Below are 141,418 nucleotides of genomic sequence, written 5' to 3' on the forward strand. Positions count from 1 at the left end.
GAACGATGCTGCCGACAAGGGCTGGTGGGGAAGGCTGTGGGCCAGCACCAGCAAGTGACAGTGGCTTTTTTTGCAGAAGAAAGAATAGGGTGGAAAGCGCCAGTCGTGTATTTCCCAGAATTTCACTCAGCAAAGCTGAGCACAGCCTGGGATCTGTTTGCTGAAGCAGGTAACGACTCGTCCACCACTCTGGGGAACGGCAGGTCTGGAGCCTCGCTGAGTTTGCTGCTTATCTCAGTCCTTGGTCTCTGCTGAGACCGACCGCAAGCCGGGGGGAATGTTTCTGGGAAGCCTCCGTCACCCTGCTCTCCGCTAGGAAAACGCTTCACTGCAGAGGCACAAAACTAGTTCCAGCAAATGCCAAACCACCAGCTCAGGCCTTCCAGTCGCTACTGGCCGGCTGGGTTCATGAAAAGGTGAAAAATTTTGCATCCCAGATCCCAAATCCCACGACTCACTGCTTCACAGAGCAGGAGACAAAGCAGCTGGCACAGACGACTGAACGTAAAGAGGGAAAAACAAGAAAAGGTTCAGCTGGGAAAGAAGCGGCGAGGGGAATTTCATCACCAGATCTTAACTTCAACATCATCACCTCAGAGAGCTGGCAGCTCAGGTACGGCGAGGCCTGCCCGAGCAGAGAGGGCTTCACACCACCCAGCCCAGGACAGCAGAGGACCGGCGGTGTGCTGGAATGCTTTTCCCCTGTCACCTTTAATAATCATTTCTCATTATAATGGAATCAGACTCGTTAGCAAACTCGGCTGCCTTTTTCCCTTTCCATGCCTGACTCCCATTCCTGCCAAGCTTTTTACACTCAAAGGAGGCAGAGTTCACAGAATCACAGAATCACAGAATGGTCGGGGTTGGTAGGGACCTCTGTGGGTCACCCAGTCCAACCCCCTGCCGAAGCAGGGTCACCCAGAGCAGGCTGCACAGGACCTTGTCCAGGCGGGTCTGGAATATCTCCAGAGAAGGAGACTCCACAGCCTCCCTGGGCAGCCTGGGCCAGTGCTCCGTCACCCTCAGAGGGAAGAAGTTCTTCCTCATGTTCAGCTGGAACTTCCTCTGCTTCAGTTTGTGCCCGTTGCCCCTTGTCCTGTCACTGGGCACCACTGAACAGAGTCTGGCGAGTTGAAGTGGAAAGGTGAGAAGTTTGCAGCTAAATAAGCAGCTGCGGCGACAGAGCCGACCTCCCATCCCCGCAGGCTGTGCCAAGCCCCCAGCTCAGGTCCAGGCTCTCACCTGTGGCCGTTCGCAGGAACCGTCCCCTGCTTGCAAGAGGGACCACTTCGCTCTCCGCGTTCTACCTCCATGACCGCGTCGCACTTGCGCTTTGCTGGCACGTGTATTTGTCCAATGCTTCCACCTTGTTTCCCATGATGGGAGGCAAGAGAAAAATTGTTTTGTTGCCATCCCACTTTCTACAGCCCTAAAGGGGACTGAGACAGCTCTTGCTCCTGGCTGACCTCGCTCGCTGCGTCTCCCACCCGCCTCTTGCTGGCTTGGGCAGAGGGACCCGTCTCTGGTGCTGGGACCCGTCTCTGGTGTTGGGACCCGTCTCTGGTGTTGGGACCCGTCTCTGGTGTTGGGACCCATCTCTGGTGTTGGGACCCGTCTCTGGTGTTGGGACCCGTCTCTGGTGTTGGGACCCGTCTCTGGTGTTGCCTACGCCTTCGGCTGTCGGAAGCCAGAGGCGCGACGCCCGGTTGCTAATCCCCGCGGCACGGCGATGCGGGTGTGAGTAACACACGGACAGAACCGAGCTCTTGTAGGAAGACAATGTATTTATAAAACGTGGGGCAGAATCAGCATATCCCCCCAGTTGTAACAGAGAGGTGGCCCAGGAGTCGTCTTGAAGGCACAGAGCCACTTTAAGGCAGGTAATTCAAAGGTACAATTCAGATATTTAACACAAGGCATCGGTATCTAAAAAACAATCAACTTCAGACATCTATAGGCAACGAGAAGAGGCGAGATGTTCATACCAGGCAAACATTAAAGACAACAACTCACATTATCGCTTTCACACCATACACTTCTCTCAGAATCAAACCCAGCCCCTGTTTGTTCCCTTCGCTGACCTGCAAAAGAAGCCTCAGATCCACAGCTCACAGTCCTGAAGACGGAGTCAGCGTCTGTGGGCAGAGCCGCCTTGCCGTGCGCCCCGTGGCTGGGGGCCCGGGGTCCCAGCCTGGCCACGTCCTGCCCCAGGGAAGGTCCCTTCTGCGGCACGGCCCGTCATCTCCCCAGCTGCCCCCAGCCAGAGCTACCGGAGCAGCTCCCTGCTGCTGCCTGATGCACGAGAAATCCCGTGCAACCCATTTCCTCCTCCCGCCGAGGCAGGACACAGCCAGGATGCACACGGAGGCCAGGAACTCGGGGCAAACCTCACCGCAAACTCAGGCACGGCTTCCTGAAAAGATCCTGCTGACAGAAACGTGATGGACTCTCCGGGGCAGGCAGCTTCCCAGCCGTACTGAAGCCAGGTTCCCTCTCGCTCTCTGGGAGTCGTGCCAGACCCAAAGAGGTGCCCTCGTCACCGCATGGCTCCGGGGCTACGTGCTCCTGCCGTGCTCCCCGCTCTCCCCCTCTGCACGGCTCTGTTTGGGGAGAAAAACTGCAGGTTGGTTTGGAAGAGGGGCAGCAGCCTCAGAGCAAAGCCTGGTGCTGCTCCTGCTGGATTTGCTGCTGGGCAGCAAGCTGGGCAGCGTGTAGCCCCTTCTCTCCCTACAACCCACAGTGGTCTCTGAGCAAGTGGGCTGGAAGACAGCTTTTGTCCCCACAGGCTCTCTCCAAGCTCCTCCACGGAGGCTGCCAACTAGTGCCAATCAGTATTAATCATGTTTACTACCCCAACACTTAAATACCAACTAAAAATCCCCACTGTGCTGGAAGGGGAAGAACATCTGTGACGGCAGCTCTGGCAGCGGGGATACTGGCCATCAGGAAACTGGGCTGAAACCCACTAACTCCTTACATCTCCACCCAAGGAGTCCTCATGAGGTAAACAGTTCTGCTTGCCGCTGCCCTGGGTTACAAGGCATGCAGGAAGGAGCCCAGTCACAGTTAAAGCACGGAGGTGAAATCCCCAAATTCTGCTGGCAGTGCTGGGGTGCGGGCTACACCCTGCTTTCCAGTCCACTCTTTGCTGACTGTCCTCTGTGGTGAGGAAGAGGCGTTCCTGGTATTGTTTAAGCCAAGTGAGCTACCTTCTGGATGCAGTTAATTCTTGCCAGTGTCTGCAGATGAACACCAGCTGCTAACTTTCGGTGCTGCAGACCACATCTAAGCCAGATACGAAAGCACACGGTACCAATAACCCCTCTTCCCTGTGCACCACGTGAGAGCCGCCACCGAATCCATCAGCTCTCCGTCTGCAAAACGCGCATCGAGCCGTTCTCTGCCAAACAGCTGGGTCCTGCTAACGCCCTGCCACGTCCCGGCGCTCGCCCTCGCCACCAGCCTCTCCCCATTCCACAGGGATTGCGTGACGGAGCCAGCCCGGACAGGCTGCGGAGGAGCAGTCCCGGAGCCCGGAGAGCAGCTCACCTGCACGCTGGCGGGGTTGTGCCTGTGTCTGAGCGAAGCACAGGCTCCGACACGCACCGAGAGCACGACTGACACTGCACATTCCAAGCAGAAACAGGACTTAGTGCAACATTGCATCACCGGGCTCTGGCCTCCTAAACTCCCGTAATACATTAAAAAAAACAGTAGCGTTGACTGTGGTCAGCGTCTTCCCTCTCACCCCAACAGCAGTGTTCCATTTCTTAGTCTCTAGATGGGGAACATACTTTCCCTCAATAGAAAGACTGCTGTGGCTTGGGCAGAAGGATAAGGCTGCCCCTTCCAAGATACTCAACGTCTGTGGACTCAGAGACACAGCTGCCTCTCCTGTACCTCCCACCGTATCTGCCCACTGCACAGCAAAACCTTCTGAAATCTGGTTGACTTCTTCTGACCCCGTCTGTCACAAAAGGCAGACCAAGGCAAGCAGCTGATCTGACAAGATTTCTGTCTCACGTGCCAGAACGTGCATGTTGAGTTTTCTACTGCAATAGTGGAACTTGGTGGACTTGTCAAGCACCACAGAATTAATAATAAAGGAGTGCCCGTTCCGAACTGGCATCCACTCCACCAGTATAAAAAACAAACAACTCCAGTACCATGCCAGCATTGCTTGTATCCTGCATACGTCCATCACTCACTTCTCAACAACTCTCCCCAGGGCCGGGCGCCAGGAGCAGCACCCTACCTCACGCTCTCACCTGAAGCTCCGACCAGCAGCGGCCTTTTCAGCACAGCATGGGGAGACCAATGGTGCAGGGCAGAGTGCTGACTGTGCTGGGATTTCTAGTCCTGTAAAACGGTTACGGGGTTAAAAAATCTTCCCTTGCATTAACGGGAGTTTTAAGGGCTGAGAATTCCATCTAGCATCAGGCTGGCTGTGGTCAGAGGCTCTTCCCATAGGTCTTGCACCAACACCAGCATGGGTCTGCCCATCCTTTTATTCACTCAGCCCTCTTCTGTCCTCACTGTTCTTTGCACCCAGTGCAAGTGCCAAGGCCTGAGGCCACCTCCTCCGTACCGGGCCAGAGCTCCCAGGGCTGTTCCAGAGATGAAGCACCAACAGATGTGTCGGTTCTTCAACCAAGAAGTCTGCTCTTTACATAAAAGTCAAACTACGACAACACGTAACTGCGAGGCCATAACTTATTAAATTAACCTTTAGATGCTGCATAAATGTACAGGATTTAGAGAGCAGAATACTCTGTCTCCTCTTCTTCTGACAAAATCACAATATTTCAACTAATAAAATATTGCCACTTCTTCCCTGCTAGGGATTCCCTGATATCGTTAGGACAAACACACGTCTGTCAGATAAGGCTGCGAAGTTCCTCCTGAGATGCCCTCCTCGCTTCTCTGTACAACCCCTCCACTATCCTCAGGCAGTGGATCAATAATTTAGGTGGAGCTGTAACACCAGCCCCTGCCACCTTGCCTAGCTGCAGGCAAACGTGGCTCTCGTGAGGGAGGTGTACTCGCACCTCCACCCATGGCCCATAATCTGCTGAATAGAAGCACAGTTTTTCGTAATGACTAACACGAAAAGCACAGAGAAACGTCTAAGCACCAGCAGCCTAAAGTGCCTATCAGCTCCTCCACATCCAGATTTCCTTGGATCAGCACACGGTCATGTGGACACAACACAGTTCAGAGAACTTACTTTGGTCCCCTTTTCAAAAGCATGGATACTGGAAAGATGGGGGGAAGGAGGGGAAATGGGGAAGGTTGGGTTTTTTTTTCTTTTTTTCCTTCAAGTATTGAAAGAGAAGCTGCATTACTGTAATAAACCATTCTGGGCTTAGCTGGGATTTGTGTTTGCTTGGTTTGCATCACGCAAGACTCAACGGGAAATATGGCACCTCTCCCATTGTACCATCTGCCAGACCGCATGGCAGGAAATACGAGTCCTTCACTTGGTGACGTCTCCCCCACACGCCCTCCCAGCAAGACACAGATCCCACGTCTTGGATGCAACGGCTCCCAAGAGAAGCTCCCGCTCCTCTAGCCTGACCGTCCCTTCCTCAGCTGTGCCATCCCATTCAGAAGGCTCTGGAGGCAGAGGAAGAGTTTGTGTGCTCAGCTGTGTGCCTCGATAAAGTGCACGTCGAGACGAGATGGTGGACGGCGCTGCTGGGCAGCTTTGGGGTTGAAGGCTACAGTGTCTTCAGCTGGCGCCGGTTCCACATGCCCCGCTTCGAGTGAAACCAGTGGAAAAAGTTTCTCAGGGAGAGACGCTCCACTTCCAGCCCGGCCTGCAAGATCCTGCCATAAAGAAGAAGGTTAAAATTAGGGAAAACTTGACCACAAAGATACAGAATCACAGAATCACAGAATGGTCGGGGTTGGAAGGGACCTCTGTGGGTCATCTAGTCCAACCACCCTGAAAAACCAGGGTCTCCTGCACGGGACCTTGTCCAGGTGAGTCTTGAATATCTCCAGAGAAGGAGACTCCACAACCTCCCTGGGCAGCCTGTTCCAGTGCTCTGTCACCCTCAGAGGGAAGAAGTTCTTCTTCATGTTCAGACGGAACTTCCTATGCTTCAGTTTGTGCCCATTGCCCCTTGTCCTGTCTCTGGGCACCACTGAAAAGAGTCTGGCCCCATCCTCCTGACACCCACCCTGCAGATATTTATAAGCATTTATTAGGTCCCCTTGCAGCCTTCTCTTCTTGAGGCTAAATAAGCCCAGCTCCCTCAACCTTTCCTCATAGCACAGATGTTCCAGTCCCCTCACCATCCTTGTAGCCCTCTGCTGGACTCTCTCCAGTAACTCCTCATCTTTCTTGAACTGGGAAGCCCAGAACTGGACACAGTACTCCAGATGGGGCTTCACTAGGGCAGTGTAGAGGGGAAGGAGAACCTCCCTTGACCTGCTGGTCACATTCCTCTTAATGCACCCCAGGATCCCATTGGCCTTCTTGGCAACCATACCCGGGGGTTGGCCCCAGGAAACCTCTTTTATGCCATCCTGTTGTCAAGAGACTGCAATCAAATTGAAGAGTCCCGAATAGCTCAGAGGTATCTCGTCCCCACAAGCAGGCATCTCACGACACATGCTGAGTGTTTATGCACCCCTGAGAACAGGACTGGTTGGGAGTGGGCTGCACACGCCAGGCTAGGAGAAAAGACAGGTGGCAACATGGGATTGCTCAGGATGCTCACGTTTTCTGCAGGTATCTGACAGAAATGACAGGAGAGGCCCCAAAACCTAGAGCTACAAACCCAGAGGCCGATCATTTGTACAGCAGAGATCCCTTATCATAACTTCTCAGAAATTGTGACGGTGCCTAGTGATTTTTCTATGTCTCTCTGACAGTTGCTCTCCTGGGCAATTGCTACACATGGTACGGGAAGTCTGAGGGACCCAGACTGGACCCACTGTGCACTGCGCTGCTTGGAGTGGACAAAGTCTTCATGATCACCAGTGCCCCATCTGCCCGTGGCCAACCAGCAGTGTGGCTGGAAGGCACCAGGAAACTGCTCCTCTCTGCTGTTAACAGCAGCTGTAGTGGTGTATTTCAGGTCCACTCATCTACTAGGTTTGAGGTCAGGACACGCTCAGAGACTCTCCCTCACTGACTAAGCTTATGGTGGCATCAGTCACCTCAGTCTCCTCAGATCCCCACTCATAGGTCCTCCAGGATCTAATGGGTCTCACCTCCTCAGCATATGAATGATGACAACTGATGCCTACCTGTCCAGGAGTTCCCAGTCCTCTCCTCCCCAGCGGTCCCGAAATTCTTTTGTGTTCATGCCTCCGATCTTGTCCAGGTCAGACTTGTATATGCCCAGGAGACCAAACCCATTTACCTCCCAGTAGCCTAAGGACAGCACAAAAGAGGCACAGGTATGTTGGTGCTTTGAACCACTGATGACTCCAGCATGGCTGCTGGAGTGAGACTCCAGCTACTTTTAGCACAATGTGGACACCAGAGAGTCAATTTGGCACCAAGGCAGAGCCCACCATATTAAAGCTTTGGGAAATGAGAAGGGCTTGTGGACAGACAGCACGGGCCGTCCTATGAACTTGCCAGCAGAGCCTCTCACATCTCCTGTCTGGCAGCATAGTACCTAATGTAGCTGGACTGTCCCAGCTTCAAAGGGTTGCCCCTGTGCCTGGATGGCTTAGGATGGACACCTCTGTCTAAAGGAAGTCCTGTGCTCAGATGATCTGTGCCACTTTCCACCCCCCGACTTGGGTTGGTTTCCCTCACACCCAGGCTACCAGTACTCCTCAGGACAGGTTGTGCCCCCTAAGAAAAGAGAGAAATGGACAGAAAGGAGTAAAGGAGGGGTTTTCCAAGGTCCTTAAACCTACAGAGAGCCCTGGGCGATTACCAGGAGCAATATCATAGAAAGGGCTCTGCTGGCTCTTTGATCTCAAATTCCAGGTGCGTGACACTGTTAAACCCCATCCTATGTCTAAAGCACTCTCACCTAGTGGCCCTGGAAGTACCTTAAGCTCCAGACTTTGATAGCACCAGAGGAATAAATCTAGAGGTGGCAGGCACCCTCCTTCTTTCCCCATTCTGCAAGGTCTGAGCCAAAGAGGCTCTGTTTCCTCTTACCATCAGGCCACTGTGGGGACATGCCGCAGTGCAGCCTCATAACCATGGGTGCAAAGGCCATCTTGCCTTCCACACAGTGCTTCCGGATCGAATCGATGACCCCAGCCGGGAAGTGGATGTGGAGGTCGCACAGGAAAATGATGCTATGCGGGTCCTGGAACCAACCACGCCGATCGGGAAAAAAACAGGTTGACTTTAGGGAGGTCTTTCTTTAGGGGTGTGAAGACAGAGATAAGGGAGTGAGTTAAAGAGCCATTTGTTGCTAGATCAGAAATTGAGATCCTAGGGGCTGGCAAAACAGCCACTGACTGGCTGTTGAACAATGGGCATGAACTGCTATGACTGTGACCTGGCTCACAAAGGTGCTACTGCTGATTTCCCTCCTGTCTGATAGTCCAGCAGGTGGGCCAAGAACCGAACGGACCACAGGCTCCTTGGAGTAAGGGGTGAAACTCTTACTCTGGAGGGACAGGAACCACACCTACGCTTGATCTGGTCTGCAAGGCTATTCCCTTCCTTAAAACCCAGCATGTTCAGTATGAAAGGCAAGAGGTAGCACCAGACATATGCTGTTTATCTTCCTGTCCACCCCAAGCTCCCCAAACTTACCGTCACGAGGTCTATCCCCGCCTGCAGCCCAGCAGAACGCTCGAAATTGCCTGTCAGCTTCAAGTACCGATAGCTGGGGGTCAGACAGGAAAGAGAAATTCATCACGTCCACACCGGGGAGTGCAGAAAGCACCGCTCGTGCTACCCCGCGGGCGCCATGCTGTGGAGCTGCCCTCGCCCCCCTGCACCCTCCCAAGGAGGAGGAAAGCCTTTGCGGTGTGAGTGCACAAGCTCAGCGCCGCTCCAGGTCCCGGAGTACCCTGAGGGTCTTCCCCCTTGTACAGCAAGGATAGGGCAGTCCCTAGCAAAAGTCTTTCCAGCTCTAGACCAGGTCTGTCCTAGGACTAGACCTGCTACTGGGAACCCCTGGCATGTAAAGCAAACGACCAGCCAAGGCTGGTGCAGATCAGAGTAGAGTAAGCCAGACAGTTACTCCACCAAGCAGAGTTCCCAGAGGTCTCCAAGCTCTCTGTCCCGTTTCTCAGCTTTCTCACCTTCTCTGTCCTCCCCCTGCCCCATCACTGTGAGACTTGCTTTCTCTTCTCTCTTGGAAATTTGAACACAAGCCAGGAGAAAAGGACATGCATCTGGATGGATGACTACAACAGGCCCTGCCTTACAGTTCTGTAACACTATTATATGCAGTATACGTGTATGGATTTCATAACAACAACGTATTCGTGTATATGTGCAAGGTCTGGGTGGATGTTATCTCTTGGTTTCCAGCTGCAGGAAGCTGTGGCTGGTCAATACACAGAGACTGGCAGATGCGCTGTGCTTGCAGGCGTAAGCACGTGAGCAGTTTTTTGTGACGAAGCAGTAATCTCACCTGGGCAAGGCAGACCTTTTCAGAGCCTTCTCTACATCCATGTCATCGCTGCTGTAGTCCGTGACGATAATGTTGAAGTACGGATCCTTCGTGACTCGGAACAGCTCTTCCATGTCAGAGATGAACTGCAGCACCCAACGTGCCTGGTTTTTCACTGGTTGTATTGCAAGAGGGGGAGAATCAAAGCAAAACTGATTTCAAAGATGGTGTGGCTTCTGAACAGGTAAGGTTTCTGGCCTCCCCTCAAATGCTGCTAACCTTGCAGGGATGCTGAAACAGGCCCAGGCTGAAAACCTGGACCAAAGAGCCCAGGAATCAGTGTGGGTTCTTTCCCAGTGTATGACAGGAGTTTTCTTTCAGCTTAGAAGCCATGGGAGTTTGGGCCCTGTCACATTTCTGAGGGGGTTTAACCTCGAGAGAACAGAAATTGGAAGTGACCCAAATAAGATGGCTGAGGCTGGCCCAGACCCACTCTTCAGGACTGCCCTCATGGGAACTGCCCATCGTGCCATCCCTCGACGTCCAGGGCAGGCAGGTCCCCCTTACCTGGCACCACGAAGTGAACCACGGCATGGTGATTCCAGGAAAAGCCCTGGGGCCAGCACAGCTCTGGCTCGTTGGCCACAGCCATCAGGTGCCGCTGGCGACCCCACACCAGGTTCCTCATCTTCCTCTCCTCCTCCTCATCGCCGCCAACACCCTGCCAGCCTCGCGCAAAGACGTACTCGGAGACGCGGACGAGCCGCTCTCCCTGCTCCAGCAGCTCCAGCTCCAGCAGGTAGCGGCTGCCCCGCATGCGGTCCTGGCGTTTCTCCACGTTCACGATACGCTGCAGCTGGAACCGCCTGCAGGAGATACAGCCGGGGTGGGCACGTCCCCTGTGCACCAGCCCCTCTCCCACCTCCCAGCCCGTTCAGCTCTGCTAGGCTCTTTCCTCCTGGTTAGCACAAAGCTTTTTGTCCCCAGCTTCCCTCTGCTTTGCTGCACCGCTTCCCATGGGAAGGTTGAGCACCTGTTTCCTAAATCCACAAGCATGTGGGATTAGAGCTGGGATTCCAGCCAAGACAAAATAGTTGTCAAGGGAAATGAAACAAAGGTGACACAGAGAATAACAAATGTGTCTGATTGATTGCAGGGCTGGTAATAGCGAGTGTATTCAACACCTCCTACAACGACCTTGGCACAAGGAGTGTGTTTGGGCTAGTGAAACTGGCTGATGACAGCTTATCAGCCAATAACATGAAGCAGGACTGAGCAATCACACCGTAAAAACTGGGGTGAGCTGTGGGTTCAGAATGGCCAAAACAGGATGAAATGCCAGGTCATGGCCTTTCAGATCATAACAAGAGTTTCTGCTGTAAAACGGACGCTTATCAGTTAAAAATGCTGAGAAAAGCTTGTGTGTACTGATCAGTTGCACCATGTGATGTGGCCCAGAAAAAAAAAATGCAGCCTTAAGATGTAGCAAGAGGGCTACTTCCAGCAGGGACTGCGGACTAGTAACACCCATTTTATACAACATCCACTTATGTACAGGAAAATTAACCCGAACTGAAACCTGCATGGAGAAGGACAGAGAGGAAAACTACAGAAACAGAGGCCAACTCAACAGAAGAGTCAGGAGTTGGATTGTTCGGCTTACAGAGGCTCAGAGGAGGTACATCTGTTTGCCAGAAAGGCAATCAAGATGCTAAGTCTTGAGAAGAAAAAGAACTATATCAAGACCACATAAAAACAGAATACCAGTACAAGCTGGTCATCAAAGCAGCAAGGAGCTGAAACCTCTTCTCAAATCAGTAACAGGATCTAGAAATCTAGCTAGTTTTAAGTCAGAGGTGCACACGTTCAGGTAACGGTGTAGGGTGGTTGGCTGTCTCCGAGGTCAATGTGCTCATCCACTTTATCTGCTAGGTCCCCTCTGGTCCTATGTCCTCAGTGATTCACAGGCTAAGATGTGGCAGGCATCAAACCACGAGCATGAGGAGCTCCGGTCCTACTTCATGTCAGCAGGGTTTCTTAATCTTCAGCTGGTAAAACGCTCCCAAATGCTCCACAATACCTACACTGTGCACGGAGGAAACCAGCAAAAGGCCAGTGATGCCAGATGGATGGAAACCGCCAATCTGTCACGCTAACTGCCACCAGCTGTCGGAGGATGATATTCAGCCCCCAGACATGGTCTGGTGTCCAACAATTCCCATTTCTCAGCCAAAAGAGGTACTTCAAGCCCATTTTTTCTACACAGATCCCTTGCCTGAAGTTTTATTTCCCACGTCTAGTTTATCCTCTGATTCCCACTAGCTCCTCACACAACAGGTATTCCCTGTGCAGCGTGGGACACCAGCTCCTGGACACTGCCCCGTGGTTTTCACACTGTGCCTTACCCTTTGCTCCTCTGGTTGAGCTTCTTGAGGAAGACACGTGTGACTTCCAGGGCCTCCCTTTCCCTTAGCAGCAAGTTTCCTGACGTGTTGCATTTCAGGTCAATCCAGTCTGTGCGCAGCATATGGAAGTCCAGGTTGCTTGTGCTGAAGGTCTGCTCCCAGTTCACCGCCTGGTCAAACACTGGTATGTAATCAAAATCCTCCTCATCATCCTCCTCTGGCTCACCATCTGCCTCTTCCTCTTCCTCTTCTGCTGCCACAGGTCCAGACTTGCCCTTCACAGGAGATGCCATCTGCGCCTCTCCCTCGCCCACGTCCCCACCGTTGGCCGCCTTCTGCTCAGCAATGTAGGACTCCACTTGGTCCAGCCACTGCGGCAGCCCGGGCTGCTGGCTGGGGCTGGCCGCGCTCGCAGCGTGTCTGCCGGCTTTGCCAGAGACTGGGCCTGCCTTCCTGGCTGCCACGGTGCCTGCTGGCTGCAGCCCATCCTCAGCGGTGCTGAGGCCTCCTCGAGCTCTCACCCCTTTGGGAGCCATGACCCCTGAGTCCCTGGGGCCACCAACAGGCTGCTGCTTTTGAGACATGGTCCTAGAAGGGGGGTTCGCCTTTTTGACAGGCGCTCTGCCCTGGATGGCCCTGGCGTGCTGCGGAGGGCTCCTGGAGTTGTCTTTGACGCCAGCTTTTAAACGGGGTCTTTTCATTACTGGGTGCCCGTCCAGGACAGCCTGGCTGAGGCTTTGGTTCGCCGAGGCCAGCGTGGCTGATTTGACGCCAGACCTCTTCGTCCTTCCCCTCTGTAGCCCCTCTCCCACGCTGCCACGCATCACCGAGAGGAGCCGACGACGCTCCCGGAGGGAATAGTCCTCGTGAACGTTGTCGCTGCCCACCACGCTGCTGGGAGCGTTGCCTGCCGGCTCTGCTCTCCCCGTGCCGGGGCGCTTGGGGGGACCGGTACTCTCCGCGTCCTGCTCCGCGTACTGCAGGTCATCCAGGTTCCCCTCCTGGGAGCCTGCAGGAGTAATCACAGTCACACCTCCGTCATCCTCCCGCTGCCGTCCCTGCCCTGACCCAGGCACCGGCCCCGCTGGGGGCAGCTACTTCTCGCCTCATCTCAGCGTTGTCTCTCCTGCTCAGAGGGACAGGGATGCTCTCGGACACAGGAGCGCTCTTGGTGGTACCAACCTCTGCAGCACCTATCAGCCAGCATGGCCGAAGGCTGTGGAGGGGTCTGGCTTTGCCTTTAGCTGTTGGGCTTTGCAGGGCAGGTGCAAGCACAGGCTGCCACGCTGCACACCTTTGGCTCTGTCACTTCTGCCCACATTTTTGCTGGAAATGCACCTCAGCTAAGCTGCGGGCCGGAGAGGTAACTGTCATGTTGTCCACTACAGCCCACTGTTTGGTGACCTCCCAACCTGCCCTGAAGAGAAGAGAAAGGGGCAGCAAAAATCTCCTCCAAGCCACAGCAATCTGGCAGGGAAGGGCCATCACTTGCTTGGCATGGGAAGTCAACAGCTTGTTTCAGCTGGTGCTGGAAAATCACACACTAAAGTGACAGGTAAAAGGATCCCCCAGGCTCTGATGTCAGGGTCCTTACCTGGCTGCTCTGTCTTTTCTCCAGAGTCCAGGCTCTTCTCTGGCCGGTCCATTTTCATGTACTTGTAGAATCCAAATCTGCAGAGGAAAGGGCAAAACACAAATTTGATGACAGTTAGTTTGCCCTCTTCAAAAAAATTACAGCTACCTCTTCAGAGGTGATGGTCCATTACTCTGGTTGCATCTACTCAGCATCTCTAGATCCTCCTTTCCTATCATCATCACCATCTTTCCTACCTTTGGGCAATCAGATCTTACTCTGCACTGTCAAAGATGTCTGTTTTCCTTGCTTATCACCTCAGTCTCTCAGACATTTTCTCCGAAGTGCAGGAGGAAATCCCAATATAAATACCCTGAAACACTTCTTTAGCCTCCCTTAAACTGCTCCTTAAAGCTTGCTTGCGATGTAGTGCTCACAAATGCAAGTCATCACGCTGCAAAAGCGTCTCAGGCAGGTAATTGCAATGATCTCCTTCCCTCTGCTCTCATACCACTGCTGTCTGTGTGCTGTCCTCATATGTCTGTGTGCTTCAGGCTTTTGGGAGGGATTTCCAGGACTGCTTCCCTCCACGTGGGCTTGATGCCAAGCAAAATGGGACCCTAGTTCCCAAATCCTGTCACAATACAAATGAATTGTCAAAGCAATAAACCTGGGTGGCAACTTCCAGCCCATGGGAGCCACCTTCTCCATCCTTCACTACGAACCCCAGTCCCAGGAGCTCCCTCCAAAATCTACGACACGATCTGTTGTTCCAGCCCTCAAAGCAGTCCTGTAGGGAGGAAGAAGATCCTGAGCATAGGGAGGCCAGCATCAGTTATCTCACTGGAAAACTGACTCTCCTCATCCTGCAAAAAAGTCCTCCTGGACGGAGGGGAGCCCTCACACAAGGTGTCTGCCTGTGGCAAGTGGGAGCACGCCAATGGCAGCTCCCTGGCAGGGCCACCGCTGGGAGCTGGACCCCAGTGAAGACAAAGGACATGCATTTATTCCCCCAGAGAGATGCCCGGTGGTGAGCACGGTTCGGCTTTCACAGTGATGGCCATCAGGAGGCTCCAGCTGCTGGCAGGCAAAGTTTGCTGGAAATCCATTCCCTGATGTAGTGCAACAAAAACGCTCTGACCCAGCTACTGGGTTAACAGAGCAAGCAAAGCAGCAGCAGCAGTTCCCCTTTGAGGCCTAAAAGTATTTTCACTTAAAGGCAGCATAGGCTGTCAAAAGAATCTACAAATGCTGCAGTTTTGCAAGGCTTAGGGAATCTTTAAGAATCAAGAGACTCCTGCAGAAGTGAGTCTGAAATTCCATCCCAGTTCCAGCCTTCAAACCACGTCCTCCCCCCTGCTAGTAAAACTGTATCTGCAGCATCCTACCTTTCCAAGTAATAAGGGTTCTCCTGATAGAAGCACTTGTTGTCTTTCTCCATGTGGCTCAGGCGGCTGTAATCATTTGGGTAAACAAAGGACAAATGAACCTGGGAAGAAGGGAGAAAAATCAAGTAAAACCCTCATAAATACCAGATACCAGTCACCAGGTGACCCAGGCACATTTGCAGGCTGACCAGCCCTTGTGAGAGGCGGCAGGGGTTGCTCATTAACTATTTGCCTCTTCAAGGCACCCGGTAGCAGGTTTTGAGAACGGAAGACAGAAGGAAGCGTTCGGGGACGCGTGCAGGCGTGTGCCTTTTTGTCTCTCTGCATCTGTCCGTCCATCTCCATAACTGTGCATTTAACTCCTATAGCAGAGAAAGATCTAGCTGGGAGAGAGGTGGGCAAGCCCCCCTGAAGAGATGCAGGAGATCACAAGAGCCCAGAAAGCCCAGAAAGCATGTGTGGAGACCTCCAGGTAAGGCTGAGGGAGCCTCGGCCACCCAGGACACAAGTCCCCCAGGGAGCGTAGGCTTGCACTGGCACCCGGGGAGGGCAAACTGAGCTGGTGATCCATCCCCAGAAGATCTCAGCATCTGCTCTGCTACGCAGGGGAGTAATCCCTCCTATGTTGCACGCCCCACAAAGGCGAGCTGGCCCTCGAGACCAGTTTTAAGCTTGTCAAGGGGCTACAGTAGCCCCCACAAACTACAGTTCACCTCATGGGGAATAAAATCCTTGGCTATTATGAGGCTCCACGTGAAGGCGAGCTCAGCTGTTTGGTTTGAGGTCCGAGGGCCTCTGTAGATGCACCCACTTGTACCCCAGCAGGACCTGTGTGCAGTGCATAGCAGCCCTCTCCCTTCTCTTGGTGTTGCCCTCTGGCATGCACTGGGATGCTCAGACCTGAACACCAAAGGGTGAAATCTGCCCAGGAGCTTCAAACCAGTGGAGGCCCATGGTAAATGGGGTCTCCTTCCTTCCTCCTTGTGCTCCCCTGGGCGAGTACGTGCTCAAGGAACCAAACTTACAAACTGGAGTCCCTGGTAGCGCTGCAGAGGAAATCCATTCACCAGGTAGCTGGGCTTGTACGGGCAGTCTGGCAAGGCTCGGCGCAGGCGAGACTTGCTGAGCAGAGGCACTGAGAAGAAGAAACACGTAGGCAAGCTTTACCGGAGGAGCCCTGCCGCAACCGACGCACCAGCTTAGCTACTTCTGCGCCCGGTTTCTATTTCTCCATGTGAAATACTAACAGATACATAAAGCAAACTACCTTGCACAGCACGCATCTTTACATTGCACTACAGCACTTGCGCTAGAACGTCACGCCCGGGGATGTGGTGTGAGCTGGATGACAAGAAGGAGGAGCTGGGTTTAGTCTGAGCTTTGTCTCCTACAGTGACTGATACCGTACGATGCCCATCTCCTCCGCAGCGGGGAGAAAAACGCATGAGGGGACTGGAACATCTCCCCTACGAGGAGAGGCTGAGGGAGCTGGGCTTGTTCAGCCTGGAGAAGAGAAGGCTGCGAGGGGACCTTATAAATGCTTACAAATATCTTCAGGGTGGGTGTCAGGAGGATGGGGCCAAGCTCTTTTCAGTGGTGCCCAGCGACAGGACAAGGGGCAATGGGCACAAACTGAGGCACAGGAAGTTCCGTCTGAACATGAGGAAGAACTTCTTCCCTCTGAGGGTGACGGAGCCCTGGCCCAGGCTGCCCAGGGAGGTTGTGGAGTCTCCTTCTCTGGAGATATTCCAGCCCCGCCTGGACAAGGTCCTGTGCAGCCTGCTCTGGGTGACCCTGCTTCGGCAGGGGGTTGGGCTGGGTGACCCACAGAGGTCCCTTCCAACCCCCACCATTCTGTGATTCTGTGATTCTGTAATCTTTCTCGGCTGTCCTACTGCACGTGCTGGGACAGGCTGCAGCTACCTCCTCAACTGCTTTGCAAGTCTTACCTTTGTAAAGAGTGTCCCGGGGGTCAGGCTTCAGCATGTCAGCTGGGTGCGCCTCGCTGCCCGCGCTGTCAGCGGGCCGGCCTGTGTGACTGGCCAACGTCTGCGGGATGTGCCCAACCTCGTCCATCTTTAAAAGCGTCTCGTCTAGAAACCAGAGAGAGAACGGAAGGGGGAGGAAGGGCTACTTCGTCCTCTGTCCCAAAAAACACCCTTCCCCGGTGTCAGCTCTTTCCAAATGGCATTGCATCCATGGCATTAATGCTGTCGCTGGCATAGCAATGCCTCAATGGGGCAGATCAGGAGCTTCACTGCAAAGACACCGCGGGAAGGTCAGGCTTTGACTCAGAAAGCTGGAAATACAGAGGCTGAGGGGCAGGAACATGGCTATCACTGAAAGCAAAGAAACACCGTGATGAGTAATGGAGGAGAATGACCTCCTGCCTTAGACACACCACCAGTGGTGTGCTGAAGAGCCCCATGCTGGTAGGAATTACTGGGCACTTCTGAAAATTTCTTTTAAAAGGAGACAGAGAAGAAGAATGGGAGGAGAAACCTGAGCAGCAGATCTTTCTCCTGTGCTGGAAAAGGACCAGGACCCTGGGGCGAGGCCTTCAGTGGCCAAGGAGGACAACGGTCCAGCAGGGTAACGGAGACCCACAGCAAGCCAGGAGCAACAGAAAGCTTAAACTGAAGACTGGGTATTGGTTACGCTTTTTCTTCGGTGCTGCTTCCAGAGGACTTCATGTCTCCAGGGATTTTACTCTGAGACAACGGGAACGGAATCAATCTCCAGGAGGGAAAGACAACACGCTTCCAAGAACACTGGGGCTACTGTTAGCAACTTTTGGGTATTGAACAATGTGGGAACCCAGAAGGAACGGGATGATGTGTGATACAGTCAAAGGCTGACACGGAAGAGGGAAACACTGTATGGGGAGAAGGTGCCAGATGAAGATGAGACTGCAGCACTGTGCCCAGCCCCGAAGGGATATTCTGGGCTGTGAGTCTCCCCTATAACAGGGAATGAATAAGAAGAAAAGAGCTGAAGGAAAAAGGAAGGGGACACAAAAGCTAGCTGAAAGCCTAGTCCTGGATGAATGATAGGTTTCAGAAAATACAGCAGCAGGTTGCAAGTCAAGACAGAGCGAACAGACGTCTTGATTACATCAGGGAGTGTTCCATGGGCAAAAGTGTTGGCATGGAAAAAACCCAGAGATGTTGGAAGGCAACAGTGGTAGATACGGAAAGGGGGAATGCTGGCAGAGAAAACTGATGCTGACAAAGCTAGAGAAGGGTAAACAGGACTAAGGAGCTCCTATATCAATGAAGGTATCACTTGATGTGCTAAGCAGGGTTTACAAAACAGGAGGGACTGGGCTGATGTGCTTGCTGCAATCCAGCAGCAACTGGAAGAGGCCTGAGGCTGAGATAGCAGAAATCAACATCCCCAGTGTTGCTAGTGTATCTGACTGTGTCCAGCACCCAGAGCAAAATCTCCTGGAAGTGCTCCAGCAGCCCCTGCTCCCTGGTTGTGCCCAGCTGCCAGCGCACCCCCACAGCTCCCGTGTTATGGGCCTCACGTTCCCCCTGGCTCTCTGCAGGGAATCTCCATCCCACGTTACTCGCATGTCTGCAACAGTTCTCACCCTGGCAGACTCTCCTCTCCGCCGCTCCTCACCGCCTCTAGATTTCCCTGAAATAATGTTCCAGTCCTACTTCCAGTTCTCCTATGCTTAATAACGAGTCACACTCTTGCCTGGAGGTCTCTCTCCTGACCTGTCTCCACTTCTTTCTTGTAATGATCTGTACGCATGGTATTTGCCAGGCTAGACTATGATGCAGGGTGAAACACCGCTGATACGTTTCAGAAGAATGGGGAGGTGCTCGAGGAAACCTGTGGTGAAGATACTTACTGGCAAAAAGGGAGAGGTATTGGGAGTCAATGACTTTGAACCTCGCTTCTGGGTCATTCAGTCTCCACTGGAACAGAGAAACACATTAAAATGAAGTGCTTATGGAGTTAACCAAGCCTGAACGAAAGGAACAGGCACAAGATGTATTTTCACCAGATGGGCTCACAGCTCCCTCTTTCTCCTTCTTATGACTGAGTTTACCTAGCAGGAGAAGACTGGGAATGAGCTGAGATCCCCCAGGACACATCCAAAGCAGGAAAGGACAAGAGCTGCAACAGAGACCAGAGAGAGCAGAACTACCCCAAGCAAGCGGAGGAAAGGGTCCTGACACGTAGCCAGGACTGTCCCACACAGAAGCAGGTAAGGGCTCTGGCAGGGATTAGATGCATCTCATGCAAAGAAGTGCTGGGGCCCGGGAAAGGAGGGAAGTCGTTACAAACGTCACTCCCGAGCTCTGCGGGGACGCATACACAGCTCAGCTCAGACTCACTGCTACTTCCACATGGTCTGTTCCTCTGTCATCCTGCTTGTGCAGCACCTCAAAATAGTACCTGCCTGCAGCTGACAACCTGCGAAGAACAACGTGTCTGTCACCAAGAGCACTGAGGAACATTTCTTAGCTTGTCAGCAGACAATGACTGAACCTAATTCTCAGGGTGAGCAGGGCTAGGACTGCCAAGAAAATCCAGATGCTGACAGCGAGACAGGTAGCTTCCCTTGTGCACCTGGAGTGCTCCAGACCCTTCTCAGTTAATTCTGAATAGCTCCCTTTCAGTCTTGCCTGCTGGGTTTTGGCCTCTGGGAAACCTGGCCAGCTCCAAGGCAGGAAGCTCGGGATGCAGTTCATATAGAGGAGTCTGCGTCTCCTGGTGGCTGCTTCCTCCAGGGAAGAAAAACTCAGTGTGGTATTTCGGCAGTGAATCAGCAAAGCAACTGGCACAGGTGCGGATGTGTCACTTCAGCTTTGGCGATACCCCAGAGTAATCCCTTTCTCTATATCGCTAAATTCTTCAGAACAAGCCTGGGTTCGTTTTCCTTGTCCTTGTGATTTCCTGCCCGTGTGCAGAGATGGCTGGGAACGAGGGGCTCCGCTCACTCACCTCACCATCTTCGATTGCTGGCTGTGAAATTTGCCAAACTCCCCTGGTGCGGTCCACTCCTTCCCTGTCTGTGAAGAGACAGAAAACGCTCTAGTTAAAATGTGTTTCTTCCCTGGTTACTGCACTTGGACTGATGAAGAGGGAAAACTGAGCTACTCCTCTTGGTAAGCTGTCTGTGAGATCCACAACCTGTGGACAGATTTAAGCCCCTTAGCCACGAACACGGGGCTCCCAACAGCACTGCCAATATGTAACTGGCTTAAGGTATGTTGTGCCATACCCATCCGGCATCTTTGGCGGTGGTGTCTGTAGTTGGGCAGGAAAAGAAACTTGGACAGTCCAAGGAAGTATGTAAGGCAGGAAGGTCTCCGTCCCCACAGAAACACTACAGTCTTGATGGAAGAAGCCATGCAGCATGCACTGTACCTTGCCAACACTGGCCAGCAGCTGGAGGCCAGAGGTCTTTTCATCTGGACTCAGCCAGAACTCAGCATTGTCATCCGCAGCAATGGCAAACTGAAACTCCCCTGTTGAGAGACGGAGGGAGTAAGCAGGGCTCTGGGGTAAGGGCTTGGGCACAGAACAGATCCCGCTCCTCTAAAATGCTGTCTTCACCATTTTTCCTGGTGAGATGATACCTTCCGTTTATATATTACCAACCCCGACCCCTTTGAATCTCTCTGACTTCTCTAACTCTGCAGTAATTGAAAACAAGACTTCACCGATGCAACTGCTTCATTATCCCTCCTGCACCGGCTTCACCTGACATCTAACCATGAAAGCTAACGAGCCCATGCAAAGTCTCCCTGCCTCCACTTTTGTTTCCAGACCAGACTTCTGTGTGAGAAGCTGTGTTTGGATGGAGGAGCGTGCACGTGGAGCTACGAAGGGAGCCAGAGATGCTTGAGTCTCATTGTTCTGGCTGGGGTTACAGGGCTGGTGGTCGAGGGCCAGTGGACCAGGAGGTGTGGGTGAGTGCCAGCAGGCTGCTCCGGGGAGCAGCACGCAGATGGGCGGACTAGATGACCCACAGTGGTCCCTTCCAACCCCGACACAGCATGGTCGGGGTTGGCAGGGACCTCTGTGGGTCACCCAGTCCAACCCCCCTGCCGAAGCAGGGTCACCCAGAGCAGGCTGCACAGGACCTTGTCCAGGCAGGACTTGAATATCTCCAGAGAAGGAGACTCCACAGCCTCCCTGGGCAGCCTGGGCCAGGGCTCTGTCAAAGAGCTGCTGTCAGCTGGTGTTCATGCACCCGGGGAGCAGCAGGAACATCAATGATGTCATGTACAGTCCCGTGCACGCGAGGGAGGGAGGAAAAGCTCAGGGATTGCTCGTGCCCCTCTGCACGCCAAGGGGCTGTGCATTCACAACAGCGTTGTTTTTCATCTGTTTTCTGTGCTTTCCTTTCCAGCCTACAGGGGAGGCAGATGTCCCCGCGCCAAGGCCACGGCCAGCCACGCACACCTGGGCTGCCCAGGTGAGGGACCTGGCAGGAGGGACCTGGCGTTGGGCTTGCCGGGGTGTGGGCACCAGTGGTTCAGCGCCAGGAGGGGAGGGAGGGCCAGGTGAGAAGAGACGCGAGCGGCGGCACAGCAGCCTCAGAGCCCTCACCGTCGGTGAAAGGATGCAGGTAGCCAAATATACGGAGACCGTAGTTGGTCCATTTTGGGGACACAGCCAGCTTCTTCAGAGTAGTTCGTGTCTGAGGTGGAAGAAGAAAAAAAATAATAATTAGATGTGACAGGAACAATGAGGGACACAAAAAAACCCTGGGACAGATGGGCGGAGGGAAGTATGAGGTTTGCTCTGGGAGGAGGATGGGGCACAGTATGTGATGGAGGCAGTGGGAGAGAGCAGGCCAGATGAGAGACCAACTGCTGCTGCAGAGGGGAGAGCTGCGTGGGGGATGCCGGTGAGATGGTGGTGATGGGACGGACGTGGTGTTCGTTAGCCACTTGGAGGGAGAGCACCAAACACAGGGTTCCTTCACCCCGTGTCCGAGGCCTGGCAGGTCAGCATGGGTAAAATGAGCCTTCCCCGTGCAGCATAAGAGCTGCCACCACTGAACCCTTGTGAAAGCTCCCCGCTCCCTCAGCAGGAGGACAGAGGAGGTGACGGAGAGGGACAGGGACAGGAGGCGAAGGGAGCAGGGACAATCCAGCTGGGAAGCAGAGCTGGGAAGCGTGGGACAGAGGGTGTTGCGGTCTTACTCACGTGGGGAAAGAGGGGGAAGTGGAGGTTCTTCCTGAGCTGCTCAGTGGAGCTGCCGCACCAGTCCTCGAACACGTGCAGATTGGCCTGGCCCTGGAACTGGGGGGCAGAAGTGGGGCACCATGAGTTGCTGTGTCCCTCCCCTGGGTCCCTCCCCTGTTCTGCCAACCTTGGCCACGGCCCCCGGCACTGGAGTGCTTGTGAGAGCAAAGGAAGATGCTGCTGCAATGGGCTGGTCTGCAGGAGACGTGGGTCCAGACCCGTTTCTCGTCTGCTGAGCGGGGCTGTCACAGGTGACATTCTGAACTGTGACAATGCTCAGGACATCTTGGTTAAGTGGCTGGAGTTCACTCCATTTTGCTCCATCAAGGAGGTTTTTAACCAGAGGGCTGTGCTCTGAGGATGCTGTGTGGGACACGCTGTAGGGTGGCCACAGGCCCCCATGATTCAGCAAAGAGAGTGTAGGGTCTTATGTCCTCCAGGAAGGTGTTTTGGACTCCCTCACCACTTCAGGGCTATTTTCCTGCCCCAAAGAAGAGTGGACACCTTGGGAGGGGAGATGGCAGATCCCCTTCTCAGAGCATGCCTGCGAGGTGAAGCTCATGGAGAACGGTGGGGAGAGGGAGACGGAGGCTTAGCAGGGTGGGGAGCAGCAGCGCAGGTAGCTCAGCAGCAGCACGGCCTCCGCGTGCCCACAGAGACGCAGAAACGCTGTGGGGTCCCTCCCAGACAGGCAGGAGGGTGTGTAGTGTGGGTACAGATGGCTGTCCCCACCACCCAGCCGGCCCCGCCAGGAGAGGCCATCAGTGCCCGACGGAGACCCGGAGCACAGCTTTGCTGGGACAAGCTTGCTGGCTGCCACGGTATTTCAGCCATACGCTCCTCGAGGGACAGACTTGCTTTTTGTCAGAGCCATGCAGAAGGGAGGAGCTGGCTGTCCCCCAGCAAAGTCCGAGCTCTCCGTGTGCAACCAGCGGAGCTGGATGCCGGAACCCTCCTCGCAGCACCGGCATCCGACAACAAAGAATAAATAAGCTGGAGACTGCAGAAGCTACCTTAGATGGGGAAATGCTGAAGAAAGGAATAGGTTGCCTTGGGATCGGGGAGGTTTTGCTGCTGCTGTCTTGCCTAGATAAGGGCTGCGTGAGCAGGGCCGGGGAAACCGCCTGAACAGCACCTAAATGTCTACAGATGGCAGCAAATTCTTAATTTTTCCTGGGGAGTCTCTCAAGCAGAGCTGAAGCAGCAGGGTAGAGGAGGGCCCAAGCCCTCCGTGCACTCCTGGCACAGAAACTGCTTCACGGAGCTCTTTTTCCCAGCATAGCAGGTTGGGGGTTTGTTCTGTAATAAACCGGGGCTTGATGGAAGGACGCGGAGCAGACTTGGCCTGGCAGCAGCTTATGCAGTCATGCTCCCTGCGAGCTGTGGGCTTTAGTCATGCACGTGAAAACCATCTCTGCGTGCCAGGCAAAACACATTCACAAGCACTGCTGTTCATGAGTGGTCTCGTCAGCCCTCTCTCACTGGTGTCCACACTGCCAGGGCTTGACTGACGTCTGCAAGCTCCTGTCATCCCCCACTACTATCTCCTCTTCTTTCCTCCTCTGCTGACATCCCTCAGCCTGGATTCTGCCCATCGAGCAAGAGGAAAAACAGCGAGACAAAGTGGATGTAATTCCCCAGAGTGATGCTGCACAAAGCCAGAGAGGAACTACACAGAGGGCTTGGGGTGATGGATGCAGCCAAGAGAAACCTGGGACTCCACAGGGGCTTGCGATACAAATAAATCACTGGAAGCAGGACCAGTGCTGAACTGGAACGTAATTGCTGGGCAGTCGCATGCCCCTTGGCCAAATCCAGGTTCAAACCCAAGGGTCTTACACTTCTTTTCTCAGCCAAACCAAACAATGGCAAGTGTTGTTTCTTGTGGAACACGAAGCGAAATGAACAGTCTGGGCTCCCACAGCGAGTCACAGCCAGAAGCTGAGGCTTAAGGCAGCCTGCTGCCGTCCCCAAGCGATGCTGGTGTTTCTTCTGAAGAGAATTGTTTGCACGCTGCAGATAGCGGGCTCGGATCTCTCTCCAGTGTAGCACAACACTCCCACACCGTGGAGAGGCCGGCACTGGAGTCCCCTCCCGGTGAAGACAGACCCAGGGGATGCTCCTGAGGCTCAGGACTACGATGGAGCTGGGCTGGCTCGGGCGCGGGGTGGCCCAAACGCCAAAACAGATCTGTATGAGGGAAGTCCCAAAAGCTAGACTTGCTGAAATATTTCCAGAGGAAACCTGGACCAGTCCCATCCTAATACAATAATTTACTGCAGAGTTTGGCAGTATTAGGGAGTGGGCAGCCTGCTACAAAATAAGGCGGACACCACTCTACTAGGTGCTCCACCAATGCTGTAAGAGATGGTCCCTGAGATGGACACCCCTGTCTCCAAAGTCTTTACAAAGCTACCTGAAAGGAGATTCTGGCAGGAGCTAATCAGATCGCTTCACTCTCCTGTGCTCACAGCTATTAGAAACAATTAACTGGTAAATAAGAAGAGTATCTTGCATGCAGTTTCAGAGTCTTTTCTAAAGCAACATATTTTGTCCTGAGCTACAGCAGCCTAACTTACTCTCTGCTTCCTCCGAAAGGGAAAATAAGAACATTCTTGACAGATAAGTGCTGGCTGCCCAAAGCGCTGCTCTGGGACTGAAAACTGAGCTAGGCTTTAATTTTAGGCCCCCACAAGTCATCGGTGCAGCAGCTGTTTTGAAACCCTATCACCTCTGTCCCTCCAACCCAACTCACGGCTGCCCATTGCAGGCAGCTGAGAAATTCCTTCGTTTGCTATTCGGGTCTCCTCCGGAACACGCAGTAAAAATGTCCCACCTGGGGCTTTTGCAGATTGCAGCAACAGATAAACGCACCATCATTCCCAATTCATGCACACAGATCCTGAGAAACGTCGATGGGACTTTCTAAAACATGGCTACTGAGTTTGGGTTCCCAGCTTGTAACTACCTAGCCCTGGCTTTCAAAGGGCTGGAAATTCCGGACCTGGTAAGCAACAAGTGAAGTTCCCCTTCTCCCCTTAAAAACATCTGCTTTGAAAATTTTGGATAGACCGATTTGGCCAGAACCAGGAACAGAAGTCAAGAGTCTGGGTTTTTGGTGGGAGCTGGTATCAGGCGGTCTGTGGCTTCCCATTTAGAGGGCTACTCCTGACCTTTGGCTTCCTCCCCATCCCAACCCCACCTCCCAGCTGCTTATCTGCACCCTGCTGAAACAGCAGCATTGCAAGGACCCAGCTTGGATCCGAAGCGGGCACAGGTCGTGCGCAAGGGCAGTGTCAGCATGGCATGACCGTGCCCAGGAGCGCGCGTGCAAGAGCTGTTCTTCCCAAGGAGGTCTGGGCAGGCTGATGCCCTCCTGAGCACAACGCCACGGGCACGAAGTGACAGCACTGCCCGAGGGAAGGGACAGCTGAACCTTAACACACGCAGGGAGGTGAAAGCTGGGACAGCCCCATGTCGGTGTCGACGCAGCAGCCCCTGCGGCTCCGGGAACGCGGCTGGGCTCCCAGCCCCAGCGCAGACCCTTCCCGTTGACCGTGCTGAATTCACGCCCGCCTGCAGCCCCAGCTTTGCCTTAAGAGGCTTTGGCATTTCCGCTTCCTTCTAGCACGGAATTTTAGATTATCATCCCCTCCTAGGAAAACAGACCGCAAAGGAGGATCGGGCACAGAGAGCACAGACCTCTCTTCCCAGCCCAGACCCCCAGGAGGGTGGCACCACCCACCCACCAGCTCCCGGTCAGCAAGGAGCCCCAGGGAAGAAAGGCGAAGCAGCAGCAGCAGCAGAGGCCGGGGCCACGGCAAGCAGCAAAGCTGGGGGGATTGCAGCAGCGCAGACACGACCCGCTGCCCTGGAAGCGGAGCAGGATGGAGAAGAGAGGTCTTTCCTAATTTAATCCCGGGCGGCTTTGGCATCGCGGAGGCAAATCAAGCTGCGTAGCTGCGTGCAGCCCAGCGAACGCGCGGCGCCGGGGATGGGAAACGGGACACAGAGAGGGCCTGAGCTAGGAAAGAAAGGCGGCATTGTGCTGCCAACTGGAAACTCCGGAGTTCATAAGGGTCTTCTGTCTCGGCAGAGCGGCCGCGGCCCCTCCTCCTGCCTGGCCCAGCTCCCCTGCCTGGGTGACATTCAGCAGCCAGCAGCTGGGCTTTGCTGCGAGCTCTGCCGTGCCCGGCACTTGCGGGAATCCATCAAGACAAGTTAGCAACAGAGCCCCCCTGTCTCGCGTGAGCAGGCAAGGAAGGGACGTGGGCAGGGACAGAGAGAGCTGGAATAGCTTTAGCTTTTAGTCCTCTAAGCAAAGGGTGCTTCCTCTTAGGGCAGGCTGGGGGGCAAGGGGGTGGCCTGGCACAACGCCCTGGTTTCATGCAGCACCCATGCACCTACACAGGCACTGCCTGCAACAGGCTGCGCTCCCAGACATCCCTCGCACCTCCTTCCAGCAAGAAGGAAGCCCTGAGGCTGCACAGATGTGAAGAGGGGACATTTTAAATGCTGCCCAGTGCTGCCCAGACCTTTCTCCCCCAGAGCCGAAGAGAGGTTTTTGCAGAGGTAAACGAGAAGGATGGAGCTAACCAGCTGCATTTCTGAAAATCCCCCCACACCTACGGCAGTGCCAAGTGGGGACACTCCAGGGACCTAAGCTCTTTTCAGTGGTGCCCAGTGACAGGACAAGGGGCAATGGGCACAAACTGAGGCACAGGAAGTTCCGTCTGAACATGAGGAAGAACTTCTTCCCTCTGAGGGTGACGGAGCACTGGCACAGGCTGCCCAGGGAGGCTGTGGAGTCTCCTTCTCTGGAGATATTCAAGACCTGCCTGGACAAGGTCCTGTGCAGCCTGCTCTGGGTGACCCTGCTTCGGCAGGAGGGTTGGACTGGGTGACCCACAGAGGTCCCTTCCAACCCCTACTATTCTGTGATTCTGTGATTCTGTGAAACCAAACGTCCCGCAGCTCTCCAGCCTGAGGAGGCAGTGGGTGACGCTGCGAGCTGGAAGACTTTGCCCCGGTGCCTGGAAGGGACAGTGGTGGTAGGGATCGTGTGCACGGACATCTCGAGGAAGCCAGGAGGGAGGCTGAACGCTGCTTTCCCCCCATGTGGGGTATAACTTCATTAAGGATTTCTTACGCGCACACTTTCCCACCACATTATCCAAGGCTGAAGACTTCAGCTGCCAATTTAATCGAAAGAGGAAAACAGAAACCTGTCGGTTTTTGGCCATCCTGGCTGCCAGCTCACCCTGAAATCCTGCTAATTATTTATATTTGCCAGGAATATACGTCTCTATTCAAAGCAGGCCCAGCTCCCCGACCTGTGGGAGGCAACCTGCCGCCCCTCACGCCAGGGGGAATCAGGCTTCAATTAAGTTCTTGAGATGTTGCGGGGAGGGCATAATGGGATCACAGACCCTGGGTAATTAATTTGGGCAGAGTTACAGAAAACCTTAATCGCCAGGCCAGGAGAAATTTCAGCCGGTGGTTAAGAGAACAGCAAGCAGCTCCATACAGAGCTGTGCCCGTGGATCCCTCTCCACCTCCCACAGCTGGCACTGGTGAACCGTTGGCTTCTGTTGGCAGGCAGGGTGGCTCTGCTGACCCCCTGGGTACAGACAGAGTGCCGCAGCAAGGGCAGGAAATTTTGTCTTCTAGACACCAAGGGACAGCTGGAGAAGGAGTCAGGCACTTCACAGGAGCAGCATCAGAGGGCTGATGGGGAGAACAGCAGGGTGCATGAGTAGGGTGAGGCCACCCAAACCAGCTCCCCAGTTTGGTATCTGTCTGCCCTAGGTCTCAAAGTCTTCTCGTGGCCTATCTGCCGCACACCGGCGGACACAGGGCATGGTCTGGTTCTGGGCACTGGAGGGTGACTGGTGCTGGCTGCTTCCAGGAAAGCTTTAGCTCCCGCCGCAGGGATCTGAACTGCCCAGCGCGACGGCTGGAGGCAGGCGCTTTCTGGTGCCCTGAGTGCAGGGACAGCAGCGGGCTCCCTCCCCAGGGCAGCCCCAGAGCCCCTTCTAATTTGTGTGGGTCTCTAATCACCTCGAGGAATTTAGTGAGCTGACTCCATTAGGCAAATGGCCCCTGCCTGGTGTCCCTCTCACTATCAGCAGGCTGCATTGCTCCCTTATCTGAAGAGGAATGGCGAGATAAGGGAACAGGAGAGGAAAGAACAAATGAGGCATGAAGGAAACAAAGGGAATGTTTACCCCAGTCTTCAAGGGTCACCAGAGAAGGTCTCTGTTCATCAGAAGTGCCACTGAAGTGGAGAAATCTCTACACACAATGCATATGAGTTGGACAGCAAGCAAATACCAGAGCAAGAGCAGAGCGTGACACTTCTGCATGTCACAGTCGTATATTTGCTTGTTGAGTGCTTGGCCCTGCGCCCTGCCAGCCCTGAACAGACTTCACCTTTTGGGGAGGTAGCGGGCTGCCTGCTCTCAGAGATTTGTGGGTGGGTGCTTGGTGCCTTGATGGCTGGGGGGGACACCAAATTATCAGGAATCTGGACACTCCTGTCTTTCCAGATGATTACTCGGGTCTGTAAGTGTCATTATGCCAGGAGGGGATAATAGGGAACGGAATTCTAGTGAAGCAAATGAATTTCCAGGCAGAGGTCCCTGTCTTCTGTTCTGGCTGCACAGGTCTCTAGCTACAGCTCCCTCACACAAAACGATGGAGAAAGGCACCCACCTCCGGCATCCAGGACACAGGCTTGTCCACAGCTGCGTAATTCGATTTATTCCTCCCACCTCTTTGCAGCAATTCATTCTGAAATACAAGTAAAGTCAAAACAACCTGATAAATGACCCGGAGCTGACACCTACAGAAGGTGGTTCAAGAACATGTGAGAAAACAGCAAGCTCCCAAGCTCCTTTTCGAAAGGATGGACCAGCTATCGTGGTCATAATAAGGTGAAAATGCTCCCTGGCTTTTTTCACAGCAAATTTCTGTGGTGAGCTACTGAGGGGAAAGGATACCAGCGCTTCATAACTGTTTTGCTAGCAGAGAGGTAAAACTTTGGTCACTCTCCATTTTTTTTTTTCCCCAATCCTTCTTTAAAAAAGGTCCAAGCAACAGCTCTTCCAACGCTTCCTTCAGGCTACACTACTGATGTGGTTCATTAGAAAGCTGCAAACTCTCTGACCTTACATTTCTGCTTCCATCCTGCTTAGTGCTACCTTCCTGTGCCACATACCCAGCCAGCTTCAGCCCACTGCTGCGGCTTAGTACATCTAAAATAAATTAATTGACTACAGTGGAGTCATTGTACATTAACACTGCTGTGAATCAGCTCAGATTTTGCCCTGTGGCATGCTCTCTTTCCTGCATGAAGAGAGAGCTGTCCCTTGGGGCCAGCATCAGAAAAGAAGGTCTGCCCTTCCAAGCGTTCAGAAGACATCCCAAGCCTCCTCACCTGGCGTCCCAGCTTCTGCAGATAGTAAAATTGAAGGCTTGGGTCCCCACCCGGGACATTCGTGTCTGCCAGAGCCTTAGCCAGCTCCCTCCAGCTCTCATACCCTACACAGAGGAAACAGAAAGAGATGTCAGAGCACAGGCTAAAAAAAAGAAACCACAGTGGTCACCAGAATAAACTGGTCCTTTGCGAGGCTGAGAGATCTCTACCACTGTGGAACGGTCCAGCAGAGACCAGGAGTTGTTTACATTACTTGGAGCTGGCAGAGTGACACAGAGAGAAACAGAAATTGCCTTTGTCTTCTTTAAAAGATCTTCCTTTCTTCTTATTAAATTGTTATATTAAAGATTCATCATAGTTCTAAAATACATGTCAGAGGTTTCATTGATCACTATGGGACTGGGAACCTCTTTGTAGATCCCACAGATAATCCCATTCATCAAACTAAAGACAAGCAATTATTTTTTTAACTAGCAATATCAATGAAAAAAACATAAGAACCAGATTCCTAACTGCTTTAACCACCAAAAGAGCATTATTCTGAATATGCACCTATTTGCACAACAAAAGCTTTCAATCTTCTTTCCTTGAAGGAAATGATGGCAAAGAATGCACTTGATGGGATGTTCAGCTGTAACGCCTAAAACATCAGCAGCGACGTGGTTAAGGACATCGCTATTTAAGTGAAGTCAGCTTCCAGGTTCAAAAGCAACGTCATTTGACACCCCTTCCCCCACCAGTCTGCTCAACCCAGGAGCCAGGATATGTTTTCGGTTTCCTTCTACCACTCTGTTGGCCTCCTGGGCTTAGGAGGGACAAAGATGAGCAGATGCAGTAGAATCTCGTAGCTCTCCATAACCACTGTCTGTACCACTAACGAGGCAGTGCTGGTGAGCAGAGCTCGCGCCTCCCAGCAGTGTTACGGTGGCTCCCACTCCGCAGTTTTCAGACCTGCTAAACATTTTGGCATTGAGTCAGCAACCAACCAACCTGCCAGCAGCTCAGCGCTGTGCCCACGCTGCATGACAGCTTCATTGTGAAGAGCGCAAGCGCCAAAACCTCCACGAGCACTCGCTTCCCGCAGGCTGGTGGCAGACCAGCTCAATATCCACGCACCAGGGAGCGGGGCCAGGCTCTCTGCCCATGGAAATCATCCCCAAAGCTCCAGGAGGCCCAGAGAAGCCGGCTGCCTTGGTCTACAGAGACCTGAAGCTGACGGGATGTTTCCCTGAGCATGGAGACAGAATCACAGAATCACAGAATGGTAGGGGTTGGAAGGGACCTCTGTGGGTCACCCAGTCCAACCCTCCTGCCGAAGCAGGGTCACCTACAGTAGGCTGTAGAGGACCTTGTCCGGGCAGGTCTTGAATATCTCCAGAGAAGGAGACTCCACAGCCTCCCTGGGCAGCCTGTTCCAGGGCTCCATCACCCTCAGAGGGAAGAAGTTCTTCCTCATGTTCAGATGGAACTTCCTCGGCTTCAGTTTGTGCCCATTGCCCCTTGTCCTGTCGCTGGGCACCACTGAAAAGAGTCTGGCCCCATCCTCCTGACACCCACCCTTCCGAGCCCTCCGCGCTGCTCCTGAAGCCCGAAGCAGCAGGGACATGCTCTGACGGGGGAGCACAGCCCACTGCTGGGGAAACTTCCACCCTTTCAGAGCCAGCATACCCATCTTCAGCCCACCCACCCATCGTCACCCTGCTCATCCAACCCAGCAGCACAGAAGATCCACTGTGGCTGAAGTAGCAGCACGCTCCATCCGATTGCTTTGGAGAGGCCATTTGCAAGCCACATGATTTAGATCAGCTCCAAAATATCTGAGCTATGTAGAGGCCAAGGCAAACCCAAAACAAGCCCAGGAACTGGAATTCACAAACGACCCTTTGACTGATCCTCCCCAACTGTGCTAAACTCTTGGCCTGTTCTTGCACCTACAAACAAGGTTGCAAAACTCCGTCTCTACTTGCTCCTGATTCTGGGTGCTCCAGGGTCTGGCAGAGGTGAGCAGAAAGCAAAAACGCTGAGGCCACCTCCTCTGATGTGGTGAAAAGAAGAGGACAATTAATGAAAAGAAAGAGCAAGAGATGTGGAAAATGTGAAAGTACGTAGTCAGAGATGCGACCGAGAGCCAAGACTCAGAGCCAACGAGGACGTCCTGCTCTCCTGACGTGAGTGTTGCCTTAGATGTGCGGGTTCCATTCAGGCCCTGTTAGCTGATGTTCAGTCACAAATTTCTCATCTAGGTCTTCCCACCCCCAGATTCTGATCTGAAGTTACAGGTTTAAGTCTATGACCAAAAATATCAACATCAATATTTATCTTCCGCAGGAGATTTTTCAGTCAGACACTCCGGGTGAGTAACCTACTGATTAACGCAGCTAAGCACATCTCGTGCTTTGCTTCAGGGATTGACTGTCATGGGAAAGAAATTCGAGAAATTCCTGTGTCTTCACAAAAAAATAACATCTACCTGGTGAGCTTCCACCTTGTTGAGAGCAACGAAGCAGGAACCACTGTGTCTGAGTGTCCTGCAGCTGGACGGACACGTGGCCCCACTTGCAACGGGGCTGACACAGACGTTGTAGTTCGCACGGCATTCAGCACTCACTACTTCCAGGGCTCACTGCACCAGTGGGAGAGGAGAGCAAAGGTTTTTTTTCAGAGAGACCCAGATGAGTGGGACTGGCTAAATTAGAGAGGAACCAATTAAAGCAGGAATAAAAAACCGGCAACAAAAAAGTCGATTCACTCCTGGAGATCCACCTAGGGAGGACACCAAGAGAAGCAGGTTTTATCTTTTGCGCGGAGGGGAGAGATTATCTGATTTCATTGCTAAACTCAGGACTTCACTGCTCTGCAGAACAAGTTCAGGATGAAGCGTCAGGAACCCGTGTCTCCTGGGAAGAGGCTGCTGGCCACTGTGGCCGGCTCGTCTCCGCTTCGGCTCCCGCGCACGGCTGGCACGCAGCCCGCTCGCAGCAGGCATGGAAGCCCGGCTGCACGCAAGTGCCAACGGCTGCCATTTCTCTGACCCTTAGAAAAGAGAAGAAACAGAGGGGCAATTCCCTGTGCTGTACAAACATTTACCTAACACTCACATCAGCCAAACACGGAAGAGACAAAACAGCTCGGAATTAATCTGGAGGTAGCGATTTCCTTGCTGGGTAATTTGTACTTTGGCTGGCTAATTTCCCAGCATGGTAGGAAATGATTTTCGGAAAATAATAGGATAAACACTCCCCTCAGAGAAAGTTCTTGGCACTCCAGTTTCTCTCTAAAGACTGGCTTTTCCTTGGGGATCTCCATGGGGCACCCTTGGAGAAGAACCTGGCTTTGCCCATGTGTTCCTCGCTATGAGGAGGGAAGGAGCTACAGAAAAGAGACAGAGCTCCTCCAGCTTCCTGTAGCCAGAAGACCTGCCGAGGCCAACCGCTGGCTGAGGACACAGAGAAGGTTTTCTCCCCAGCACATGCCACAGGATTCAAGACCTCTCCTTGCAGGTACCCTCTCCTACGTGATGGCTGGAGAGCAGAGCCCTGTGGCTACGTCCACTGCTCTGTCTCAAGAGCACCAGATCGAGGTGACCCACCACAGGTTCAACCCGTGCTTGAGGTCTCCATCAGCTCCGCACAGCAGCCCAGCTGCTGCAGCACTTTCTTGATGGCTATTTAAAGTCAACAAGAATACGCCTGGAAAAAAGCAGTAGGCGGCAACTAAAATACCTCAGCAAACACTTCAGTATTACTAAGATGGAATGCCAGAACTATTAGCTTTGATGGTTTTGCTCCAGCCCCTCTACAAAACCGGTTCTCGTTAGGACAGGAAAAGGCAAAAAAATGTAAAGGGAGAAATCAAAGGCTCGGGTAAAGCCTGTCCCACAGCCAGGTGAATAGGTGAAGATGTTGGGCCAGGCTTTGCTGCCATTAGCCTGTCAGACAGATGTGCCTGCCAACTCCTAGCCCTTCTCTCTTCTGGGCATTTACCTCCCATCACTTCCCGAAGCACAACGGTTCTTTTCCAAGGCTATTTTTCACCCCAACACCTTCAAGGAAGGCAACCCTGGTGCGGGCACAGCTTGCCAGAAGCAGCAGCCAGCCTTGCTGCCATATAGTCCCCCTCCTTGGAATCAGGACCAGCCTCCCCACGGCTGCCACGGACAGTTCAGGGCACTGATTCATCTAAAATCCAGCCGAGACAAAGAAAGGCACGTGGCTTTCTGCTGGGCCAGCTTGCCCAACTGAGCCGGCTGGTGGCCACATGAGCACCACAGCAGACCCCAGGAGCCAAGGCAGAGCAGCATCCGTGCTTCCAGCGGCCCATGGTTACACCACACACAGTGTGACGTCAAACCTGTCCCTTTGCCAGCCCTGCCTGCAATGGTGTGGCTGGCACCAGAGCATCATGGACGCGGAGATCTGTACGATTTTGTGCCGAGAGGGACCTGATGAGCAAGGAGATGTTCTCAGAGGCACTGTGGAGGGGCAGAAGAGCCGCCAGATTCACGGCAATGACAGGGGTTTTGTGCAGTGCCCACCCAAACTGTGGTTTTTATCCTCACGCCAACCTCCAGGGCATTTTCCCTATGTCAACAACCAAACAGTTGGGCGACCTCTTTTCTACAAGCAGAGCTCCAACTTTCTTTCTGTCTTTGCACACCAGTGGTCCAAGGTTCAAGCACAGTAGGGAGCACCCATCACCAGGACAGTGGGACTGAGTGCACCCTCAGCAAGTTTGCCACCGACACCAAGCTGTGTGGTGCGGTTGACACGCTGGAGGGAAGGGATGCCATTCAGAGGGACCTTCACAGGCTGGAGAGGTGGGCCTGCATGAACCGCATGAAGTTCAACAAGGCCAAGTGCAAGGTCCTGCACGTGGTTTGGGGCAATCCCAAACACAAGTACAGGCTGGGCGGAGAGTGGCTCGAGAGCAGCCCTGAGGAGAAGGACTTGGGGGTACTGGTGGGTGAGAAGTTCAACATGAGTCGGCAATGTGTGCTGGCAGCCCAGAAAGCCAACTGTGTCCTGGGCTGCATCAGGAGAAGCGTGGCCAGCAGGGCGAGGGAGGGGATTCTGCCCCTTTACTCCGCTCTCGTGAGACCCCATCTGGAGTCCTACATCCAGCTCTGGAGCCCCCAGCCCAAGAAGGACATGGATGTGTTGGAGTGGGTCCAGAGGAGGGCCACGAAGATGATCCGAGGGCTGGAGCACCTCTGCTACGAGGACAGGCTGAGGGAGCTGGGGCTGTTCAGCCTGGAGAAGAGAAGGCTCCTGGGGTGACCTTAGAGCAGCTGCCAGTGCCTGGAGGGGCCTACAGGAAGGATGGAGAGGGGCTTTTCACAAGGGGGTGTAGCGATAGGACAAGGGGGAACGGCTCTAAACTAAAAGAGGGCAGATTTAGATTAGATATTAGCAAGAAATCCTTCCCCATGAGGGTGGTGAAACACTGGCCCAGGTTGCCCAGAGAAGCTGTGGCTGTCCCCTCCCTGGTAGGGTTCAAGGCCAGGCTGGATGGAGCTCTGAGCAACCTGGTCTGGTGGAAGATGTCCCTGCCCATGGCAGGGGGGTTGGAACTAGATGGCCTTTAAGGTCCCTTCCAACCCAAACCATTCTATGATTCTATGATTCTAAAAGGGGTCCTTTTTCTCCCTGTTCCCATCAGGCAGGCTGGCAGCTGCCTGCTGAGGACCCAAATGCCCACTGGGGCTGAGCCTCAGCTGTCCCTCTGGATTTCCGATGGGAAGCCCTCACAACTTGAGCTCACTTCTGGAAATACAGGCAGCAGGACACAAAGAAAAGGAAAGGAGGCTGAAGAGGAGGCCGACACAGACGCTGCGTCATACAGCAGAAACCCCTGCAAGAGGCAGCCAGGCTGGGGCCACCTGTCCCAGCAGACCCGCCGTTAAGGGGCAGAAAGGCTGTAACAAGAGGAAATAAGATGATGTTTCTTGCCCCGGAGCTGGTCAGGGCCCAGGGCCATGTCTGCCTTTTCTTAGCTATGCCTTTTACCGCTATCAGGTTAAAAGTCAGCACAGGAAGGTACAGGAACAGCAAGTGAAGATGAGGAGAGTTCATCCAGCGGTTGTAACTCTGCCAGAGCAATGCACTTGAAGCCCAGCTCAAGAGAAAAAAAAAATTTAAAAAAAAATAAAAAACCAGAAAGCCGCAGCCAGAGATAACAGATAGCAGTACCCGGGGAGCGATCAGGCCTCGGGGCAGCAGCGTGACCAGAGCTGCTCGGTCGGTTGGGAGATTAGATCCATCAAGCCACTGCCATGCCCCTGGCCCCAGCCAGCGCCTGACGTTTCAATTAGCCTGTGAAGGTACCCAGCAATTGTGCGAGGGGGAAATCCCAGACCCTCTCAGGTGATCAGCTTACCCTCCGAAGGACGAGATTTGATTACTCTGCTGTTGTCACTGCTCCTTACATAGCTGCAAATGCTATTAACGCCCATATGCTACCCAGCCCTTTTGTAACCCTGCTAAATGAATTCACTCGGCGGCCTCAGGAAACGGTAGGTCTGCAGGCTGGTTTGCACAAAAAGTCTTTTCCTGCTGATCCAGGACTGCCCTCCTCCTCTTTTGCTGTAGGAACAGGGCAAGAAAAATCTGGCAGGTATGAGGCAGGGTTTTGTTCTTCATTACCTGCACCGTCCACAGATCCCTCAGCACGGCAGGGTGTTCTAACCCTCCCCTGAACAGCCTTTTTTCTCCTCTTATCCTGGTTGATTTTTTTCAATTTGCTCTCATCCCAAAGGAATTTAATGGGATTCGAGGTCTTTCCCAATATTATCCGTTGCTGAACAGGCATGCAAGGGCAGTACCCCATATCCCTAAATATGAAAACATACTAGTCCAAAAGATGTTGGGGAAGGTTGCTTGAAACTCAACACGACATAGGAGCTCAACTCAGGGAGCCACGCAGTCTCTCACATCCATACGCGTCGAGCCTCCTGCCCTGGACATGAACCTCACCTCTACCTCCTGCCCCAGCTGCTCCCATTTAGATTACACCCCACTCACACAGGCAGTGCACTGGGAGCGCCTTCACCCCGAGATCACGGGGACAAGCTGCCACGCCACGCTGCGCACCCCAGGCAGCACGGTTTGGTGGCTGCAGCCTGACAGCAGCCATCTCCTTTTCTCCTGGCCAAGGCAGCGCCGCATCGCACTCCAGGGAAGACGGTATTTAGAGAGTTTGACATGCTTTTCACGCAGCCCATCCAGAGCAAACCCCTGTTGCTAGTGCCACGCTGCAGGGGAAGCAACACCCAGCTCCTAGGCTACCACACACGCATGTACGCACCCCACAACGCCAAGTGTACACAGCACAAAGGTGAGGTGTTATCTGGCCTCCCAAGAACAGACGTGGGGGAAGGATCAAGTGAAAAGGAACAGTCAATGTTTTCTGGCCATAGCGGTGAGTGAAGGTTAGGTCAAGTCATGAATCACAAACAAGGGGCCAGAGAAACTACCAAAAAAAATCATTCAAGGGTAGAGCCGGGCCAAGACAGTCTCTCTGGTTACTTATTTAAGTCAATAAAAGCCATAGGCAGAACAGAGTGAACTCCTTTCCCTCAGATCAACATCAGAACAACACTCCTGGAGTTAAAAGGATTCAAGAAGTTATGAAACCTGTTGCTACAGAGGGAGCCCTGCAAACCTTCCATTTCTGGTTAATGCAGAACCCTGCAAATATGATTGCTGGCCTCCTCCAGGGATAAATCACAAGGTAAAAACTGTATGCGCAGAGGAATTACTCCATTCCTCCTCCAGTTACAACTCTGATTCACTGCTTTGTGAAGCTGCATGGCTTTGCTGTCTGTGAGTTTGCAAACTCTGACAATAAGCTGCAGAACATTCAAAGTACGCGAAGTATGACAGAGGAAAGGGCAAGAGCACTGCACTCAGGAACAAGAGAGCCAACTGAGCAGTTGTAACAACCCAGGGCACTCTTGCAGTCTCACCTCCAGACTCACGAGCTAAATAATACCTTGCTGCTGTTGCCCTCTAGGTATAGGAAACGTGCTTCCTAGAGGAAGGGAGGAACTGATAAACACTGGCTGGGCCACTAGTCTGTTTTGTGGAAGATCACAGAATGGTAGGGGTTGGAAGGGACCTCTGGGGATCATCTAGTCCAACGCCCCTATCTCCAGAGAAGGACAGAGGCCCCATCTGCAGTACTGTGTCCAGTTCTGGGCTCCCCACTTCAAGAAAGATGAGGAGCTACTGGAGAGAGTCCAGCGCAGGGCTACGAGGATGATGAGGGGACTGGAGCATCTCTCCTACGAGGAGAGGCTGAGGGAGCTGGGCTTGTTCAGCCTGGAGAAGAGAAGGCTGAGAGGGGACCTTAGAAATGCCTATAAATATCTGCAGGGTGGGTGTCAGGAGGATGGGGCCAAGCTCTTTTCAGTGGTGCCCAGTGACAGGACAAGGGGCAACGGGCACAAACTGAAGCAGAGGAAGCTCCAGCTGAACATGAGGAAGAACTTCTTCCCTCTGAGGGTGACGGAGCCCTGGCCCAGGCTGCCCAGGGAGGTTGTGGAGTCTCCTTCTCTGGAGATATTCAAGACCCGCCTGGACAAGGTCCTGTGCAGCCTGCTCTGGGTGACCCTGCTTCGGCAGGGGGGTTGGACTGGGTGACCCACAGAGGTCCCTTCTGACCCCCAACATTCTGTGATTCTGTGTGATGGAAGGGTGGCTACAACCTGCAGTCAGCTGAGATGCCCAGCCACGGAGGCACAGCTTTGGCTGCACTGCTGTAATACCCTGCCCTGGGCGATTACACCCAACAGGGGCCCTGAGCAATGGACATGAGTCCTTTCCTGCCTGTCCCCACCTCTCCAACCATGCAACTTAATCCCTCCTCACCTTCCTCTCTTGTGCCACTGCAAACTTGCACTAAGGAGCGTGAATGATTAGACTGGGGAAGGGGAAAGAGCAGGGCACTTTGTTTTTCAGGGGAAGGAGGCAACGCTGACTCAAAGGAAGCCTGAGAAGATGAGCACTTACTGCTGCTTTTAGAAATATGAGATCAAGACCATGATTTTGGCACTGCTAACTTCCACAGCAAAGGGGGGAGAAATGCTTTCTATTCTGCTTCTGTTTCACAGTAATCCACGGGTCATCTAAACTCTACAAAACACTTGTACGAGCTTTTAAATAATAAAATATGTTTTCAACATTACGACCATAACAGCTGTACAGTTCAAATCATTAACTGCTGGCAAGTTGAACTCTTTAATTTACAGGACACGTGGCAGTTGTCCTGCAATCCCGGTGTGCTTGTCCCCAAGACACCGTGCTGCGCGCAGGCTGCCTCTGCATCTGGCTCCTGGTAGGACCCTGCCATCAAAAGCAAAGAGTCTCTCGCTTTTTACATTCTTCATGCACAGCAATAGATTTCTCCAAACAGCCACAGCTGGCGTTACAAAGAGCTGCTTCCAGTCATACCAAGATTAAGGGTATTTGAGTAGTTCATGTCACAGCATTGCACTCACCAAGCCAGGCGCTTGCCTGTCATTGGCTTTAAAAGCTGGGATTTCCATCAAACCCTTGACTGATGGGAGATCAAGATGTTTGGCTCGCTTCAACCACAGCACTTGCAGTGCTTGGAAGAACTGGCAGGTCGACAGCGAGCACAGAATCAGGTGTTTTGATACAAGTCTAAGTTTTGAATTTTATTCCTGCTTTTAAGATCAAAATAATTTGCTACCTTGTGGGCTGCAGTTTCAGGCTTTCCTCCCCCCCCACCCCCCACCCTTTTTTTCAGTAAATGGTAACATCTGACATTATTTTTGGAACAAAAATACCTTTAATCCTGGAACTTCTGCATGGGTTTCTACCAATTCACTCCCAGTGACCACATCCTCAGCTGCTGACTCACACCCTGCAGCTCTGCATACAGTCTGCATTTTTTTTTTTTCCCTTAAACAAAAATAATAAGAAGAACTTAAAAAATTCCCATTTGGCCCTCAAGGTGACTAGCTCCACCTGGTTTGGATCACTGAAAGTGGTATTCCTGGCACTCTCCCCTCTGTCTGGAAGCACCAGTGAAGCCATGCCCCTAGAGACGTGAGAAGTAATAAAGGCCTCTTCTACTGCAGTAACAAGTTAATTAAAGCTAACGTTTGCCTCCATATATCACAAGCTCAGTGCAGCAGATCGCACGCACTGCACTTGGAGGCAGACCTGGGAGGCTCCCTGCCCACTTTTATTCATCTGTGTAGCTTCACCATTGACAGCAGTAAGGACTTCTTGCAAAAATAAGCAAGCTTCTAAACGCTTTCAACCACGAACCGATCTATTGCTTTGACATCCATGGTATCTGAATAAATGCAATTACTAAGAATTTATGCGCCTTCCCTCCCCTGAGCAGAGGGAGCTACCTGCAAAAATAAAGAAAATGGTAATTCTGTGCTCCACAGTCTTTGCCATCTGTTTTTCTTTTTGCAACAACACTGTGCCCAAGAAAGTTCAACAAGCTCATCCACGCAGCTTTCAGAAAGCTTTGGTAAGTGCATTTTTCTCAACTGATCCAAACACTGCAGCACACAGACCGCTCAAAGAGCTTTCCAAGAGATTTTTTTTTTTATCAGGAGCTGTCTAGGATGTGAAGCTGAACATCAGCTGCGCAACAGACCTTCAAGCCAGCATTTGTTATTGCTTTACCAAACATAGCTAAGGCATTCTTTCTCTTACCTTGGATGGGGGTTTTCCTAACGACTCCACAGCTTGCTGCTTCCACGTAGGTGCAGCATTCCCAAAATATCTGCTTGCAGCTTGATTTTCAGTCAAGTTCTGTGGAACTTTGTGCTGTAGAAAATGTCATCCACTGCTTCTGGGAGAAAAGCCCCACACCCTATTTATTACTCTACTTGCCATTTCTATTTGCCATTTAGCTCAAAGGTGCTGTAGCCGTTTTCCTCCCCTGAATTCACCTCAAAAGCAGTCATCCACTCCCGCTGAAATGCATCGTTCCCATGGTCTCTGTCAGCATTGCGACAAAATTACTACCCCACACTATCAGTTTCAGTGGTGACTGGAGGCAGTCTAGGGACGGGACTGAAGGAAGAGAGCAATTAAGATAAAGAATAGGCTGGACAAACATCTGCCTGACATGGTACAGGTAGGGCTGACCCGACCTCGAGGCAAGGAAGCGAGCTAAACTCACTCTTGAAAGCCACTCCAGAAATATCTTATGATTTGTCTAAATTTTTTCCATTTGTCTATGTTCTTGAGGGCAGCAGAACGACTGGTCTTCCCAGGGCTCTGCATGGGACGCCCTGCTCTGACACCGAACAAAGCCCTGAAGACAGAGACAGCCCGAAACGTGGGACAACGCAACGCTTGGCTATGCTGAGGAGAAAACCAACGCAGGCATAGTGATGAATATAAAAACCAGAGAAATATAACAAGTCTTCTAAATAACAAGGAGGGACTGTCCATGCAGTGGTTGAGGTATGGCTTTGGTATTGCTTTCTAGGTGCGTCAGGTTAGAAACAATCTGACGATCGAATTTTGAGTCATATGAATTCCTTCTGTTAATGTTCATGGGTTTTGGATGAGGCTCTAAAACTAATTCAAGAATTTCAGGAACCTGGATGCAATCCCTGTGTACAAGTTTACTTCCACGGTTCTGATCCAAAATTCAGAACTACAGCTTCTGGTTCGGGTTTTCATATGATCAAATGTGGATTCAAATGGCAGCAAAAAAGCAACGGGAATTCCCAGATATTCCTCAAGAACATCTGAAATTTCTCATCAGATGCTGACAACATCAAATCTAAGCCCAAAGCTTCATTCGGCCTCAGACCCCAAATGCCAGCCTTCATCTCTCTTTGCGGAGGAACCGTGCATGCATCCCTCAACCCAACACTGCCATCTCTATTTAGCAAAAGTGCAATTCATAACACCGTCCTATTTCCTTGGAATCATCATCAAATGCCAACTGCTAGTCAGGGCAGACAAGCATGCAGGATGGACTAACGGTTTGATGTGCTATGGAAAATCCTATATACTTATGTTTTAAAAACAGTACTAAGCCTCAGAGCACGCTTGAGGTCCTCCAGGTCATGGACTCAAAATTCATGTGGACAAAACAGGCTGCTAGTCCTCCCTTGGGCATCCTGTCTCCAAGCGAATGCACGCCACGCAATAGGAAGGGCTGCAAAGCACAGACACTTGCTTCTGGGCCGGCTTTATTTACACAACATGGGTTGCTATGGAGAAGAATCAGGGTTGTGTAAACTCTCTTTATAGAGCTCTTACCCAATGACATAATTCCAAGACACCAAGTTCTGAAACACTGTTTCTCCTCTTTCTTGACTAAATCCCATGTCAATATCCTTCTTTGGGTCTCCAACCAGCCTGCGCAACACACCTTACAAAAATCACTAAGAAAGTGGGAACCAAGAGTTCACAGAAATCGCTCTTTGTCCCAGAGAGAACAAACCTGGAGCCATTCCCCAGCCGAGACGCAGCTGACCTTTTCGGACCCCCGGACCGCAGGGGCCAGCCAAACGCTGCTGTGGGGCCCCCGTTCTCCACAAGCAATCCCTGCCACCGGCAGGCGTTCCTGAGGGCTTCCAGGAGGTGATCCTTCACCCAGAAGGAGACGGCCGGGTTAGCCGCCTTGGAGCTGGGCCAGCGTGCCTTGCAGAGCTATCCTGTTTCAGTGGAATATTTCACCGTGCCACAGCTCTCTACCAAAGCATTCAAATCGCCCCGCCAACTGCTTAAGGTGGCTTGCAAGGACCGATTGCGAAATTACCATTTTCTTTCCAACGCATTGGAAATTTCCGTAAGTCAAGGAAAAGGGGTTCCTACTGCCCTGCACTCATCCAGCAAGTGCCTAATGAACTTCAGGACAAATGAAACCGTAACGACTGTCCAATCTGCCTCTGGTGTAATTCAGTACAGGAAACTCACACAGTAATTCCTGCACTGGCTCCAGAATAAATATCCAATGAAAATGCCATCTGACGTTGGTTATTTACATGCTGACCTGAGATTTCATCCAAACTCTGTTCTCAGCCTCTTTGCTAAGTTTTACTGACCTTTTCCACAGCCTCCTGGTGTGATTCCTACTGAGCTCAGAATCACAGAATCACAGAATCACAGAATAGTAGGGGTTGGAAGGGACCTCTGTGGGTCACCCAGTCCAACCCTCCTGCCGAAGCAGGGTCACCCAGAGCAGGCTGCACAGGACCTTGTCCAGGCGGGTCTGGAATATCTCCAGAGAAGGAGACTCCACAACCTCCCTGGGCAGCCTGGGCCAGGGCTCCGTCACCCTCAGAGGGAAGAAGTTCTTCCTCATGTTCAGCTGGAACTTCCTCTGCTTCAGTTTGTGCCCATTGCCCCTTGTCCTGTCGCTGGGCACCACTGAAAAGAGTCTGGCCCCATCCTCCTGACACCCACCCTGCAGATATTTGTAAGCATTTATAAGCTCCACAGATTCTGTTCGATTTCCTTTGCCTTCCACGACGATACGAGTGTACCACCTTATACAAATTAACCACATACCTCAAAATACCCATTTCTAGCATGTTCTGCCAAAACTGAAGGCGAGTGAAAGCAGCTGGCCTCTCTACTGCGTTTTGCCAAAGGATTACTTGTTCGTCGTCTGTCCTTTGTGTGCCTCTGACACCAGCAACTCGCAAAGCTTCAGGTTTTACATTGCTAGGAGAGCATCAGACATCAAATCTGGTGCCCTGAAACACTACGGCATGGTTTATATGCTACACACCATTTTATGGGAAAAGTCCCTGATGTGGTGTCTCTTGGGATGGAGACGAGGACTGTGTGTGCCTGTGACTTTCCAGGCTCCACAAATAGCCCAGGGCAGTCCATTCTTGATTACTATCTCTACCTTTTTTTTTCTGTGTGCTAATAAAAGCCCACAGAATTGTTGAGGCTGGAAGGCACCTCTGGAAATCATCTAGTCTGAGCCCCCGCTCAGAGCAGGGTCACTGTCACCTAGAGCATGTTGCGTAGGGCCATGTCCAGTCAGGTGTTGAACATCTCCAAGGACAGAGACTCCACAACTCCTCTGGCCAACCTGTTCCAGTCTCTGACCACCTTTACAGTAGAAAAAGTTTTTCTTATGTTTAAACAGAATTTCCTCTGGCTTGGTTTGTGCCCATTGCCTCCTGTCCTTTCCCTAGATGCCACTGAGAAGAGTCTGTCTTCTTATTCCTTACTCCCTCCCACCAGGTATTTACACACATGGACGAGAGCTCCCTGAGCCTTCTCCTCTCCAGGCTGAACAGCCCCAGCTCCCTCAGCCTCTCCTGTATGTCAGATGTTCCAGTTCTGTAATCATCTTCATGGCCTTTGGCAGGACTCACTGCAGTGTGTCCATGTCTCTCATTTGGGGAGCCCAAAACTGGACACAGCACTACAGATGCCTCATGTGGGCCGAGCAGAGCGGAAGGACCATCTCCCTCTATCTGACCTAATGCAGCTCAGGACACTGTTGCTCTTCACTGCAAGGGCACATGGCTGGCTCATATTCACCTTGTTGTCCACCAGGATCCCAAGGTCCTTTCCTGCAAAGCTGCCTGTTCTGGGGCATGGGGTTCTTCTTCTGCTCCCTAAGACTCTCCCACGGGATTCTTTGAGGCAGGTCCCTGAACATGGTACAGTCTGCTCTCCTGAAGTCCAGGGCTGCTACTTGCCTTGTTCCAAGTTAACTCCAGTCTGTTCACCACATGAGGCAAAAATAATTTGTGAATGTAGTTTTAAAAGAGCCAGTCATCAAAATACATCGACATCTCCGAACCCCAAAAGTCTACAACTTCTGCTTTTGAAAACTCTGCCTGTGACTACCTTGGAAGCGAAAGTCCCAAGGGAAAGTGCTGGGATTTCAGCCAAGCCACACAAGTGCACTTGTAGAGCCCAACCTAAAATGGCAATACATTAACTACTTCAGAGTTCGCAAAATCAGTCAGCCTTCCTCTGTCTTTCTGTGCTCTCTGCCTCCCCGTTAGAGAGCCACCTTCTCCACAGCGAGCTTCAAGTCTGTGATCAAAACTCTTTGTGATTCTGAGAAATGAGGATGGAGGAACAACAGAAGAAGAGATTGACTGCTAGAAGGAATCATGAGAGATCTTGTAAGCTACGTTTATTATTCATGTCCCTACTATATTAATGAATACTGATTTTTTCATTCAAGTAAAGCAACCACAGAGTAATAGCCAGGCTACCACATCAGCATTTCACAGGATTTAGAAAACTTTGAGCAGAACATAAATCCTGTTTGCTGCGGGATGTCTATTATACATTAAAGCTGCAGGGCTTTGTCTATTATATTTCATGACACACACAACTGCCACTGTTAGACACATTCTTCTGCTTGGAGAACTGATGCCAAAATGATGCAATGGGATTGTCAGGCACCTATTGTCTGGGAGCTTATCCATCCAAAGAAGTCCTGCTCTGACACAACACGCTAACAGGTAAACTGGCAAGCAAACAAAACTGCTCGCTGCTGCCAGGTTCGTGTCTTTGCTGCTCTGCCCTGGGTCTCAGCAACAGTTATTACAGAAGACCTGGCGTAGAAATGGAGACAGCACCATTCCAGAACGGCCCAAAAAGGCTCTCCTATGCTTTCGCTCTTTTAGCTGACACCAAGAGTGACACTGGCACAACATATACCACGCACTTGATTTTCACCCGCTTTTAAGGATCTGCGCTGCTTGACTAAATTTTATCAAGCTTTTTTTGCAATAATGACTGAAATACCAGGTGTTTGTTCAGCACTGGTTTTGACATCTCATCACTGCGAAAATGGGGTTTCAGCCTGTCCACAAAGCAGCTGTGTTGATGTTTGAAAATTCAGTAACCCTAACAGCAGCACCGATGAAGTAAGAGGACAAACATCGTGAAGAGTAAACATGGAACGAGTGCAAGCCATTACTGCCAACAGGGACGAATCAGCCCACGACCGCGACTGCGTTCACACACTTGGTGAAATCTGGGCATGTCCTGGATGCCAGCGTGCTCCCTCTGTTTTTCAGTCACCTTTTGATGGTTAGCACAACACAAATCTGTTCGTGTCCCCGGACTACTGGGGCACTCAATTCTCTCACTTTCTAAAATACCAAAAATGACAAGGATGGAAAGTCTGATTCGCAGGGTCTGCGCGCTCAGGCTCACATGGACTTGTTACAGAAACGCTGCTAGTCCTGTCGGAAAAACCAAGCCCCTGGGCACTTTGATCCTCATTAGAAATAAGAAAAAAAGCTTTCTAGTGAAAGAAGAAAAAGAAAATAATTCTCATCTAGGAATATCTGCATCTCTCCAGCTCTGAAGCTGGTAAAGTAAGCCTCACCGGATTGAACTTCAAATGCTTATAACTTTGCATAATTGGGAAATGTCAGAGCAACATTTTCTATGCATTTTTGCCTGTGATCAAAAGCGTGATTGTCACAGACCCAGATGAGAGACACAGCGTATCCCAGCCTCTTGGTGAAATCTGGTCACCAAAGCATTCAGCTGCTGTAAGCGACCCTTGCAGAGGGATGCCCTTTATCAACATCTCTAACTATTTTGGGCCGTATCAAACGAAATACGAGTTCAATTAGCAACTTTATCCCTGCTACAGATTGTTAAAAGAAAGTTACAAAAAATGTGTAGTGCATGCACAATTTTCAACCGAACTCTACAGAAAGTTTCAGGATGCTTCTAAATTTGAGTCCCGTAGCTAACCCTAGAAACTCCTGCAGGTCTTCTTCATAAAACCCGAGTTCATCTATGCTAGCAACGTGGTAGGGTCTCTGTGTATGTAAGCTCTCATCCAGCAACAGCTCAAATGACAGAGAAGACACCCCAGGCGTAAGACTGTCTAAAATTATTAGCAAACAGGAAACATGATAGAAGAGGAAAAAAAAAATCATGTTTTTTTCCACCAACTCTGCAATAATAAGATGACTGTCCACTTTCTCCCATCCCTTCTCAGGTAGCCTCCCCATGCCTTTTAGTTAATTTCTTTCCCGCTGTCATTCCCTGGCCCTCTCCGCTCCTCCAGCCTCTGACAGTTTTCGGGGAGCACTCAGTCCTTCCCATCTCCCAGTGACCTTCCTGAGACTCCTCCTTCAAGCTCTCTCATGTTTCCTGATGAGTTCTGTCTCCTCTTTCATCAGCTGCCTGCAAGTCTTGTCCCAGTCTTGCAGCGCTGGAAAGAAACGCAACCTGATAGCATTAATAAATCATAGCTAGTCCCTCCTCTCCCTTTCATCTCCTCTTCTCTGGCCATAAGCAATCCGCCTGCTGCCGAGGCAATGAGCAAGCACCTGCCCGGGCCAGGCTGTGGTGCTGCCACGTCAAGCCCCAGGGCTGACTCCAGGCCAGGTCACCATCTGAGCAAGCCAAGATGGGCGGAAAAGACCTGATGGGTCCAGGCTGAGGGACAACAAGGGCTCCCACCCAGCCCAACACCCTCTGGGGGACACCTCTACCAAGGGGGCTTCCCAGCTGCCTCTCACAACATCAGAGCGCGAGGCACCACCATATTTTGTCTGAAGGGTGCGGACAGCTCGTGCCTCCGTCACAGCCCCTGAGAAATCAGCCACCGCTCCCTGGTCCTTCCCTGCTCAGTACCCAAGGCTCTTCTCATGAAAACCCATCAGATTTCATTACTCTTCCCTCACCCCAAGGTAAAGCTAAGAAAACAAGCAATGACAAGACACAGAAAAGAATAGCTGTCGTAGGAGAAAAATTTCTAAGCTATTCTTCCCACCCAGGACTTCTCCATCTCAGACATGAGAAAAGCACCAATGAAACCATCCCAGCAGACTCCCAGAGCCCCAGCAAGGGCTGGATGTGACAGAGCCAAACAGCACTGCTGACTCCCCAGCTGCTGCCAGGGCAAGGGGGAACCCTTAGTGCTAACGTCCTTACGGTGTACGGTCACCATTTCTTACAGCAAAGGAACTCCTTTCCCCTCCCTGCTCCGACAAGACGCAGCACTGAACTCGAATGGATTGGTGGGAGCAGGATTTGGGGAGACCCCCGTACTTGTGAACCTGAGATGGAAGACCAGACCCTGAGTGAAATCCCTTCTTCAACACCACGAGCAAAGCAGGAGTCACCGCGGAGCACACTTGCTCCGCGACCTGATGTGCAGGCTTTAATCAGGACCCATGAGACACCAAAATGCAATTACAAATTACAAATACAGGACAGCGTCTCAGTATTCCGTATTTTCTCTCTTTTAGTAGCTTGCTCCAGTTTGCTCGGTTGTTAAATCAAAAGGATGTTTTCTAACTGATGGCGCGCAAACCACAAGCTGAAAAAACAAGCCAGGTTATTTTTTGCTCTTTAAAAAAAAACCACCACCCACCAGGGATCTTGCCCAATGGTCAAAACTGCCCAGCTGCTCGCTTGTGTGCACAGCTGTACACAATTTGTACGGAGCTGTACAGCTATAGGAGCGGAAGGAACAGAGCAAAACCAAGTTGCCTCAACCAGCAACATTAAAAAGAATCCTCTTACCAGTCATCTTCCCAGTAATTAAGGTAGCTTTCTCCCAGTTTTCTGGGCGATTCAACCACCCGGGAAGAATCAACCTCAACGTATTTTCAGCCCACGGTTTTGTTTACTCTGAGAGGGCCAATTTTTAATTCACTTCTTACAAGCATTCACAACAGGCCTGGACTATCCAAGAGCTAGCCTTAGCCAGATCAGGAAGAAAAAAAACCAATGCCCATGTAATGAACTGTTGCTAAACAACATCAAATACACGTGAGATTTTGATCTACTTCTGGAATTTCCCCGAGCAAACACACAAAATGAAATAAATATGGTAGATTATTTATTGTAATTTCTTCACTCGATCCTATGAGCTTCTGCCAGAAATACAGTTCCCGTGCATGGAACAGAAACTGCAGGGGCCCGCCTAGGGCTACTCAGCACGCAGATGTGATCTGAACTTACTGCATGCTGCTGGTTTCAATTAGGGAGCAGAGCTGGTGCTTTAATTCCATCTTACAAAAACAGGTCTCTGAAAAGGCGCAGCGTATGCACAGCACCTCCCTGTGCAAGAAATAAAAGCCTCACATAGGAATTCAGTAATTAGCAGATCAGACCATTGGTTCATCCCATCAGACAATCCACCTTTGACCAGTGGCCAACACCTAATGTTTAAAAGGCAGAAGAAAACAGCCTTCAAAAGTACCTTTAGTGTATTACTTTACAGAGGAGAAAAAAAAAAACATCCTCATGACCTATGCAGTCAGCTTATGCCCTGCAGCACAAACTCTTCTCTTACCATGCGTAGTTGCAAGTGTTACTATTAGTCATAAAATTATCCAACCCTTAAAAAAAAAAAATAATCCATCCACGCCACTTGCATCACTGGCTTCTGCAGTACTGTGCTAACGATGCTGAAATAACCCAGCACATACACGATGAGACTTATTTTACAAATGATGCTTTCTAACTTAGTGGTGTAGCTCCCTTACGCTATGGGGCTGAAGGAAATTGAGAGACCGATTGCATTTCTAGAGCCACTTGGAATTCTGACGTAGGACCAGCTTTAACCCTTCTCTCTCCACAGGAAGAAACAAAAAAAGTAGATACAGATAGCTTACACAAGTAAATTCTGTCACAAGTAAATCTCTTCTGCCTCAGCCACCTTCGCTCTTCCTCCCCCTTGGTCCCTCTCAGACCTCCTGACATCTCTGAGTACTGAGGCACGCAGAGCGAGCTGCTCTGCTCCAGACAGAGATGTATCTGGGTTCAAGGAATGCCCGAGCTCAGACACGCCTGTTTATGTTCTCTTCCATTTTTAAAACCAAGCTGCTCTGGACCGCGTTGGCTTCAGCCCAGTGGGAGCCCTTCCACTGGCTTCCGTGGGCTTAGATCCAGCTCCTGGCCCTCACTCTGCTTACGCTCTGATTAGCTGCAGCAAGCAAGGCAGACAGCTTTGTGGCTCAGCCAATTCTTACCACGCGGCCTAGCGAGGAACCCCCCTGAGCAGCCCCCCTGCCTGACAATTTTTCAGAGAGGTTTGCTTGGATTTTTCAGTTTCAGGTAAACGGTGCCTGGTTTCACTGCGGCCTTTCCAGACAACTCCAGTAACTCAGAGGGACCCGGTTATGCAGATGAAGGGTGTATGGGTTTGACCATACCAAATCTCATACTAGCATGACTTTAATGAGCTCCTTCTGGCCTGGTTTTGATCTCAGGAACACCATGGTAAATCTGTAGTAACTCCCCTGTGGAACAGAGTTTTGAGAACAGCACTCGGCCCCTGCTCTGAAGTTCTGACCTTCTTCCACGCTGCTGTGAGGGACGGTCAGTAAACACCCACGAGAGCAGCTCTGGGCAAGGCCGGACTTCCAGCTTTCAAACCCAGGTGTCCCAAAACCAGCAAGCTGGTCCACGTCAAGAGGGGCCCTTCTTGCAGCTAGGACCTTGCTGTGGCATCCTCTGCTCCCCTCCCGTGGGAGCTCCCGGCACGCACGCAAGGATCTCGGCGGAGGCTGGCCTGCTCAAACCAGAGCTGTGCTTGGCCCGCAGCCTGACATGGCGGACATCTTCCCACCACTCCAGTGCTGTCTTATTGCAGATATCCAAACAGCGTGGGCTGCTTGACTGCTACCATGTCCTTGTGCACCACAAATTGTCTGGCTGAGGCACGGGCCTGCTGAAGGTCTGGAAACTACGTGAGGTTCTTGGAAGCAACCGATGGCATTTGGCCACTCATATAGGAAATACACTTGTACAAACATGCTTGCAGACAGTTCCTCACCAGTTCCCCATCCCAAAAGGGGTGCCAGGGGTTCATTCATCCACCTCAAGGATGGTGTTGACCTGCTGGCTCTCACTATCCCCACCCAGCTGCCCCGGTCTTCATCTTTTCCATTACCCACTAATCCTGACCGCTCTGCAGTTGTTTCCTTGGATGCTTACCTGCAACCCTAACCCTAGCTCATGCTCTGGCTCCTTCCCATAGATCCCTGACCTCCCTGCGTCTTCCTCACTTTGCAACCCTTCCAGAAGACACAGTCCGAGCACGGCAGCCTTCTCCTCTGTGACCTCCCTATCAGCGCTGCTAGCCATTTCACTTGTTTGGGACTGTATCACCTACAGCCTTTTCCCCCAAACCACGCAACTCCAACAGCATCAGACTGAAGCATCTGCATGCAGGTCTCGTTCCAAGTCACCTGCACTGAAACACTCCTTCTAGGCCTGCATGGTGCACAGGCACAATTTTGGCAGGTGTGATGGTCTGTGCCAGCAGCAGCCAAGCGTACCCCAAGGGAAGGAAAGAGCTCCATTTTGCTTTACCGGCCACCTCCCCTTCACACAAGGCGCTGAAGAATCAGCTGCAGAAGCTGCATCTTGCTCCACTTAAGGTCAATGGGATTTTTGCCACTGATCTCCAGAGAAAAAACAATTAGCCTTATACCTTTTTGCCGAAGGATACCCATAGGTGCATGAAAATCCCTAAGTATTATGGTTTATGCTGCCACCCAGTCCAGCTGTAACCCTTTCTCACACCACAGTTTAGCCGCTATCCATACTGAGTCCTTCTTGATTACCCAGTTTCTTACTCCACCTTCGCCAGATCCCCAACCAAAGTGCACAGGATTGCTACCTGAGGCCCCGCAGACCTTTGCCCAGCAGCGTTGTGGCACAGGTAATGATTTGCTCAGGCCAGGTACATCGCAAGGTACCTCAGAGTTACTGTTGCTTACTGCCACCGGCAGCCCACAGCTGCATGAGGAGGTTTCTAAGAGTCACCGCAAAGCCAAGAAGCACAGATGACCTGACAGAGCCAGCATCTGCCCTCGGATTGAGTAGATGGATAAAAACAACCATATGCAAATGGCCAGAAGGAAGTGTCCAAAATTGTGGCACTGCCCACATGATTGTTACTTGTGACAGGAGCAGCTCAAGTCCATGTGCAGCTGGCCCAGGAGGCAGCTCTGTCCAAGACAAGTTGGGTGGGAACAGTGGCAGAACCGAACCGGGGACTGAACACGAGCAGACAACAGTGGTCTCGTGGGAACAAGGTCTATCATTCACTTGGACTTCTCTCTAGGTCATTAGACCTAGGTAGGGCCCCGGAGACCAGCAGCAACCCACCTGAGCCAGGGGGGTGGCTGGAGTCTGGATTCATCCCCCCAATTTCCCCGTTTCCACCCAACCTCAGCCAGCGTGACCCACTTCACATCCAGCTCCCTTGACCATGATCTCTCAGCCTCTTCCCTTCAGCACCTCCAGCACTGCAATGAAAGGCAGGGGGGTTTTGACATTGTGCATTTTGATAGATTCACAAGCACCCCAGCTTTTTATCCTCAATTCCTAAAGCTAAATTCCTCAAGCGAGGCGGAGAAGGCCCATGAGCTAGAGCTGGGAGAAGGCAGAACGGCTCCCTGTGACACCCTGCTCTTGGGAGCCAGCGCAGCCTTCCCCGGCAAGCGGAGAGGCAGCACGCAGTATCTGACACCAACTCCCCGTATGGACCTTCGCATCAAAGCCTTCCTGCAGGAGAGCTACTGCATCAGGCACTGATGGGCTGTGGTGGGACGGGAAACGTGGCAAATGCCGCAGGGCTGTCAAGAAAACCCTCTGCACGAGCCCCCTCCAGATGCAGACAAGGCAGACTTGGCCCTGTTGCGTGCGCCAGTGAGGCGGAGGGACACAATTCAGTTGTGAAATTTTATATAGAAAAATGGGGAGAATTTGTTACAGGGTTGAAATTGCAAGGTCCCTACAGACTGCCTTGGTGCTGCTTGTGTGCTGCTGTGCCCTGTTCACCTCTCAGAAGGTCCTGCAGTGACCGGACAACTGGTAATAATAGCTGTTAGCTTGGCTAAATGGAGCACAAACAAGACTCTCAGAAATTAAGAACGACTTCTCAGAATTTTAACCTTTTTTTTTTCTCCAGCAACAATATTCTTTTCATTTCTGCGAGCTACAAGTGACAACTCTGCTCGAAGATCTCTGCCTGCTGAGATATAATAGTTTCGTTGTGCTTCCTTTTTTTCTTCGTGCCCAACACCTTCAGGTACTTGCATACCTGCCAGCAAAGAAACATCTGGGGAGAGAAACAGGAAGCTCTTGCAGCTTTAAGTAAAACGAGATTAAGAAAGCCTTTGTAAGACAACTGAGGAACAGGATGCTAAAAAAGAAGATGGGTACACTCTCTGCTTAATGACAGGCTCTCAACACACCCATGGCTCCGGGCATAGCTCTGGGTCCGCAGAGGCGCAGATGTGGTGCGGTGAGGTGGGAAGAGCAAGGAATGCTGCAGGCCAAGGAGAGGAATGGCTGCATGAAAGCCCTGAGCAAGCTGCACCGAGTCGCTGAGTGGGCCACCAAGCAAACAGCAAAGGACTGTCCGTTGGCAATTCACTGCTTGCAGTCTGCTGCGCTCTCCGTAGGGGCACAGAGAGGCTCCTGTCCTCCTCCAGCTCCCCTGCTTCAGCTGAGTTAGCTCACTGCAGCCGAACACACGTCGTGGTGCAAACAGGCACGTGCACCGGTAGCGACGTACGTGGTGGGAAAGGGCAGGACTGGAGAGAGGGGTCTGTGCAGAGGAGGAGGAGGAGGAGAGGGGGCAGGTGCACAACAGCAGAGGGGACCGACGGCTGGTCTGCCTTCGGGTGCGCTGGCAGAGCAGCACTGGGGAGGCTGCCATTCCCCTCCGCGGTGCTCGGACCAAGTCGGTGAGGAGCCACTGTGGGATGGTGTAAGAATTTGAAATGGAAATGCACAATTGCAACCCTAGAAAGGAAACTTGCAAGTGTCATGGCCATGTCGTGCCTTATTTATTCCACGATCTAACCTAGCACATTCATGAACATTGCCCTCCACCTTAAATGACCCCAGCAGGGAAAAACACTGCAAGCTGTGCAGTCCCAGGAGCTTGGCAGGAGAGGGCAAGGCTTTCAAGGTCATGAAAACATGCAAGGGAACACTAGGAAAGAGCACTGGGTAGGTGAGGTCAGCAACATGCAGGTACTCGCATGCTGGGGTGGACAGGTACATACGAAGAGGAGTGAATACACGGGGAGCACGTCTGCAGTCGCCGAGAGCACAGAGAGGAGCGCAAAGCTGTGAAACGAGGTGGGTGGACAGCCTCAGAGCTGAAGGGATGGATCCTTTTGGCAGGAGGAGAGACATTTTGCAGGGAGGAGCAGAGTGATGCTGGGCTTTGGGGGTGCCTCCATGCCGGTGCGAGCGGGGAAGCTGGGAGGTGAGGAAAAATCCTGTGGCAACATGGAAGAGTGAGCATGTGCTGCAAGCCTTGACGCACACGCTGGGGTTATTTGGGTGCTGCTGACTTCCCTCGGGCCAGGAGTGGGTGCAGAAATTGCAGCACACATCTGTGATGCGCCTGTATACGTATTCCTTAGGACATTCCTTATATACCTACGTATGGACTCCTTAGGACACTTTTACATGGGAGACAGAAGCACCTATTAGACAAATATTATATACTTCAGTCTCTCACCTCTGGCACTTTTCACTGCATGAGTATCCTACACATAGAGGATCCTTGGGCTGTCACCATGCATGAGGGAAGACAACAAGAGACCTTATGTCGACGAGGGACCAACCCTGGAGAAGAAAGCTCATTCAACAACACCTGAAACCACCTGCTCCTCTGGTTGACGGCAAGTGCAGAACGCAGCCTGCCACGCAGGGTGTTTGAACACGGTCCAAGTCTGTGATCGCACAAATCCCAAGCTAGGTCTTAACATTAACCCTAATGTTAAAACATTAGGGTAGAGTGTAATGGAGTGTCCCACACCTCAGCTCCATACAAAGGAAACCACTGCAGCCTGCAGGCTTTTACGCAGAATAATAAAGCTGGTATGGAAGACATGCCTCTGGTCTATAAAACAACACATGAAGCATTGTCAGCAGGTCGTTTAAGAGCAGCAGCACACTGCTGAGCTGCTAAACCCCTCACCTCACCTTCACTTCACACCGTGGCCTGCTCAGGCTCAGAGGGAGGAGGGAAGAGCTGCAACTAGATGTTCATTACAGATCAGCTCCATGCAGGCCACCTTGGGTCAACGAAGTGCATGTAAAATCGCCCTAATCCAGCTGTCTGCCATGCAATCCAACTCCCTGGCCATCTGAAACAACACAAAGTGAAATCCAGGTGCTGCAATTCTTCTGCTGGGAAACAATTGTTCTTAACCGGGAGCAAACAGGTTTGGTCAGATGTGCTCAGCAAACACACGGAGCACAGATGTCTTCAGAACACAAGACACTTACAAGACACTATCATGAGACTATCTTAGCACACCATGCAAAATTATGGTTAGACTTTTGTTTTCTAGGGAGATTCAATTGCTAGTTTCTGCACTCTGGGCTGATTTGGTAGTACTTGGAGCACACGGAGACCTTCTCTATGTGGAAAATGCTACCCGTGGAAATGCCTTTAGAACCTGAGATACACACACCTGCAGAGAGTAAAGTTACAGCCATGTCCTTACAAAGCTACAGATCCAGACAGTACGATCACATATATTTTAAATCATAATGATTTTTAAAATTTGGATTCTTTACAAAGGAATGCAAAGAAACGCACACAGGGATTTGTATGGTTTCATTTAAGCCATGTAGTGAGACGACAAATCCCAAGCACCTGCAACAGATACAGCTGGTAAAATCTGAAAGCGGGAAAGAAGAATCCCAGCCTACATGCCTGCAACTGTACAAACGTCTCTACTACCTTCATGAGAAAAAGCACTGATGCCTCTGCCTTGTCCTTGGAGCAGAGCAGCTCCGCTGGAACTGCCAAGGTGGCCTGGGCTGGACAAGGACTGTCCTGTGTGTCACCAGTACAAGAGGTGGTTCAAATCCTTTCCCCCCCGCCATCACCACTTCATCTCTCGCTCTCTTTTTTTTTCTTTATTTCCTTTTCTTTTACTTGAATATGCCTGCTCTGGGAGACCCCCCCAAGAACTGCCCAGTTTGAGGACCAGCCCAGTATCATCCACCTGAGCTGTCCTCCCTCCAAGGGCTCTACCCTCAGCCAAGTCATGTCTGAAGCCCCACTCTCCTGAAAAAAGCTTTCCAGTAGCTGAAGCCTTAAGCTGCCCTTGCACCATATCACTCAACAACAGAGAAACACACCCAGATCTAACACCACGGGACACGGGGGTCCTGCTCAGCCTGGTAACAAACCACCCTAGCGAAATAGTGGCAGGTCACCCCACTTGAACCACTCCAGTTTCAGGGTCTGAGACAAGAATTACAAGCACCTGCAGAGCCCAAGAAAGGCATCTCTGGATTTTAGCAGCTTGACTTTGAAACACTGTCTCAGCAGACCTTGCAAACACCCAGCTCTGCAGAGGGGAGGCAGCAGACTATTGCAGTGGTGGATGTTAAACAGAGTGGTGGCAGAAGTGAATTTAGCACAGGGACACAGGGGGCACCCTCCAAGTCATACTCCATCCCTGCTTCCTTTGCCAAAGTGCTGGCAGTGCACGCTGTCCCAGCTTCAGGGGAGCACCAGCCCCTTCCCGACGCCTTCTCTAGGGAGGCAGGGGACCCTCCATGCTGGACGGCACCTAAAGCACTTAGTGTCTTAGTGTTTTCTGGGCTCCCCAGTTCAAGAAAGATGAAGAGCTACTGGAGAGAGTCCAGCGGAGGGCTACAAGGATGAGGAGGGGACTGGAGCATCTCCCCTACGAGGAGAGGCTGAGGGAGCTGGGCTTGTTCAGTCTGGAGAAGAGAAGGCTGAGAGGGGACCTTAGAAATGCTTACAAATATCTGAAGGGTGGGTGTCAGGAGGATGGGGCCAGACTCTTTTCAGTGGTGCCCAGTGACAGGACAAGGGGCAATGGGCACAAACTGAAGCAGAGGAAGTTCCAGCTGAACATGAGGAAGAACTTCTTCCCTCTGAGGGTGACGGAGCCCTGGCCCAGGCTGCCCAGGGAGGCTGTGGAGTCTCCTTCTCTGGAGATATTCCAGCCCCGCCTGGACAAGGTCCTGTGCAGCCTGCTCTAGGTGACCCTGCTTCAGCAGGGGGGTTGGACTAAATGACCCACAGAGGTCCCTTCCAACCCCTACTATTCTGTGATTCTGTGATTCTGTGTCATGTAGCACCTTCCCAGCAGCTCTGCAGAGCCTTGGGCAGGGATGCTGCCAGCCTGCCTGGCGTGGGCAGAGGAGCCCAGCACCGCAGCTGGAAGACAGACTCTTCCTGGACAGCCTCAGACAGCAAAGGCAGCCATTTGAAGTGGCTGTCTGGTTAGAAATTAGTACTTTATCCAGTAGTCAACACCAGATTGTGAGGGGAAGAGAACATGGAAGAACAATTTCCCCCCCCTCGTCAGTAAATGATGATTATTAAGAGCAAGGAGGTCCCTCTCACTGCTACCAGCAAACGCAGGAAAAAGCCACTTTTCTATCACAAAACACCATTCAGCTGGGAAAAGACAAGTCCATCCTCTCCAGGTCATGAACCAGCTTAAGCCCCCTGCCCCACCAGTGCCCAGTGCTCCGCAGGGTCACTCCAGCCCCAGCCCTTGTGCATCCCCGGTGCCAGCACAGAGAGCCAGGAGCTGCCAGGAGTGCCAGGGAGCCAGGACCAGGAAGAAATTTCATACCAGAGGGCTTGCCAGATCTGTGTGAAGGAAAAGGGCACGACACAGCCCACTTCTCCCCCAGCCTTCCAGTCAGTCCGCAGCTGGTGGTGCTTTCTTCACCTTACTGGGTTTCAGGCAAATAAATCCTTCCCAGCAGAAACAGTAGCCCTGAGCTGGTCTGACACAGAGTGCAATTTCTCTTGCAGCTGCAGAAGGCATATTTTTCCATATATCTTATATTTTGCCTTTCTTTACCCATGCTAAAAATACCTTCATGTCCTTCACAGAGACACTCCTCCTTCTACCTCCGGCAGAGAAAAGGAAAGGGAAGCCAGCGACTCACTTGAAAGTTTTGTTTCCTTTGCCTCATTGGAATGAAACTGCAGAGCGGTGCTCACGGGAGGGAGGCACCTGTGCCAGGAGCTGAGACGGGAGCAAGGACGGACCCCGCCAGCACCGCATCCCCTCCAGTTCCTGGAGCTCTCTCCTTCCCATACACCTAACGTAATGGAGACCTGGCAGAGGGCTAGCACATATCCTCTGTACACAGCTCCAGACAGAAACAGAGAGGCCACTTCCAAGTCAGCTGGTCAAATGCATAAGACACTGCTAGAGCAGCCATCCCAGCCGCTCTCATTTCTCTGCTGTTTGCAGGAAAAACGGAATTTCACCTCCCTTTCAGCAGAAACCGTTGGCAGGCAGGCCATGAACATGCCTTCCTGGTTTTGTTCTTCTTCCTGCAGTTGGCCCAGCTTTCCCCACCAGCAGTGCCCACCAACTCTGGCTGAAAAAAAATCTCAGTGCAAACCTTGGTTACGTTTACTCTGACCTTTCTTCGGCTGTCAAGGGGTGCTCATCTTGTTCCACCGCACCCGTGGCATCTCTCAGACTGCCTCCTCCCGAGATCTCAGGACTGAAAACGCGCAAAACCCACAGCAGTTCTCCCTGCAACGATCACCATCTGCCATTGCCTTGCACATACTGCAGACAGGTCTTTCCAAAGGCCATGGATAAAAGGAATAGGGTTTAGCGACCAAGTCCCCACCTCAGCTGCATCCTTCCACATGTTTCTTGCCCCTGGCTGTGCAATTCAGGCAAGTGCAATGAATGGGAAAGATCAGAGGTGAGACTTGTATTCTCGGGGCCCAGGCGAGTTCCTGCTGCTGCGTTACACACATTGACAAAGTGGGTTCTCAGAAGACAGGGTAGCGGCACGCCTGGGGCAGCCAAACCAGCAGGACTGTGCCAGCAGGGCAGGCTGGGTCTGGCAGAATAGTCAATAATGAAATAACACGCTTTCCCCTTGCACTGAAGTAATTCGGAGCCCAATTGATGCTCCTCCATTCACCGACGTAAAGTATTTCAGTTATCATCGACACCTTTGCTGTAAAGGCTAATTGAGGCACGGGCTGCTGGAGCAGCTCGTTCTGAATCCTCAGCTGCCCAGCAGCAGGGACAGGGATGGCATGCATCCCCATCTGCCCAAATTCATGCTGTGAACACCACAGCCCCTCCTGGAGCCCGCCCTGTTGGGAGACCACTCTCTAATGGAGAGCGAACAAGCGGTCGTTTGGGACGGGCAGCTACAAGGGGTAGCGGAATCTGCAGCAGCTTGTTCTGGCGGGGTAGGAGCGGCGAATACGCACTGATTTCTTACGGCAGCCAAAGCCCACATCTGCCCAGAAAACCTCTCCCTACGCAGGGAGACGCCTGCGGCTCTGAAGACATCCAGGAGCAAGACTTGGCCTCCCCGACTGTTTATACGATGTTCCAAGCGAGACCGAGAAGGAAACAGAGCTCTGAGAATCAGGATTTCCTACCGTGTCCCGAGACCATCCTGGCAATGCCCAACTCTCCCCATTGCTTCAACATCCTCCCAAGCACCCCCCGGCAGGGCATCCCCACCGCTCGCAACGAGACCCCCGAGAAGCTGGCAGGCAGGCCGGGCGCTTTGCAGGGAGAGATTTAAAACCATTTTCCTCTCCCCCTCGCCGGGCTCGGCCGGGGTCAGACACAGCATTTGGCAAGAGAAGAGCTCCCTGCTAATTTTAGCCTCCGGCTCTCCACCCAGGCAGCGGCAGCTCAACCGCTATGGAAAGCTGGGCAGCACCGAGGTGAGGGCTGGGAGACGCTGCCTGCCAACAGCCCACACGCTGCCAGATAAATATAAACCAGCGGCGGGCAGGGGGGAGCCACGCGGGCTCGGCCTGAAGCAAATCCTTCCCTCATCGCCCAGAGGTGGAGCGAGGACAAACTGCAGGTCCCGAGGGGATCTGCTCCCCGACCCGGCAGCCCTCGCAGGACTCGCTTTCTGCTCAGAGGCATAATTTAGGCTGCAGCTTCGCAATAGGATCCCATTATGAGGACAGGCTGAGGGAGTTGGGGCTGTTCAGCCTGGAGAAGAGAAGGCTCCGGGGTGACCTTAGGGCAGCTGCCAGTACCTGAAGGGGCTACAGGAAGGATGGAGAGGGGCTTTTCACAAGGGGGTGTAGCGATAGGACAAGGGGGAATGGCTGTAAACTAAAAGAGGGCAGATTTAGATTGGATATTGGGAAGAAATTCTTCCCCATGAGGGTGGTGAGGCCCTGGCCCAGGCTGCCCAGAGAAGCTGTGGCTGTCCCCTCCCTGGCAGTGTTCAAGGCCAGGTTGGATGGGGCTCTGAGCAACCTGGGCTGGTGGAAGATGTCCCTGCTCATGGCAGGGGGGTTGGAACCAGATGATCTTCAAGGTCCCTTCCAACCCAAACCATTCTATGATTCTCTGACCACGGACCATAGGACTATGCACAAACCGAGCACTTTTTCTTTGATTTTCACTGTACCTACAGAAAAGGGTCTTTACAACCTTCGTAAACAGCGAGTGAAAAATTCCTGACTACATTAGCAAATCCTTTTTCGACAGACACAACTGGCAAAGCGCTGAGTGTTTGCTAGACACCCAGGGCAAAACAGGTAACCACACTCTGCAAATCAAGCGGAGCAGCTGCAGCACCGAGCACAATGCTCTACACAGGGAAACCAGATGTCTTGGCAGACACCGACTACAGTAAAAAGCCACTGTGGTACTAATTTTTCAGGCACCAAACACCCTTATGACACCAAATACATTCTTAACCATCTCAGTAGAGCTCCTTATCATCCCCATCAGCTTCTGTAATTATTATCCCTGCATTTTCCTCCATCCCTTTTAATATTCCGAGTCAGTGGTTTACTCTGTGTCCTCTGACTTCTTTCTACATCTCCTCTCTTTTTGATCTCTGCACCTGGGACTGTCGATTCCAGCCTCTCTGTTCCAGTGAAATACCAAGTATTTGCTTCTAATTTAGCCTTCAGTTCCTTTCCCCTCACAACTTTTTAGTGGCCACCGGCATTTTCGGATCACTCTGCTCTGACACTTACCTCTCTATGCACCTTTTTGGCCGCTTCATACTTTTGTTAAATAATTCCTGTCATCTGTATTCCCAAATGCCACCCCTTCTCTCCTGCTTGTCTTCTCTTTCACTTTTCTTTCTTCCTCTACTTCTGCATGAGCTGCAAGACTTGCTAAAATACTTCTTTCCCCTCCTCGACGTGCCTACATTGGACATCTAATTCAAACACAGAATTACCAGAAAAAGATGAAAACAGAATTCACAAAGGATCTAAGTTTAGGAAAAAACCCAACTAATCATGCCATTTGGGAAGCACAGGGTTTTGGGACAAAGCACTCAAGAGAATGTACGGGAAGACCCAGAGTTAATTGGCAAAGCAATTACAATTGGCGAAGCAAAGGAAATCGGCCGCATGGCTGGAGCTGATGGAATGCAGACAGCAATCAGACAGTACAGACAAACTGAAATAATACTAGCCAGACCAAGGCAGGAGGACAGCAGGAGTTCAAAGAGGGAGTGTATCCTCCCCTGCCCCACCAGCACACACAGCAGACCCTCTTTCCCACTGCAGCAAGCAGTGCGGGTCAGTGAGGCGCACTTGGAAGCCCCTTGCAAGACCTGCAAGGAACGGCAGCACGTTCAGACCAATCCCAAGTGCAGAGCACGACCAGAGGCAGCAGCAGCGTTAGCACCATCAGGACTTCTTCAGAGGAGCTGCAGGGGTAAAGACGAGGGCTCAGCTAGAGCAGAAAGCCACGTGAAAGGCAGAGGCATTTATCAGCTGCAGTCTTGGTGCAGGTGAGCAGCACCACACCGGCAACAGAGAAACTGCCAATGGATGAAAAGGCACTGGCAGGAAAAGCAAACTGAATTCAGGCTCAATGCTGGCAATCTTAGCTCCACTACTGGAGCAGGTTAACAACATGGACAAGTAAATACACATGACTGGCTACAGCCAGTAACTATGGGGGAAAGGAAAACACCCATACCAAGGTTAAAGTCTGTCAAACCCCGGTCTCACAAAGCACATCCAATTCCCTGGAGAGGCAGGAGACCAAAACAGCAGAGACAGAATTAGAATACATCTATCCAAGGATAAATAAGCTCCCAGCATAGCCCAGCCCGCAGCAGTACAACCGTCCTTCACCTCACACACCTTACAAAGCTCTTCCTGCTCTCAGGCAGCGGCTGCGAAAGAGCTGGACTGGGACCAGCCCCAGGAATCAGCAACAGAGCTGGAACAGCCCAGGCGCCTGGGCAGAAAGAGGTGACGAAGCAAACCCCGCCATGCTCCTCCTCCCACGGACCTGCCTGCTTAGGCCCTGAAGAATTAAACACCTTTACAAAAAGCATTTTGCCCCTGTCTGCAAGAGGAGAAGAGAATGACGGTCGATACCAAACCACTTCTGGTGCTTGAGGTGCTCGCAGACCACCATTCTGGCTGTGTTTGGCACTCAAGCTCTTTCTAGGACCCATCTGAACTTAGATCCATGCAGATGTTTACTTAGAGCAGGGGGACAATCCTAGAGGATCATCACCTGAGGCCTGGGAAAAGCCAGACTTGCTGGGTTTAAGCAAAAGGGTCAACATAACCTATGTGGGAAAAAGAAAAACCAAAATTGAAAGGTGAAGGAGTTGGCAACAGTAATGCCGAGGCTGCTATCAGGGTGCCCGTCTCAAAATCAGCGGGAAGGGACACAATGATTCTTGGAGTAGTGAATTATATCAGACAAATTAGAAGTGCTTGGAAAAATGTCCTTCAGAGCTAAAGCACCCTACAGGCACAGGGCTTGAGTTTCAGCCAGGAAACTGAAAAATAAATGGTGCAGGCTTAGTGTTTTGAGAATAAGCAGTAGTTCAGTGATCCACAGCTGTACGAGCCTGTTGTACCAACTGAATACAAGGCTCAGAGAGAGATGGCGACTGCAGACACTCGCTAGCACAGGCCACAAAAACGCAGGGGAACCAAGCACAGCAGCGTTGCCTGTCTCACAGACTCATAGAATGGTTTGGAAGGGACCTTTAAAGGTCATCTAGTCCAACCCCCCTGCCATGGGCAGGGGCATCTTTCACTTGACCAGGTTGCTCAAAGCCCCATCCAACGTTGCCTTGAATGTTTCCAGGGATGGAGCATCCACAGCTTCTCTGGGTAACCTGCTCCAGTGTCTCACTGCTCTCATGACCAGAGGCAGTTCCCTCAGCCAGCCCTTGTGTGCCTCGGCCCCTCACCATCTCAAAGGTCCTGGGCTGGGCCCACACTCCAGTGTCCTTCCTGGACTGGGGAGACCAGGAGGGGACAGAGAAATCCAGAGGCAGTTGCCAAAGTATCAAATAAGAGAGGAAGAAAGCATTTTTACTGTTCTTGTTTTAGTGTTGATTTTTAACGATTACCAATCTTGAAAAGAACTCTTAATGAAGCAGCTAAAAAGGACCTTTATGCTGAAGGCCAGCAATTCTTCCTGGCAGAACTGCAGTCTCCTGCTTCTCCCCAGGGACAGCTGTCCCTCTAGCTTCTATGCTTGATCTGTTGCTATTCTTTGGGCACCACCACGGAGGGTCTAGCTTCATCTTCAACCACCCATCGGGCAGCCTTCTTGTCCTCAGATTGAAGAAACCCCACCTCCAGGCCCCAGCGACCTTGGTGCTCCTCCGAGGGACTTCTCCTGTCCCTCAGGGCACAGCAGCCCGGCAGAAGCCAGGTTGTCTCGTCCCCTTTTCCTGGGGCTCAGAGCAGAAAAGCTGGCACCTGTTCAGGAGGGGTAGGGGATGAGAAAGAAGCTCTCACACAGCCTGTGGCAATCAACAAAATGATTGCTGATGCCAGGAGATGGAACGGGCGAGCCCGCAGGATGGCCACGAGCAGAGGATGGGCCTCTCCGCCAATGCTGGGCACTGAGGTTGGGCAGATGGTAGGATGCTGGTTGGGAGCTGCTGCAACGCCGCTGCCATGGAGGGCAGCCCCGGCACAGTGTAGTGGTGCCAGGTGAGCCACGCTGGAGGTGGATCCACTTCCATCGGTTCTTCTTGATCTTCGGGTGGATTCACCTCCATGGGCTCCACACAACCCACCACATGAGCAACGGCTGTTGCTGCCACGCGGCCGATAATGTCCCAGCTCTGATGCTGCCTCCTCTTCCTCCACGTCTCCTGCAACCGCCTATTTGCCTTCAGTCAAAGAAGCAGGCAGCCACTCACCTTGCTGCTGTGGGACCTCTTTCTCCCAGTCGTCCTTGGAACCCGAGGGCCTCAAACCTCAGCAAATTGTGGGCCAGCAGCCAGGGTCCCTGTATTACAGGGCCCGGAATGGAAGGCAGCAAGGTGGTTCGTGACATCAGGAGGCCACAGTGATGGCAATGCATGTGGCCCAAGATGGCTGTTCTGAGAGCTGGGAAGCCTGTGGTCTCCCTACTGTGGGAGAAGGAGGAGGGCCAAGGGCTCCCTTCCTGGGGATCACTCCCCTGTGCCATTCTGCTGCCCCTCGGGCACAGCCACTGCCCTCCACCTCCCCTCACGTGCCCTGGGCTCCAGCCCGGTCCTCATCCCATGCCCAGCCTCCCCTGGATGAGATGGTGGCCACAGCGTTCCGGAAGGATCAGGGGTCCTCAGTGACCTCTATTCTCTAGTTCTAAGGACAAACCTTCTCACAGCTTTTTTTTTTTATCTTCTCTTAATAAGAAAGGGGCAACATACGACCTGGGAAAGACTTTAGTAATGCGCTGAATGAGCACCCTGGCTTGGGTGTTACTTTGACTTTCTAAGTAGCCGCAACTACTCCCTCGCTTTGGTGTAAGAGTACAGACCACGGGTCGCAATGGCTGTTCATAAAATCTCCTCTGAAATAGGCACGTTTTCATGTTTTCAAGCCACAGCAACTGCAAAGCGAGACTTCTTACGTTTACTCCTTATGTAAGGCAGACAATTTCTTTTCAAGGCACACCTCTGGAAATTGTAGTTCAGTCAGGCTTGATAGGAAAACTTGGTTTTGGCAGCTTGTTGGCTTATTTTGCATTGTTGATTGAAAACAAAGAAGAGCCTCCCAACTGGCCAGCTGACAACAAAACACGGACCACGGCAGCTAATGCGAAGCGAGCTGTCGCAGTAGGTAACTGAGGCTGTTAGTACAGGGTGGTCTGGACAGGATATTCTCAGCCCATTCTAAATTATGTTCTGCAGCTTAGACGGGGTTAATAGCACCCAGACATGACTGCTGCAATTTAACAGAAAACAACATTACGAAATATAAATAAAACTAGTTTCGGAAGTGAACTCTTTACGAGAAGGGCTGGAGATCTCTTAACTAGGCTCAAATGAACGGCGGCGTTGAGGAAGCTGTCGGAGTTGCCAACAGCAAATACACGGGCCAAGTCAAACAGCCCACGCTAATGACATGGAAATAAGTGGCCTCTTGAAGCAAGGCAGAAACAGATTTATTTAGAATGGCAGGAAAAAAATGCACAGATTCACGTAGATTATCCTCACTTCAGGTGAGCTCTGCTAGGCAGTTCTGCAGCCTAACAGGTGACGATGCGGAGCAAACATTTGTAGTGGTAAATGCAATATAACAGTACCTGACAACGAGCTGCTGTGTAGTGTGTGTGAATTCACACAACTTCAGTGGAACACAGGCTTCCATATGAGCCTGCTAGTTCCTGACACTCACAGTCCAGAGCGCTAGCAAAAAAGAAAATTAAAAAGATCAAACGTGCGTGCTACGGAATGCCCCAGAGTCAACTCTCCAATCTGTATTCAGTGTTTTTACGTTACTGAGTAACACTGGCTGTCAATTGCTCAAATTTGGCTCAACTAGGAAAAAAAAAAAAAAACAAAAAAACCCCACAAGAATATTTAGACCGTCCGAAATCAACATCAAGGTCACTGAGATGGAAGCCAGGAAGGAAGAAAACCCCCATGGATGATGCAAAGGCCTGGAACTTGCCGTTTGCATCTGCGATGAAAAACAGTGACACAGAAAAGCAAGAATAGCACAGGATGCCACACTTTTGCCACATGCGGGTATCAGATCGACCTACAATGTAAAGTAACAGGCAACAGCTTTTCCAACTTCAAAAAACAAGGGGGATAAGAAGCCACGTTGACCTCTTGCCCCCTCAAAAAATCTCAAATGGGAAACCGTCACAGAATGCTGAAATAACTAAGCCTTAGGAAATGATAAAATCAGAATTAACGACCTTTTGAGAGGGACTCTGATGCTTCAGGGGGACTCACAGGTCCACCCAGCAATCTCTGGATTGTCTGAAATGATCCAACATCTCAAAGACTAATTGAATCTCATTATTCTGTGTAGTTGGTTTAAATTTTTTATGACGGCAACATGAATTATTGTTCTGAGGTGTCTTTGGCAAAGGCTGATTTACTTAACAGCAAAGCTGCCCCAGACCATCTTAGCATCTCAAAGTGTAGGGCACTCTCTCCAGATCAGGGACATCAAAGCCTTTGTGCTTTGGCATGGGAAAGTCTTCTCAGGAAAACAAGAGTACAGAGGAGCTCTGGTCAAGATCCCAGTGTATTTTGGTTTGGCAGATTACACACACAGACTATGAGTTTCTAACATCATGAAAAGCATAAGTATCTAAGGACCCAGGTTCACACCCGATTCCACCTAAGGCATTACATGGATCTTTTTTAGATCTCCTACCACATCTAAATAAGACATCTTAATTCCTTTTTCTGGAAAGCCCTTCTCAGCTATTACTGCAAGCCTGAAAAAAGCAATTGAATTGGGAAGTGACTGGAAACTGGCACACCAATTCACAGCAAGAACAAATCGGAAAGGGAAACTCAAAGTACAACAAAATATCTAACCCCACCAATTCTTCAGACTACCGTTGTAAGCGCTGGAGAAAGAACCCCATCATCACTCTGTTCCCCCATGGCCACGACCAAAAGGCAACCTCTGTCTTCAGGAGAACATTCTGCCTTTTACCATACTGCAGACGTCGGTAATTCCAAACCACCAGATGAAAAGACGATGTCCATGGCCTCTCCCAGCACCACTCTTCCTTCACATCTGCCCGAACTGCAGACAAGAGAAGGCAGAGCCTTCACGTTACTGTGCCACACGTGGAAACGCATGGCTAGAAGACAACAGCATTCCTCTGCCAACCCCGCAGCGTGGAGGAGAGGCACAGGCGGGCACCGCTCCGTGAGACCCGAGTCATCCTGATCCAGTCTGACTCAGGACAGCAAGGTGTGGTGCACGAATACACGCTGTGTTGACACACCACTACACAAATCTGTCGCAGGTAACATGTACATAAAGGGATGGCGCAAGAGTTTATTTATAATGATAATATGTAATCTTTGCCAACTATTTGGGCATCTTCTGGGGCCGGTTCCAAGAAAACAAACACTTGCAACTCTCACTCGGTGCACAGGGACCCAAGGCACTTGGCGGGGCTCTACAAAAAGGTTATTTCACAGTCAAATCCCTACCCGACTTTAAAGTCAAAAGGTGAAAAAAAGCCAGGTTCACAAATGACCTGCAGTACCTGCCCCAGCAGCAGTGAAAGGATACACTGGCCCAGGACAAGTACGGCATAGCCAGCTCGAGGTCCAGGCATCCCCTGGCTGCTGTGCTGATGAACCTCACAACCGAGCCAGAGTACGACCCAAAGTGCTCTCGGTGGCCCTGGCTTCTGTCCTGAGTCTGTGACAGCGGCCTGCGCTGTGCCTATGGCCCTGGGCATGTCGACTCAATTTACACGCACCAGTGCAGAGCAAGCTGTGACAGCACTTCTGATCATCCTCCACGGAGGCTGAACTGACCACCTGGAAGAGAAAAATCTGCCCCATCCGCAGTGCCCATCCTTCTCCCCGCAGCTTTAGCATCCCATCATGTGCTCTGGGGAACAGCACTGCTTGGCACAGGTCCCCGTCAATGAAGGTCTCACTAGCGTCTTCAAAAGCACAGAAATATCATATGCAAACTTCATGCTACAGATGTTCCCCTGCTGGCAAGACTTCATTCGGGATGAGGTGCTTTGGAGGTGACACCTACCTGAACTTCCCCTTTGGGTTAACAGTTTCCACAGAGAGGAAACAGATACTTCAGCCACCACTGGAGAGCCACACGGTCCCATCTCTCCCCATGGGCACTCTGTAGCCTTCAGTGCAATTAGCAATGCAAAAGAGCGATACTGTGCGGGCACAGGCAAGTACCCTTGCATGTGAGTGACCGCAGAAGTTGGCCCGCGTGCATGTGAATGAACCTGCGTATGTAGGCGTGCTCACTCTTATGCACAGGGGCTTCTGAGGGTGCCTGGCCAGGGAGGCTGGAGAAGAAAGTCGATGCATCACATCCAATGAGCAACTTCAGCTTTCTGCCAGCTTCTTTTCTCCTACAGACACGTGCACCTTGCCCATTCACACCAACGCTCGGGTCAGTTTTTAAGCAACTTGTGCTGCTCTGTAGTAGCCTGGATAACTGAGGATCAGAAAGCCCACCATGGTGGGGGGGTAAGAAATCAATTTTCTGTGGAAGGAAAGGGACACTAAAGATGTATGTACAGGGGAGGTGGAATTCTTGCCATAAGCACTTTTTCATTCGCCCATCTCCGTGGTTTCTTCTGAACCCTTCCTATTTCCCACTTCAGAGAGTGGGACTGCATGCCTACTGAGTTCGAAAAGCAGCAGTCTGAGGCACCAGAAGCGAGACAGAAACCACTTGTCACAGTCCAAGATAGGAAGATAGCACACTCACAGAATCACAGAATGGTAGGGGTTGGAAGGGACCTCTGTGGGTCATCTGGTCCAACCCCCCTGCCGAAGCAGGGTCACCCAGAGCAGGGTGCACAGGACCTTGTCCAGGCGGGGCTGGAATATCTCCAGAGAAGGAGACTCCACAACCTCCCTGGGCAGCCTGGGCCAGGGCTCCATCACCCTCAGAGGGAAGAAGATCTTCCTCGTGTTCAGACGGAACTTCCTGTGCCTCACTTTGTGCCCGTTGCCCCTTGTCCTGTCACTGGGCACCACTGAAAAGAGCTTGGCCCCATCCTCCTGACACCCACCCTGCAGATATTTGTAAGCATTTCTAAGGTCCCCTCACAGCCTTCTCTTCCCCAGGCTGAACAAGCCCAGCTCCCTCAGCCCTTCCTCGCAGGAGAGATGCTCCAGTCCCCTCCTCATCCTCGTAGCCCTCCGCTGGACTCTCTCCAGTAGCTCCTCATCTTTCTTGAACTGGGGAGCCCAAAACTGGAACACTCCTGGTGTTATTTACATGCAACAATAAAATATGGAGGAGCAAGGGTAGGCTGAAGCAGCCAGGAGAGGCAGACTAAAGAAGGGCCCCCGGATCCCTTGTTCCTATAAGATACACCTCCCAGCAATTTAATCTAATCCAGCACATCCTGCTCGTGCCTGGCTCAGTGTGACGCTCACACTTGCAATGAAGGAAATTAGTGCAAGTGATTTATAGTCTCCCAAGATACCATGGTCTTTGCAGCAGAAAAAAATAGAGTCTGCACAGCAGTGGCTGGGAATGACCTCACCTCCAGGTTTCTTCAAGGATGGAGCTTTGCTTTTGCTAGGTAGACACGAGGTTTTAAAGCAAAGGGAGATAGCTGCACGTCCTCCGTGCCTGCAAGCACGGGTCGCGGATGCCAGCCTTGCTCCCGCAGAGTCTTACCTTTCCGCATGAGATGAGGCACTGCTGGGCACAGAAGAGAGAAAGAGAGGTAGCAGGAGGAGGTCCCCGACCCACCAGCCTTGCCACCCAAACAGAGCATTGCAGCAGCTCTGGGAAGAGGCAGTGCCTTGGGGTGGGGGTCTTCCCTCAAAGAAGACCTGTCCCTGCCCTTGCCCCTTCCAGCCGTGCTGCCAAGCCATTACAGCCACAAAGGCAGGGTGCGGGACTCGCTCACCAGACCTGGCTGCTCTGTGCTTTACCGGTATTTTCTCCCTCCTCAACACCTCATTCACCCTTAAAATATGAAAGTCTCCTGCCTCCAGCACTCACTTGCAGGAGCAAAGTGTACCGGGTAGCAGCCAGACAAGATGCGAAAAACATTTCTACTGGAGAGCCCACTCCACAGAGGTTAGCACTTGTCAGCAGCGGGAGTAAACAGCCTGTCTCCAGCTCCTCGGGTTTTTTGGCAGGGAGGCAGTGTCCTGCCTGTTACAACTTGTTTTGGATGACAACAGGCCACATTTCTTGTGGGGAGAGCTGTGCCCATCTTCAGCTCGCATCGGCCTGCTTGTTTTTCTTCAGTCAGTTGTAAACATGGTTAAGATTCCTGTAAATACCTATTGGGCAGCAGACCAGACAAATATGCTGAAGGAGAGATGGAAAAAAAACAAAAGGAGAGAGGGGAAAAAAGAAGACAAGAGAGAGAGAAAGAGAGAGAGGGAAAAAGAAGAGAGAAAAAGAAGAAACTAAAAAAAAAAAAGAGAGGGGGGGAAAAAAAAGGCAAGCCCCACAACAACAGGAACAGAAGCATCCTCCTGCCCATGAGAGACAACAGTCCTGCCAATAAGGCTCCCTGGGAAGAATATGTAGGAATACCTTGATGCAATCACATCACAAGAAAAAAAAAAATTGACTTTTTTCTTTTTGACCAGACCGACTGCTTTTTTCAGCATCACCTTCACAGGAAAGCTATCACTCATGAGAGCTCATACTATCATGCCTCCCTGTCCAGTCCACCCCAAACCTCCCTGACAGCTAGAAAAGGGCCCAGATCAACCTCGAGACGCATGAATCCGAACCCAAGAGGTGTATCGAGTACAAATTCTGCACCTCAGGCTCGTCCCTCAACCTTTGACTTCACCGTTACAGCAAAACGACCCTCATGGCCAGAGCCTCTCCCAGCACACGGCGATGCAGCACCGTGGAAGCCTACGGGTACCCATGCCCACACCACAGTCTCCTCGGCCCTTTATTCTCTTTCATCCAAACTTCTACACTTAACTTTGCTGCACAGCAGAGCTGCACGTACACCAAGGGAGGACAGTCAGAGCCTCGAGTCTGAAGCATCGCTTACTCAAACGCCCACACCCCAACCATCTGACATTTGCCTCCTCCACCACACACTGATCTGGTGGGGAAAGAGGAGGAGAGGAACATCTAGCAGCGAAGGATCCACCACGCCTGAAGACTCGCTCTAAGGTGCTGCTCCAGGAGCAGGGGTGGCATGGGGGCATCGCAGCGGCTTGTGCTCTGTCCCATGCGCAGCTGAGAGGAAAGGGAATACTTTCTGTGACTCCTCACAGACCTGCAACAGCAGGGCTCACCTCTCCGGAAAGAGAAAACACACTTGGCTTTCCATACACAGGCTGTTCTGCAACGCCTTGTGGGGAGGCAAGAAGAAACCCTGTTACAGATTCAGGAGATGGAAACAGTGATCTCAGGTAGATCTCCTTCCAAGCCCAGCAGCTCTTCAGCTTTCCGGCCACAATGGAGGGAGCCTCTTAGCTTTTCAGCCAGAAAAATTACCCAATTAACAGCCTTTGTATTTTATCAGCAATTACTGGGGAGGCTGTTGCATCAGATAAATTGAGGTGGCAGCTCTTGGTTGGTCCCAGGTGTGACTTCCAGCAGGGTTCCCACCTGGGACACGCGATGGAAAACAATGCAGAAACGAGAGGGGGAAAGTATTAATTGCTCTGAGAGTCGCTCCCTCCTACACCCGCTCCCTGGGATCTCTGGAAAGAGTCACCACACAGAGTCACCAACGCAGCCGCCCCAGCCCCCGGAGAAGAAAACATTACTTCGTTTTAACAGCCAAAAGAAAACAAATACCGGTTGTCTTTCCCTTTGACTTCTGCTTTCTCTTAAAACAAAACAGGTTTTTAGAAGTACTGGGGCAAGAGGAAGGGCGGGGAGGGTCACAGAGTAACCTTCCTCCTGTTAGCAGGTTCCAGGGTCCGGGAAAACACGACGCCGAGCGCCCAGCGCGCCGGCAGAGCCTCGGCTCTCCGGGCACGGCTGCTCTCCCCGCACGATGCTGCGGAGCCGCGAGGCGCTGCCTGCCAGAGGGTCTCACCCTCCCACCCTTCCCCGCAGCGTTTAAATGCCCTCTGCGTGCAATGAGCAGCAACGTCTCCGGTGGATTTGGGAGAATCTGGACTTTCATATCATTGGACTTTAAGATCATGTAATTATTTTCCTCATCTTCGGTTTTAGTTGGTAGTGACCTTAGACATGTCACTGTTTCCAATTTCAGACTTAAAACAGAATGGCTTTTATAACAAAGATGTAAAAATCACTCTGTCTAAAAGCAAAGAGGAAGAACCCAAGTCATAAGAAAAGTTGTTTGCTCCTGCGCATCCCTCCTGTCCTTGCGCTCTCCGCCTGTTTCTCCCAGCCTCCCCCTCTGCATCGCCGGCAGCTCTATGGCTCCAAGCACCTGCCTCGGCCCCTCTCTCCTTGTATTCCCAACGCTTCTGAGTTTGTTTTCTGCCTTGCTGCATCGTGCCAGTCCTCTACACACCGTTACAGCCTTCGCTAGGGACCTCGGGGAGCACCGGCAAAGTGGCATGCAGCAAGAGGCCTGGCTAGATTGCCGGGAAGATGGAACGCCGAGTAGACTCTGAGCTCAACCCATCTCCTCAGGTCCCAACTAATGCCACCAGGCACAAAAAGCAGATTGAAATGAGAGGAATTATCCCAGCCAAAGAAACCATATCTCTTACGCTGCTGGAACAATAAATACGTGCTTTTAGCCTTAATGTCACATATAACACGGAACAAACGGACGAGCTGAAGTCCTGCAATGGACTGTGCGGGAGCAGACGTCCACGGAGCTCCTTGCGCAGCCACGGTCTAAAGCTGTAAGGCTGAAACCAAGCCTGGCCAACGGGAGAAAGAATCAGGGGGTTTATAACGTCTAACGAAGGGACCAAGATGCTGAAAAGTATTAGTAGTTACATGCCCACATGCATTGGAAAAATTATTATCAAATTAGACTGGCACCAAGCACTGGTACTATTTTAACAACGGCAGCAGCAACACCGCAGGCTTTTACAAAGCTGGATGTTCAAAACCTTCTAGTGACTGAAACAAAGAAAAAAAAAAAAGAAAAAATGAAAAAACAAAAAAATGAAAAAAGAAAAAAGAAAAAAGAAAATAAAAGAAAAAAGAAAAGAGAAAAGAGAAAAGAGAAAAGAAAATAAAAGAAAAAAGAAAAAGAGAAAAAAAGAAAAAAGAAAAAAGAAAATAAAAGAAAAAAAGAAAAAAGAGGAAAAAAGAAAAAAGAAAAAGAAAAAAAGAAAAAAAAAGAAAAAAGGAAAAAATTAAAAAGTAGAAAAAAGAAAATAAAAGAAGAAATAAAAAAAGAAAATAAAAGAAAAAAGAAAAAAGAGGAAAAAAGAAAAAGAAAAAAGAAAAAAGAAAAAAAAGAAAAAAAGGAAAAAATTAAAAAATAGAAAAAAGAAAATAAAAGAAAGAAAAAAGAAAAAAAAAAGAAAAAGAAAAAAGAAAATAATCACAGAGCCCCACAGGCCACTGATAAAACAACCGCTTCCCTCTACTTCAGGGAAGCAGAGCGGCACCAGCCCCGCTGCCCGCCCCGCGGGAGCGGACCGCGCGCCCAACGCCAGAGCAGGGAGAACCCCGAGAGCCGCCCCCATCCCGGAGACAAACACCCCCCCCGCAGCGCCCCGCGCTCGCCCCCTCCTCTCCGGCCGGCCCGGAGCCCGGGACCGCGCCGGGCTGCGAGCGGCGGAACCAGCCCGGCGTCCTCCGCTCCCCGGCCCCCCCGCGGGGTCACTCACCGCGGTGCGGGGCAGCCCCGCCGCCGGCCGCCGCCACCAGCTCCAGGTATGCGGCCCAGAGCCCCAGCGCCAGCGCGCCCAGCGCCAGCAGCAGCCGCAGCAGCCGCCGCCGCCGCCGCAGCCGCGCCAGCAGCCGGCCCCGCATGGCGCCGCTCAGGGCGCCCGGCCCCCGCCGCCGCCCCGGGCCATGCTCCCGCCGCCGCCCCTGCCGGCACGGCCCCCGCTCCGCCGCGGGGCGGGCCCAGGTGCCGGGCGGCACCGCCCACCCCCACCCCCCCCCGCGGGGGGCAGCTCCCGGGCGGCCTCTGCCGCCGCCCCCCCCGCCGGCTGCTGGGTCGGGGGGGAGCGGGCTCCTGGGGTCTCCGGGTCCGCGCTCCGAGGCAGGGATCAGACACCCCCCAGCGGGAGGGCGTCGGGGGCCCGCAGGTAGCCCGGGACCCTCCTCGGGTGCGCTCAGCGCTTCGTGTCCCATCTCGGGCTGCCGGGGTCACTGTCCCAGCCGTGTGTCCCCCCCCCACGCTGCTGGTTCTGTTCACACGTGGTCAGGTAACGCAGACTGGGTTCTCCCCGGGTGAAACTGGAAGGTGCTGTGCGGGACGCGCGTCGCACGTCCGGCTGGGGAGCTACCCCGCAGCAAACCCTTTCCAAAGACGCGCGGTGCGGGCGCTGGGTCGCCGGCACCAACCCTTCGCCTTCACAGCTCTGCTCCTGCACAGACGCAGGAGAAACCCTCAGGCTGAAGTTAATTATTAAAACACACGCAAAGACGACGGGCCATTTTTTTGAGGGCCTGGCTTCCTTTCGCAGCGGCCTTCCCAAGAGGGATGCTGTGCAAAACAGAAAAAAGAAAAGAAAAAAGAAAAAAAGAAAAAAGAAAAAAGAAAAGAGAAAAAAGAAAAGAAAAAGAAAAGAAAAAAGAAAAAAAAAAAGAAAAAAGAAAAGAAAAAAGAAAAAAGAAAAGAGAAAAAAGAAAAGAAAAAGAAAAGAAAAAAGAAAAAAATAAAAGAAAAAAGAAAAGAAAAAAGAAAAAAAGAAAAAAGAAAAGAGAAAAAAGAAAAGAAAAGAGAAAAAAGAAAAGAAAAAAGAAAAGAAAAAAGAAAAAAGAAAAGAAAAAAGAAAAGAAAAAAGAAAAAAGAAAAGAAAAAAGAAAAGAAAAAAATAAAAGAAAAAAGAAAATAAAAAAAGAAAAAAGAAAAGAAAAAGAAAAGAAAAGAAAAGAAAAGAAAAGAAAAGAAAAGAAAAGAAAAATAAAAAAAAGAAAAGAAAAAAGAAAAGAAAAAAAGAAAAAGAAAAGAAAAGAAAAGAAAAGAAAAAAGAAATAAAAGAAAAAAGAAAAGAAAAAAGAAAAGAAAAAAAAGAAAAAGAAAAGAAAAGAGAAAAAAGAAAAGAAAGAAAAGAAAAGAAAAAAGAAAAGAAAAAAGGAAAAGAGAAAAGAAAAAAGAAAAGAAGAAAAGAAAAGAAAAGAGAAAAAAGAAAAGAAAAAAGAAAAGAAAGAAAAGAAAAGAAAAAAGAAAAGAGAAAAAAGAAAAGAAAAAAGGAAAAGAGAAAAGAAAAAAGAAAAGAAAAAAGAAAAAAAGAAAAGAGAGAGCCTCCATAACGGAGCCTTACAAAACGCGCCAAAGGCCTTTTAAGCGGCACAGAGGGCCACGGGAGAGCGGCGTGAGGCCCGGCAGGGACAAGCCGACATCGGCACAGCGCCGGCACCCCGGGTGCTGCGCTGGTTGGCGGCAGAAGCGGCATCTGTAGTCCCCGGCATCGTGTGCCGAGCACCGTGTTCCCAGCGCCCAGGCAGCACCTTGGGACCCCGCTCTCACCCGTCACACGTTGGGATGGACAGACGGACGATAGAGCTCCTTTTCCCAAAGGCTTCAGAGCCGTCTCCCTGCAGCTCTGCGTTGGAGAGATTCCTCGTGCTTCGGGAAAGCGCATCCGGAGAGTTTGACACCTCGTCGTGGAGGGGGGAAAGACAGGACGGGACGTCTCTCAAGCTGGAAGCCACCCCTGCGGTGGGAGAGGCTGGCGCGTGGCTCTGCCTCCCCCGGGGAGGGCAGAAGAGTTAGAATGTACCCTCAGCAAGTTTGCTGACGACACCAAACTGGGAGGAGTGGCAGACACACCAGAAGGCTGTGCTGCCATTCAGCGAGACCTGGATAGGCTGGAAAGCTGGGCAGAGAGGAACCTGATGAGGTTCAACAAGGGCAAGTGCAGGGTCCTGCATCTGGGGAGGAACAACCTCATGCACCAGTACAGGCTTGGGGTGGACCTGCTGGAGAGCAGCTCTGCGGAGAGGGACCTGGGTGTCCTGGTGGACGACAGGTTAACCATGAGCCAGCAGTGTGGGCTGGCTGCCAAGAATGCCAATGGGATCCTGGGGTGCATCAAGAAGAGTGTGGGCAGCAGGGCGAGGGAGGTTCTTCCCCTCTGCTCTGCCCTAGTGAGGCCTCATCTGGAGTACTGTGTCCAGTTCTGGGCTCCCCAGTTCAAGAAAGATGAGGAGCTACTGGAGAGAGTCCAGCGGAGGGCTACAAGGATGGTGAGGGGACTGGAGCATCTCCCCTACGAGGAGAGGCTGAGGGAACTGGGCTTGTTCAGCCTGAAGAAGAGAAGGCTGCGAGGGGACCTTAGAAATGCCTACAAATATCTGCAGGGTGGGTGTCAGGAGGATGGGACCAAGCTCTTTTCAGTGGTGCCCAGCGACAGGACAAGGGGCAATGGGCACAAACTGAGGCACAGGAAGTTCCGTCTGAACATGAGGAAGAACTTCTTCCCTCTGAGGGTGACGGAGCCCTGGCCCAGGCTGCCCAGGGAGGCTGTGGAGTCTCCTTCTCTGGAGATATTCCAGACCCGCCTGGACAAGGTCCTGTGCAGCCTGCTCTGGGTGACCCTGCTTCGGCAGGAGGGTTGGACTGGGTGACCCACAGAGGTCCCTTCCAACCCCTACTATTCTGTGATTCTGTGATTCTGTCCGTGCTGCGGCTGTGGAGGACGCAGCGCCCATGTTCCTCCTGCCCACCTTGCTGGCGGCTGCGCCTGGCACCAGCCCGAGCCGCGGTGCCACTTCCTCCGGCGCGAACAGATGGGGCTGCCAAAGCCCCGCCGCCACCAGCACCCGCACGACTTGAGGCTGTGCCCTGGTTTAACCGGTGCAGGGCAGAAACCTCCTGTAAGGGCACGACCCTGCTGAGGTGTTCTGGTGGAGTGTGGGTTTTTTCCAGCGCGAGAGAAAGAAACCAAGTTTTTCACATTTGTTCAAAAAAAAAAGAGAGAAAATACTGGGAACAATGTGTAATAAACATGGACCCAAATCGAACTTTACACCATTTAAAGAACAAGAACTGGGTGACGTGCTCTAGCAGGGCGCTGTCTGCGTCTCTCACCTGAACAACCCGAAGCCTGAAAAACGACGACTGCACTTTTTTGAAGCTTCGCGGCTTATTAAGCGCACGCGTTTTTCTCATGTGCCCATGGTGCTGACAGGGAGGGGAGAGGAAAGTGAAATTATGGGCTGACAGTAGTGCTTGCTGGCTTGTAAAGAAAGAAAATCTTTTTGCCGATGGAGCTGTGCTATAATGCAGATACAGAAGAGTTCTTCTCTCTGGAGACAAAGCTTAAGGAGGTGAGTGTGGCTGTTGATGTCTGTCTGTTACAACAGAACGATATTAAGGAACAGAATTAATCTGGATGTGTAATAAATCCCAAAATGAGGAATCTGAACAGCCCTACACTGCACTTAAGTCATTTTGGACCAGTTATTCATTGCAGAAAGCACTGATCACAGAATCACAGAATGGTCAGGGTTGGAAGGGACCTCTGTGGGTCATCTGGTCCAACCCCCTGCCGAAGCAGGGGCACCTACAGTAGGTTGTAGAGGACCTTGTCCAGGCGGGTCTGGAATATCTCCAGAGAAGGAGACTCCACAGCCTCCCTGGGCAGCCTGGGCCAGGGCTCCGTCACCCTCAGAGGGAAGAAGTTCTTCCTCCTGTTCAGATGGAACTTCCTCTGCTTCAGTTTGTGCCCATTGCCCCTTGTCCTGTCACTGGGCACCACTGAAAAGAGTCTGGCCCCATCCTCCTGACACCCACCCTGCAGATATTTATAAGCATTTATTAGGTCCCCTCTCAGCCTTCTCTTCAGGCTGAACAAGCCCAGCTCCCTCAGCCTCTCCTCGTAGGAGAGATGCTCCAGTCCCCTCATCGTCCTCGTAGCCTTCTGCTGGACTCTCTCCAGTAGCTCCTCATCTTTCTTGAAGTGGGGAGCCCAGAACTGGACACAGCACTGCAGATGGGGCCTCACCAGGGCAGAGTAGAGGGGGAGGAGAACCTCCCTCGCCCTGCTGGCCACACTCCTCTTAATGCACCCCAGGATCCCATTGGCCTTCTTGGCAGCCAGGGCACACTGCTGGCTCATGGTCACCCTGTCGTCCACCAGGACACCCAGGTCCCTCTCCGCAGAGCTGCTCTCCAGCAGGTCCGTCCCAAGCCTGTACTGATGCATGGGGTTGTTCCTCCCCAGGTGCAGGACCCTGCATTTGCCTTTGTTGAACCTCATCAGGTTCCTCTCCTGTGTTATAAACAGCTCACACCAATGTTTCTATCCCCAGCCCTGTATTCCCGATTTCCCAAGTGTCCCACCTCACCCATGTGCGTGCCCAGACCTCCCCCTCTCTCGCCCGCACAGGGCGCAGCGTGGTAGCGGTGGAAGCTGCAGCTCGTGGTCATCCCGTGCGCTGGGAGCAGCCCTGTTGGGGACCACGCCCGCAGGCCGGCCGGAAGCAGGTGACGCAGGGGCAGGGTCCGCGTCGTGTCTGGGTGGCTCGGGCAGGGACCCGACGCTGCTGCGGCCCTGACGGCCGCTCGCTTCAGGGAACACCTCTGCGAGCCCATCCCGAGCACCCGGCTCCAGGGGAACTGTTTGCCAGGTGAGCCAGCTGGAGTGTTTCTTGCTCTGTTCGGGCTTTTGTCCGTTTTCTGTTTTGGCTGTGTTTCCTTGTGATAAAAGCAGCCTTTGACAGGAGGGCAGCGCTTCACGACGGGCATCTCCTGTTCCTCCCGGCTCCCTTCTCCAGCTCCGTCTCGGTGCATCCCCGCCTTTTCTTGGTACGCTTCTGCTTCCAGTTATCTAACAACTGTTCCTCTGTTCTGCAAATCACTTTTAGGTCTGTGCCAACTGCCAGCTCCCTAAAGGTTTAATTATCTGCTGCTTGCTCCTTCCCTTCTTTCTTCTCATGTAATTTTCATTTTAATACTCATTACCAGCTCCACACCAAAGACACCCTACTTGGCCCCAGCTTTCAGCACCCTGGTGGCTCCACACCCCTCGTCCTGACTTCAGCCACGCTCAGAAGCACAAACAATGACTTCATCTCGGCGTCCATAACCGAAACGGCTCAAAGGCAGAAGTGTTTCGAAGAGGAATAGGCAGCCTCTGAAGATACAGTTCCCCATTATTTCCCTTTTTGGCTCCTCGGGAACGGCCTGGGCTCTAAAAGGCATTGCTGGTGGAGCTATCCCAGCAAAATCCCTGTCAGCACCACAGTTTAACATCAGAGTCAGGGAATCGGTGTCGTCCCGCAAAGAAACTCTTGGCAAAAAGGACTTCTCGCCCAGTTCAGTCGTGCCGATACGGGATACGGAGGGTTTTGCCAACAGGGTTATATTAATCAGCAAGGTGTTTTTACCAATAGTTCCGCTGCCAACGTTTGTGTGGGCTGGCCCGAGCCTGGGTTTGACGCTTCCTCCCGCTTGCGCTGCCCACACGGCTGTGCTCCCTCCGTCCTGCCTTGGACTGACGGCAGCATCACGGGCACGCCATTGCTCTCCTGCTGCTTACCCGTCGGGGTGGAAAGCCTCATCCGCGCTTCTGTCTCTTCACCACGTAGATCTTCATAGGTCTCAAGCCCCAGCTGTCCAGATAAAATGACAGAGAAACAGCCCGTCCTTCCTTTTCAGCTGTAAGAGGACACATTTTTACGTGGTCTTCACCCAGCGCCCCGAGGAGCACCTCCTCCTTGCAGCTCCTGCCCGATGACTCAGCCTGAACAATCAGAACATCAGAACAATCTCTTAATACCTAAAGCACGTTTGCACTTACAGAAAAAAACCCCACTTTTCTATACTTTAAGCTGCAAACTTTCAAAAGACTTTTCAGGGTTTAGACATTTACCATAATGAAAGATATATCTGCATCTCTGCTCGTTTTGGAAATCCATGTTTTCAAATCCGACTGAAGTCTTGCCTAAATTTCCTCCTTCCCCTGTCTTAAAAGGACCAGCACTTGTTTCATATTTTACATGACTGTGCTCGTCATCTTTCTGTTTCCAGATGTTCCAAAGATGTGCCAGTCATTCTGTGAGGCACACTACAGAACACAGAGCTGAGCAGCTCTCCCTGTGATGACACCGAGCAGACTTTCATCCACCCAAGCCCCGAAAAGGAGAAAAACTGCTTAACTGGACACTTAGGAGTGACTCACTACTGAGCTAAATATTTACAGTGAAAGAAAGGCAATTTCAGCTCTGCATCTTTACAGGAGAATCTAGCACATCCTGGACAGGCTTCACCAGGGTAAACCCAGAGCTCAAACCGAACCCGTCTCGACAGTGAAACCCTTCAAGCCAGCGTAGTTAACCGTCATCTGAACATTGAAACACTTCTGTGTTGAAAGCCTCTCTGGGTTTCCTGAATAAAAACAAATAATTTGTAGTTACATATTTGTAATCTGTCCACAACCTACCAGCACCCCAATTCTTAAAACACGCAATTTAATCAGTAGAAGTAAATAGTCAGCCCCATTGAGGGCTCTGTTTATAAAACCATATTTTTCATAGAATCATAGAATGGTTTGGGTTGGAAGGGACCTTAAAGACCATCTGGTTCCAAACCCCCTGCCATGAGCAGGGACATCTTCCACCAGACCAGGTTGCTCAGAGCCCCATCCAACTTGGCCTTGAACCCTGCCAGGGAGGGGGCAGCCACAGCTTCTCTGGGCAACCTGGGCCAGTGTTTCACCACCCTCATGGGGAAGAATTTCTTCCCAATATCCAATCTAAATCTGCCCTCTTTTAGTTTAGAGCCGTTCCCCCTTGTCCTATCACTACACCCCCTTGTGAAAAGTCCCTCTCCATCCTTCCTGTAGCCCCTTCAGGTACTGGCAGCTGCTCTAAGGTCACCCCGGAGCTTTCTCTTCTCCAGACTGAACAGCCCCAGCTCCCTCAGCCTGTCCTCGTAGGAGAGGTTCTCCAGCCCTCGGATCATCTTTGTGGCCCTTTTGAAGCTTACTTGAAGAGCAGCCACTCCAACTCAGAGAATCACAGAATGGTCGGGGTTGGAAGGGACCTCTGTGGGTCATCCAGTGCAACCCCCTGCTGAAGCAGCGTCACCCAGAGCAGGCTGCACAGGACCTTGTCCTGGCAGGGCTTGAATATCTCCAGAGAAGGAGACTCCATAACCTCCCTGGGCAGCCTGGGCCAGGGCTCTGTCACCCTCAGAGGGAAGAAGTTCTTCCTCGTGTTCAGCTGGAACTTCCTCTGCTTCAGTTTGTGCCCATTGCCCCTTGTCCTGTCACTGGGCACCACTGAAAAGAGCTTGGCCCCATCCTCCTGACACCCACCCTGCAGATATTTAGAAGCATTTCTAAGGTCTCCTCACAGCCTTCTCTTCTTCAGGCTGAACAAGCCCAGCTCCCTCAGCCTCTCCTCGCAGGAGAGATGTTCCATCTCCAACTCATACCCAAAGAGGCCCTTTCTCCAGACGGCTCATTTGGTGCCAGACGGGAAGTATCCGCAGTCCACCCCACTCTTCTCAAACACTTCAGTCACGGCAGAAACGCTTCCTGCTACCACTCCGCTCCCGTTACCGCCGAGGGCCTGTTTCAAACCGAACCCTAAACTTTCGATGCAATGTAAGAATTGAAACAAACTTTGTTCTTTGTGCCTAAACCCTATGAACACAGCTGCCAAAAGGAATCATCGCAGCTTTCACCTCTCGTGCCTTCTGCGCTACATCCCAGTATGTTTTGGTACGCAATCCCAGGCCACAGGCTAAAAAATGTGTACACTTCTACAGCTAAACTTGCAAATTTAAGAATAACTGTTCAGAGGGTGAAGGGGATATTTTTTTACAATTCAAAGCAACTTTGGAACATAAAAGCAAAATGCTGCAGAAGAATTAGAAAGAAAATCTTCAAATGACACATACAAATGAGCTAAGATGCCACTTTGAATGGGGACAAATGAGACAACTTTACTCGCATTTTGCCTGAGCAGGCACAAATACACCCTACTGTAGCAGCAGCGTTTGCGAGCTGTAATTAAAAGACCGAACGACAGAGCTTTTCACGAATATGAACAGATCTACCAGTACAAAGCACACAGGGATGCTGCTCCCAGCTAGTCTCAAAAAAGTATCTGCTTGTCAAAGAGCTACTTCCTGGCCTAGGTACAGAGATACTGCGACTCCAGAACATCAGGCTGCCCACCGAGTCCATCCGTACCCATAACACTGCACCTTTCTGAACTGATCCCACCACTTCTGTCAGCAATTTAAGTACAGCCATCACGTGCTGGTATATACTATACCATTATTTCAATCTGTTCTGACAGCTGCCAGAGCTGTGGCTGCTGTTAATCTGCCTTTCTAAGTGCAGTCAGTGTCAACTGATTTGGGATTGACTGCAAGCTGTGGTACAGGAAGATCATGAGCAATTTATTTTGTTTGGGTTTTTCTACCTGATGAACGTTGCTGTGTAGGGTGAGCTGACACAGCTTAGGTTCCTAAAATTAAGGCAACTGTACCAGTGCTGAAAAACTCCTACAAATACTGCGTATAAGTCACAGGTTTAAAGCCAGAAGGCACCATTAAATGATTTCCTGTTAGTTCACGTCATTCTATTGCGTTAAGTTCTAACGTGTCAAACCCAGTAAGTTATTAAACCAAGCTACCTTCTCCAGAGGTGCAATAATTTTTTAATTTGAAAACAGAGATGGAGTATTTGTTACCCCCCCAAATAGTCTGTTGTAACGAGGGAAAAGTGTAATCTTCCTGCTAAAAATGTGGGGTTTTTTTTAAATTATCTTCAGGTTCAGGCTACTGGTTCTTGCTCAGCGTTTCTCTGCTGGGATAGAGGGGCCTTTGGTAGTTTTTCCATATCATTGTATCTTCAATATACATGTATATTAATCAGTCATCTTAATGTAACACAGTATGAGCTCTTGCACAACTTTCCTCCACTGCTGAATCATCTGTGGTTCTGTGCCTTACCCAGTATTTCAACATCTTCCCTGAAATGTATGCGCTCCTTCCTTACCTAAATAAGGCTACATAACAATAAAGTTTTCCCCTACTGCTCACTTTTCTCCTATTTCCACAAGAAGTGTTTTAGCATCTTGGCTCACAATAAGAACTTTCGTCCAGTTCTAACCTTTAATCCTCTGTAGGATAGTTGCCTTATTCCTAGAATCAGCGATTTTGGAGATCTTTCAAATTCTGTGCTCCTACGTACATAACCTGGCATTTAGTTGTATTGAAATGATACAAGTCACACATTATGAACTTAAATTAGCAAAAAAAAAAATCTAAGCAGTCTTTAAAATAAATGTCATTTTTTGCTTTCTACCCAAAAATTGTGGAAGAAAATTGACTAATAAAGGCCTTAGAACCTTGCCCAGGAAACCTTTTTGGAAATGCCAATGATTCTTTACGGACATCTTGAAGGGTAGTTGTCAGTGGTAGAAAGCATTTGACTTCTTACACCCATTCTTGGCTTGAAGGTCCACATTTGCTTTGGCAACATGAAGCAACATTTCACATGATCACATGATCATTTCACATGATCTCACACAGAAAGAGCATGTCCGATACTTTGCACTTCCCGCCCCTGGACAAATATTCAAGCTTCCAAATAAAATGGATTTGCACATCAGCACTACCACAACTGCCACACCGCACCCCCACCCCACAAACAGGAACAGTTCAGAGCCTAGTGACAAATTAAGAATAAAGCTCAAGCTGCACTTACATTTTGACACATCAGCAGATACATTAAAATGCTGCCATTTTATTCTGTTCAATGTTTCAAGTAATAAGCAATACCGGTAAGGAAGACAGGAAATTAAACATTTACATCCTTCTTCCCCCAACACTTCCTTCCATCCTTCCAATCCTGAATGTCAAAGCCTACAGTCTTTACCCAGACTCGCTTCACAGCTTTCAAATTAGGAAAATGTAGTTTCACAGGCAATTCTTTAGCTTGGAAGAGCTGCAACTAAATAGAAACCCATCTGTTCATATAGGTTCAAGAGACATTTTTGCTAACTTCCCATCAGCTGAATTTAAGTAGATGGATCCTGCTGAAGAAGTGGCTAATAATTCATTACGTGGCAATTTTCAGAAGCAGCCTTACAGGACCTGTGATAATTTTGGTATCTTATCTTCAAACCAGTAGCATGTTATTTCACATACAAACTCCCTTTAATTATCCAGACTTATCTGAGAAATTACTAGTCAACTAAAAGAGCGAGACTAAATGATAGCATTATTTAATAACCTTCCTCAACTGTCCGCACAGCATTGGCACCCAAGCTGTTCACAAGTCAGTTTCTGAACCAGTTCAGCATTTTCAGCTAAACTAATCAGTGCAACATACTTTAAGACAGCCTCTTGTCAGCTGTAGTAGCAGTAGTTGAGCATCTAGGTACAGACTGGCAGTCACCCAGACAAACGCCCGCGTGATGAATTTGACCTCAAGAACACATACAAAATAAAAGCCACAGTACAGGGCCAGAAGAGACAGAAAGCTTGCTACAAAAAAAAAAGATACATAATCTAATTGGGCCTTGACTTTTAAAGCCAATTTCCCTCTCACATTGTTTCAGCTGGTGCTACAAAAACAATTCTTTCTCATGCTGTCAGGACTCAGGATCTCATGGCCGCTGCCACATCCAACCCAAACTGCCCGCTTTCACACACTAAGGTCTTTTTGGCAGGGAAGGAAGTGCTGGTAGCCTATAGGTGCATACTTTGGGAAGATGTTCTGCTTCTGCCATATTTAACAAGGCAGGAAAGGTACAGCAGGAAACAGAGGCACTGAAATCCCTTTGCCAACACTGATCTGCTCTCAGTCTACAAGGTGGACAAGATTCGCTGGTGCTACAGTAAAAGTCTGAATACTCTGCAATTATAAATTTGGCTGAAGCCACGTTGTAACCTTTTTCATGATTTCATCTGTTTTCTAAAATTGCGATGTCCTGATGTCCAGTATGAAGATAAACATCATACAGCTATAGTCATATTTATCATGTAGCAACTAGGCACCTGCTCTTCCACTCCAATTTCAGTTACAGTTCAGCAGCAAGCACTGCTGTAGCAAAAGTTGACCATGATTTGTCAGCAGATAACCGTGAAACACTGTTGAAAGCTACAAAGGTAGATAATATGGTGGTTAAGGAAGATATGAGATGCCTCTTACTATGGGCTTCCTCTGTGTGTTAACATAAACTGGGAGGAATGAGACAAGAAGATGACACTCGATAGTGCAGTATCTTCCTCCCCCCAGACATTCAAAACAAGGGTAAACGGTGGTGGTTCTTGCAGAAGAGTTCTGTAACAGGTTATCTTTTTCACCATATTTAATCAGTCAGGTTTTTTCCAATTAGGTTAGAACCAACCAAAGGGAAGCGATTTTAAAACAGTTATGTCAAGGGGAGAGTCAGATGTAACACACTGTAGTATATACTTGCTATACAGGGTCTTTTTCAAATAAAATTTCCAGTTACATCCTGAAGTGTCTAAGCACCAAAACAGTAACCATTTAAACCATTTTAAAAGCTGCTTCTCACATAGGAAAAGGTCTGCCCAGCAATTCAGATCTTGAACTAGATCCTTCCATTATTATTAATTTCATATGTGGTTTATAATACACTCCAACTACAGCTGAAGATCAGTATACACTGACTCCTACCGCCCATACAAAAGTAAAATGAAGTCATAAGCCTTTTCCTGATACATCAGTCATCATGCACTTGCTATATGTCAGTCTTCTCAGGTGCCAGCTCTCAGGTGAAACAGCAATATAATCTGGCATTTTCAGAATGGCTCACATACAATGTTATGACGTTAACTGCAGATTTCCTCAAGCCTTTTGTCGCTGGATGCCAGGAAACAGACAGGCAGGAGCTGCCCTCACATATGACTATTCCAGCCTAGCAATATCCCATTTCTACAACTAGGATGCCAGCTCACACCTCAGCTTCAGCAGACCCGTAGTTCATTCTCTAAGCCATAGATTTTAGCTTTTAAATTTTTTAGTTCTCCTTGAATTTTACGGGTTAGTCTGTTTCCTTGGCGGACTTCATGTAGAATTGCAAGATCCTGGTCTGGTCCAATATTCAGAGTCACCTAAAAAGGAAAAGAAAAACAGATTACAAAAAACAAAGCTGTAGAGAATACAATTAAGAGAGTATTACGACGAGAATATGAGGGAGAGAACTCTAAAAGAGACCCTTTGCAACTAGCAAAGAGGATGCTTAAGCAAATGTTACTAGGACAACACATACCACCAATACGAAAACGTTCCAGAACCAAAAATAAAGAACAAAGCTTTCATACATTACAGTGTTATATTACTGGCGAGGAAGAAATCTGGACAGAATATAATCAACTTTACCCATAACCTGTTGACTCCTCTCTACTTCCTGTATTATTCAGAGACCCACAAAAAGAGACAAGTTAAAATATTTATCAACTAACTTATCTAGTTCTAAGTACCTCTCTCGATATGATGACATTTTGTCATCGTTTGCTACTAGAACTAGCGGCGGTCTAACTGCTGCGGCCAACCTGCTGCCTTCTGAACTGCATCCGATTCAAGAGCAGTTCAAGTACAACACCTAGCCTCAGGCCATGCCATATAGCCCCCACTGAGCCAAACAAAGGCTGCTGGATAATCACAATTCCTGATGGCAAAAGCCAGCCAGGGCTGCCATTTCCTGTCACCCTGGAACTGGATGGCATGCCAGCCCAGTCACTTCCAACAGCAGAGCGGCACACCCTTGGCAGCTGCTCTCAAAGCCCGCTTTTCTCTCGACCCTTTAGAGCGTCTCATTGCCATCATGTAGTTCTTGGTCAAAGATGTGAATATGCAAATCAGGAAATTTAGCCATCTGTAAGTCATTTTGATCCCTAGCAATGAGAAGGATTTAAAGATCCCTCTGGAAACTTCCAGCAAGTATTTTGTTCCTCTGCCCTCTTGTGGTTAGAAGTGTAAAGAAATTAAGCATACAATTAAGAGCATGCCCGCAGTAACAAAACACACAGGTCTGTAGTGAAGGTATCACAGGCAATTTTTTCCCCCATTCACACACATATGCTGTTTAGTCTTTAAATAAAGTTTAAAAACCCACAGCGAAACAAAAAAATAAAAATCCCAGCAAAGCCTCTAGTGAATACAAATGCGTTAATCTAAGTAAACCTAATGGTCCACCAAAAGTACAGAAAAAAGTGAAATGGTGGCACTGCCAGACTCCTGAGTCAGACAGACAAAAGCTATGCCTAGATCATCCTCTCCAGTATCTCTTAGATAACTGTCTCGTCCTAAACTCCAAGCAACATTAAGGCTGTGGCTTCCCTTCTAAGCTGTTCTGATGTTCATCTACACATCCGGAAGCTACTACAGAGTACACAGCTTCAACCTCCAGCCACAGTTTCTGCAGCGATTTTTGCAGAGTTACATATGAGAAATTAACCAAGGAATAAATAGAATATTCACAATACTGAAGTCAATGACCTACCTCTTCTTGGAACGAAAACAAATACTACAGCCCCCAGAAAGACAACCAGTTTTCTTTGCAGGATGTATTTCTGAAACAAACTACTGCCTTGCAATTTTGAGACAGCTAAGTGAGCTGCAGGTATCAACTCAGATCTTTCAGAGTTGCAACAAAATACCCAGCTAATGTATAATTAGGACAGCTCCTGGCAAGCTTGGTGCCTAACTGATTAACAAAGACAAATCTTTTTTTGCTTCATAATATACACAAGTGAGCAAGTTTTATCAAGTATGAATATCTAAAGGAGCACTTCGGAGAGAAGTTATTTCATTAACTCTAGGGAAATATTGCATTTCAATACTGAAAATACATCTCTACAGGTAACCCCATAACAGTCTGCCTCAGAAATTCTTAGCTATCACCTTAAAAAGCTGCTGCTCTACATCTTTCAACTTCTGCCGAAGCTGTTTAATGTCATTCTTGAAGCCTTCCACTTCCATATTACGACGTTTTTCCAAGGCCTCGTATCGCTTAGTCATCAGCTTCAGGCGCTTCCCCATCTTTTCTGAGCGTTCCTATGGAGATGAAAACTCAGTAGGGCACACAGAATAGAGGCTGCAAGATCATCACATAGCTAGCAGATGATTACAGACTAATTACCTTGAAGAGTTCTCTGCCAACATCTCCCTCCTCACGAACCCTAGCCAGCTCACCTTCCAGGGTGACACACTGCTCTCTGTACATGTTTGACAGATGCTGTTCCTGCATTAGCTGTTCTTGCAGTGACTAGGACATGGAGACACAGAGAGAATCAACTTACAAGCCAGTGCTCACAAAATTTCACCTGCTCTGGAAAAGCAACTGTGATCGACTGACAATATGACAGGCAAATAAAAATTAACAACTGGAGCTACAGCTAATGAAATAACTAGTTAAGGACAGTATTCTAAACACTACCTCCATTACCAAAACCTTTTCATTAAGTTACTAGTTCTGCATGACAGCTCATCATCAAAGAACTCTCTCCTCTTCCCCTTAAAAATAATATTCACCTAAAGCTGTAATTCCCCTTTTCACAACTGCTTGCCCCCTCTGCGTTTCAGAAGCATCTGCATTCAGTAGTAGATGAAAAAATTCCCAACCGACTGTTTACTTTCTAATTCTTTATTGCCCCGTTTACCCACTTCAGATCTTCCAACGTCTCACTAGAAGTATACCAGAAGTGGAAGAAAAATCCTGACTACTGTAGAAGAGCTGGGGGACACCAGTTGAAAGGATTTTTTTCTTCCCTGGTAACAGCAAGGAAGATATAGACGCTGCATTAGCTGGGAGCATTAATGCTAAAAGAAAGGCATGTGCAACAATCAGGTTAAGAACTGGTGGTCTTTACATCACGTGGCTTGCAGAAAAGTAGGGATTTGTTCTGGGCATAAAAGAAACTGACAGTGAAATGCTACCATAGATCCTAAGTGTACATTTTATCTGAAATTTGCAATGCTCATTTTGAGGCAGGAGATTGTTTTTTTACATTAGTGCCAATAACAATGTAACTTAAGGCAAGCCAGTACAGCTTTGAAACAGCTGCTAGCTACTGCCTATCTTTGCAAATCATAGAATAGTTTGGGTTGGCCCCATGACTTTTTAAGGCCATCTAGGTCCAAACCCCTGCCATGGACAGGCACATCTTCAAGTAGATCAAGTTGCTCAGAGCCCCATCCAACCTGACCTTGAATGTTTCCAGGGATGGGGCATCTGCCACATATCTGGGCAACCTATTCCAGTGTTTCACCACCCTCACTGTAAAAATATTTCCTCCTTATATCCAGCCTAAATCTACCCTCTTTTAGTTTAAAACCATTACTCCTTGTCCTATCGCAACAGGCCCTGCTAAACAGTTTTTCCCCATCTTTCTTCTAAGGGCCCTTTCAGTTCTGGCAGGCTGCTGCAAGGCCTCGCCAGAGCCTTCTCTTCTCCAGGCTGAAGAGCCCAAACACTCTCAGCCTTTCCACACAGGAGAGGTGCTCCATGCCACTGATTGTTTTTGTGCCCCTCCTCTGGACCCGCTCCAACAGCTCCATGTCCTTCTTGTGCTGGTGGCTCCAGAGCTGGATGCAGGACTCCAGGTGGGGTCTCACCAGAGAGCAGAGGGGCAGAATCACCTCCTTCGGCCTCCTGGCCAGGTGCTTGCAATTTTGTAGTCAAAGACCATTAAACAGATTCTACCCAGGACAGAAAAATTACCTTTATTTCTCTGCTGTGGAGTTTCCAAGCTCCATCATCTGCTTGAAGCATCCTTTTGGGATCTCTCTGCTTCTTCTCTCTTCCTGACTCCCTGCTGATAATAAGCTGATCCAGATCTTTGTCAAGTTTCCTCAACAGACTGTCCTTCTCTGCCATCCATGCTTTCTCATTGGCTCGGGCATCAAACCTGAGCTGGAGAAAGTCACGGGTACTCTCATATAAGAGACTTTGGGTCTTATGGAGTCTGCAAAAAGAAATCCCAGTGGAGTTAATTCACTACTTTCCTAGTTCCTACCTTAATTTCCTCTGTCATCATCGCAAGTTAGAAACATGGAAGAAAAAGATAGGTGCTTTCCTAATGAGTGTAGTTCTTCTCATGTAATGGAAGAGGTGATATTCATCCAACAAGAAATCGGATATGTAGATTATTCCATTCATTTCTTTCCACACACACTACAAAACAGATGGCTGCACAATTTGCTTTTCTGCCTGCTGCAGCAACCAACACATTGAAAGCCAGAATATTTCTGCTGTTCCGCTCTCTTCTCATCTCATGACTACATCCAGATCATTCTCACACTCACTTATCTGTTATAGTTTTGATTTTGTCCTGATCCCTCTGATGCTGGACCTGGGCTTCCTCCATGTGAATCCGCCTGTCCTCCAGCAGTGCCTCCAGCTGTTCCTTGGCTAATAGTGTCTGTTCTTCTATCTGAGCTTGCAGGGCCTCCACCTGAACAGGAATACAAAGATATTGCTGAATAAAACCACAAAGCATCTCTGCTCCTGTCCTTGCAAGTTCCTTTTAAATTCCAGGATTTAGAGCAAAGAATCTATCCACGAATATCTTTGAGAGTTCTAATATCTCAAATCTTTATTCTTGTTTTAATGATAAGGATTTCAAACTATTAAAACATTTTAAGAAATAAATCATGCTATAGACAAGACAGGCATATTATAAGCAGCAGCAATAGACACGATATATTGGAAAGATTTAAACCACACACAGGACACAACAAATCCTGTGGAACACACAGAGACACTTCTGTCCCTATGCTATCACCTTCCAGTGAAGTGGTGAGACAAAAATACCCAAATTCTAATAACGCAGCAAATACACATATTTGGAACAAAAGAAATTATTCAACCAGAATGAATTGTTAAATGCAAACAGGATAACGAGTGAAGGAGAGGGATGCAAAGAATCTTGATCTAGGGCACATAGTCAGGGAGACACAAATTCGAACACGTAATTGAAAAATGTACATCTGGCCTATGTGTAAGAAACTATCTGAAAAAACTTGGCGTGAATTTAGATTGCTTATTTTTATGAAAATTTTGTATGATACTTTTGCTCCAGAATAAATGTTGTTAGACAGCTAACTGGCCACTAGGTCAGTCACCACTGCCCTTGAACAAAAAACAACAACAAAAATATGTCTATCTGCTGTACAAGTTCTCTTCAATTTGCTTCTCTTGACTCAAGCTTCCTCATGCTTTACATACAGCTTCTGCTGTCTTCCCCAGTTCATGATTCTGTACATTTTATCTTTCATACTGTCCTGCTATCTACACCCTCTCTCTCACTGAAATCTAGCAAAGGGAACATTTCATTGTACTAGTGCATCTTATCAGGGCTGCCTAATTCCATCTCAGGCACATTGCTTTTGTCAGACTTCCACAAAATACCCAACCCTGCAGATCATCTGTAGGTTTAATGTAAATTGGCCACAATCACATTCTGGGAGATAACATCAATCACATTCTATATTTAAGGGCAACATATTCAAGTTGACATTACTGGAACATCTGCTTATGTAAAGCTTCCAGAAGAATCACTCAAGTTCTTAAATGTAAGCCTACGTTCACCACAAAGCAGCAGTTAAGGAAGCTGATAGAAAGTGGGAATCCACAGTAAGATGTGGCGACTGATAAAATTGGCACGTCTACATTTTATGTAAGCAGTTTAGCTGTCACCATAATTTCCTGCACATCCAGGAATTACATTTATTGGTTAGCAAATGTTTTTACCTGAAGTAGAAGTGTTTGATTATCTCTCTGATATCGCTCAGGACTTTCTGGTTTCTCCCCTTTTGCTGCTGGTGTTGAAGTGCTCCTCTTAGTGCCTATTACAGAAATTTAACAGAAGCACGAAAGGGTTTTGCAATCTACCTTCAGTACCTTTCCAAGCATGAAATACAGTATGTTCTGGTATGCCTACAAAAGCAGGAAAAAGCTTGCCACTGCTACAGTCACAAGAACTTGTAGGAGGGCTAGCTAGAAGAAAAGAGCTTCAGAACTCATGGTGATCATATACCTCTATTCCACACTAACACAGCACTTTATTTAGGCAACCTATTATTTTTCTTGGCATATATGGAAAGCAAGCTTAAATTTTCTTAAATAAATGATGAATAGGCAGATTAGACAGCTGCACAAGCATCAAGCCTTGAATGAGTTTTGAGCTTGTTAGCTAATTTCAGCCAATCTGGAAAAGGCAGCTCTTTCAACAAGAAAATCAGTAAGTAGGCATGCAGACCCACACTACTGTCTGCACTACAGGCAGGCAGAACCCCACACCTTGGCATGGTGGTGGCTAAGGGTGCCTGTCCGGTTGGTAGCTGCATAGCTCCAGAACAGCCACTCCACAGTCGTACCAGCCTCTTCCTTAGCTGAGATCATGGACATGAGAACCAGCACAGGTTATTTTAAAAGATTTTGAAGGGAAGCCAAGAATACTGCATATATATGTATGTACACATGGATACATTTAGGGAACTTAATGGAGGTATACCATAGTATTCACAGTAAGGAATTATTTTGGTATACCAGACACAAACACACAGAGAAACAAGTACCAGCAGCTGAGCTGCTGTTAGATCGGCTTGGTGTGGTACCTGTCCCAGAAGTACCATTTCGTTCACGTGGCTCTCTGGATTTAGCTGCCCTTTGCAGAACAGTAACCTGTAGAAACAAGATATCTGCGCTGAACATCTGACTTCTCCAAAGTCGCAATGGTCAAGAAGAAATCTTAAAGAGTAAAATGAGATAACCAAAAGAACAGCATTACCTTATTTCTACTACAAGACAAGGAAGACATTCACAAGTGTAATGTCCAAAAAAAGTTTCCTTTATCATGGCTGAGTTTTGCCATTTCTGCCTCTTTTTTTTCCACCGAAACAACTGGAAAGTAATCCTGCCTTTGCTGGCTTCATTAGTATGAAAATCAGCACCCTCAGCAGGAAAAGGAGCATTTTAGGGACAGAGAGGAGAAAAGGAAGGTGAAGATGAAGATTATGTTATTTCCTTCTTCCATACTCCTTCTTGCCTTACCAAAACAGAGAAACATGAAGCTTGATTTATCAGCACACTCACTCAAGCTACTGAACAAGCCTGGGATAAAAGCTAACCGATAAAACTATTGAAACAACTCAACTGTTGAAATGAAACCCACTTAAAAAGAGGAGGCCATGACAGAGCAGGTTGGAGCCCCAGTGTTTATCTTGAGGTCGATGCTATATAAAAGACCTAATTTTAGAGCTACCCTGTATCAGGGAATTTTAAAACTTCTGTGAGATTTTTGCACTGCTTGAGCAGTGCAGAGCAACCAAAAACAACGCAGCAGATTTCAGCCTTTTTCTGCACCTTATTCAAAGACAAATCCTATATTCCATCATATTCTCTGTAGGTCGAATCATTCATAACTTTAAGTAGGTTCAGCTACACTGCCCTTCATATCCACTGCCATTCAATCAATTTGACATTCCTTCTGAAAAAAAGTGATAAAACATTGCCTAGAGGGGATGGCTCTTCTGCAGCCTCCTGCCCAGCAAACTGCTGCAGCAGCCTGAAGACTGCTTTGCTCTTTACCGCAGTGCTAATTACCACCTCACCACGGCACTCAGATAGCTGATCTTCAAACACCGCACCTGGTTATTTTCGGCACTTCCTTTTTTAATATTTCTCTTTGTGGTGTTCTCTCCAGCTTCACAATGACCAGTTTCTAGATAGCTTCAGAGTCCTACCTGACATTTAGGAGGCTGATCTGGAGGTATAGTTTGAAGGTAGAAGGGGTAACAGCACCCACTTCCAGTGTACTTGTTCCGACCTATCTGTCAGCAGCTATACCAAAGCCTGATGTTGCTACAGATCCCTCCTGCTTTGGGCTCATTTAGCACTTCTGATGTGTGGGACAGATCTGGTCTGTAGTCGCTCTCTAGGGTACGGATCTTCATGTTACAATCAAGAGAAGAGTTCTACAGAAAAATGGAACTTGCCTTATGTGGAGGCTCCTTGTGAAAATACGTAACTTCTTTGTCTGTTCCCACTAAAGCCAGGAGATGTTGAATTTTTTTTCGATCCTCCAGTTCCCTGGAATTCAAATAAAGTGGTCAGTACATTGCTATTTTTAAATACATCAAGATATTATGACACAGTGTTGTTCTAGTTTATTTGTTAATACCTACAAGGTTTCCAAACTGTTGCAGTTCTTGAGAATACTGCTTTAGAAACAAACTCCCACAGACATTACTGATGTTGCCAATATAATAAGAACACCATCAGTTCTGCTGGCATCGGGGAGCGTTCCTTTTTTCAAATATGACAATACTACATAGGCAAATACCGCAATAGCACATGGTAGTAAAAAAAAAAAAATCACATTCCAGAGTTATGAACTACCTCAAATCCTTTCAGATTGTAAGAATCATTATTTTTAAAGCAAACTACATTAAGGGCTGCATCAGGCTTTCCGTCACACTCTTGAGAAGTGCCAAAGCACACCAATGAACATTTTGACTTGAGTTCTTAGAGCTTTAACAAAAAAATTGATATTTTCACCCACAAACGTTCCAAAGAAGGTTGGGAACTCCTTTGCCACTGGCAGCTGCTCTAGTACAGCAGGTTATATTCCAGTTCATCAAGTAACCATTTGCTTTAGTCTGTATTTTCTACTTGAACTTCAGTGTTTTTAGGGCTGTGGGAGGAAGTTTTTCTAGGTAGGTGTAAGGTCTGCTTAAATCAGAACCTCCACATTCAACCTGGCAACTCACAGTTCAAATCAGAATCTATGTTCAACTTCCAGTCTTTCTTCTACTACTGGAATAGGAAGAATAATAAGTGGAAACATATTTAGCAGCCCAAACAGATTGCATTGCAACTCCAAGACTGGTGTGATTTCATAGGAGTCTCCCCCCAGGAAGTGTGGCATAATTGCTTCTCTGCAGACTCCAGATCGGGACGAGAACTAGAACAGAATGTATGCAATTGCTACTGCCAGTGACCCAGCCCACCATCTAACAGAGCACACCTGATTTTCAGCCGGTCGTTCTCCGAGTAAAGACGAAGGACATGTTCCCTCTCCTGGAAGAGGTAGACTTGCATATCACTCAAAGCCTTTTGCAGCTCTGCAACCTCCTCTTCTCGCTGACGTACTTCCCATTGCAATTTGTGCTAGACAGAGAGGATGAGGCACTTGAAATGATACAGAGCATTAGGCAACACTTACAAACTTCAAACTGCTTGTGCCCTGAGCTGGTAACTGGTATAGAATCACTGCCAGTCCAAGTGGATTATTTTATTCTCTTACAAAATTTGACCAGACGAGGGCAGTATCGTAAAATTATTAAAAAAGTGCTTCGACAGGGAGCTCAGAGCCCTGAGAGTTACTGTTACTACACAACAGTCAAACAAGGCCTAAGCTGGGGCGTCCAGCTTCCAGTGGTTGCACTTCTGCACTGGTGATCACAGTGGCACAGGTGTGGGGAGTCTGACATCAACAAAAACCTAGCAAAGCCTCTCTAACAGTACTTACTCTTAGAAGAAATTACTGAAGAATAAACACTGAAATATTTGCATGGTTTAGTAGTGAGAAATTCGGCTAGCTACTAAGTTTCATCAACAATTTTCTATCTGGTGGAAAGCTAACAAACCCTTCAGAAAATTATTCTTGTAGAAGCAAAGGCGCTATTTTGGAACCTGCTCATCTTTTTCCCATATGCTGGAAGTATCTTGTAGGCCAGAAATTTCCTGAGGGCTCTCAGGCCGCTTCAAGCATGGCCAGTAGTTGAGGAGGCACCCAAACACCTCAGAAGTGATCGTTCTGTTATTCCCAAGGGATCACTCACAATTAGAAAGATGACTGCTACACAGATGCACGCTGTAAGGCGTATCAGAGCACGGAAGTTACAGCTAGTCTGTAACTTTTTTTTTCTCTTAAAAGTAAAAATTTCTTAGATTTTGGAGTTTCTTTTAAATTCATGTTTGTTTGCTTTGCAGTACATGGCCAAGCTTATGAATTCCATAGCAGTAACTAGAAATTATATCTGTATCTGGAAGCTCATTAAATTTGGACAGAAGAGCACACATTCTTCACTATAAGAAGCAAGGGAAAGAAATTGGACAACATGTGAACTGAACATCTCAGTTGAACTCAGGGTTCAATTTATAAAAAACCAGAAACAAACAACCCACAGTGAAGATATAACCAAACTGTAACAACTTAAGAATAGAACAATATCCTACAGGCATGTTTCCCTTTGCTTTGACAGAAGATAGACAGCTAGATTTTACAACCAAACCCTGAAATCTACTTATTTCTTCTTAGTTCAGTTCTATCACATCACCAATAAATCTTAAGACCACTTGTGCTGATTTTTCAACTGAAGAAAAAAATATTCAGTTCATGTAAGAATATGTAGCCCATCATAATTCAAAAACTTGTTTCCTAACCTGCTCATCATACGTTTCTTTGTATCTCTCCAGCCTTTTTACCAAATCCTCATGTTCCTCATCAAAGTCAGCAATCTTCTTGCGGTAGTATTCCAGCAGCTCCCGGGAGGGACGGAGAAAGGCCAAGCGCTCACTGATCGAAGGGAGAGGAGTAAAGTCCTCCTGACTGGGAGACTGAGAACTAGCACATCTGGATGAGACATGGGGGTTTGCCAGCCTGGACGGAAACAGTTTCTAATGATGTGTAAGCTTCAGACAATAAAATAAAAAACTTGCTAAAACAGTTAAAAATAAATTTTCAGTTTTAACACAGATTCAATTTTAAACACAGATTAGCTTGTCTGTGTTCCAGGTGTTAACAGGAGATCACAGCATTTAGGAAAACCAAAAGCTTTGGTGTAGAACTTCCAGGCTTACTATACTGCGCAGATGAGGCCAAATAATGGAAAAGGGAGAAAGAAAAACGTTCTGGAAGGAAAGTCTCATAGGTTACTTGGGGAGGGCAAATGTGAAAGGAAGAGGAGGCAAGAAAAGGAGGAGAGAACAAAGGGGACAAAAAGTCCATTGCAGTGTGATTAGAAGCAGCAGCCACTGTAAGACAAACAGGAAGATGGTAATCTGTGGCAGAACCACTGTCTGATATCCGGAGACAAAAACGCTCTCTAAAAAAAAGTCTGTTGAATAAAGACAATAATTCAGGTTAGCTGATGCACCAGCCTCTGCAGTTTAAGGTGGAGAACTAGCAATCCACGTGCTTCCCTTTCTGGTGAACTTGATGTTCTTATCCATGTCCACCCTTCATAGTGAAATAGAAGCTTCCAAGTTCTTGAATCTTATGTGGAGGTACTAGATGGAAAGCATGTCAATATTAGGTAAATCAAATCAAGGACATGTATATGTCACCGCATATGTCATTTTTTTAATTTTAAGTAATGTTTACTGCATTCAAACATCTAATCTGCTCAACAAGCACTGAATTTGCAAATAGAGCTGCACAAAGAGTTCAAGTTTCTCTTGGAAAGTGTTCTTTTTGTTATTTATGTTGATCTCACAAAGACTTTTTTACTGATACCACAAATAACAGAACTAAAGCTAGGAAAGCCTGTTTAGTAAAGATCTGCTCAACTTGACAAAAACACCATCCAGAATCCGATTCTGGAGCCAGTGCCAGCATTTTGATCACAAGGCGACCTGGCAGGTGACACAGAAGCAGCAGTGACCTTCACGGCCAGCTGCTTGGATCAGAACACCAACGTCCTACACCCATCGCAGCATGCCAGGCTCCCTCACTCCCGGCACTGTAGGAAAGCATTAAATACGCAGTAAAACAGTTATTTCATGTTGGAACTTACCCACCAGCCGTGCCCAGAAGTGCCTTAAACGACACACTCGGAAAAATAAACCACAGCAACAGAAGAGAAACAGGCAGCACAAGCACGAGGTGAGTACTTTATTACTGAACTAAAGAACAGCAGAAAGGCGTAAGGATAAGGAAACACAGCAGGTCCGAGAGCGGGCGAAACGGTGCCTGACGTTCAGCCTGCCTACCGGACGGAGAGGGCGAGGCTCCGGGCCCACAGCCCGCAGAGCGGCCTCGGGGTGGGGGGGGGGGGGGGGGGGGGGGGGGGGGGGCGGCAGCCCCCACGCTACCTTCGGCGGCGAGCGGAGGTCCCCGCGGAGCCGTCCGTCGCGCTCATGGCGGCCCCGCTGCCGGGCCGGGAGGCGCCGGGCCGGGGCTCGGCCGGGCCGGCCCCACCGCACAGGCCAGGGACGAGCCCCCGAGGCAGCCACCTCACGACCCGCCGCCGCGCGAGGCCCCCAACGGCAAAATAACCGGCGCCGCGCACCCCCCACAGCTTAAACGGCGAGGCCACCCGCCGCCCGCCGCCTCCTCCAATCACCGGCGGCCTTCCACGCGGGGCCGACGGCTTCCGCCAATCAGCGCTCGTGACACAGGCGGCAGGGTCTCCGCGCCGGGGCGTCTGGGAGTTGTAGTCCGTGGGCGGCCGGCGGGGCGGGGCGGTGCAGCCGGGCCTAGCAGCGTGGCGGGAGGCGGGGAAGGAGAAACCCGGGGCCTGGGGCGCGTCACCGTGTGTGTGAGGCGGCAGGGCTTACGGCTCCGGGCGTGACAAACGCAGCCTGCCGTGGGGACTCATTTCATCAGCAGCGGCACAAAAAAGAAAAAAACCCCCAAACGTCCATTTTCCTGTGAAAATCACCTCAGTGAAGCGCAGGGGTGGTGAAGCAGTCACAGGCTGAAACTCGGGCTGAACGTCCGCGTGCGTTTTTTAGACCATCTAGGTGCTTTTTAGCCTCTTCGTCCCCCATGGACCTCCCCATACCCAGCAGCGCTTAGCAGCGTTCTCATAATTGTCGCAACGCTCCGTTTCCTAATTTAGTTGCTCGGTGTGCTGGGGAAATAACCCGCACGCCAATGAGCCAGCTTTTTTCTTCACCGCCTCTTTAAAGAAATATGCTTTATTCCAAAAAAACCCCTACGCTTTTTTACAGAACTATGACGTTCTTCAATTTTCTCAACAATCACAGAAAAGAGGAGGGTGGATCGTTTTCTGGGCGAGGTCCGGGAGGAAGGCTGTGATCCTCCACGGTCGGACGAGCTGCTCGCTCCGCTCCTCGCGCAGCAGTCGGATATGTCGTGTGAGGGGCTGAAGTCTTCCCTCCGGGAAGCGATAAATAACTTCCAGGTGAGCCAGAAGAACAAAGACTGAGGTGGGGTGCACAAGTCCCAGCGTGGGCCAGCTTTTCAGAGACCGACGGCCCCCAAACTGGAGGGGGTAACGGAGAAAAGCGTAAAATTCTGTTGCAAAAAGAGTATCCTGCAGAGCTGATAAAATGGAAAAATGCCCCCGCGCAGGTTATTTGGAATTTTCAGCTTTTGACTCCTTTAGGACAACCTGCACCCTCCCCAGCAGCGCCTTCCGAGCCCTCCAGTAGCCCTAACATCCTCACACAAAACAAAACCAGCCTTCAGCAGCCCAGAAGGAAACCAGCAAAAGACTGGTTCTCTGAATGAAGCTTTTGCATGGATTAGGTGCTTTCTAGCACGGAGATTTTTCCCCACAGTATTCCTGGCTAAATCACTGTGTGTCTTGGAAATCGGGTGCATTGCTGATTCTGCTCTTGGGAATACAACACACATACACACGCATTTATTTCCTCAAAGGAGTCTGGTACAGCTCATCAGAAGAGAGGCACAACCTAATAATAAAAGAAAAGCAAAAATGGCTGGAGTACATAGAAATACAGTTTCAAGACACTGGTAAGGAAACATCTGCGCTCCACATGTTTTTACAGTCATAAAAGTGTCGGGCGCCCATGTCAGGAACCCCCTGCAAAAGGTAAGAAGACATTGCAACAACACAGTAACCACTGGTAAACGCGGTGTTTTATACAATCAGCCACCTCACAGCTGATCACGTTGCCCCTTGTCCTGTCGCTGGGCACCACTGAGAAGAGTCTGGCCCCATCCTCCTGACACCCACCCTGCAGATATTTATAAGCATTTCTAAGGTCCCCTCTCAGCCTTCTCTTCTCCAGGCTGAACAAGCCCAGCTCCCTCAGCCTTTCCTCGTAGGAGAGATGCTCCAGTCCCCTCATCATCCTCATAGCTCTTTCCTCTTACTACAACTTTTGTCAAAATTAACCATTCACATTGGAGCTGTTTCTTTCCCGTGTGTAAAACGTAGGTGACACCGCGTCGATCTGGCAGGGAAGCGATGCCAATAACTGCATTCACCTCTCTGGAGCAAACCTCATCAGCCTCACCGCAACGGGAGGAGGGAATTAACTTTTTCCAAGACCAAAGCCGTAGACCCGGAGCAAGACTGGAATAAACGGTGAGAGCAAACTGAGGTGAGGAGGACAGGACCAGAATCTTTTCGGTGGTGCCCAGCGACAGGACAAGGGGCAATGGGCACAAACTGAAGCAGAGGAAGCTCCAGCTGAACATGAGGAAGAACTTCTTCCCTCTGAGGGTGACGGAGCCCTGGCCCAGGCTGCCCAGGGAGGCTGTGGAGTCTCCTTCTCTGGAGATATTCCAGCCCCGCCTGGACAAGGCCCTGTGCAGCCTGCTCTGGGTGACCCTGCTTCGGCAGGGGGTTGGACTGGGTGACCCACAGAGGTCCCTTCCAACCCCTGCCATGCTGTGATTCTGTGATGCTGTGTGGAACACGGTGAACGCTGAAGGCAGGGCTCTGGTTAAAAAACCCCCACGCCATTCTTTTTCGAGCACTGCGTTGTCACGGGTAGGCAGCAGAGGTACCGGCGAGTTATGCCCTTGCGAGGCCGCAAGTTTCCTCGCCTCTGGAAACCACAACGCCGGCACGGGGAGGAGGGGACCGGCAGAGGACCCGCAGGCAGGGCGGGGGCCCGGCCTCGGCGCCAGCAACCGGCCTGGCTGCTCAGGTCTCGGCGCAGCGGCAGCCGGAGGGACGCTGACGGCCGGACAAGGCGGAGCGGCCAACAGAAACCTACGCGGACGGGCCTCAGCGCCGCCTCACCGGGACCGACCCGGCGGGCTGGCGGCTCGCAGACCCGCGTGAGGCGCCGGGGACCGGGGGGGGGTGTGGGCGGAGCGGGCAGCGGCGGCGGGCCCGGCCCTGAGGGAGCCGCCGCGGGGGGGCGGGGCCTGCGGGGAGGGGGCGGGGCCTGCGGGGAGGGGGCGGGGCCGGCAGGGCTCCCGGCCCTCCCCCTGACGGCCGGCTCGGACAATGAGCGACGCGGCCCCCTCAGCACCGGAAGTGAATGGCTCGAGTTTCGTCGCACATTCCTCCGCGGAGGAAGTGGGGGAAGCCCCGCCCTCCCAGCCCCCCCCACCCGGCCCCCTCCTCCCCGGGCCGCGCCGCAGAGTGTGCTTGAGGGGCGGCGGGCGGAGCCGTTCCTCTCTCGGATCAGCCGGCGGAGCGTCGCCGGGGGCGGCCGGCCCGGGAGGCGGGCGGGCCCGCCGGCGCTGCGAGCCGCCTCCCCCGAAGAGTGGCGGAGGGACTACTTTTTGGATCGGAAGGTCACCGCGCCTGCCGCTTCCGGGGGAGGGCTCAAAGCCAGCCCCGTAACTTCCGGCGAGCTGGAAGGCGAGAGAGAGGGGCTCGGCGCGGGGGGAGGCAGCCCCCGGGGGACGGGACAACAACACTCGGCCGCGGCCGGCCCCGCCGCCCCGCCCGGAGGCCGCTCTGCCCGGAAGCCGCCGCCGGAGGATGCGCCTCGGCCGCCGGCCCAGCCCCGCCGGCCGCCCCTGAGGGCCCCCCCGGCCGCCCCGCCCCGCCCTGCCCCACCGCGGCCCTCGGTGCGCTCCCCCCGTCGTCGGCGCCCTCCCCCTGCGGCCATGTCGGGGGGCGGCGGGTCGCGCTACGCGGCCGAGTTCGTGCCCCCCCCGGAGTGCCCCGTCTTTGAGCCCAGCTGGGAGGAGTTCAGCGACCCGCTCGGCTTCATCGGCCGCATCCGCGGCCTGGCCGAGAAAACCGGCATCTGCAAGATCCGGCCCCCCAAGGTACCGCCCGGCTGGGCCCGGGGTGGGGGGGCTGGGGGGGCAGGACGGGGGTCGCCGAGCCGCTTGGGCTCCGGCAGGCCTGAGCCGTCCCGGGGGCTCGGTGGCGGATGGGCCGGGAGCCCCTTGCCCCGCTCCCGCTGCTCGCCTGGGGTTTGGTGTGCTGCTTTCCGTAGGCCTCGGTGTCTCTGGCCTCGGAGGTGGGGTTTGCGGAGCTTGCTTTGGAGCGGGTGGGAAGCCAGCGGTGCGTGGCGGTGTCCGGGAATTCACGCTCTTTTTCCTTTATAAAAAACCCCAAGGGCCTGCTTGTGAAAACTGCGGAGGCCTGGCAGGTGAAACCAGGCGTGTGCTCCGGGGGGGGGGGGCGAGGAGGAAGGGTATTTCTGTTTAATAGATCATTGTTTGTAAACAGAATCTTGAAAGTGTTGGTAGGAGGGCGGCCACCCGCTTGTGCAGGGGAATTGTGCTTGTGGGTAGTGGTTTAGAGTAGAGGCTTAATCTCTCCGATGACTTGATCGTTATTTTGTGATGGCTTGCCCCGTGATCTGTTAAACCATTTAGACAAGAACATCAGGCATTTTGGCAGAAGGCAGTTAGATTGCTTAGCAATTAAAGTACAAATAAACTTTAAATATAGATGTAAGAGAGCTGAAAATACGGGGAGAGGGAGGAAAAGGCCTGTAAAGAAAGTGCGTAGCTGAGAACAGCTTGGATATGGGAGCTGCTGGTTGGATTTCATGATCATTCCTCTCCTCCTGACCTGCCTGGGTTGCTGGAATCTGTTTAGTTGGTTTTATGACATGGTGAAAACTTGACCTCCAAGGGGTTGCCTGTTCTAAAATAAGCAGAATGGCTGAGCTTGAGAGGCTGCAAGAAACCAATCCAGATCCTGTTCATTGAGAATAACTAGAACTTTCCTGGCCACTGAACGCATTTGTATTTCTCCATGATTGCTGAGCTGTTTGCATTGCAGGGCTTTGCAGGATGCAGGTGTCAGGTTGATTTGCAACCTGCAATAAGGACTAAGTCAGACACTTTATACTAACCTTACTGATTTATTATTCTTTTCTATTATTAGAAGCTGTAAATATTTTGTGATTGTGGTGGAGGCCTTTATATGCTGCCCAGTGCAAATAATAAATGTTTAGTGGGGCTTGTCTGCCTGGAATGGGGTGTCCTTACTCGATTGTCTACCTGGCAGTAAACACAGCATACTATACCTTAAGCTTTCTTAAAAAGTACTAAAAAGCTGAATTATGCTTGTCTTGATGTCATAACACAGTTTTGAGAAATGTGGCTGGGAGGCACTTGTGGGCAGACCGACTGCTAACTGCGTCGAGAAAGTCATTATTTAAGGCAGCATTTCTGTTGGAGAGTTGGACTCCTGACTGGTGGTCTTATCTTCACTGAAATGACTGTAGACAAATGTGAAAGAAAGTTACATGCCTAATAATGTGCTTTATTTGGTGTTTGTTGCTGTTGACGGTGAGAATATTGCAATGTGCAGGATATGTGCTGCTTTTCTAAAAGTAAATAAAGAACTGACAAGCTGTAGGGTCTCTCTCATATTTAAACTCAGTATGAGATAAAGTATACTGAAATGCTTTGAACCTTATTGTATATTTTTAATTCTGTGAGGATCTCTTTCTTTGAGCTAAAATATCATGGGAAGATCATTACTTTAAAAGCACAAGAATTTCATAAAATTAGAAAATGGTATCACCAGTTGTACTGAGAAACTCATTTACTGTTGGGAGCTTGTTTACTCAGACATTGTTAGGGTCTTCTGTTTTGTGCATTTTTTGAGAATTTTCTTGAAGCAATAAAATGTCTTTCTGTCTTTGTTTAGGACTGGCAGCCTCCATTTGCATGTGAAGTACAAAGTTTTCGTTTCACTCCACGAATTCAGCGCCTGAATGAACTGGAGGTGAGCTTTTCCACTGTTGACATAATTTTGTGTTTGCACTGAAAGCAGTAGGTCTCCTTGCTTGAGATTTGCATCTTGGCAGGTTTCTGGATGGGGGAGACTTTAGAAACCCATAGACCACATCAGTGTTTATACTTGGCAGCGGCAGAGTTCATACAAAATAACCCTCCATGGCTTTTAAAAGTCTGGTTTTTATTTTATTACCCAAAATAACCACAAGAGTTTTTCACATTCAACTGGAAATGTCTAAAATGAATGCCAAGCAGCACGTTGAGTAGTAAGACCAGCCAGTGTCTAGCCTTCAGATCTCCACAGGCAATGAATTTTTTTTCTTAAAATATTTACTGCAGTACTGAAGCCCCTGGTTACATTATACTATCTCGATACACCTTTTAAGCCTTAAAATTAACTGTTTTTTTAATGGGCTTATTATAGTTGGTTAATTTTATGATTAAAAAATGTATGGGAGCTTTCTTGAAAGCAGTATGAGTCCCATTCTATCCTGGTTTTTCCTTTCCTCCACAACATTTCTCAAAGCCTTGCTCTGTTCGTGTACCAAAACGTAATGTATCGTTTGGCTCGTAAATGGGTCTCCTTATGGAAAGCGATTTGAGTACTCCAAAAATACTCAAGGGAGGAGGCCCTTATAAAAACTGTTTGTAACTCTCCTCCCTTCCCCCTCCCCCCCCGGTGTATATTTTAATAATTGCTCTTGTGTTTCTCCCTAGAATGCTGATTTTTCATAAGTATGCATTTTGGTTTCAGACCAAGCAGTTGTTAAGTAGGAGTTTGGTTTGTAGGATCTGAAATGCAGACAGAAAGGCTTATACAATTTTCTGTTTGTAAAGATCTTTCTTTTTATCAATATTTCTATCTAGGGTCTTTTTACGTGACTTAGAAACACCTCACTTGTCAAGCTGCACTTTGAAAATGTAGACACTATAAAAACTTGTCATGTTTTTTCTGAGGACTGTAAGGTATTGTCACGCTTGTTTTGAGACCATACACGTTTGCCTTCCTTTATTGATTGCAGGCAATGACAAGAGTGAAGCTGGACTTCTTGGATCAGTTAGCAAAATTTTGGGAACTCCAAGGATCCAATTTAAAAATCCCTGTGGTGGAGAGAAAAATACTGGATCTCTATGGTCTGAGCAAGGTGAGTAAGCAGTTGTAGGCCTTATTTTGACTGGAACCTCGTTTTTCATTCAAGCTCAAGAAGCTGGCAACAGGGAAGGCTTGTTTTACAGCATTAATCTCATCAATACAGAGGGCCAAGAAAAAGTATAGCAAAAGAAGATTTCTAGATTGAATGGTTATGGCAGACACGTCAAGCACAGTGTTATCTGTTGCCTTTGGCTGGATTCGGTACGGTGGCTTGAACATCCTGACGTCAGCTGGCCGCTTGCTTTTTAGTTCTGCTTTTTCACACGTGGTGGGGCTGCAGAAGTTCGAGCTGCTTTGTGAGAAGGCAGCAGTATACTTGTGTGCAGTTCAGCTCCTGACCTAGCAATTCTGTAATGAATTGTTGTAATTGCTCCCTCCTCTCTCCCGTTAGGGGTTCTCCACAGAACATAAACGTGCATCTTTGGGAATTTATAATGTCAGCTTCTGGAATCATTATTTTAATTTCCCAAACAGACTAGGCTTAAGGCTGGCTAGAAATTTATACTGCTATAGTTATGTTTGGTGTGTTGTTTTCCAAGTTTGCACACAAATTAATTAAATCTCTGTTCTAATTTGCTTTTGCATTGGCAAAGTATACAAATATATGTAATAATATATAAATATATGTATATAATGATATATAAACTTACCTGCTAAGGATGGATTGTAATATAAATAGGCAGATTTCTTCTTGCAGGGTAGGGAATTAAGATATGGTATTTCTAGTGCTTCTAGGTTAGAGTACCATTTCCTGTTCACCATGAAGATTTCTTTCTCTTAAGTAAGTAAAAATGTAAAGGTATGAATAGAATTTATTTTTAAAGAAAGAAGTCATAATCTTTTGGACAGTCTGGAATTGCTGATAAAATGCAGATAATGTCTGATAAAATGTCTTTTAGTATTTTTTATTATTATTTTCGTGTCTATGGTGGTTTGCTGGGATATGCAGAATATCATAGTAGTGCTGGGAAAAACCTGGGTCACTTATGAGCTGAAACATTTTACTTGACTGCAGATATGCAGCTTATTTAGTTACTTAGTGGCTTTTCTAGCTATTGTTCATGTATAGATAATTTAGAAAGCAATTTTTCGTGGACATGTTGAAGATAAGTTGAAATTTGGGAATAGTTTCATTTAAAATGTCTTTTCTAGTACTTTGCTGTAATTAGTAATTATTAACTGTAATTAACTAATTTATATGTCACTGTCACAAGTACACATTTCAATGTGTAATTCAGCCTCAAAAGTAAACCATAAATTCCACTCCAGATACAAAATGGTTTTGCATTGAAGTTTCTAACGGTCTGTGAAGCATTAAGCATGGAATTTAGTCCTCATGTGTAAAGAAATGTAATGCAAAACCACACTGTTGTAGAAATGCTGTTAGTCTTACAATAATATAAATGAAATTACAATCCATTTGGGTTTTGAGCTACTTGGCAGTGAAACTGTAAAGGGAATGGAGGCATTGGAAATGGGGCCAGTGTTTCAGAGGAGGCAACTCATGCTGTTATGATCATTGCTTGGAGGCACATGGTCTGTTGTTTTTTCATTCTATGTACATATTAGTTACATGTAAGCCGTGGTAGTTCTGTATGTGAATTACTGGGCTCAAGCCAATTAAGTCCAGTGGGAAAACTGGGCTGAGTTAACTGGAAGGTAAATTCAGTTTCTCCTCGCTTCCCTTGAGGGTTTTGTGAGAGTTTCTGTAACTCTGAAGTTGTGAGCTCCAGCGCTTCCTTCTACCTGGGGTCTGTTAGAACAGGCTTCGCTTCTGGCCAGACTAATGTTTTGCATCAAACTTTTCGGTTTGTTCTGGTGGGGGGGTTTTTGTGTTCTTTCCAACATGTCATAAATCTTAACTGTTGGACTCCTCCTGTCTGGGACAGTACGCAATTTACATTTGCTAGGAAAATTGTCATGTTAAATGTATGAAGTAAAGAGAACAAGGAAGTGCTTAGTTATTAAAGTACTGGTCCCTCAGGAAACAAAAACTAATTTCAGGATTCTGTCATTCTTTAATAGGATCTTTTAACATTTGGTCGGTTGAATTGATTCTTGGTTTATGCAAGGTGGTGAGAGCAACTCAAAACCCTTAACGTTTTTATTTATACGTTTCAGATTGTTGCCAGCAAAGGGGGCTTTGAAGTAGTCACTAAAGAGAAGAAATGGTCTAAAGTGGCAAGTCGGCTTGGCTACCTGCCAGGAAAAGGCACAGGATCATTACTCAAGTCTCATTATGAACGGATCTTATACCCCTATGAGCTGTTCCAGTCTGGGGTCAGCCTTATGGTGAGACGCTTCTCTTGCAGGATATGAGGAGGGGACCGAACTGCATGTAGAGTGCTAGTTGTTATTGCATATGAAACTAGGACATAGGGTCTGTGCTTTTAGAAGCTTCAGCTGTGTAAACCTAGAACCACCCTCATACTTACCTGTGACAGAATAGTGCTACAAGTTGTAACATGACCTTGTGTAGTTCTGATAGCCCTTTATAGGACTGAGGCCAACCCTATTGGGAAGGAAAACAGAGCAAAAGAAGATATGATTAATTGGAATGATGTTTTTCTCTCTCCTCTCTCTCTATAAGCTGGTAGTTGAGATTCAGTTTCCTGATCTGAAGGGTGCATGGATTAATTGGCCTTTTGTCCAAATGCCATGTCTAATGCTGTGTGATTTCACTCGTCCTGTTGCTTAGCAAACAGAACGATTCACAGACCATGGAATGATGAGCACTGCTTGATCAATCAACCTGGTGTCCTGTGTCCTGATCTTCTAGGGCATCCAAAAGCCAAACTTGGATCTTAAGGAAAAAGTGGAGGCTGAGGACCTCAGCTCAGATGCCCAGGCTTCCCCAAAGCAGGCTTCAAGAATGAACGTTGTGCTGAAGAGAACCAGGCGTGTCAAATCCCAGGTACCCCTGTTAATTGGCTCTTAGGGACAGAGGACACGTATTTCCTCTACCAGCACAGCAGCTTTGGCAGTGCAACAGCCTTTGTCTGGTTGTGGGAGCCTGCTGAAAAGCACCACCAGGAGCCAGTCTTCCTTTAAATAAGATCCAGAGAAGGATGTCTCTCTGAGGCCTGATTTGCGTGTGGTAGATGCTCTGTTTATCTAAAAACTTTCGAGAGCTGCTCTCTATTTATTGAGAAGTGGCCTTTTTACCTTAGTAGTGAATATACCTGTGAAAACTGAACAGATAAATGGCTATTTGTGAAATGATGTTGAAGTTTCTGCTTGTGCAAAGGTGGAAAAGTTTTTTTAAACTTTTCAAAATATGTCATTGTACAAATGCAAATATGTGTCAGTGAGTCTTTGTTCACTGTGGAAATTGCACTTGGGACTAATTACCTCAAGCGGGACAGATGTTTTGTGAAGAAATGAAACAGATATGAGGGCAGATGCTCAGTGATGGCTGAACTGTATAGGATTTCCACAGTTTTTCTACTGAAAAGCTGTTTATTTTCTTATGGATTAGTGGTGTTATAGCAACATCTGGTATTCTACTAGGCTGTATTAAATCCTGGGAGTACCTCCCAGTAAATCTCAGTTCAAACTGAATCCCCACCATTTGAAATGCTAGACCATTAGAAATAATCTTGGAGGGTTGTCCTGATGGCTCCATTGCTCCTGTTGCACTATTTAAAGCAGACCTTCACCTTTTGATGAAGGTTTCTATTGCAGGCATCATCCTAAGGCTCTTCAGAGCAAGTCTAGTGGTTCCCTGCTGACCAGCCAGCAGAACATGGGTGAAAGCTGGTTTTATATGCGACAAACTTACTACTTGCTTGATGCTATTCTAGACTGACTTTAAGCACCACAAAGCTTTCTCAAATACTCCTAAACTGCTTTTTTTTCAAATCAGTCTTTCCTGTTGCTGAGATATTTGAGTATCCTTTATAAACTTCCATTTTTCCTCCGATGTCCTGATTGATTTAGACTAAACTGTCTTTTTTTGATCTGTTTTGGCAACTTACTGAAGCTGACTTGGTATTATTTATCATAGCCATATAACAGTGCATCACACAAGCAGTCCCAGGCTGTGATCTTACCAGGTCTCTTGAATCATGGATTGTTAGTGTGCTATCCGGAAAAACTGAGAACGCTGCAGGAGCTGCAGCAGTCGTTCCTTCTGTGGAGTTCTGCTTTGGATTTGAACAAATCTTGTGGGATAATGCCAGTATCGCCTTTTTTTTATACATGATATGAAAGTGTCACTATGTTATTAAGATCTTGTGGGATCTTCTCTCCTGCTGATTTCGGTAGAAGAATAGTACTTCTTATTTCTCCTTGCTTGGAAAGAAATACTCCATGGTGATCCTGGCACAGTACAGCTGCTTCATTTCATTTAAAGGGGCCGCATTTCAGAAACGAGAGGTGATTTTACTTGGATTGTCTGCAAAAAGTAAATACATATATATATTTTTTTTAATGCCTTTTATTAGGCCTGTAGCCACACTGTCTTTTAGGCACTACAATTATTAAAATGGCTGAAACAAGTTCTTTAATGGAGGAAAATCTCAACCTGCTTGTGTAGCCAGGAGAAGCATTTTTTCGGCTATGTTGGAAGCTATGTGTGACTCTAAGTCAACTCTGGAACTGTATTTAGGAACAGAGATTTGTCTTCAGTAGCCCCAAATAGAAGAAGTGTAAATATCTGGGGAATGCTGAGAAATTTTTCCAGATTTCAGTGCACCTCTGTATTGTAGACAGGACTCTGTTTATTGTTTGAAGTGCTTACCTGGAATCGTACCAGAGATTGTCTAGATAGTCTTTAGAGAACAGGTAATATGCAAATAATGTAAAAACCTCCTAAATAAAGGTCGTTCTGCTCTAGCTGAAACATCCGAATGATTTGTGTGTTCTGTGCCGAGTAGTCTAATGCCTGGATAGTGAGCATGGATCTCTGCGTCTCAGTAGATTTCTTCCAAGTGCTGAAAGTACTTCCAAAAAATGCTCTGCATCAGCTTCTTGCAGATGTTACCTAAGAATAGGTGATGAATAAGAAAGCGTAAATACAGTAATCAGAAATTATTGAAATAAAGATCCTCAGCAGCAGCAGGGAGCGGCAGACTTCTCAAAAAGCGATTTTTTGAATTTTTAGAGAAAGTGAAAAACAAGAGAAAATAGGAATGAGAATTCTCCTTTGTGAAAGATGGACTGAGAATCTTTGGATACTACAGTCAAATGTCAGTTGAATATGTTGTCTCTGAATAGGAAGATGATAGTTTGGTGGTGGGAGATTCTGCTCAAAAATAAACTTAATGCTTCATTCTCTTTTCATTCTTCTTTCCCCTTTTTTTTTTCCCCTTTTTTTTCCCTTCTTTTCCCTCTGTAGAAAGCCATTACAAAAACTGAAGAAGAGCAAATGAATTACTAAAGGCTTGTAAAGAGAAGGGCAACAAAAAGTAGAATGAATTCAGAGTAGAAAAAGAGCATATCCTTAAGGAAAGGTTAAATTTAGGAGAATACCCCTTTCTTAGTAAAGAGTAGTATATCTTCATAGATGATCTATGAGAGTGTATTTTAACTGGAAAAGGAGTTACCTAATGACATTACATCATGATGATTTCCGTTAGAGAATTGTAGTACTAGAAAAAAAAAAAATGAAGTGCTGTCTTTTCAAAGGATATTAACTTAACATCCAGAGATTTTTCTGAACAATTAAACCCAGTTCTAAGTAGTATATCTGCTTTCAGGTTTCTTTTACGAATTTGGTTGATTGCCGAATAACAGAATTAATAAAATAAGCTTCCATTTTTTTAATGTGAAAGATTTCCTTCAATGGGAATAATTGTGTGAAACAAAATAACTCTGGGAGATGCTGACAAATGCCCAAAACACGTTCATGTTTTGATTCTTGGTTGTAACTGTTCTAGTCTTGAGCATTGGGGGTGGAGGGATGGGGATGCAAATGTTTCAAAATTGATGAGGGTAGGACAACAGGAACTAAGCGTGTGAATCCCGTGTGTGTTTGTGCTGTTGGGATTTGCCCATATACAAGAAAAGCCTTTGGGTTGTATGTTCAGTTGAGAAGGTAAAAGAAACAAAAGTTTGTCTGCATCCTTCAGGGGAAAGAGGACCTGAGAATAGAATCACAGTTTAATCAAGTTCATTTTGCTTATATGGAAAAAATACAACGCAGGAGCGTGGTAGATTTTTGTGTTGTTAACATGAGAAAATGCCAAGAAATGCAAGAGTTCTGCTGCCGTGCATTCACGGTTTTGAATTTGGTGGTTTTATACAAGGACACCACAGAAAGACTGCTTGCTGAGGCTTCTGAATGCTTTTGGTATTCATAACTCGGACTATTAATATCCTGGCAGTGTTCATAAGTTTATATAGGAATCTGATTTTTAAAAAATATTTCCATTTCAATATGCAACCTGGTTTTTTTGAAAACTGTATAGCTCTTTCTGCGTGAGCATGAATGGATTGCATCCACTGAGGTTCAGTGGAATCCCAGTATGTCTGGGTGATGGAGTTAGGAAAATATGTTCAGGCAGTGCGTTTTTAGACAAAGCTGTAAAACTGAAGCGAGGTTGCTGCATGTTAATGAGTTAGTAAGTGCAGTAGTAAAATTATTTTTCAGGTATCATTGATAAAGTTATCTTAGGTCGCAATAGCAGGAGAGAGAAATTGTGGAGATTGTTCACAAATGTTGCTGAAATGATGGAAAATTGTACTGTGCTGAGAAATGTGATGTGGGTTAATTCTGTCAGGTTTTATTAGTTGGGAGAATAGATGAGCCGTTCATGAGTTTCAAATGGGAACTGAGGGACTATGAAGTCTTCAGTTGGTAGGCTTTCCTGTACAGCACAAAAGTCAGTGTTTCCTTATGGCTTGGTAGCCAAAAATTGATGAATTTATGAGAAAAATTTGCCAGTTAGCCTGCAGTTTCAGTGTGGACTTACAAAGTTGGTAATATCTATCTAAAGTGAAAATAATTTAATAGCAACGTGGAATTCATGAATGTTCAAAATTAGAATGTCAGCAATAATCAGTTTGGAAAGATGCCGGTTAGCATGCTGCACACAGTTCGGTGGGAACAGAGACTCAAAGTATCACTAAAAATTCCTTAGACTGAGAATGCCTGTGAAATAATATCTCTTTTAATGTGTTCCAGAAGCAAGAAAAACAACAGATTTAGGCTGAATAAATGGAAATGATCTTCTTCCTTTAAGCTTTACTGCAAGTGCATTTGGACTTATTTTAAATGCTTTTTTGGATCGTTGTTTTTTTGCTTATTGGTTAAAAACTGAATGCATGTTACCTCAAGGGAGCTTATTTCGTGCATGGTATATCAGGCCATAACTCTGTGGAAAAGAACAGGTGGGGTATCCTCAGTAAGTTACTCGAAGATAACATCGTTGAAGTTAGATTTGCCAGGATCTTTTCAGATGAGTGAATTTCGGGAGGAAGGCTGCCAATGAGGAGAGCTTAGTGCCCTTCTGTATCATCGTAGAGCGGGTTTTCAAAGTATAAAGAGGCAACATAAAGAAAAATACTGAGGTGATTGCATTGCAGATAAAACCAGAACGTGGGGGTTCTTTGTGCTGTTGGGTTAGTGACAGTGATGTGGGAAGATGAGGTAGGTGAGTAATGGGCAACTGGAAGATGTTCAGTTGAACAGAACACGTCGGGAAACAACACTGGCGGGGGCATGGAGTTGTCTGCTAGTGGGTCTTTCCATCTCTGAGGTTGCAAGGGCACCAGGAGTAGCTGTAATTTAAGGAGTTGTAACATTTAAGCACAAACCAACCCAGGAGCAGCCAAGCTTAAGGAAGTAGGTTGGAACTCAGTGTCGTGTGTGTGTGTCTGCTCAAGGAAGCAGAGAACAAAATCCTATTGAAACAGTGTGTTAACATCCAAGCACTGGACTGAATCATGGTGATTTTGGAAAAGAACTGCCGTGGTGTTCTTATTTACAGTTTGGGGAATGTCAAGTGTAGTTCTCTTGTTTGCTGTGTAGGTGACTTTCTATAGTGCATCTGGAATCCTAAATGCGAAGTAATTTGGAAAGTTTGGACAAAAATGGTGTCTTTTATTCCATTTGCATTTATTCATTGGCTTTAGGAATGGAAAATCATGTCTTTTCATGCCTCTGCTTACTTTCTTTTCCTGAGCTGATGTTGTGAGAGTGTGGAATATAAACAAATTATTGAGAGACCTGGGGGGGGAAATATTGATGGTTTGTGCTGATGTGGTCTTGTTTTTATTTTTAGGCAGAGGCAGGAGAAATGAGTAGAAATACCGAACTGAAGAAGCTGCAAATCTTTGGAGCTGGACCCAAGATGATGGGACTGGCATTGGGAGCAAAGGATAAAGAGGGTAATTAAATCTTGGGCTCATCGCTTGGTAAAGTACCAAGGCTGTTAAATGTTTCTGCATGTCTGTAGAGAAAACATTAAGAATTAAGCAAATCACTGTAACTGGAAAAAGAAAGCTAAGTATTCTAGGGGTTTGTTCATGAGAGATATTTATGGGGTGCTTCATGTAACTTGGCTTAATTTCAGCTCTATGTGTTATATAGTAACAATAATAGTTAAACAATTGTTGCATGAACTGAGTGACTGGAACGGAAAACAGGATTTGACAGTACTGAAACTGATCCTACCAGCAAAGTGCACAAATTGTGAGTGTAATTCTCTCTGTTTTGTGAGGCAATTGGGATCACCTGTGAGGATAAGCAAAAGATGTTTTCCTAATCCTTGTTTATTTTAGATTGACCAGGTAAAACAGGCATTTTTGCTTGCTTTGGACTGTCAGGTAGTTACTATTATGAAAGGCAGTGTACCAGCCTGGACATCTGTGTTGTTTTTGAAAGTGAAGTCTGTCTCGATGTGATATTAATAACATTTAACTTTATTTTACTCCAAGATGAGGTGACACGAAGGCGCAAGGGAACCAGATCAGAACCATTTGGAATGCAGATGAGGCAACGCAAAGGAACTCTCTCTGTCAACTTCGTAAGTTTAATTCCTGTGCTGTGATTTCTGATAATAAGAAATTCATTGATTTACTAGAGATTTTTTTTTTTTGTCTAAAGCCCCCCCCCCCCCCCCAATAGATGAATGTATGGAGACTGCAGCAGATGGTATTGTTAGAGAAGAATGAACAGTATTTTGAAAAATGATCTGTGCTCTAAGTTTCTGTTTTAATCTTTTGGATGGGAATAGTGTGGCAACATGAAGGTACTGGCTGCTCATGGGTTTGTGGGCTTGCTTGGCCACGCACTTCATGCATGCCTTCAGTAGCTCACTTTCTACTTGAGCTCCCCTTTGTAGAGCGATTATAGTACTATTTCTCTTCCTTAGAAAGCTATTTTGAGGTGCTCCAGTACTTCAGGAGTTTGTGTTTTAGCAGTTACAGCTTTCATGTCTTTCCTGTTTTGAGTTTAAACTAGTCGTTGCACAAGTCCATGCAAGAGAAACCCCTAAGGGCAAAAAGGAAATGTTTAGCGCTCTGATGTTTGATGATGGAAAAGCAGCATATAGTTGTTCTTAATGTCTTACATAGCATGTGACTTTGTACTTTTGAAGTGTCATGCTACCGTGAATGGAGATGCATGCTTTTAATATCTTAAGAATTAGATTCTTCACTAATAATTCAGCTGCTCTTTTTTTCTTAGCCTGAGAACACTTAAAGAGCTCATTTTAAATTTCTACCATAAAAGGCCAAGGCAACTGAAAGTCTCTAGTAATCATATTCTTATATATGGAGATGCTTCCTGGGCAACAAAATGTGAGAGAAGTTGGATATTTAAAAAACAGATCATTGTGCTAGGTCAGAATTTGTGTGACTTGAATTTTTTTTAATTGTACTCCTACTACTACTACTGAGTGTATGGTGTTTTGAGGCTGTGTAAGTGTTGTGGCTGTTTTGTCTATCTGTTTACTCTTTCTATGTACTCCTGTTTATAAGAGAAAATGAGAATACTGTAGCAGCAGAACTGCTGTGTTAGAGCTATGTTGCTGTAACTGTAATACTGTGAAATTCTGTGACTTAGAGCCATTTGGTTTCACACTTTTTGTACACTTGGATGAGAGATCTTCAAGGAAAGGAGTCTTTGAAGTGCACAGTTGGTACATTGGCCTTATATAACTTTTGTCTGAAAAATGCTCTGCTGCACTTCTGTTTATACTTCTCCCTCATTCATTTGTCTTTTTGTGAAATAACTGAAATCGATTTAATCTGTGTGAAATGCTAACTGTGAAATAAAATACACCTTTTCTTCTTATCCTCTTCTGCCTGATAAATATGTATCATCATAGTTTACTGTGTTTCGTTACATGGCTAGGAGGCTTAATTGTGGTTATTGTGTTATCGCAGTTTGTTTTGAATATGTATTTCAGTGCAGTCTTTGTATTTTACGAGTCATCACTTGGGTTGACATAAAAAAGATTGTGTATGCTAATAAGAATGTGGAGAGCAGAAGGTGTTATGAGTGATAGGTAACTAGTGAGTAGCATAGAATAGCCTCTTCTTATGGTCACCATTTGAATACATTTTTAGTTTCGGGAAGAGAACCTGGAAATGTTGTCTGAGGTACCCTCCGTCCATTTTATATACTTGCAACAAAAGCAGCTAGTTTGGTGTTTTAGACAGATGTGCCATTCCGTGAGGGTGTGTGTGTGGATTTTTTTAAAAGGGAAATCCATATGTCTCTTAATAGAACTGCATTATTTTAAAGAATTATTTCTTAAGAAACCTGAGCAAAATCCTTAAGAAGTTTTTGTGACATCTTGTGAAAATAAGACCCCCAAAAAACCACCCCACCACTTCTGGTCTTATTTTGAGCTGTGTGAATGAAATATGCATAGCCCTAGTTGCCCAGTGACTGACGGGAGTTGTAGCAGAATTTGGAGCAAGTGTTATTCATGAAGTTCATGTTGTTGTTAAAAATTTATACATCAGATCATTTTTTAGCTGTGATAATACGCAGTTTCTTCATTTAGATTGTTACAGATCTTCAGTGCTATATTAAATATTTATATTAAATTAGAAGTCCAGGAAGCAACAGAAAAGGGGGTCTGAAACCTGTTGAAATGGTTTCCTCTTTGGTCCCTGAGAATGTCTCCCAGCGAGTGTTGTTCATGTGAGATTACCTTGGACAGACACTGTGAAAATAGTTTGCTGTTGTATTGGGATTAATAATTCTCTCTTATCATTTGGAGTTTTTATCCTTTATTTCGGAGAAAATAAGAAAGAAGTTTGTACCTTTCCATGCAGTTGCCTTCCCTTCCCCTTGGATTTTTAGATTGAAACCTGTAGGTTTGTGGGTTTTTTTAATCTCTTCCATTGCAAAGATGATCACTGTACTGTTGCAAGTGATGGCACATATGTTTCTGAAATAGTCTTTGGAGATATTCCTCAGCCATGTGCTCTTTGTAGGGATTTAGTTTGAATTATGTTCTGTGATAGAGGCCCAAAGAGAGGGAGAGCACGAAGTTGTGAAAACTAATGTACTCTTTTGCCTTAGAATAACGTAATGAGATGCTGCTTTGAGTTATATAGAAAGCAGGTGTCTGACTGAACTGGATAGTTATTTTGCAGCACCCGAAGTCTTCCTGTCCCCCACGTACTACCACTTTGGGAAACTGAAGCAAAATTGTTCATTTTCAGTGCTTCTCAAAAACCAGAAGAGACTGTGTTGATATTCATGTATCGGACTTTAGGACTACAACTTTTGTTCATTAGTTTAAGGAAGGCAGGTTCTGGACGAGGAAACTCTTTTGTAACTTTTTTTATTTTTTCTCCACAGGTTGATCTCTACGTTTGCTTATTCTGTGGCAGAGGAAATAACGAGGACAAACTGCTACTGTGTGATGGATGTGATGACAGCTATCACACTTTTTGCTTGATTCCCCCTTTACCTGATGTACCCAAGGGTGACTGGAGGTGTCCGAAGTGTGTTGCCGAGGTACAGTTCAAGAGCTCCTCAAGCTTTGTATGTATGCTTGTGTTCCTAGGAAGATCAAAAGAAGAGCAGTTCAGCCTAGTGCCATTCCATCTGGAAAGAAGCCACAGTTCTGTTTGCAGTATTGTCAAGATGAGATGTGAATCTGCAGCTGCTCTTGGTTGATGAGCCATAAGGAGAGAGAAATGTTCCTTCTAGAGCTTGGGCATAGCGTTTGTTTATTATACAGCCAGGTGACAGATAAAACTGTGGCCTTTGTCTGAGAAGACCTGAAACTCAATTTGATGAGCTGGTAGTGGGAAATTAGGGTGAGAAGTAAGGTTGTGATAGGTGGTTCAGCATTAACAATGAGGCATTTTGGAAACTGTGAAGTAATCACAGTATGCGATTTGGGCGTAACGGGGAGTTTGATTATTGGGAAGTCATTATGGCATTGTTCGGAATAGCCTGTAGCAGAAAGTGAAAGAACTAATGTAAAAACTTGTAGCTATTTTAGATTTGGTTTAGACTGAAAAAAGGCATGGTTGAGACTCTGAAAGTGGAAGCTAGTTGAATTTTGTTGTTCAAAAAAGAGGAGCTGCCACGTTCCAAGACTTGACTGATAAACAGCCTGAAGGCGGCAAACATCATTTGATTGGCTTGGTATTTGTCATCAGAAAACAAATTTCACAAGCTCGGGAAATTGGTAGATGTGGGATTCAGAGGAAGAAAGCTCACTATTTTTAAATCTGTAATTTTGTGACTGGCTTTAACTTTTTTAGAGCATGTTTTTTGCAAAAGGGGCACACACACACATGTATATGCCCATTTCCCCCCACGCTTCCTGGCTGTGGGCTTCTGCTTTGGGGTGCTGTGTGAAGAGTTGTGCAGCTGCACAACGTGGCGGATCAGCTTGCTGCTCTCTAACCTTTCACCAAGAGAGATTAGGTTGTCAGATGAACTCAGGCAAATGCGGTTGAGAGAAAGGTGGAAATTCATCGTTACAGGCAAGGTGCAACTAACCCTTTGGGCTGCTGCTCGCAGAGTGGATTGAGCTGCTTGTTTATTATTCCCTTAAGAGAGAGCGATAAAGGAGTGTTAGGAAACTACAGCAATCCAATGTGGAGGTAAGTTAGAGAAAGTAATAGTAAATAGAGTGGCTGCAGTGGATTGAAAATGTGGAAACTCACAAGAAATTTCAGTACTAGTACTAATATTAAAAACAGACATACGTAGTTCCCAAGGGAAGAATATGTATGCAGAGACAGAATCAGGAAAGTTAAGGTGCCAAATACATTGTAACTAGCAAATGATACAGAAAGTACTTGAAAAGTTCCGGAAATACGTTGAAAGTAAGAGGAAGAAGGGGGAAAAAACGTGTCTATATTGTGTAAAGGAGAGCAAACAAATAACAACAGAAAGATGTTTGAAATGCTCAGTAGCGCTTTTTGCCTCAGTTTCTCCTTTAAATGTTAATTGTGCAGATGCTTAATGTAATGTTAGCAGCAGAGTGCTGGAGCACAAGCTAGGAAGAACAGGGTAAGGGCTCTTTATAGATATTCAGGTCAACATTTTTTGACAGTGTTTGCATGTTGTAGATTCTCTGTTGCAGGTTCCATTTAAGAACTACTTTGATAAAGGTTTGCTGTAGTCTAAGGAAGAAAAAGAAACTAGAAAAAAAACCCGAGAAAAAGAAACTACTCTTTCTCTTGAAAAAAAAGAAACTACTGATCTCTTGAAGTGCTTTCCAGTCCTGTGTCTTTATGACTGAACAGCTGACTATCAGATAGCTCTGTGTCATGTTTGTGTAAATACATGCCTTGTGTATGTATAAACATTGTCAGATACAAAGGGGCTGAAAAGGATGCTGTAGAAATGGGTGGGGAGAGTAACTGAAATGTGAACTAGTATTTTTTGCGCTTTTGAGGTGAGTGGAGGTAGAACAGTGGAAGACTTGAAGGCTTTCTGTCAGATGGACCATGTCTGTTGTTAGCTGTGTTGCGCTGTTTTCATTTCCTTCTTCCTCTTTCCCTCTGTATGCTTTCACGGTGCCAAATCCATTGATTTGCAGGGTTTCTTCCTGTGCTGTTGTTCTGCTTGAATCCAGTGTGTCTAAGAAATGTCTTACGACTCTCTAAGCATCTTGTGCACTGTCTTCCTCTGTGGCTGGCAGCAGTAGATGAGGAAACTTAGTTTTGGACAAGAAAGCAGAAGCATTGAAGTTTACTGTGTTAGATTAGCTTCTGTGCAATTAATTTGGTTCTGTTTCCATTGTGGTAGGACTTTCTCAGCTGAGAAAAGCACTCAGAACTGATAGCTAATTGTGTTTGGTAAGGTCTCAGTTGGACACTAGGGTGTTTTTTTTTTTTTGCTAAAAATGTAACTGTGTCATAATCTGCTGCAGGGAACAACATTTTTATGTTCTGTCTCCTAGGAATGCAACAAACCCCGTGAGGCTTTTGGATTTGAACAAGCTGTCAGGGAATATACTCTCCAGAGCTTTGGTGAAATGGCTGATAACTTCAAGTCTGATTATTTCAACATGCCAGTCCACGTGAGTTTCATTTTTTGTTGTGATTCCTTGTAGGGGAGAAAGAGAAGAGGTTTCAGCTGATCCTGGATTTTTCCCGAGGCATCTTAGCTTTGTTTAAAGAGGAGCCGTAAGCTTCAAACATGTAAACAAATTGTTTAGCTTTCTGGCATCTGGTTTCATTTCGACTTCATTTCACCCGTTTCCTCTGGTGGATAGATAGCTTTATTGCTTGTAAGTGTGTACCTTATTGGTCATACTCTAGTGATGTTCTTGCCCTTTTTTGATTAATTGAGCCAAGTATCTGGTTCTTGTTTGGCAAAGGGGTCTTTCTCCTGCCCTTCCTATGGCTTTTGTCTTTGTTTAGTTTGTGCAGAGGATAAATCGTTTTCCTCCTTGTTACAGTCTTTTCTCGTAGACAAGTCAATAGACTGAGTCTGTCTGATAATGAGGGTTTTTTTTGTTCTGCATCTCAGCAGCGTTTTTAAAACTAGCATTTTTGCTTTGGCACGCTTCCGCCATTCCACTGTCCTGTAGACTGCATGCAGCACCAAGCTCCTTCTCCTCTCAGGGTGCTTTGGTAATTTATGGGCATTCTTGCTAAAGCTTCTACCTTTTAAGGACTCCATTTTATGATACAACTTTGGGACACTAAGCAAAGCAAGGAACAAAGCTTATTTTACAAATAAACTTCATAAATCAATGCATATAAATAAGAGTTGTAATAAGCTATGTGATGACTGCACTCTTGAACACAATTCATTATCTGAATTTCCTTACTGTTACTCGGAAGTTCTGGTTGTTATCCTCTGAAATAGTTTGGAATTTACATGCTGTTTATTCTGTTTGCTGCTTGGCTTCTGCTGGTTGTCTCCTCCTCCCTTTCTTTTTAGCTGTAATTCTGGTAACCCCATCTTCTTTTTTGCTCATTTTTGCCCTTATGTGGCATCTTATTTCTGTTACACTGCATCCACTACTAAGGAATGCAGACCGAACCGTATAACTTTGAAGAGGTAGAGGGGAGAGAGGGAGTGGCACTGGTGTTTGAAAATTCATGGGGGATTAGTAATGATTTATTGTTTTGAATGATAACTTTTATGACGGGTCTTACCTGCACATACCGTAATATCTTTTCCGCTTCCAGATGGTTCCCACTGAGCTGGTAGAAAAAGAATTCTGGCGATTGGTGAGCAGCATAGAGGAAGACGTCATTGTGGAATATGGGGCTGATATCTCATCCAAGGACTTTGGAAGTGGCTTCCCGGTGAAGGATGGCCGACGAAAGCTGATGCCAGAGGAGGAGGTGAGGAACAGGATATGCAAACCGACCCCATCCTTTGCTCTGCGTAAGATTGCACACTAAGAAATTAGGTCAGAAATCAGCATGGATTTTTTTAATGAAGAAATTACTGAAGGTTTTTGCATGCGCTTAACATTCCTTCTGAGCAGAGCATTAATCTGATATTTTAGGTTCTTGTACGGATCTGGTTGCTGATAGTTAAGCTGCTTTTCAGGATTTGTCACACCTGTTTTGTGTCACTTAATCTTAGCAGGCAAAGATGTGCTAGTTGTTACAGTATGCCTGAGTATGAGGAGTCTGAGAAGATTTTTTTATTTCTTGTTCCGAACCTTTTCATTGTAGGGTTAGCTACAGAAGCATGATTCTAACTTCCTTAGGCAGTTCATAATAGGTAAAACAAACTATCTGGATTTAGCTTGTTTCCCTGACTGTGCATACTGTAAGAATGAAAAGAGGTCGATAGAGCATCCTATTGTAGAAAATTTTATAAAGAACATGAGGTAAGTATATTACCTATTTTCCCTTAGACAAGACTGTAGCGTATCAATTTTCTGGCTGCTTATACGTTTAAATTCAAATGAAATGAAAGTAAAGGTGTGGTTTCGTGATTACACGGCCACAAATCAATTTATACTGCTCATTGGAAGAGGTAATCCTGCTCACTATTGTCTTCCACCCATACTTGCACCTTCCTGCCTGTAGCTTTGTTGCCTGTGCAGTGATTGTGCAGCTGCTTAGTGGGTCAGAACTGCTTGTTGAGCTATTTTTATGAAACTAGCAATTTAAAAAAATATTTTCTAGCCAAATCACTCAGGTCATCTGACTCGCTGCATTGTCTTTAAGATGTCAGAGCAAAGCAAACAGCAGGAATGTGTGGCTGAGCTGAGGGTGTGACCAGTCCTTTCAGCAACTATGGGATATGCCGAAAGTGACTGTGAGTCTATGCTAACAGCTTTTTTAAGGTGGAAAGTAGACTAATATTGAAGCACAGGAGTGAGCTTCTAAGGTAGTCTGTTTGGATTCTCATTTTTTGTACGAATTGTATTTGAAAGTAAAGGTGGGATTGTTGAACTGGTGATGCTGTATTCTCAGAAAGGAGTGTGTAGGAATTTCTTCTCTTGGGAAAACTTTCTAAAGTAATACCTAAAGAAGATCGAGATAAATTGCAGTGCAGTAAAGCAGGTCTTAAAGCTGAAATAATAACGTAAGATTCACTGCATTGTTTACAATCTGAAGTTACCCAGTTTTATTGAAGACTGCTATGTTTTGTTCTTCTGCTAGTGCTGCTGGTATTCTGTTCCACCAGAAAAGCGTGAAACCTATGAACTTGGTGGGAAAAAAAATCAAAGCCTAAGTATGTAAGCCTTGATCCAAAGAAAATGGGCTATGTATGTTGAAATACTAGGACTGATCTTAAATCTTAGTCTAGTTGATTGCTGACTGAGGTGTTTAAGGAATTATTTCCAAGTTTTGATGCATCGTTGTTGCAGAACGTTATCCACTGTGTACTGTAGAAATGGATAGGCTGATCACTTCCTCTGTACTTTCTTTTCTGGAGTTGATATCCTCATGTTCTTCTGATTTGTTCAGAATTTCCTCCTCTTTTTTGGCAGGATTATGCGCTTTCTGGTTGGAACTTGAATAATATGCCAATTCTAGAACAATCAGTCCTTGCTCACATCAATGCAGATATCTCTGGCATGAAGGTACCTTGGCTGTACGTAGGGATGTGCTTCTCCTCGTTTTGCTGGCATATTGAAGATCACTGGAGCTATTCCATCAACTACCTGCACTGGTATGGGCTCTCCTTTGTGCATCTACCTTACACTGCCCTGTTTGCCATGAGTAAATTTGTAGTTCTACTTGAAAATGCCTGTGCATACTGATGGCATTTTTAATAAAAAGCTAGTGTGATGGGTGGTCCGTGTTCTTAACTGAAACTGGTGAAAAGAGAATACAGATATTGTTTTAAGCACTTCACTGTTTTTCATTAACTGATTAAATATTCTTGTGTTACCAAAAATCCAGTGTCACTGTAAAGTCATGCTTTACAGGCTTACATGTTTTGTAAGAAAGGTTCTGGTTTAAGAACTGAGTTGCAATTCACTGGTTCACTGCTTTATGATCTAAAGTTGGTATGCCCCTGTGCTGGAAACGGAGGCTGCTGCCTGCTGGCTTACACAGGCGTCAGAGCTGACAGTTCAGCTGTAGATCTGTGTATATGCAGGAATACCTCTGTTCAAGAGAAATGTGAAAGAAATTCTGACTTTCAGAACAATCATAGAAGTGTTCTCATGTTCAGCTTTTGTGTTTGAAAAGGAGGATTGTGACAGATTGTTTGCACTGCAGTCTTCCCAGTTCATCAGGCTCAGTCACAGTGGGTGGAGCAGCCACAGCTGCTGTGGGCAGCACCCTTGCAGAATAGAAAGTCTGTTGGATGCCTGGTAAGGAGGAGTTGATAGCCTTCAGTCTGGGGTTGCACATTTCTGGAGAAGCATGTTTGCTAGTAAGATCTGGTCGACAGGCTCAGGAGGGGGACTCGTGTTGTTTATAGAGTTCAGTTATTGTCCGCAGCATGCTGTTAACTACCTAGATCAGTACAGGAGGGTTTTGTGTCAGCTGGTGCATTCCAGCAGCCCAGATGCAGAGCAGGAGTTATTTACTCTGAGGTTTACCAGCAGGTGTCACTGAAGCCTGTAGGAACCACAGAAAATGCTGCGCTGTGCCTCATCTAGCTTGTGGGAGTTGGTGACAAGTATATTAATGCAGTTAAATAGTGGTATTTAAAAGGTTTCAGATACTTCAGTAGACTGCTGCTTGTACTTAATAAGATTAAAAAATAAACCTCAGCACTATAGATACTAGATCATTACAGTTTATTTTGGTGAAGACAGGACTGGAAGGACTGGAATAATATGGTTCACAAGTAATTTTCTGTCTAGTTTTGGTCTTGTTAATATCTTTCTCATACTTAACTAATTCATGTTATTAGGCATTTTTCATCTTCGAAGTCCAGTGGGCCACTGGTTTTCAGTAGTTGGTTATGTATGGTAGAAGGGTTGCTTACATTTCATTGTGCTGTCTGGTGTTTTATTCTTTCCACTTCTGCTTAGCTGGTATACGCTTCCATTGGTTTCAGGAACAGAACTTCTCCAAGCCTAATTAAGTGAGTGGAGGAGTACCAAGATCTCTTTTCTCTTAAACGTTAGCTGTGACAGCCAAAGTTTTGTTTGTTAAACTTACTTGCTTCTTCCTAAAGGAAAATAATTGCCAATTTTATCCCTTTAGAGCATGGTAAATTACAATTATCTTCCAGGTTAGGCTTGTCACGGCAAATCTGCTGTCAGGTATGTGGAGAATGGTGTCGTAGTGTAATTGATTTTTCAGATTAGAATGATACATCCTGAAGACAACGGTTGTTGATTAAAGACTTTTCTTGTCTATATGCGAAATATTTGTCTTGTGTGGACATCGGTGCTAGATTTGAGGTGTACTTCACGGTTGGGTGGCACCGTTACTTTCCTTGAAGTAATGTTTTTATTACTGTGTTTGTGTTCTGTTAGGGGAGAGCCGAAGACATGGTACGGCGTGCCCTCTCATGCAGCAGAGCAGTTAGAGGATGTGATGAAGGAACTGGCTCCCGAGCTGTTCGAATCCCAGCCTGATCTTCTGCATCAGCTGGTCACTATCATGAACCCCAATGTGCTGATGGAGCATGGTGTACCAGTGAGTAGCACATGAGCGTTTTTTACAGAAGTACTCTTATGCGCTCTCTTTTTTTGCTCTCTTTTTTTTCATTCTGTGCCAGATTTGTGTGACAGTTTTTATGGTGGACATTTACATATTTAATTAATTAGTTATGGGGTGTTTTTAAAGCGATTTTCTAGAATCTTCCTTAGAATCACCATGAAATTTAAATTATCTTATATCAGAAGTGCGTGTGCCAAGCTGCTTACATAAAGTATCTCGTACAAGTGAACATTGTGTTACATTTAATTTTTAATTTAAAAAAAAACCCACCCTGCCATAGCAGCAAGTTTGTCTGTGAAATGCTTTTAATATCTTTTGACAGTAAAATACTTGTCTTATGTTCAGTAGAAATCTCAGCGTTACAGAATGCTTTTGTGACCAAACATAATTGACTGCAGATCTTTAAGCAGCAGTCACTATCATTTGCTTTTGTCTCAGGATAAATTGCTTCCCTGGCAAATACCCCAACAAAGCAAACCATAAACTGTTTCCAGAAGCTTTTGCACTTTGTAGTGTGATGGATTAAATGATGATAGAGAAACATCCCTTTTGAGATTGATAAAGAGAATTTTCAACTGTTGGCTTATATATTCAGCTCTTTTGAGTAAGACTGTAAATTGAGGATTCACTTTAAGAAGACAGTACCAATCCTTACGACTTTTGGGGTAGCTACGTTGCCTGTGGTGTTCTATGGGTAAAGAAAGTGCTGTTCAAATGTTTTGCAATTAAGTGTCTTAAAATATGAAGCTTGCAACAGTGTTTTTTTTCCTTTATCCTTACTTGTATTAGGTATACAGAACCAATCAGTGTGCTGGCGAGTTTGTGGTGACCTTTCCTCGTGCCTATCATTCTGGATTTAACCAGGGATATAACTTTGCTGAAGCTGTGAACTTCTGCACTGCTGACTGGGTCTGTTCTTTTGTATATGTTTGCTATGTCTCTGCTAAGTGACCTTTGCAAAGACTGTGCTAGTAACTTAATTATCTGAGGAATAGTCTTTTAAGTTGTGTAGTATATTTTATATTTGTAGTTTCTGGTACAACAGTTAGACTGATTCGCGTTTGCATTACACAAAATAGTTTTGATGAGCACATAAGCAGCTTCAAATTGAAACTTTGGCACGTGGTCTTGCTTTTGAAGTATTGATCTAAGCAAAAAGTGACATCTCACAGTACCTTTAGTTAGTATTTCTGTGATGCCCCTTTCTGAATTTGATACAAATTAGTATACTGTCTTGAACAGCTGTTGTCATTTGAATGTTGGAGGTAGGCATAGAACAGTCTTTGTTCTCCTTTTCTGACAAGTCATTGCACCTTTCAATCATATTAGTGCTTGTTCTGATAGCCATGCCACACCAGAGCATAGCTTATGTGGATTCTTTGGTAAGTTGTCAAAAGTGTGTCTTGTGCCTGTGTAGGGTTTACAGTTGGAAGTTACGGTCTCATCTGTAGTTTATCTATCTCTAACTTCTGTTTTGTTACCTTCAGATAGGAATTTTAGTCCTTAATCAGAGAATTTTACTCATTCATCAGAAAAAAATGTTTACAGGATTGACAGTGTGTCAGTGTTGTTCTTTTCTCCTTCACTCATGATGTAATCTGTATATAACCTCTATGAAAACCTGCTAAACTCAGCTGTGTGGAATTTCCTTTGCTTATGGAAAATGTAACCTGAAATCTGTGTAGGAAATTGATCTAGTGTTTTGTATTTTTTGCTTTAAGAGGCACAAAATGGGTGATACCAATTTTGGTTAACTCTAGACGTCTTGTGTTAAATGTCTGTGTCCAAGCATAGTAATATCTAGGGAGCAGTGCATTCACCGTAGTGTAGACCAGGTGACTTATTTTTGGTGCCAGTTTCTTTCCGAAAGTAAAAAGAGCTTAGGACAACTCTTAAACTTGTGTCTGAAAGTTAGGTGCTTAAGGTTATGGTAGGTGCCTGCCCCAACATGGATGTCCTCATCGGTGACACAATTTAAGGCTGTTATAATTGGCTCTGTCCCGTAACGTGCAACTCCCCTAGTCTCAACCTTTTCACAGTTTTTGTCAAAGGCAGGCGAGGGGGGCTAAATCATCTTGGAACATCTTTTCCCAGAATGATAGATGTTGGTTTTTTGTAGCTTCCCATTGGACGTCAGTGTGTGAGTCATTACCGAAGGCTGGGACGTCATTGTGTCTTCTCCCATGAGGAGCTAATCTTCAAGATGGCTGCAGATCCAGAGTGCTTGGATGTTGGACTGGCTGCCATGGTCTGCAAGGAGATGACTCTAATGATAGAGGAAGAGACACGGTTAAGGGAGTCTGTTGTACAGATGGTAAGTAGTAGGACAACTCTTACTTTGCTTGCAAAAGAACTCTTGCTTCCCCTTCCCCCTGCCTGGATTAGTTTTTAGCAAATGTCTGATTTTTTTTGTTAGGGAGTGTTGATGTCTGAAGAAGAGGTGTTTGAACTGGTTCCAGATGATGAGCGTCAGTGCACAGCTTGCAGAACCACGTGCTTCTTGTCAGCTCTGACATGTTCCTGTAATCCTGAGCGTCTGGTGTGCTTATACCATCCATCTGATTTATGTCCATGTCCCATGCAGAATAAGTGTCTAAGGTACACAGGATTTTTTTTTTTCCTCACTTTTCTTCCATATCCAGTAGTTTGCTGGAGACCAGCGACCAAATACAACATTTGGCCACACTTCTCTCTCTCCCTTTATTTAAGGAGTATTTTTATCCTCTCTGCTGGTTTCTTGCTTCCGAGGCAGCACATATTATACATGTTCTGTCTTTCTGGCCTTGTTGTAGCTGGAGAAACTCAGCAATATCCTAGCTTTTGTGTGGGCCTTAATACTCTTTCTGTATTTTCCTTCTGTATCTCCAGGTACCGGTACCCGCTAGAAGACCTTCCTTCTTTGCTGTACGGAGTGAAAGTTAGAGCACAGTCTTATGACACTTGGGTCAGTAGAGTTACAGAGGCTCTGTCTGCCAATCTCAACCACAAGAAAGGTCAGACTTCTATTGTTCATAATAGGATGTCCTGAAACTCCTACATTTGTTCTGTGTTCTCATTTAATGAGAAACATCGTGTGTTGTTTAGTTAAAAAAAGAAATGAGCTAATCTGAGAGCGTAATTCAACTCATCACTGTGCATTTCAAATTGAACTAGCCTGTTGGAACCTTGATCGAAGGCCTTTGAAGCAGTCTAAAGTCTCTTTTGATTTTGTGTACCAATTATTTACATACTGTTATTACAGATGTGATCGAGCTAAGAGTGATGTTGGAGGATGCTGAAGACAGGAAATATCCAGAGAATGATCTTTTCCGCAGGCTCAGAGATGCTGTGAAAGAAGCAGAGACCTGTGCTTCAGTAGCACAGCTGCTACTGAGCAAAAAGCAAAAACACAGGTAGGTAAGGTGTTTTTTTCAACAGTTTCCATCTGGTTGTTTTCTTACTTGATTGGACCTGGAAATATAAGAACCCTGAGGTCTCACTGCCTGCTGACTTCTTTCAGTGTTCCCTGCCCTTAGTGCTGTGACTCATGGAGAGGTTGGGGAGGCAAATACAGTGACACAAAGGGCCAAAAAAGCAGATTTAGTTGGAACGTGTTCAACATACTGTTTTCAGCTGACTTGTGTACCGAAATGTGAAATCCTTCGGAGAAGTTGTGTGTTTGATTGCTGATCAGGTATCTCTATGAACGTGTGGCAGAGTTGTAGGGAAAGACAGCTAGATGAAAAAAATGTAATTGAAGTAAGTCTTGACATTAGTGTTTGTATTTTAGGTAGCATAGCTAAGTACATAGCTTAAAGCTATGGAAAGAAAATCTGTTAAAACATTGGATTGCAAAGAAAAAGGCTTGATAAGTAGGAAATACCAGTTATGATTGGTGAGGCAAGCGCAGTTGTATCTTCTGGTACAGCATTTCTCAAAAATATTTATAATTTTGCCAGCTGTTCTCAAGTTGCAGAATGTGTAGTGTTGCTGGTGGAGTTACGGGAAGATGCGAAGGAAATCTGTCTTGCCAGCGTTGACTGGAACAAAAGAGTCTTGGGGAGCAGAGCAGTGCAGAGAGCAAAAGCAGTCTATAGTCTGAGCCAGTCTTTTACTTCTTGGGAAGGACCGTGTGTGGCTGAAAAGTAGAGGCTTGCCTCAGTGACTCCTGGCAGTTTCGACTCCCTTAGTTCTCTGCGGGGCCTGCCTTGCCTGTGGCAGCCTCAGTGCTACTCTGTCCCCTGGCCCTAGCTCAGCAGTCTGCTGGATGTGTCCCCTGGCTCTGCTGCCATGAGCCGCCTTCAGCAGCCTGCTTCCTTCTCCCCGTGCATTCTGTGAGTGAAAATCAGTAGAAAAGAATTTGATCAGGTGACCTCAGTTCTTGTGCCAGCAGATAGCTTGTGTTTCCTCTGAGTAGAAGGTTTGGCTTTGTAGCTGGTTGGCTTTTTGCTTGTGTAGTGTTTTTATATAACTTCAGACTTTTCAAGTGAGGGAGTAAAAAGTAAATACCTTGTTAATTGTAATACCCAGCTTTGCACAGAACATAATGCCTGTTGTAATTGCTTGAATTTGAACAATGAAATATTAAAGTTACACTACAGATACAAGTATAATACCTGATGTAACTGGAAAGCTATTATAAAATAGAGAGGAATTTTTTCTGTATTTGAAGGGGAAAGAGGGCTCTCCTGTTTGGTTTTTACTGCTTGTAGGATACCGCTACCACAGAGGTATGGTCACTTGGAACTCTGGTCTGGGTGATGGAAGCAATGCTACAGGGGTAGCATTGCCCTGTTCCTAGTGAAGTTTAATGGTTTTGGTAGCTCCCAGCTGTTCCAGGTCTGTTGCTGCTTCCTCCTCCTCCTGCTGTTGGAGTGTGTCAGCCTTCTCTCCACAGACTTGCCTTCAGTTAATTATTTGGTGGATTTCCCAAAAACACAAGGGGTGGAAAGATTTCAGTGGTGTGTCTGATCTAAAGCTGAAAGGAATTCCATGGGGCAAAGAAAAGGACTTCTACAGAAGTCTGAGGGCTGTTGTATGCTAAATAGCAATGTTGCAGAATTGAGGTTTGAGAAAGATTTTGAAAACTGGTTGATGAGCAGTGTTAGGAAATTTAAATATAGAGGTCACGTTCAGCTACTTCTTTAGCATTTATGTTCATATTTAACACATAATCCTTTTGAGAAGGATCACATTTACACGAAGGGTAAGGTTATTGAAAAAACAAATTAAAAATGGGTGCTCAAACAGAACAATTTGGCAGGGATTAAAGCAGCAATACCCTCACGGTCAAATGTAGTAGAAGAAAATCTATCCCTTATGCATCTGATTATGTATAAATGTGAAAAATAAGTAACGCGTAGCTGTGAAGATGTGTCCAGTATTGCGATCCCGTATCTCTCCCTGCTGTTGCAAGCGGTGAGTTTCCATATGCAGGGATAGCTGTATCTTCCTGTGCAGCATCTCGTGCTGTGGCGGTCCGTGGTGGGAGCAGGGGCAGAATGCCAGGGCCGTGTTTTGGAGAGCATGCCCTCTCGGAGCGCCGCACCCCCTGCACTGCCCCACGGGAGCATTGGAGGCACAGAATCACAGAATAGTAGGGGTTGGAAGGGACCTCTGTGGGTCATCTAGTCCAACCCCCCTGCCGAAGCAGGGTCACCTACAGTAGGCTGCACAGACCTACAGTAGGCTGCACAGCAGGTCCAGTGCAGCCACCACTCCTCACTGCCTGTCGCAGCCAGTCAAAGCCTCGGAGTTTTACATAGGGTGTAATGATATGTGATCGTTAATCTAAGTTTTACATAGGGTGTAATGATATGTGATCGTTAATCTAAGTTTTACATAGGGTGTAATTATATGTGATCGTTAATCTAAGTTTTACATAGGGTGTAATTATATGTGATCGTTAATCTAAGTTTTACATAGGGTGTAACTTTATGTGATCGTTAATCTAAACTTTACTTTTGCAATTACATTTAAGCCCATAGGTTGAAAGATTGAATTTTGTTTTTCTTCAATGTTTCTGTAGTAATAAAACGTAGCTTCATTAGCAGGGAACAGCTCTTCAGTGTTTAAAATCTGTCCTGCTTGTGAAGTTGTGGTGCCTTTCGGTGATACGCATACCAGGTGTTGCTTTTGTGCAGTGTGTCACTTCTACGCCTTCCGCTGCATTCAGCAGGCTTGTGACACTTGCTGTGAGTGATATTTAATGGAAATGCCTTTGCAGAACGTGTCCTACTCAGCAGCAGTCTTTTCTGGTTGCGAGGCCAGTTTCAACAGTTCTCTGGCTACTAAAGCGAGCGCTCTAGAAAGTGAGACTTCTTTTTAGAGCTTGTTGCTGTTACATACCTGAGACTTTTTGTCAGTGCCTGTCATGGCAGTCAACTTCCTGAGCTGCCTAAAGCAAGCTTTCTGGGGCTGTATTCTTTTAGCTGTTTGGAACAAACCCAATCTGAACGTCATCTAGCTGTTCCTACCTCTGAAAAGCAGGGTACATTCTCCTGAAGGTGCTTACAGGAATTACCTTGAATTTAGATTTCAAGATTTTGGAATTGTTGTGGAGTTTGGTTTTTGGAGTTGTCAAGTGATGGGATTTTTTTTTTGTAACTTCTCAGTAATCTTGAGAGCTGTCTGTCACTGGGAGTGAATCCAGGGATCATCAACTTCTCTCTCACGTAACACTGTTTATTTTTGTCCATTCATACAGCAGACAGAGCCAAGATAGTGGAAGAACACGGACCAAGCTAACTATGGAGGAGCTTAAAGCATTTGTACAGCAGTTGTTTAGCCTGCCCTGTGTTATCAGCCAGGCCCGACAAGTAAAGGTAAGTTTGCATCTGCTCCTCGGATATATTGTAAGTGTTGTGCTTTCTTCTTTGTTGTGGGTTGTTTGTTTGTTTGTTTTTAGACAGATAATATTGCCTGATGCAAAGGATGCAAGGCTTTTCGTTTTTTTAAGAATCAGTCCTGCACTGGCGTAGTTCTATGTTTCTGAATCAGTTGCTCTTATTTCAGCATCTGTAATGCTATCTGTAGTGGTGGAATTTCCAGTTAAATCCTACCCTTTGTGTGTTTTGGTGGAAACTTCGGAAGGTTGTATTGGTGTGCTGCTTTAGGGGAGAAGGAAAGCAGGACCACATTGACAGTTGTTCAGTAATACTTCTCAGCCCTGCTTTCCAGGTTACATCCCCCTTAATCTGTATGCATAGCCTGCATTTCTTCTACTCCATATATATCTTTGCACCTGCCGTTGAAGGAATCTAGACTAATAAGTAATCCAGATCATACTGATTCCCCTGGCTGCTATTATCATTTATCACTCTGGCAGTCTGTATCATAGCAAGTATTTTCAGCAGTAATCTTAATTTGTTTCTGTGACACTGATGATAAAATGTGTAAAAGTGTTTCGCCTACTAACCAACTTCTGGAAAACTCCTTCAAGAAACACCCTTAATAAATAAATATTTTTCACCTTGAGGAATGGTTCTTGAGATGTATATTAACCATTTATTAACCCACATATTCTCTGTTGGTACAGTTTTAAGAAGAATATTCTATAGTACTAGATTGAGGTCCTAAAATTCCAAATGTTACTCTATGCAGCTACCCCTACATAACCAAACATATAATAGTTAGTCTTGTTTGAGAAAGCCTTTCCTGTAAGTGTTTCCTAGTGTGGGTTATGTCCTCCTTCATTCAAGAATTCTGTATTATATTTTCCATGGTAGTTCATTGTTGATATCATGGAGAGACTTTATATTGGACTTTCTTCTTGTCTTTGCTATTGGCATGTTGTTGCTATAAACAGGTACCTTCAGAAAATTATAGGACTCCAGGATACAGATTTTCCAGGCCTGTTGACTCTAATCTTTATCCTTCCAAGACGTTCTTTAATGTTCTTCCCAGCAGCTAATAGAGTGGAAAGCATATTATCATCCTCACTTGATAAGAACGTTTTACTACACTTCTCTCCAAATAAAAGCCAGAAATATTTACTAATATTTATTCAATAAATTTGATCATAATCTGGTAATAGACCTATAAGGTTGTTCTCAGAGGAGTTCTTTGTTTCTAGTGTGTTTAAAACCTACCTCTAATTAAGACATAATTTGTAGATGACAGAGCTGAGGGCGTACAATTAATTCTTAACAGTTTTAATGTGTATTTTTGTCTAAACATTTTCACCCAGCTAGTCTCTCTCTTCCCCGCCCCTGCAGCCTTAGGAGACTGGTTTTGTTGAAGTAGTCTGCATGTGTATGTTCGTGAAGCTTCAGTGTAATCACTAACCAATAAAATAAATACTGTCATTTTACTGGTTACTAACCATAGTCTCTTAGTTTCTGAATGAAGTCAGATAATGATCATTTATGCCTAAGCACTCACTAACTTTCAGCATGGCATTTGAATGAAATTATCCGTTGTAATGAATTGCAAAATAATTGTCATGTTGGATGATGAGTATTTTCTAACACAAAAGGCATTATAATTATTAAACTGTAATAATTTACTGTTGTCACTGTGAAGCATTCAGCATATGTTCCCTAAATCAAAATCCTTACAATGTGGATCTTGTTCGTTCTCATAAATGCCTTCTGCTTTCCAGACAGCCATGAAAAGCAGCAACAGAAAAAAAGGGCAGTAAGCTAAGGGTTAGGAAATGCAGGTTTTGCTCCTCATTGCTCATCAACTTGCTGTCAGAAATACCTGTTTTTCTGTAAGAGACTCAGGAGTGAATCAATTGAGTATACTGGTTGAATGTCCTTGAATGAATCTCCTGCAGAGCTTCTTTCGTGTCTGTTGCTGTCTTTGATTTTTTTCATTGCAGTGCCAAAACATGAGGATGGAGGACAACTGCAGCAATGCAGTTGGATTTCTGTGAAATTTTCTCCTTCCTTTAGAGGGTTTTGCATTTTTATTTCCTTTTTGAGATAAAACCCAGGTGTGTTGAAGCAGTGGGCCTGCTTTAGGAAATAGTTACTTAAAACCTGACCCTTGTTTTTTTAATGATCTTTTGGTGTTTGTGTCCTTGTACAACTCTAGTTTGTTCTTTTTCCTCAGCATGTTGTGTTCTGTTGTGTATTACCATCATTACTGTAATGCCCCGACACTAGATTGGAAGGACAAGCTTCTCAGAGGTCCCCTTTTCCCACACTGTTTTAAAATTAACATTGACTGGGCAGTGCTTAATACTCTGTTTTGTTGGGAGCTGTAGTTAGTTGCAGTTGTACTACTTTAGGTGAAGAGTTTCATCCACCTAGTACGCATAGTGTATGAAACGTTTGGCCAGGTGTGTTTAGATGGTTTATTACTTAATATGTGTCAGACAACGGCTTGTGACCAACTAGCTGGCAGTGTGTTGCAGAAGCTGTGACTGGTTGTGTGATGGTCATGTACAAATTCACAGCTGGCTGATCCCTCAGTCAGCTTTCCCTTTTGATTCTGTGGGTGTGTTTTCCTAATTGATTTCTTCTGTGTGTTACTTCAGAACCTGCTTGATGATGTGGAAGAATTCCATGAGCGTGCTCAAGAAGCTATGATGGATGAGATCCCAGACTCTTCCAAGCTGCAGGAGTTGATAGACATGGGCTCTGGCCTTTACGTAGAGCTTCCTGAACTGCCAAGGCTGAAGCAAGAACTGCAGCAGGCACGGTGGCTGGATGAGGTGAGGTCCACCCTCTTGGATCCCCAGAGGGTCACCCTAGATGTGATGAAGAAGCTGATTGACTCAGGTGTGGGCTTGGCACCACACCATGCTGTAGAGAAAGCCATGGCTGAGCTGCAGGAGCTGCTTACAGTCTCGGAGAGGTGGGAGGAGAAGGCCAAGGTCTGCCTGCAGGCCAGGTGAGTATTCCTTTGCAAACTGTTCTTACAGGTTACACTTCTGAGATTCTCAGCCTCTTTTGAGGAGTGTGGTGAAAAGTAGGAGCTTTGAAGCTGTAGTGTGTGTTTTTACCTCTCAGTGGTTTGATTGCTGAAGAGTTGAATTTGAGGTTTGATTTGCAGAAGAGTTGATTCCCTATCATGTTGCACAGTGGCAGGAGGCTGTAAGTTGGCATTGTCCTTGCTGTTCATCCCCATCAACAAAAAACACTGAGTGTGCTACACAAGACAGCTTCCTCGATGTTAAGGAGTTCTGATGCTGTGCCTTTTTGAACTTGCATTTCTTGCCCATCCTGTTATTCGGTAGCCAGTAGAGCCCTCCAAGAATAGAGCCATGGTATCCTAGGCTGCAGTGTAGTGATGAAGTTGCATCACCAGCCTGACAAATTTATGGCTTTAGTTGACTGGCATTGTGAGAGAAGGCTGGAATTGGGTTTTTCTTACTCTAGACCACGCCAAAGTATGATGGCTCTGGAGGGCATCGTGAATGAAGCAAAGAACATCCCTGCTTACCTGCCCAATGTGCTGGCACTGAAAGAAGCCCTGCAGCGGGCTAGAGACTGGACAGCCAAAGTGGAGGCCATTCAGGTAGGGGTTACAGCAGGGACTGCAATCTTCTGCTGGCATCCTTTTATTTAGACACGTTCTTTATTCCTAGCCCCTCTACCCACAAAGGTCATCTGAAGGGAAGCCTTGCTGTAACTGTTAAATGTGCTTACTGTAGCTCGTGTGCTGGAGTTTCTTTTTTCTTTTTTTATTTTGTGCTGCTGTTTCCCCATTGGCTATCCAATTTCTATTTCCCTTCCTTTTATGCATTTCATGAGGGATATAAAAACTGGAAAATTCGTTATGATAAAAGTGTAACTTTGAAAGGTTATTTGGTATTGAAACTGTTGTCCATACTGTCACTGGAAATACTTAGCTGCAGCAGATGATGTTCTACACAGGTCTTCGGTTTTGAGCTGGCTATGGAAATGTTTGTGTTTTCTCCGCATAATGGTGTAAGATTTAATGGCACTGACGGCCAAAATTTTCTACCCAAAGTAGATGAAGTTAGGACATCGTTAGGTCCGTAGCCTTTTCTTCAATTGCTCTACTCACATAACTTGATCCAAAAGGGACATGGCTTCTGTGATATTTCTAGGTGTTGATCTCTGGACTGCAACTGCTGTTCTTCTCTCAGGTATTTGTTGGGGACGGCAGCGAGAATCGCAACTGATTTCTCATCAGCCCCTGTACAAGTCTCAGATATAGTAACTTGCGGCTAAGCAGACAGCATTTAAGACAACCATCTAGAAATAGAGTTTTTTGTCTTACTCCCCAAGCCAGCTGGCCATGGCAGAACGACCATTAAAATAAAAACTGTGTGAGATAGTTTTTAAAAATACCAATAAGATTGAAACATTGCCCTCCTTTCCTTTCCTATGGAACTATATTACTCAGTGACAAAATAGCGTATGGCTTCAAATTAAGCTGGCCACTGATACAATGGTGGAATTGTTGGCTTAGAAAAATGTCTTTTACCCCAGAATGGGAGCAATTACGCCTACCTGGAGCAACTGGAGAGCTTGTCTGCCAAAGGCCGCCCAATACCGGTGCGTCTTGATGCCCTGCCACAGCTGGAGTCGCAGGTAGCTGCAGCACGTGCCTGGAGAGAGCGCACAGGAAGGACCTTCCTGAAGAAGAACTCCAGCTACAGTCTGTTACAGGTGAGCAACAGACACTTGTGTGTCAGCCTTCGGAAGCTGCTCTGGGTGGCCCGCTGCAGGCTGGAGGGAACAGTTGGTTCAGTTACAGTTGATGACAGCTCCTTTTGATAATGGAATATGACAACGAACTTTCTTGGGTAAAAAGAATGAAAAAAGCAAAAAGTCCCTGTTTGGTTAGTCTTGTTTTATGTATAGACAGCCTCAGCTGTTACTTTTGAAGAAACAGATTTAAACTCTCCTTTTTGGGAGGGAAAGAAAAGGATATTTTTTTTCTTGTTGGTTTTTTTTTTTTGTGTAGGTGTAGAAATGTAGGGCTGAAATGAACGTAGAAGTGGTCTGTAATTAATGGATGTTTACCTGGTTCCACTGCTTAAATTCTAAGAAAATAGATTAGATAAATTTTTCTTACAGTTAAACATCTTATAAAATAAGTCAGCCACTGTTTATTTCACTGCAATGAATGTAGTCATTGTCTTTAACCAAAGTCATTCGTGTGTTTGAAGATTTATATCTGCTTGACAATCTTTTCTAGCGAAAACAATTCCAGTTCCTTCAGCGCTTTCTTGCAGGCTGTATTTTTCATACCTGTTGTTGCTGTTCTCTGAGGTTTGTCGTCACTTTTAGTGTGATGTCCAAAACCAGACAGAATCCTCTCACGGTGGCTTCCCTAGTGCCATGTGAAGTGCAATAATTGCATCTTCTGTCTCAGAGGGGATACTGTTGAATGCTTCCCAAAGGGATCTGCCGCTGTTGCAACAACATCGCACTGACTTCTATTCAGTTTGTGGTGCACGCTAGGTTGGGATGTTTTTCTCTGTGATTTTCTGCCTAACTAGTTATTTAATATGTTCTGGTTTGGATTGACTGTTTTCCTAAATGTATCGATTTGAACTTTCCTATATCGAATTTAATTTTCTAGATTTTATATTAGAGTATGCCTTCCAACTAATCAAGATTACTTAGAATTGAATCCTTGTCCTTATAAGTTTTTTTTGCAGCCTGTCGTGTTTGATATTAAAAGGCTTATAGCATATTTTTTTAGTTCAGTTTCAACTGCCAAATTGCTGATGTAAATATGAAATCATGGCAGGTCCTTGCAATTGGTGAAGGTGCTTAAAGTGAATGCTAAACTACTGATGTCTAACTGCATACAGTATTTCAGTTAGCTGTGTGTATGATAGCTTAATCCTGCACCTGGGGAGGAACAACCCCATGCACCAGTACAGGCTTGGGACGGACCTGCTGGAGAGCAGCTCTGCGGAGAGGGACCTGGGTGTGCTGGTGGACGACAGGTTAACCATGAGCCAGCAGTGTGCCCTGGCTGCCAAGAAGGCCAATGGGATCCTGGGGTGCATCAAGAGGAGTGTGGCCAGCAGGACGAGGGAGGTTCTCCTTCCCCTCTATACTGCCCTAGTGAGGCCTCATCTAGAGTACTGTGTCCAGTTCTGGGCTCCCCAGTTCAAGAAAGATGAAGAGCTACTGGAGAGAGTCCAGCGGAGGGCTACGAGGATGATGAGGGGACTGGAGCATCTCTCCTACAAGGAGAGGTTGAGGGAACTGGGCTTGTTCAGCCTGAAGAAGAGAGAAGGCTGCGAGGGGACCTTATAAATGCCTACAAATATCTGCAGGGTGGCTGTCAGGAGGATGGGGCCAAGCTCTTTTCAGTGGTGCCCAGTGACAGGACAAGGGGCAATGGGCACAAACTGAGGCACAGGAAGTTCCAGCTGAACATGAGGAAGAACTTCTTCCCTCTGAGGGTGACGGAGCCCTGGCCCAGGCTGCCCAGGGAGGCTGTGGAGTCTCCTTCTCTGGAGATATTCCAGACCCGCCTGGACAAGGTCCTGTGCAGCCTGCTCTGGGTGACCCTGCTTCGGCAGGGGGGTGGACTGGGTGACCCACAGAGGTCCCTGCCAACCCCTACTATTCTGTGTGATTCTGTGTGTGTGTGGATAGATTTTGTAACTGAATCGTGAAAACACAATGGCTTTCAAGTCCACCTGCCACATCACTGTGGTGCTTACATTCAAATTCCATACGTATGAAATACTTGTCTGTTTTCCTGTTTATTTCTCCTCTTCCTAGCAGACACCTTGGCAGATGTCAAAGATGTTAGATTGATGAGTATTTTTTGCTCTCTGGTAACTGTTGTAATTCCTTTATTAGATGTTCTCATATATGTCCCTGAAATCATAACATTATAGATGAGGACTTTTACTGTTGGCACGCTTGGCTCTGACAGTGCAAGTTTTCTTGGTGGTTACAGGTTCTGAGCCCTCGGACTGATATTGGTGTTTATGGTAGCAGTAAGAATAGGCGGAAGAGGGCTAAGGAATTGATGGAGAAGGAAAAGGAGAAAGATCTTGACTTGGAATCCCTAAGTGAACTGGAGGATGGGCTGGAGGAGGCCAGAGACACTGCAGCTGTGGTAAGGAGCAATGAAAAGTAGTGTATGCTGATATGTGGATTTAATTTCTCTCTAATCTGTGTAGAAATCTTACAGAAGAACCAATAAATGAATCTCGCTGAAACGAATATCTCAAATATGATGTTTTACACAAGAATATAGTTCAGCTTTAATTGCAGTGAAAGTAGAGGGAAGCACAGTTCAGTAAGTGCTGGTATTTAATATGTATTGGGCAATGTATAAGACTTAAATGCTCTTGGGTTAATATCTGTGGCTGTTCACCTAATATTGTTAACATTTATTGAAATCAGATCAAAATACTGTGGAATGAGGTACAGCTCTACCTTGAACAGTACCAAGACATACTTGGTTACGTTGATTTTGAGAGCAGTCTGTACCTGCTTGGCCATAAAAACTGGGCTGGGTGGAATGTTATATTGGATTCCTTCTTGTTGGGAGGATATTGATGCAGCTTATCACAGGAATTTGCTGTCATCTGGCTGCCCTTTGTCCGGGAACCAAGAAAACACATGCAAGCTCGTTAGTGTGACTTACACACTGTCCGTTTTACCTTAGCATGCTTTGTTGTAGTTACTTGAATGGAGACACTGAGGAAGTGCAAGTTGCTTCAGGAAGATATGTGGTCACTCGGGTCTCTGGGTGCTGAGTCAGCATTGAAACAATGCTCACCTGCCTTGTCTCGGTAGACGAAGGATGGAACAGATTCTGACTTCTTTCCTGGAGTCAAAACGTTCTTCTGGCGGCCTTACGACAGATTTAATTATGAGCTTCAGAAACTTTGTAGATGTGGAGAAGGTTATCTAATGTTTACATAGAATGTCTGTCGTAAGGACTTAGGGGAGTAATGGGTAGTTGAGGAGGAGGTATTTTAGCTAAAGTGGTAATTAGATCACACAATTCCTAAATTCTGGGCTAGTTTAAGTAGGAAGATTTCTTGATATATTTGGTGGTTTTTTTTCATTCTCCTACATTTCTAATAAAATGTGATCTCTCTGAGCTGTGAGGCTCATGAACTGTTCTTGTCTTTGCTGGGTAGGTGGCTATATTCAAGGAGCGTGAACAGAAGGAGATTGAAGCCATGCATGCTCTCAGGGCAGCTAACCTGGCCAAGATGACTATGGTGGATCGGATCGAAGAAGTCAAATTCTGTATCTGCCGCAAAACAGCCAGTGGATTCATGCTACAGTGTGAGCTGTGCAAAGACTGGTTTCATAGTGGCTGCGTGCCCCTTCCCAAAACAAGTTCCCAGAAGAAGGGCTCTAGTTGGCAGGCCAAAGAAGTGAAGTTTCTGTGTCCGCTTTGCATGCGTTCTCGAAGGCCACGGCTGGAGACAATACTGTCTCTGCTGGTCTCCCTGCAGAAGCTGCCTGTACGGCTGCCGGAAGGGGAGGCATTGCAGTGCTTGACAGAACGTGCCATGAGTTGGCAGGACCGAGCACGGCAGGCTTTGGCCACTGAGGAGTTGTCCTCTGCTTTGGCTAAGCTTTCTGTGCTGAGCCAGCGAATGGTGGAGCAGGCAGCACGGGAGAAAACGGAGAAAATAATCAGTGCTGAGCTACAGAAAGCAGCAGCTAACCCAGACCTGCAGGTAGGAATGTGGATATCTTGCTCCTTGCTGTGCTTGTCTTTCTTCACTCTGCCAGAATGCCTTAGGTTTCTTGGAGGAGCTTGGGGGAAGTGGGGAGGGCAGTTAAAAGCTGAGAATTGGACCTACCAAAATTATATAGTTCTGTGCTCCTCAGGCTATGGCTGGTGTCAGTCAGTTACATGCTGCTCCAGGGACAGGTCTGTTGCTTTGTACTGATTGTCAACAGCAACTGCTGAAGGTGCTTGTAAGAAACGTCGGTTCAGATACAACAGCTGGCTAAGGGCCTGAAGATGTGTAAAGCAGGAAATGCCATTTCCCTCTTGACAGAATCACAGATCTCAATATTTATAACTGATAATGGATTGTCGTTCTCAGGCATTTGATGTCTTGTTAGTAAATTTCAGCGAGGACTGTAAGCAAACACTGGCACTTTGATGGTTGACTTCATCTTGGGGGGCTGGACTAGATGACCCACAGAGGTCCCTTCCAACCCCTACCATTCTGTGATTCTGTGATCTTGGGATTGAGACTGGTAATCAGATGAAGCTGTGGTGAAGAAGTTTGTACGACCATAGGCTATAATTTGGTAGCACTGAGCAGCAGTACTAGATCTTTTTAGTCACTATTGTTCAAAAACATGAAAATAAAATCTAATAGAACCTGTTCCTTGGATATTTCCCTAATTTTCTTCACACCTTGCTGTAAGTAGGCTTTTCTGTGACTGTCCAGGCAGTTATCCTCAGGCTAAAAGAACCACTGTGTTATTTGTCAGTAACTCAGCTTTTTTTAATAGATTTTTCAGGAAATTTTATTGTTAAATTCCCATATTCCATTTTCCTTTTAGGGACACTTGACTAGTTTCCAGCAGTCAGCCTTTAACAGAATGATAGGGAGCGTGTCCTCGTCCCCACGGCAGACTTTGGATTACGATGATGAAGAGACAGACTCTGATGAAGACATCAGGGAGACGTATGGCTACGACATAAAGGTAGGTAATCCAGTATGACTCATCTGTATGGAATTAATCCAAAACACCTGTTTTTTATTACTTCAACTTATTTCAGAATATTTTTCGTATCTTAAGCTATCTCTGTGCATTCTGCCCAGGCTCCTGTGGCAGAAAAGGTACTTCTTGATTTTTATCGGAATGTCTCAGCTGTGGGCTACTGGGAAGTTTTGTAGTGTTTTTATTCAAAATTTCCAGATGTCCTGTGATTGAATTTCAAAAGGTGCCTTTTAGTGCTAAGGAAAAAGATACAGTTCTCAAGGGATTTGTATTTATAATACCATGGAGGATGAACGTTAGCTTTATGCCTCATTCAGAGATACATGAATCATAAATATGAGTAAGTGTCTATATGTAGAGTTCTTCAACAGTTTTTGCTACAGCAAAAAATTTGCCTGGGAAAATGCATGCCCTGTAAGAAATTTTCTGATGCCAGAGCTGCTTTCACGTTTTCATACCTTTCTAATCATTCAAGCCTCATATAGAAGAAGTCTATCTGTTCAATTCTGGATGTGTGGAAACATTCAGGACTAGGTGTCTGGATCACATTGTAGAATTAGTGTCTGGATTCAGTTCAGAAATTGTAACTGCAGTTAGATTTTAAAAATACTTCAACTAGAGAAGAACTGTTGTGAGAAAAGCCAGTGGTATAGATAGCCAAGGGTTTTCAGTGTGGTGTAGTTCACTTCAGAACCTCTGAAATGTCCTTTTGATATATGTAGAGACAAAAGCGATACCGCTGCTGCTTCTTGTGCAGTGGTTGCTTTTTGATGATAGTGTCATATCTAATTTAAAA

General features: G+C 47.8%; 3 protein-coding genes across 5 annotated transcripts in view; 1 reads left to right on the forward strand and 2 right to left on the reverse strand.

Moving 5' to 3' along the window:
• Positions 1-1,764: 1,764 nt before the first annotated feature.
• Positions 1,765-73,376, reverse strand: B4GALNT3 (beta-1,4-N-acetyl-galactosaminyltransferase 3). The gene is made up of 20 exons (XM_075428861.1): positions 73,232-73,376; positions 29,574-29,677; positions 28,850-28,927; positions 22,097-22,192; positions 21,494-21,584; positions 20,306-20,406; positions 19,880-19,947; positions 19,270-19,348; positions 18,780-18,846; positions 16,867-17,010; positions 15,943-16,052; positions 14,918-15,018; positions 13,551-13,627; positions 11,957-12,965; positions 10,119-10,417; positions 9,573-9,726; positions 8,744-8,816; positions 8,135-8,288; positions 7,261-7,387; positions 1,765-5,829 (listed from the first exon to the last, which is right to left on the reverse strand). Exons 1-20 carry the CDS (start codon positions 73,374-73,376, stop codon positions 5,721-5,723), a joined length of 3,186 nt encoding a protein of 1,061 aa, XP_075284976.1. The 3' UTR covers positions 1,765-5,720.
• Positions 73,377-83,287: 9,911 nt separating this feature from the next.
• CCDC77 (coiled-coil domain containing 77) lies at positions 83,288-97,695 on the reverse strand. Of its 3 annotated transcripts, none has more exons than XM_075429218.1 (11): positions 97,614-97,695; positions 95,964-96,180; positions 94,543-94,685; positions 93,512-93,605; positions 92,147-92,198; positions 91,266-91,360; positions 89,819-89,967; positions 89,235-89,478; positions 87,654-87,779; positions 87,416-87,568; positions 83,288-85,623 (listed from the first exon to the last, which is right to left on the reverse strand). In XM_075429218.1, exons 1-11 carry the CDS (start codon positions 97,658-97,660, stop codon positions 85,477-85,479), a joined length of 1,467 nt encoding a protein of 488 aa, XP_075285333.1. In that variant the 5' UTR covers positions 97,661-97,695; the 3' UTR covers positions 83,288-85,476. The 3 variants fall into 3 exon arrangements, with proteins under 3 accessions (XP_075285333.1, XP_075285331.1, XP_075285334.1); XM_075429216.1 differs by having other exon boundaries at positions 92,132-92,198; XM_075429219.1 differs by lacking the exon at positions 87,654-87,779 and having other exon boundaries at positions 92,132-92,198.
• Positions 97,696-101,042: 3,347 nt separating this feature from the next.
• The window catches only part of KDM5A (lysine demethylase 5A), a 51,669-nt gene continuing 11,293 nt past the window's right edge, over positions 101,043-141,418 (forward strand). Inside the window, exons 1-24 of the mRNA XM_075427998.1 lie at positions 101,043-101,469; positions 103,316-103,393; positions 104,427-104,549; positions 106,679-106,849; positions 107,337-107,471; positions 112,783-112,888; positions 113,438-113,526; positions 116,322-116,480; positions 118,891-119,010; positions 120,131-120,289; positions 121,900-122,081; positions 123,850-124,012; positions 124,826-124,945; positions 126,156-126,350; positions 126,453-126,634; positions 126,905-127,029; positions 127,278-127,428; positions 130,722-130,839; positions 133,500-133,855; positions 134,344-134,482; positions 135,424-135,603; positions 137,867-138,028; positions 139,065-139,616; positions 140,461-140,604. Coding sequence (XP_075284113.1) covers positions 101,305-101,469; positions 103,316-103,393; positions 104,427-104,549; positions 106,679-106,849; positions 107,337-107,471; positions 112,783-112,888; positions 113,438-113,526; positions 116,322-116,480; positions 118,891-119,010; positions 120,131-120,289; positions 121,900-122,081; positions 123,850-124,012; positions 124,826-124,945; positions 126,156-126,350; positions 126,453-126,634; positions 126,905-127,029; positions 127,278-127,428; positions 130,722-130,839; positions 133,500-133,855; positions 134,344-134,482; positions 135,424-135,603; positions 137,867-138,028; positions 139,065-139,616; positions 140,461-140,604 — 4,074 coding nt within the window. The 5' untranslated portion in view covers positions 101,043-101,304. The remainder of the gene's footprint in view (positions 101,470-103,315; positions 103,394-104,426; positions 104,550-106,678; positions 106,850-107,336; positions 107,472-112,782; positions 112,889-113,437; positions 113,527-116,321; positions 116,481-118,890; positions 119,011-120,130; positions 120,290-121,899; positions 122,082-123,849; positions 124,013-124,825; positions 124,946-126,155; positions 126,351-126,452; positions 126,635-126,904; positions 127,030-127,277; positions 127,429-130,721; positions 130,840-133,499; positions 133,856-134,343; positions 134,483-135,423; positions 135,604-137,866; positions 138,029-139,064; positions 139,617-140,460; positions 140,605-141,418) is intronic.

The sequence above is a fragment of the Opisthocomus hoazin genome, chromosome 8, assembly GCF_030867145.1.
Source record: "Opisthocomus hoazin isolate bOpiHoa1 chromosome 8, bOpiHoa1.hap1, whole genome shotgun sequence".
Taxonomy (NCBI): domain Eukaryota; kingdom Metazoa; phylum Chordata; class Aves; order Opisthocomiformes; family Opisthocomidae; genus Opisthocomus; species Opisthocomus hoazin.

Bases quoted from the DNA above. Each gene is read 5' to 3' on its own strand.
- CCDC77 (XM_075429216.1), bottom strand. From the start codon at position 97,660: ATGAGCGCGACGGACGGCTCCGCGGGGACCTCCGCTCGCCGCCGAAG. The intron at 89,968-91,265 runs GTAAAAACATTT...ATTCCTGTTCAG, and splicing joins ATCAAACACTTCTACTTCAG to GTGGAGGCCCTGCAAGCTCA. The intron at 85,624-87,415 runs GTGATAGCTAAG...TTTCCTTTTTAG, and splicing joins TAGAGCAGCAGCTTTTTAAG to GTGACTCTGAATATTGGACC.
- B4GALNT3 (XM_075428861.1), bottom strand. From the start codon at position 73,376: ATGCGGGGCCGGCTGCTGGCGCGGCTGCGGCGGCGGCGGCGGCTGCTG. The intron at 29,678-73,231 runs GTGAGTGACCCC...TCCTCTGTGTAG, and splicing joins CGGGGCTGCCCCGCACCGCG to GGTATGAGAGCTGGAGGGAG. The intron at 10,418-11,956 runs GTAAGGCACAGT...TATCTCCTGCAG, and splicing joins CTCAACCAGAGGAGCAAAGG to GCGGTTCCAGCTGCAGCGTA.